The 128540-nt window shown below is 38.2% G+C and overlaps 1 protein-coding gene across 1 annotated transcript; it reads right to left on the bottom strand.

Moving 5' to 3' along the window:
• Nucleotides 1–36958: 36958 nt before the first annotated feature.
• LOC132560348 (vacuolar protein sorting-associated protein 41 homolog) lies at nt 36959–93747 on the bottom strand. The gene is made up of 27 exons (XM_060225019.1): nt 93712–93747; nt 92204–92245; nt 91088–91183; nt 90111–90194; nt 89618–89692; nt 89220–89354; nt 83401–83520; nt 82872–82933; nt 82289–82370; nt 81885–81951; nt 79506–79600; nt 76147–76279; nt 73811–73926; nt 69931–69987; nt 62566–62709; nt 61833–61925; nt 60245–60372; nt 59884–59931; nt 56412–56550; nt 56241–56291; nt 54504–54696; nt 51524–51664; nt 46970–47106; nt 45277–45376; nt 40147–40191; nt 39615–39694; nt 36959–38684 (listed from the first exon to the last, which is right to left on the bottom strand). Exons 1-27 carry the CDS (start codon nt 93745–93747, stop codon nt 38610–38612), a joined length of 2574 nt encoding a protein of 857 aa, XP_060081002.1. The 3' UTR covers nt 36959–38609.
• Nucleotides 93748–128540: the final 34793 nt, after the last annotated feature.

The raw sequence follows: 128540 nt of genomic DNA, 5'->3' as shown, positions 1-128540 counted from the left end.
TCACACTTATGTCACAGTAATGTTCTCACCAACAGGAATTACTCATCACACTTAAGTCACTGTAACGTTCTCACCAACAGGAATTACTCATCACATTTAAGTCACTGTAATGTTCTCAACATCAGGAATTACTCATCACACTTAATGTTCTCACCAACAGGAATTACTCATCACACTTAATGTTCTCACCAACAGGAATTACTCATCACACTTAAGTCACTGTAATGTTCTCACCAACAGGAATTACTCATCACACTTAATGTTCTCACCAACAGTAATTACTCATCACACTTAATGTTCTCACCAACAGGAATTACTCATCACACTTAAGTCACTGTAATCTTCTCAACATCAGGAATTACTCATCACACTTAATGTTCTCACCAACAGGAATTTCATCACACTTAATATTCACCAACAAATTACTCATCACACTTAAGTCACTGTAATAATGTTCTCAACATCAGGAATTACTCATCACACTTAATGTTCTCAATGTTCTCACAGGAATTACTCATCACACTTAATGTTCTCACCAACAGGAATTACTCATCACACTTAAGTCACTGTAATGTTCTCAACATCAGGAATTACTCATCACACGTAATGTTCTCACCAACAGGAATTACTCATCACACTTAAGTCACTGTAATGTTCTCACCAACAGGAATTACTCATCACACTTATGTCACTGTAATGTTCTCACCAACAGGAATTCCTCATCACACTTAAGTCACTGTAATGTTCTCACCAACAGGAATTACTCATCACACTTAAGTCACTGTAATGTTCTCACCAACAGGAATTACTCATCACACTTAAGTCAATGTACTGTTCTCAACATAAGGAATTACTCATCACACTTAAGTCACTGTAATCTTCTCAACATCAGGAATTACTCATCACACTTAATGTTCTCACCAACAGGAATTACTCATCACACTTAATGTTCTCACCAACAGGAATTACTCAACACACTCAAGTCACTTTAAACTTCTCAACATCAGGAATTACTCATCACACTTAATGTTCTCATCAACAGGAATTACTCGTCACACTTAATGTTCTCAACAACAGAAATTACGCATCACACTTAAGTCACTGTAATCTTCTCACCAACGGGAATTACTCATCACACTTAAGTCACTGTAATGTTCTCAACATCAGGAATTACTCATCACACTTAATGTTCTCACCAACAGGAATTACTCATCACACTTAAGTCAATGTACTGTTCTCATCAAGAGGAATTACTCATCACACTTAATGTTCTCACCAACAGGAATTACTCATCACATTTAAGTCACTGTAATGTTCTCAACAACAGGAATTACTCATCACACTTAATGTTCTCAACATCAGTAATTACTCATCACACTTAATATTCTCACCAACAGGAATTACTCATCACACTTAAGTCACTGTAATGTTCTCACCAACAGGAATTACTCATCACATTTAAGTCACTGTAATCTTCTCATCACAACTCACCAGGAATTACTCATCACACTTAAGTCACTGTAATCTCACCAACAGGAATTACTCATCACACTTAAGTCACTGTAATGTTCTCATCAACGTTCTCACCAGGAATTACTCATCACACTTAAGTGTTCTCACCAACAGGAATTACTCATCACACTTAAGTCACTGTAATGTTCTCACCAACAGGAATTACTCATCACACTTAATGTTCTCACCAACAGGAATTACTCATCACACTTAAGTCAATGTACTGTTCTCATCAACAGGAATTACTCATCACACTTAATGTTCTCACCAACAGGAATTACTCATCACACTTAATGTTCTCACCAACAGGAATTACTCATCACACTTAAGTCACTGTAATGTTCTCACCAACAGGAATTACTCATCACACTTAAGTCACTGTAATCTTCTCAACATCAGGAATTACTCATCACACTTAAGTCACTGTAATGTTCTCACCAACAGGAATTACTCATCACACTTAATGTTCTCACCAACAGGAATTACTCATCACACTTAAGTCACTGTAATGTTCTCACAACAGGAATTACTCATCACACTTAAGTCACTGTAATCTTAATGTTCTCACATCAGGAATTACTCATCACACTTAATGTTCTCACCAACAGGAATTACTCATCACACTTAAGTCACTGTAATGTTCTCACCAACAGGAATTACTCATCACACTTAATGTTCTCACCAACAGGAATTACTCATCACACTTAATCACTGTTCTCACCAACAGGAATTACTCATCACACTTAATGTTCTCACCAACAGGAATTACTCAACACACTTAAGTGACTTTATTCTGTTCATCTTCAGGAATTACTCATCACACTTAATGTTCTCACCAACAGGAATTACTCATCACACTTAAGTCACTGTAATGTTCTCACCAACAGGAATTACTCATCACACTTAAGTCACTGTAATGTTCTCAATGTTCTCATCACACTTAATGTTCTCACCAACAGGAATTACTCATCACACTTAAGTCACTGTAATGTTCTCAACATCAGGAATTACTCATCACACTTAATGTTCTCACCAACAGGAATTACTCATCACACTTAAGTCACTGTAATCTTCTCACCAACAGGAATTACTCATCACACTTAATGTTCTCACCAACAGGAATTACTCATCACACTTAATGTTCTCACCAACAGGAATTACTCATCACACTTAAGTCACTGTAATGTTCTCAACAACAGGAATTACTCATCACACTTAATGTTCTCACCAACAGGAATTACTCATCACACTTAAGTCACTGTAATGTTCACACAACAGGAATTACTCATCACACTTAATGTAAACTCACCAACAGGAATTACTCATCACACTTAATGGTCTCACCAACAGGAATTACTCATCACACTTAAGTCACTGTACTGTTCTCACCTACAGGAATTACTCATCACACTTAATGTTCTCACCAACAGGAATTACTCATCACACTTAAGTCACTGTAATGTTCTCACCAACAGGAATTACTCATCACATTTAAGTCACTGTAATCTTCTCAACATCAGGAATTACTCATCACACTTAATGTTCTCACCAACAGGAATTACTCATCACACTTAAGTCACTGTAATGTTCTCAAACAGGAATTACTCATCACACTTAATGTTCTCACCAACAGGAATTACTCATCACACACACTGTAATGTTCTCACCAACAGGAATTACTCATCACACTTAAGTCACTGTAATGTTCTCACCAACAGGAATTACTCATCACACTGTAATGTTCTCACCAACAGGAATTACTCATCACACTTAAGTCACTGTAATGTTCTCACCAACAGGAATTACTCATCACACTTAATCACTGTTCTCACCAACAGGAATTACTCATCACACTTAAGTCACTGTAATGTTCTCACCAACAGGAATTACTCATCACACTTAATGTTCTCACCAACAGGAATTACTCATCACACTTAAGTCAAATGGTCTCACCAACAGGAATTACTCATCACACTTAATGTTCTCACCAACAGGAATTACTCATCACACTTAAGTCACTGTAATCTTCTCACCAACAGGAATTACTCATCACATTTAAGTCACTGTAATGTTCTCAACATCAGGAAATAGTCATCACACTTAATATTCTCACCAACAGGAATTACTCATCACACTTAAGTCACTGTAATGTTCTCAACATCAGGAATTACTCATCACACGTAATGTTCTCACCAACAGGAATTACTCATCACACTTAATCACTGTAATCTCACCAACAGGAATTACTCATCACACTTAAGTCACTGTAATGTCCTCACCAACAGGAATTACTCATCACACTTAATGTTCTCACCAACAGGAATTACTCATCACACACACTTAATGTTCTCATCACAATTAAGTCACTGTAATGTTCTCACCAACAGGAATTACTCATCACATTTAAGTCACTGTAATGTTCTCATCAACAGTAATTACTCATCACACTTAATGTTCTCAACATCAGGAATTACTCATCACACTTAATGTTCTCACCAACAGGAATTACTCATCACACTTAATGTTCTCACCAACAGGAATTACTCATCACACTTAAGTCACTGTAATGTTCTCAACATCAGGAATTACTCATCACACTTAATGTTCTCACCAACAGGAATTACTCATCACACTTAAGTCACTGTAATGTTCTCACCAACAGGAATTACTCATCACACTTAAGTCACTGTAATCTTCTCAACATCAGGAATTACTCATCACACTTAATGTTCCCACCAACAGGAATTTCTCATCACACTTAATGTTCTCACCAACAGGTATTGCTCATCAGACTTAATGTTCTCACCAACAGGAATTACTCATCACACTTAAGTCACTGTAATGTTCTCAACATTTACTCATCACACTTAATGTTCTCACCAACAGGAATTACTCATCACACTTAAGTCACTGTAATGTTCTCACCAACAGGAATTACTCATCACACTTAATGTTCAACAGGAATTACTCATCACACTTACTGTAATGTTCTCACCAACAGGAATTACTCATCACACTTAATGTCACTGTAATGTTCTCACCAACAGGAATTACTCATCACACTTAAGTCACTGTAATCTCACCAACAGGAATTACTCATCACACTTACACTGTAATGTTCTCACCAACAGGAATTACTCATCACACTTAAGTCACTGTAATGTTCTCAACATCAGGAATTACTCATCACACTTAATGTTCTCACCAACAGGAATTACTCATCACACTTAAGTCACTGTAATGTTCTCACCAACAGGAATTACTCATCACACTTAAGTCACTGTAATGTTCTCACCAACAGGAATTACTCATCACACTTAATGTTCTCACCAACAGGAATTACTCATCACACTTAAGTCACTGTAATGTTCTCACCAACAGGAATTACTCATCACACTTAATGTTCTCACCAACAGGAATTACTCATCACACTTAATGTTCTCACCAACAGGAATTACTCATCACACTTAAGTCACTGTAATGTTCTCACCAACAGGAATTACTCATCACACTTAATGTTCTCACCAACAGGAATTACTCATCACATTTAAGTCACTGTAATGTTCTCAATATCAGGAATTACTCATCACACTTAATGTTCTCACCAACAGGAATTACTCATCACACTTAATGTTCTCACCAACAGGAATTACTCATCACACTTAAGTCACTGTAATGTTCTCACCAACAGGAATTACTCATCACACTTAAGTCAATGTAATCTTCTCAACATCAGGAATTACTCATCACACTTATGTCACAGTAATGTTCTCACCAACAGGAATTACTCATCACACTTAATGATCTCAACAACAGGAATAACTCATCACACTTAAGTCAATGAAATGTTCTCAACAACAGGAATTACTCATCACACTTAATGTTCATCACACTTAAGTCACTGTAATCTTCTCACCAACAGGAATTACTCATCACACTTAAGTCACTGTAATGTTCTCACCAACAGGAATTACTCATCACACTTAAGTCACTGTAATGTTCTCAACATCAGGAATTACTCATCACACTTAATGTTCTCACCAAAGGAATTACTCATCACACTTAATATTCTCACCAACAGGAATTACTCATCACACTTAAGTCACTGTAATGTTCTCAACATCAGGAATTAGTCATCACACTTAATGTTCTCACCAACAGGAATTACTCATCACACTTAAGTCACTGTAATGTTCTCAACATCAGTAATTACTCATCACACTTAATGTTCTCATCAACAAGAATTACTCATCACACTTAATGTTCTCACCAACAGGAATTACTCATCACATTTAAGTCACTGTAATGTTCTCAATATCAGGAATTACTCATCACACTTAATGTTCTCACCAACAGGAATTACTCATCACACTTAAGTCACTGTAATGTTCTCACCAACAGGAATTACTCATCACACTTAATGTTCTCACCAACAGGAATTACTCATCACACTTAAGTCACTGTAATGTTCTCAACATCAGTAATTACTCATCACACTTAATATTCTCACCAACAGGAATTACTCATCACACTTAAGTCACTGTAATGTTCTCACCAACAGGAATTACTCATCACATTTAAGGTTCACCAACAGGAATTACTCATCACACTTAAGTCACTGTAATGTTCTCACCAACAGGAATTACTCATCACACTTAAGTCACTGTAATGTTCTCACCAACAGGAATTACTCATCACACTTAATGTTCTCACCAACAGGAATTACTCATCACACTTAAGTCACTGTAATGTTCTCAATATCAGGAATTACTCATCACACTTAATGTTCTCACCAACAGGAATTACTCATCACACTTAAGTCACTGTAATGTTCTCAACATCAGGAATTACTCATCACACTTAATGTTCTCATCAACAGGAATTACTCATCATACTTAATGTTCTCACCAACCGGAATTACTCATCACAATGAAGTCACTGTAATCTTCTCATCAACAGGAATTACTCATCATACTTAATGTTCTCACCAACCGGAATTACTCATCACAATGAAGTCACTGTAATCTTCTCAACATCAGGAATTACTCATCACACTTAATGTTCTCACCAACAGGAATTACTCATCACACTTAAGTCACTGTAATGTCCTCACCAACAGGAATTACTCATCACACTTAATGTTCTCACCAACAGGAATTACTCATCACAATTAAGTCACTGTAATGTTCTCACCAACAGGAATTACTCATCACACTTAAGTCACTGTAATCTTCTCACAAACAGGAATTACTCATCACACTTAATTTTCTCACCAACAGGAATTACTCATCACACTTAAGTCACTGTAATGTAATGTTCTCACCAACAGGAATTACTCATCACACTTAAGTCACTGTAATGTTCTCACCAACAGGAATTACTCATCACACTTAAGTCACTGTAATCTTCTCAACATCAGGAATTACTCATCACACTTAATTTTCTCACCAACAGGAATTACTCATCACACTTAAGTCACTGTAATGTTCTCACCAACAGGAATTACTCATCACACTTAAGTCACTGTAATCACCAACAGGAATTACTCATCACACTTAAGTCACTGTAATCTCACCAACAGGAATTACTCATCACACTTAATGTTCTCACCAACAGGAATTACTCATCACACTTAAGTCACTGTAATGTTCTCAACATCAGGAATTACTCATCACACTTAAGTCACTGTAATCTTCTCACCAACAGGAATTACTCATCACACTTAAGTCACTGTAATGTTCTCAACATCAGGAATTACTCATCACACTTAATGTTCTCACCAACAGGAATTACTCATCACACTTAAGTCACTGTAATGTTCTCACCAACAGGAATTACTCATCACACTTAAGTCACTGTAATGTTCTCACCAACAGGAATTACTCATCACACTTAATCACTGTTCTCACCAACAGGAATTACTCATCACACTTAAGTCACTGTAATGTTCTCACCAACAGGAATTACTCATCACACTTAAGTCACTGTAATCTTCTCAACATCAGGAATTACTCATCACACTTAAGTCACTGTAATCTTCTCAACATCAGGAATTACTCATCACACTTAATGTTCTCACCAACAGGAATTACTCATCACACTTAATGTTCTCACCAACAGGAATTACTCATCACACTTAAGTCACTGTAATGTTCTCAACATCAGGAATTACTCATCACACTTAATTTTCTCACCAACAGGAATTACTCATCACACTTAAGTCACTGTAATGTTCTCACCAACAGGAATTACTCATCACACTTAAGTCAATGTAATCTTCTCAACATCAGGAATTACTCATCACACTTAATGTTCTCACCAACAGGAATTACTCATCACACTTAAGTCACTGTAATGTTCTCACCAACAGGAATTACTCATCACACTTAATGTTCTCACCAACAGGAATTACTCATCACACTTAAGTCACTGTAATGTTCTCAACAACAGGAATTACTCATCACACTTAATGTTCTCACCAACAGGAATTACTCATCACACTCAAGTCACTTTAAACTTCTCAACATCAGGAATTACTCATCACACTTAATGTTCTCACCAACAGGAATTACTCATCACACTTAATGTTCTCACCAACAGGAATTACTCATCACACTTAAGTCACTGTAATCTTCTCACCAACAGGAATTACTCATCACACTTAAGTCACTGTAATGTTCTCACCAACAGGAATTACTCATCACACTTAAGTCACTGTAATGTTCTCATCAACAGGAATTACTCATCACACTTAATGTTCTCACCAACAGGAATTACTCATCACACTTAAGTCACTGTAATGTTCTCACAAAAAGGAATTACTCATCACACTTAATGTTCTCACCAACAGGAATTACTCATCACACTTAATGTTCTCACCAACAGGAATTACTCATCACACTTAATGTTCTCAGGAATTACTCATCACACTTAAGTCACTGTAATGTTCTCACCAACAGGAATTACTCATCACACTTAATGTTCTCACCAACAGGAATTACTCATCACAATTAAGTCACTGTAATGTTCTCAACATCAGGAATTACTCATCACACGTAATGTTCTCACCAACAGGAATTACTCATCACACTTAAGTCACTGTAATGTTCTCACCAACAGGAATTACTCATCACATTTAATGTTCTCACCATCAGGAATTACTCGTCACACTTAATGTTCTCACCAACAGGAATTACTCATCACACTTAAGTCACTGTAATCTTCTCACCAACAGGAATTACTCATCACACTACAGAATTACTCATCACACTTAAGTCACTGTAATGTTCTCACCAACAGGAATTACTCATCACACTTAATCACTGTAATCTCACCAACAGGAATTACTCATCACACTTAATGTTCTCACCAACAGGAATTACTCATCACACTTAAGTCACTGTAATGTTCTCAACATCAGGAATTACTCATCACACTTAAGTCAATGTACTGTTCTCATCAACAGGAATTACTCATCACACTTAATGTTCTCACTTACTCATCACAATGTTCTCATGTAATGTTCTCAACATCAGGAATTACTCATCACACTTAATGTTCTCACCAACAGGAATTACTCATCACAATTAAGTCACTGTAATGTTCTCACCATCAGGAATGACTCATCACACATAATGTACTCACCAACAGGAATTACTCATCACACTTAAGTCACTGTAATCTCACCAACAGGAATTACTCATCACACTTAAGTCACTTAAGTCACTGTCATCACACTTAATGTTCTCACCAACAGGAATTACTCATCACACTTAAGTCACTGTAATGTTCTCAACATCAGGAATTACTCATCACACTTAATGTTCTCACCAACAGGAATTACTCGTCACACTTAATGTTCTCACCAACAGGAATTACTCATCACACTTAAGTCACTGTAATGTTCTCAACATCAGGAATTAGTCATCACACTTAATGTTCTTACCAACAGGAATTACTCATCACACTTAAGTCACTGTAATGTTCTCACCAACAGGAATTACTCATCACACTTAAGTCACTGTAATGTTCTCACCAACAGGAATTACTCATCACACTTAAGTCACTGTAATGTTCTCACCAACAGGAATTACTCATCACACTTAAGTCACTGTAATCTTCTCAACAGGAATTACTCATCACACTTAAGTCACTGTAATCTTCTCAACATCAGGAATTACTCATCACACTTAATGTTCTCACCAACAGGAATTACTCATCACACTTAAGTCACTGTAATCTTCTCAACATCAGGAATTACTCATCACATTTAATGTTCTCACCATCAGGAATTACTCGTCACACTTAATGTTCTCACCAACAGGAATTACTCATCACACTTAAGTCACTGTAATCTTCTCACCAACAGGAATTACATCACACTTAATGTTCTCATCAACAGGAATTACTCATCACACTTAATGTTCTCACCAACAGGAATTACTCATCACACTTAAGTCACTGTAATCTTCTCACCAACAGGAATTACTCATCACACTTAAGTCACTGTAATGTTCTCAACATCAGGAATTACTCATCACACTTAATGTTCTCACCAACAGGAATTACTCATCACACTTAAGTCACTGTAATGTTCTCACCAACAGGAATTACTCATCACACTTAATGTTCTCACCAACAGGAATTACTCATCACACTTAAGTCACTGTAATGTTCTCATCAACAGGAATTACTCATCACACTTAATGTTCTCACCAACAGGAATTACTCATCACACTTAAGTCACTGTAATGTTCTCAACATCAACATCACACTTAATGGAATTACTCATCACACTTAAGTGTTCTCACCAACAGGAATTACTCATCACACTTAAGTCACTGTAATCTTCTCCAACAGGAATTACTCATCACACTTAATGTCACTTAATGTTCTCACCAACAGGAATTACTCATCACACTTAAGTCACTGTAATCTTCTCAACATCAGGAATTACTCATCACACTTAATGTTCTCACCAACAGGAATTACTCATCACACTTAAGTCACTGTAATCTTCTCACCAACAGGAATTACTCATCACACTTAAGTCACTGTAATGTTCGCACCAACAGGAATTACTCATCACACTTAATGTTACTCATCACACACTTAAGTCACTGTAATGTTCTCAACAACAGGAATTACTCATCACACTTAATGTTCACACTTACCAACAGGAATTACTCATCACACTTAAGTCACTGTAATGTTCTCACCAACAGGAATTACTCATCACACTTAATGTCTCACCAACAGGAATTACTCATCACACTTTACTCACACTTAATGTTCTCACACAGGAATTTCTCATCACACAAGTCACACTTAATGTTCTCACCAACAGGAATTACTCATCACACTTAAGTCACTGTAATGTTCTCAACATCAGGAATTAGTCATCACACTTAATGTTCTCACCAACAGGAATTACTCATCACACTTAAGTCACTGTAATGTTCTCATCACAACAGGAATTACTCATCACACTTAATGTTCTCACCAACAGGAATTACTCATCACACTTAAGTCACTGTAATGTTCTCACCAACAGGAATTACTCATCACACTTAAGTTCTCACCAACAGGAATTACTCATCACACTTAATGTTCTCACCAACAGTAATTACTCATCACACTTAAGTCACTGTAATGTTCTCACCAACAGGAATTACTCATCACACTTAATGTTCTCACCAACAGGAATTACTCATCACACTTAAGTCACTGTAATGTTCTCACCAACACTGTAATGTTCTCACCAACAGGAATTACTCATCACACTTAATGTTCTCACTAACCGGAATTACTCATCACACTTAAGTCAATGTACTGTTCTCATCAACAGGAATTACTCATCACACTTAATGTTCTCACCAACAGGAATTACTCATCACATTTAAGTCACTGTAATGTTCTCAACATCAGGAATTACTCATCACACTTAATGTTCTCACCAACAGGAATTACTCATCACACTTAAGTGACTGTATTGTTCTCAACATCAGGAATTACTCATCACACTTAATGTTCTCACCAACAGGAATTACTCATCACACTTAAGTCACTGTAATCTTCTCACCAACAGGAATTACTCATCACACTTAAGTCACTGTAATGTTCTCACCAACAGGAATTACTCATCACACTTAAGTCACTGTAATGATCACACCAACAGGAATTACTCATCACACTTAAGTCACTGTAATCTTTTCAACATCAGGAATTACTCATCACACTTAATGTTCTCACCAACAGGAATTACTCGTCACACTCAATGTTCTCACCAACAGGAATTACTCATCACACTTAAGTCACTGTAATCTTCTCAACATCAGGAATTACTCATCACACTTAAGTCACTGTAATCTGTTCAACATCAGGAATTACTCATCACACTTAATGTTCTCACCAACAGGAATTACTCGTCTTACTTAATGTTCTGACCAACAGAAATTACTCATCACACTTAATGTTCTCACCAACAGGTATTACTCATTGCACTTAAGTCATTGTAATGTTCTCACCAACAGGAATTACTCATTACACTTAAGTCATTGTACTGTTCTCAACATCAGGAATTACTCATCACACTGAAGTCACTGTAATCTTCTCAACATCAGGAATTACTCATCACACTTAAGTCAATTTAATATTGTCAACTTACTTAATTAGTGATCACTCTTTATTTTCTCATCAAGAGGAATTACTCATCACACTTAATGTTCTCACCAACAGGAATTACTCATCACATTTAAGTCACTGTAATCTTCTCAACATCAGGAATTACTCATCACACTTAATGTTCTCACCAACAGGAATTACTCATCACACTTAATGTTCTCACCAACAGGAATTACTCATCACACATAAGTCACTGTAATGTTCTCAACATCAGGAATTACTCATCAGACTTCAGTCACTGTTATGTTCTTAACATCAGGAATTACTCATCACACTTAAGTCACTGTAATGTTCTCACCAACAGGAATTACTCATCACACTTAAGTCACTGTAATCTTCTCAACATCAGGAATTACTCATCACACTTATTACTCACATAGAGGTTAATATTCTCACCACTATGGAATTATCAAATTTATCACACTTTATATAATATTTAGTCACTGTCAACTAACTTTGATCTATAATATTTATATTCAGATTGACACACCATACTTTCTGTTGTTTGGAGGAAAAGAGTCCAGGGCTAGTAACCTGACAATGGAACGAATGATTGTGTGGCACTCAACAGTCCTTGTTCGACATAGTGATATAAGCCCTGGAGAATTTCACAGGTACTGTATTTTGTTTGGGTGTGTCTCTATCCCAAGTACTGGAGTATATGATACTGGGATAGTTAAAACAGACAAGGCACTCATAGCAGCTGTTTTGTTGTGTGATTGTCAGATTTAATTTTTCTTAACAATACACATTTTAAACTTCTCAAGCTCCACCAGTGGGAATAAACTCAATCTCTTGCCAGATCCAGATCCAGATCAAAACGGATTTTCCAAGTGGTGATTTTTTTGTCTTGGTCTGAAGTGCTAGATGTATATATTTCCTCCATGTTGTATTTTAGATTTCTATCTTCTGCAGTTCCGCTAAGTAAGCAGGAACTTTGTGGAACTATTTACTGAAATTTGAAATTGATTTGATGATGTTTGTTCCAACTAACGAAAAAAAAGTCATCATGAGCTTTCTTAATTCAGTAGGGTGTACATGAAGAATTCTTAACTTAAGATTTATTTTGTTAATACTATTGTTATTTCAGTGTACAATTAACAATGTCAAACCACAGGTAAATATAACAATATTAAACCACAAGTAAATATAACAATATCAAACCACAGGTAAATATAACAATATCAAACCACATGTAAATATGACAATATCAAACCACAGGTAAATATAACAATATCAAACCACAGGTATATTTAACATTACACACATAATCACAGGTAAAAGTGACAATAACAGACCACAGGTAAATAGGACAATATCAAACCACAGGTAAATTTAACAATATCAAACCACAGGTAAATATAACAATATCAAACCACAGGTAAATTTGACATTACATACGTAACCACAAGTTAATGTGACAATATCAAACCACAGGTAAATATGACAATATCAAACCACAGGTAAATATAACAATATCAAACCACAGGTAAATATGACGATATCAAACCACAGGTAAATATAACAATATCAAACCACAGGTAAATTTAACAATATAAACCACAGGTAAAATGTGACAATATCAAACACAGGTAAATATGACAATATCAAACCACAGGTAAATATAACAATATCAAACCACAGGTAAATATAAATATCAAACCACAGGTAAATTGACATTACACACAGGTAAATAACCACAGGTAAATTTGACAATATCAAACCACAGGTAAATTTAACATATAAACCACAGGTAAATAACAATATCAAACAACATGTAACTATGACAATATCAAACCACAGGTAAATATAACAATATCAAACCACAGGTAAATATAACAATATCAAACCACAGGTAAATATGATAATATCAAACCACAGATAAATTTAACAATGTCAAACCACAGGTAAATGTGACAATAACAGACCACAGGTAAATAGGACAATATCAAACCACAGGTAAATTTAACATTACATACGTAACAACAGGTAAATGAGACATTACATACATAACCACAGGTAAATGTGACAATAACAGACCACAGGTAAATATGACAATATCAAACCACAGGTAAATTTAACATTACATACGTAACCACAGGTAAATAGGACGATATCAAACCACAGGTAAATATAACAATATTAAACCACAGGTAAATGTAACAATATCAAACCACAGGTAAATATAACAATATCAAGCCACATGTAACTATGACAATATCAAGCCACAGGTATTTATAACAATATCAAACCACAGGTAAATATAACAATATCAAACCACAGGTAAATAGGACAATATCAAACCACAGGTAAATACAACAATATCAAACCACAGGTAAATATAACAATATCAAACCACAGGTAAATTGGAAGATATCAAACCACATGTAAATATAACAATATCAAACCACAGGTAAATATAACAATATCAAACCACAGGTAAATAGGACAATATCAAACCACAGGTAAATATAACAATATCAAACCACAGGTAAATATAACAATATCAAACCACATGTAAATATGACAATATCAAACCACAGGTAAATATAACAATATCAAACCACATGTAAATAAATAACAACAGGTATCAATATCAAACCACAGGTAAATATAACAATACAAAACCACAGGTAAATATGACAATATCAAACCACAGGTAAATTTAACAATATCAAACCACAGGTAAATTTAACAATATCAAACCACAGGTAAATTTAACAATATCACACAGGTAAATTTAACAATACCACAGATAAATATAACAATATCAAACCACAGGTAAATGTGACAATAACAAACCACAGGTAAATAGGACGATGTCAAACCACAGGTAAATATAACAATATTAAACCACAGGTAAATATAACAATATCAAATTACAGGTAAATATCACAATATCATACCACAGGTAAATAGGACGATATGAAACCACATGTAAATATAACAATATCAAACCACAGGTAAATATAACAATATCAAACCACAGGTATATTTAACAATATCAAACCACAGGTAAATAGGAAAATATCAAACCACAGGTAAATTTAACAATACAAAACACAGGTAAATATAACAATATCAAACACAGGTAAATTTAACATTACACACATAACACAGGTAAATAGTGACAATATAAACCACAGGTAAATATAACAATATCAAACCACAGGTAAATTTAACAATATCAAACCACAGGTAAATTTTTACAATATCAAACCACAGGTAAATTTAACAATATCAAACCACAGGTAAATATAACAATATCAAACCAAACCACAGGTAAATTTGACAATATCAAACCACAGGTAAATAGGACAATATCAAACCACAGGTAAATTTAACATTACATACGTAACCACAGGTAAAAGTGACAATATCAAACCACAGGTAAATGTAACAATAACAAACCACAGGTATATAGGACAATATCAAACCACAGGTAAATGTGACAATAACAAACCACAGGTAAATAGGACAATATCAAACCACAGGTAAATATAACAATATCAAACCACAGGTATATTTAACATTACACACATAACCACAGGTAAATTTGACAATATTTAACCACAGGTAAATTTAACATTACATACGTAACCACAGGTAAAAGTGACAATATCAAACCACAGGTAAATGTAACAATAACAAACCACAGGTAAATAGGACAATATCAAACCACAGGTAAATATAACAATATCAAACCACAGGTAAATGAGACATTACATACATAACCACAGTTAAGTATGACAGTACATAACCACAGGTAAATTTGATAGTGCATGCACTTAAATTTTACAATGTCAAACCACAGGTAAATTTGATAATATCAAACCACAGGTAAATAGGACAATATCAAACCACAGGTAAATTTGACAATATCAAACCACAGGGAGATTTAACATTACATACATAACCACAGGTAAATAGGACGATATCAAACCACATGTAAATATAACAATATCAAACCACAGGTAAATATAACAATATCAAACCACAGGTATATTTAACATTACACACATAACCACAGGTAAATTTGACAATATAAATTTAACAAACCACACAGGTAAATATAACATATCAAACCACAGGTATATGCACAGGTAAATAGTGACAATATCACCACAGGTAAATAATTATAATTAAATAAATTCAAACCACAGGTAAATTTGACAATATTGACACATATATTAAACACAGGTAAATTTAACATTACATACGTAAATGTAACAATATCAAACCACAGGTAAATATAACAATATCAAGCCACATGCAACTATGACAATATCAAGCCACAGATAAATATAACAATATCAAACCACAGGTAAATGTGACAATAACAAACCACAGGTAAATATAACAATATCAAACCACATGTAAATATAACGATATCAAACCACATGTAAATATAACAATATCAAACCACATGTAAATATAACAATACCAAACCACACAGGTAAATAGGACAATATCAAACCACAGGTAAATATAACAATATCAAACCACAGGTAAATATAACAATATCAAACCACAGGTAAATATGATAATATCAAACCACAGGTAAATAGGACAATATCAAACCACAGGTAAATATAACAATATCAAACCACAGGTAAATATAACAATATCAAACCACAGGTAAATATGATAATATCAAACCACAGGTAAATATAACAATATCAAACCACAGGTAAATATAACAATATCAAACCACAGGTAAATATAACAATATCAAACCACAGGTAAATATAACGATATCAAACCACATGTAAATATAACAATATCAAACCACAGGTAAATATAATAATATCGATAAGTAATATAACAATATATTACAGGCATTTATTACAATATAATAATCACAGATAAATAACAATATCAACAATATGTAACCACAGGTATATTTAACAGGTAAATCATTTGGTAGTGGTAAATAGACAATATACAAACCACAGGTAAATATGGTAAATATAACAATATCAAACCACAGGTAAATATAATAATATACATGGCACATATATTGTGGTATTTACATTACATACGGTGACATATTCTTCTTGGTGACATATTCTCGTGGTGTCACCTCACTAGATCTGCTTCCATCGCATTTGAAGCACATGCAAACCTGTATCAAGTGATATTAAAAGCTACAAGCAACAAGCCAGCATTGCATCACTGCTATTTTACCTTCCTTACATCACTGCCAGAACTTTCTGCTTGTTAACTGCTTCTGTTGTTTATACTTAAAACAAAAAATAAGCAAAAACCAAACAAAAAAATGAATGGAGTTTACCTTGCATGAAGGTATATTTAATTATTTATCTGAAATTGTCATATTTGAAAGTCTTTATTAGCTTACCATCATCAGATGGTGGGGTATTCAAATCGTCCTGCGTCTGTCCATCCGTCCGTAAACAATTCTTGTTACCGCTATTTCTGGAAAAGTACTGGATGGATCTTTCTCAAATTTCATATGCAGGTTCCCCTTGGTCCCTTGTTGTGCATTGTACCTTTTTTGGATTGATTCGAATTCAAGATGGCCGACAGGTGGCCATCTTGGATTTTGGAAGTAAAAGTTTGTTACCGCTATTTCTGAGAAAGTATTGAATGGATCTTTCTCAAATTTCATATGCAGTTTCCCCTTGGTCCCTAGTTGTGCATTGTACCTTTTTTGGACTGATTCGAATTCAAGATGGCCGACAGGTGGCCATCTTGGATTTTGGATGTAAAAGTTTGTTACTGCTATTTCTAGGAAAGTGCTGGATGGATCTTTCTCAAATTTCATATGCAGGTTCCCCTTGGTCCCTAGTTGTGCATTGTACCTTTTTTGGACTGATTCGAATTCAAGATGGCCGACAGGTGGCCATCTTGGATTTTGGAAGTAAAAGTTTGTTATCGCTATTTCTGGGAAAGTACTGGATGGATCTTTCTCAAATTTCATATGTAGGTTCCCCTTGGTCCCTAGTTGTGCATTGTACCTTTTTTGGACTGATTCGAATTCAAGATGGCCGACAGGTGGCTATCTTGGATTTTGGATGTAAAAGTTTGTTACTGCTATTTCTTGGAAAGTACTGGATGGATCTTTCTCAAATTTCATATGCAGGTTCTCTTTGGTTCCAAGTTGTGCATTGTACCTTTTCGGACTGATCCGAAATCAAGATGGCTGACAGGCAGCCATCTTGGATTTTGAGAGTTAATCTTGTTACTGCTATATCTGAGGAAGTACTGGATGGATCCTCCTGATATTTCATAGATATTGGTTTCCCTTGGTCCCCAGTTGTGCATTGTACCTTTTTTGGACTGATTTGAAATCAAGATGGCCCAAAGGCAGCCATCTTGGATGTCGACAGTAATACAGCACAAACATATTGTCCATTATCCACCTGTAACTGACTGCTATCTAATAATACTTTGGGATCTTTTTCAAATGATATTTGCTAATAGGTGCTTAATAAAAATATCTTGTGCCATCATTGAGTACATTCAATGAAGACCAGTTCATGAACATTTACAACATCTGTAACAAACAAAAAAAAAATAAACAAATCTTCAAGAACTGAAAACAGATCCTCAAATGGTGGGCGCCAAGATCCCTCTGGGATCTCTTGTTTAATGTTTGAATAGCTAAATCAGCCAGGTAAGTGATGCAGGCCATTTGGGCCTCATGCATTTCTAAAAATACGAAAAATCTGTTTGATTGAGAAAAATATTTGAAATGATTAACGTTGGACTTGTAAAGATACAGATTTGACAACTAGTTTAGAAGTCTATATCTTAGCTATATCTAAAATGCGTCCACTTTTAGCTCAGTTGGCCAGGATTGGCATCAAGCACCCCTCCATCCAACATTAGTTATATTCAATGTATATTTAGCTTGCTTGGCCGGAAGGGCCTAGTGAGCTTATGGCATACTTTGTATACATGGTGTTGGCCCCCACTGGTCTGAGAAGCAGGGTCCAAAAGGTGAAATCTTGAAAATAGTGTAAAACCACACTATTCCTGTCAGATTGATTGGACTTTGCCCATATTTGATGTAAAATATCCTTTGGTGAATGGGAGTCAGTTTTGTATAAATGGTGGTCTCAGCTCCATGAGGTGAGGGGAAATGGAGCAGATACTACAAAATCCTAATCATTATTGGGCGAAGAAGAATCAGTTTTGTATAAACACATCCTTAGTAATCCAGGGGTTACAGTCATATTTATTCTCTGGAACTTGTCATGGGAAAATTGAAGGCACAACTGAGGTAATTTGATTGGTTCCAGGAGAAAAAAACTGACCAATCACAGGTGATATGCTCCTTTTGAAGATTACAAAGGAGCATTACCCAAGTTCAGATTCAATACAATATACTGTTATGTTATGTGAATTTGAGATTTGATATACTTCAAAGGATCAAACCAGTCTTTTCATCTTGTCCACAAAGTGTAAAACATGGAACCTTCAGTTTTGCCATGACATGTTCCAGGGCTGATTGTAACCCCTGGAGCAAGTGAGTGGGGCCCAATAGGAGAAATAGAGCAAATTCTTTAAAATGCTACTTTCTCTGTAGGAATGTCCAGATCCTTCCCTAAATAGGCTTGAAGCATCCTTTGGTTAATGGGAATCAAATTTTTTTATACACAATCCTTTTGAAAGATTAACAGGATTCTGTCCTAATTTGTTCTAAAGTATAAATGGTTTGACTAAACTGCTTGAGTTAGACAGATGGGGCCTAATGCCAATACATTGTTTTGATTTATTATTGTTGGCCTAGTAGTAGTAGTTGGTTGATGAGTCAGTTTGTTTTTTCTTGTTTTTTTCACAAACCAATGTGTTTGAGAGGAACACTTTTTACTGCTAGTCTTTGTTGTAATTATTTAACAAAAGTTTCACATATGAAAATGTATGGGTTTGAACACATCTTTAAAAATCTTGTATTTGGTGAAATATTACTATGCTCCATTTTTTAAAAATAATTGTTTAGCCAAAGTTTTAGAAATGGACATCTTTTAATTCTTACATGTTTTTTTTAATAATAAATTTCATTTGCTTGATTTTTTTCCCCTTTCTAGATCCAGTATGGTTATCTAACCTTGAGGAGACTGTTGTGATCATCCTAGAGTTCGCCCATGAGATCAGCCACCGTAATGTCCTGACTTCAGTTAATCTGAGGATTGATGAGGTGTTATCAGTTCTAATTGACAATATAGTCACTTATACTTGTAATCTTGTGAATACTGGTAACTGTATGTTTGATTGATGAACAAGACTAAGTATTTCAGGATATCATGGCAGTGTGATATCATTTGTCTGCTTGCCAACATTTCGAATTTCTTGGGTGAAATCATTTTCATTTTACCCATTTTTAAGTAAAGTGTAATTTTGGTGGAAACATGTCAGAGTTGAAGATCAAAGATCACATTTTTATCATTTTCTAAATCCAAAGTGAGTGTACAAGATGTTTCCCATAAGTCTGTGGACACCTTCAGAATTATATTTTGTCGTTGCTGACACCTTCAGACATATTATTTTATCGTTGCTGACACCTTCAGACATATTATTTTGTCGTTGCTGACACGTTCAGACATATTATTTTGTCATTGCTGACACGTTCAGACATATTATTTTGTCGTTGCTGACACGTTCAGACATATTATTTTGTCGTTGCTGACACGTTCAGACATGTTATTTTGTCGTTGCTGACACGTTCAGACATATTATTTTGCCGTTGCTGACACGTTCAGACATATCATTTTGTCGTTGCTGACACGTTCAGACATATTATTTTGTCGTTGCTGACACGTTCAGACATGTTATTTTGTCGTTGCTGACACGTTCAGACATATTATTTTGCCGTTGCTGACACGTTCAGACATATCATTTTGTCGTTGCTGACACGTTCAGACATATTATTTTGTCGTTGCTGACACCTTCAGACATATTATTTTGTCGTTGCTGACACTGTCGAACATCTGTTTAGATTATTTATTGCTATTTATAATGAGATATTAATTGTACAAAATAGAAGGAAGTACATGTATTTTTTGTATCTTTATACACGAACATTATTTTATATAACTGGAGATTTACATTGTCATACTTTTATCATCATGTTTACCAGATGTGACCTGTGGGACCACAATTTATGGTGAAGTGACCAAGATGTCTATTGATGAGAAATTGATGTAAACATTTTGACTGCTGACTTGAACTGACCACTAGTAGGGCTTGATATAAGTATGACAGTAAGGTCAGTTGATGTAAATATTCTGATGGCTGACTTGAACTGACCAGTAGTTGGGCTTGATATAAGTATGACACTAGGGTCAGTTGATGTAAACATTCTGACTGCTGACTTGAACTGACCAGTAGTTGGGCTTGATTTAAGTATGACAGTAAGGTCAGTTGATGTAAACATTCTGACTGCTGACTTGAACTGACCAGTAGTTGGTCTTGATATAAGTATGACAGTAAGGTCAGTTGATGTAAACATTCTGACTGCTGACTTGAACTGACCAGTAGTTGGGCTTGATTTAAGTATGACAGTAAGGTCAGTTGATGTAAACATTTTGACTGCTGACTTGAACTGACCAGTAGTTGGGCTTGATATAAGTATGACAGTAAGGTCAGTTGATGTATAATTGAGTCAGTTCATTGTTTTGTCACAGATAATTTAATATATATTTATCATTGTTACAAATGTAAGATATTATTTAAATAAGGATACCTTATATATTAAAATAGGTCTTCTATTTTATAAGTAATAAAAATACACCATATATTGATCATAAAATTTACAAAAATTTGATGTATGATATTGTTCTATGTAAGTCACATAATTATCAAATTACATGTGTGATTGATAATTTCATTTATAATTGTTAATTTTTTACAAGAGTTTTGATGAATGATTGATAAATTTTGTTGAGTTTTTAGGTCACCTGACCCGAAGGTCCATGTCTCCACCATTGCTTGTGATTTATGTATTGGGGCAAGTGATTGACAGGTTTTTATGGAATGTAACAGGTAGTTGATATCTGAGATGATTCTGCTGCAGTATCTATATTTTTGGGCCATTTAAAATATTAGAGTACATTGTATATTATCTTTAGTATCACCTCATCATACTTAAGTTTTTTTTTCACCAGATTAAGAAACGGAAGCTGTAGATGTTTGCAAATACTAGGATTTATATTACACTTCATTTGTTTATCAAAACCGTTTATTTTTGTAGAACCAAAAAGTAAATGTGACCATTGAATAGTCATCAACACGACAGGTTTGGTATTAGTGATTTTATTCTTTGTGATGTTAGTCTTTGCAGGGATGTACTAATGTAATAACTGCCATCTCAGGATCCTGTTCAGATTTTCAAGCAGATTTTTTCAGATCAGAATAAAATAAACTGTTGTCAACTCATTTAACACTATTTTCTTTATTGTTTACTTATGTGTGAACATATTGCTTAATTAAGACACATTGTTTAGACTTGCTTATGAAGACACCATATAGACACATTGTTTATGAAGACACTATATAGACACATTGTTTACGAAGATACTATATAGACACATTGATTATGAAGACATTAAATAGACACATTGTTTAGACTTCTTAATTAAGACACTATATAGACACATTGTTTAGACTTGCTTATGAAGACACCATATAGACACATTGTTTATGAAGACACATTGTTTAGACTTGTTTATGAAGACACTATATAGACACATTGTTTAGACTTGTTTTTTATGGAGACACTATATAGACACATTGTTTATGAAGACACTATATAGACACATTGTTTAGACTTGTTTATGAAGACACTATATAGACACATTGTTTAGACTTGGTGTTTATGGAGACACTATATAGACACATTGTTTAGACTTGTTTATGAAGACAACATATAGACACATTGTTTATGAAGACACTTATAGAAAAATTGTTTAGACTTGATGCTTATGAAGACTATATAAATACTAAATACAATGTTTATTTGTGTTGTTTTCATAAAGACACTATGCAGACACATTGTTTAGACTTGATGTTTATGGAGACACTATATAGACACATTGTTTAGACTTCTTTATGAAGACACTTTATAGACACAATTTTTGGACGTGCTGTTTTCATAAAGACACTATATAGACACATTGTTTATGAAGACACTTTATAGACACATAACTTAGACTTTTTTCATAAAGATACAATAAAGACACATTTTTTAAATGTGTTGTTTTCATAAAGACACTTGGTTTAGACACATTTTGAAGATATTGTTTAATACTAGAACGTCTGTAATTCTTGAGAGTATGTTCGGTCAGCCAAATTTGTAAAGAATGTAAGAAAACTTTGAAGAACCAAATAGATACACGCTCTTCATTTCTGTTTTTGTCACAGTACGTTTGGGTTAATTTACTTATTCAGAATGTATGACAACTCACTTTTTGTTGACATAGACGAAGAAAATATTTCATGTTGATGTATTAGGTATCAAATATGCAGAGAAAAATAAAGGATTTGATAAAGTTATACAGTATACTGGAATATCTGTGTAATGCCCATTCTCTTATGAAAATCATCAAAATGTACCATCTGTAGTATTTGCATGTTTCAATTTTTGTACAGAAAAATTAAGAAACTCTCCTAGAGTTTTGGAGAAAATTCTCTGATAACTGACCGTAAAAACAGCAGAATGGGCGTGATCAAAAGATTTTGTTCTTGTCCAGCTCAATCTCATGACTGGTATATTCCAACACAGTTTGAGAGTTGGTCCACAGATTGTCCAATGGTTACATGAAAGTGGAAATTTAAACTTTGGATGACACCTTTCTGTTCATTTGCAATTTTATACTCTAGGTTGTTACACAAGTCTTGCAAAATACTAGCTGGTATCCTTTATAGACATTAAGTACTTTAGAATCAACACAGTGCTGAGCTTGTAGGTATTAGTGAACTGATAATAACTGACCAGTACTACTAGATAAAGGATTGAAAACTACTATATGATATGAGAAATATTTATGACTTAAAAAGAGTTCAGGTACTATATTTGCATATGGATAGGGTATTGTCCATAAAGAATTGTGTATTTACATCAGAATTAAGCACAAGGGAAGTAAAACTTAGAGGAAAAACGTGCACATTTTACGATTTTAATATTTGCAATTTTGATGGGGTATGTGCAAAAAATTCTCTATAAATAGTATTATAATGAAGAAATGACAGTGCCCCACCTATTTCATCATTCAATTCTGAAGTGAATATGAAATTGTTCATTTTGGTCGTGCCAGTAGAGATTTTGCATATATTAGGGTTAATATTTGTATAATGAATTGAGATATGAAAATGTTTTATAAACACTGCATGCATTGTGATATTATGAAAATATTTTATGAACACTGCATGCATTGTGATATTATGAAAATGTTTTATAAACACTGCATGCATTGTGATATTATGAAAATATTTTATGAACACTGCAATGTGATATTTATAAGTTTATGTTGATATTATTCAATTGCATGGTGAATGTTCAATTAGGATTCATCAAACAAAGCTCGCATCTGGTAAATGGCACTGAGAGAGTAATGTAGATAATGTCAGTGTGTATCACACAATATTGGGAAAAGCCTGTTTACTGGAAAAGCCTGTTTACTACCATACAAATCAACAATATTGGGAAAAGCCTGTTTACTATACAAATCAACAATATTGGGAAAAGCCTGTTTACTATACAAATCAACATTATTGGTGAGAAAGCCTGTTTACTACCATACAAATCACCAATATTGGGAAAAGCCTGTTTACTGTGTAAATAAACAATATTGGGAAAAGCCTGTTTACTATACAAATCAACAATATTGGGAAAAGCCTGTTTACTATACAAATCACCAATATTGGGAAAAGCCTGTTTACTACCATACAAATCAACAATATTGGGAAAAGCCTTTTTACTATACAAATCAACAATATTGGGAAAAGCCTGTTTACTACCATACATATCAACAATATTGGGAAAAGCCTGTTTACTATACAAATCACAAATATTGGGAAAAGCCTGTTTACTACCATACAAATAAACAATATTGGGAAAAGCCTGTTTACTACCATACAAATCAACAATATTGGGAAAAGCCTGTTTACTATACAAATCACAAATATTGGGAAAAGCCTGTTTACTACCATACAAATAAACAATATTGGGAAAAGCCTGTTTACTACCATACAAATCAACAATATTGGGAAAAGCCTGTTTACTACCATACAAATCAACAATATTGGAAAAGCCTGTTTACTATACAAATCAACAATATTGGGAAAAGCCTGTTTACTATACAAATCAGCAATATTGGTGAGAAAGCCTGTTTACTACCATACAAATCAACAATATTGGGAAAAGCCTGTTTACTATACAAATCAACAATATTGGGAAAAGCCTGTTTACTATACAAATCAACAATATTGGGAAAAGCCTGTTTACTATACAAATAAACAATATTGGGAAAAGCCTGTTTACTACCATACAAATCAACAATATTGGGAAAAGCCTGTTTACTATACAAATAAACAATATTGGGAAAAGCCTGTTTACTATACAAATCAACAATATTGGGAAAAGCCTGTTTACTACCATACAAATCAACAATATTGGGAAAAGCCTGTTTACTATACACATCAACAATATCGGAAAAAGCCTGTTTACTACCATACAAATCAACAATATTGGGAAAAGCCTGTTTACTATATAAATAAACAATATTGGGAAAAGCCTGTTTACTACCATACAAATCAACAATATTGGGAAAAGCCTGTTTACTATACAAATCAACAATATTGGGAAAAGCCTGTTTTCTACCATACAAATCAACAATATTGGGAAAAGCCTGTTTACTACCATACAAATCAACAATATTCAGAAAAGCCTGTTTACTGTACAAATCAACAATATTGAGAAAAGCCTGTTTACTACCATACAAATCAACAATATTGGGAAAAGCCTGTTTACTACCATACAAATCAACAATATTCGGAAAAGCCTGTTTACTGTACAAATCAACAATATTGAGAAAAGCCTGTTTACTACCATACAAATCAACAATATTGGGAAAAGCCTGTTTACTATACAAATCAACAATATATTGGAAAAAGCCTGTTTACATATTGGGAAAAGCCTGTTTACTACCATACAAATCAACAATATTGGGAAAAGCCTGTTTACTACCATACAAATCAACAATATTGGGAAAAGCCTGTTTACTATATAAATAAACAATATTGGGAAAAGCCTGTTTACTACCATATAAATCAACAATATTGGGAAAAGCCTGTTTACTATACAAATCAACAATATTGGGAAAAGCCTGTTTACTACCATACAAATCAACAATATTGGGAAAAGCCTGTTTACTATACAAATAAACAATATTGGGAAAAGCCTGTTTACTACAATACAAATCAACAATATTGGGAAAAGCCTGTTTACTACAAATCAACAATATTGGGAAAAGCCTGTTTACTATACACATCAACAATATAAATAAACAATATTGGAAAAAGCCTGTTTACTACCATACAAATCAACAATATTGGGAAAAGCCTGTTTACTATATAAATAAACAATATTGGGAAAAGCCTGTTTACTACCATACAAATCAACAATATTGGGAAAAGCCTGTTTACTATACAAATCAACAATATTGGGAAAAGCCTGTTTTCTACCATACAAATCAACAATATTGGGAAAAGCCTGTTTACTACCATACAAATCAACAATATTCGGAAAAGCCTGTTTACTGTACAAATCAACAATATTGAGAAAAGCCTGTTTACTACCATACAAATCAACAATATTGGGAAAAGCCTGTTTACTATACAAATCAACAATATTGGGAAAAGCCTGTTTACATATTGGGAAAAGCCTGTTTACTACCATACAAATCAACAATATTGGGAAAAGCCTGTTTACTACCATACAAATCAACAATATTGGGAAAAGCCTGTTTACTATATAAATAAACAATATTGGGAAAAGCCTGTTTACTACCATATAAATCAACAATATTGGGAAAAGCCTGTTTACTATACAAATCAACAATATTGGGAAAAGCCTGTTTACTACCATACAAATCAACAATATTGGGAAAAGCCTGTTTACTATACAAATCAACAATATTGGGAAAAGCCTGTTTCATTTCAGTAATAATTACCATAACTTTAGTATGCAAATACAGTACCTACACCCATCTTTGTATCCCAACAACAAAAGATTCAAAAGAAAAACATTCCCACCCTCCCTACGATCCATGAGCCATCACGGCAGGAACGCAGAGTGATCTCCCTTCCTCTTACCTTTATGGCTGCCGATGAGTGGGGAGGTGTCTGAGCTAAGTGCTTTTCTTACCCCTTCTCTTCGTACTGCCATTGTCGTTTGAGTATATTGTTACTCTATTAGTAGTCTATAAACCCATCTCCCAACTTATATTGTGAAATTAAGTATTGTCATTTGTTTATTTTGACTGTATTTCCGGCCGTTTTTTCCTCCACGTATTCGAGTGCGTGACTACTTGTCTCGTTGCTCGGATTTGCGTGAAGTTGGAATTTGTTTTCTTGCTGCTTTGTCGGCCGTGTTGTACGACCGTTTTATTTATGCAGTGCAATCTCGCTGCGTACGGTAGGCTTTGTGCTCTCGTTCGTAGTTTTTTGATTGTTCGAGAACTTCGTTTCCGGCCGTGTTTTTCCTCCGCGTGTTCGAGTGCGTGACTACTTGTCTCGTCACTCGGAATTTCGTGAAGTTGAAATTGTTTTCTTGCTGCTTTGTCGGCCGTTTTGTACGACCGTTTTCCTTTTTTGCAGTACAATCTTTTTGTCCTTGTTTTCATTGTTACAATTTTTTATTGTTTCGATGATGGATAATAGTGCCGGGTTTACGTCGGGGGTCAGCGCATGGATGTTCCTATTTCTATAGATAATGGGAACCCCATGATACCTGTCCCATTTGCCGACATTGCAGCCAGACCTCGCTATGTGAACTTTGTTTGCACATGGAGTCTGCTGCTTAGGCTCCCATGCCTTTCCAGCTAACTTTCCTCCGGAAGAGGGATTCGTCCTCTTCTTCCGGTAAGGGAAGTAAGCTTTTTAAGACCTCCCTCCTCAGGTTCTGAACCAGAGTGTTCCTGCTGGGGGTGCTCTCATTCCACCGAGCTCCGCCCTTCAGCAGGGGATGGCTCCCCCTGTCCAGGTGCGTCCTGGAGTAGGGGGCAGCCCGACCCTGACTCGACGCAGTCGAGGGTCGAATTGGCTGGTAGCTCTCGATAGCCGGCGGTGTTACCGTCGGAAAGGGACTTCCGGTCGAGGTCTCTGATTCCTTCAGGGATCTCGGCGCGCCAGGTGGCGTCGTTGGTGGGGGCCGTTTGACTCCGGAACTGTGCCTTCGGGTATAGGGTCAGGGGCCACAGACTTTTTGTCAGGATTGTCTGTGGCTACGGGGATTAGTGACACTTGAGTTCACTAATCCTGGTGTCAGCGCGGGGTCTGTTTTCCCACCCTCACAGGCTTCTGGCTCTGGGACTTTCTGTCCCAGTCCAGATTTCCCAGTGCAGGGTTTCCCAGGGGGTTTTCCCCCAAGGGTTTGGGGCTTCAGGCCAGGAGTCCGGTTTCCGGTCTCCCTTTCCCCCGGGAGTAGGGGTGCCTGCGGGCACTTATTCCTGGGTCGCCCAGGCCAACCTGCGAATGGTTTTGGGTACCAACAGTTACTCAGCAGTTAGGGGCTTAGCCCGTACATGTCTGGGTTTCCACCTGGTGGGAGTGGCGGTTCATCCTGGTCCTTTGGACAGGGTGTCCAGCCCCAGACTCAGGCAGGCCATCTTGGCCAGTTCTTGGGTCACTCCCGGCCCGCTGGACCGTTCCCATTCCCTCAGGGGTTTGGGTTTTTACCCCATGGGTCTTCACTCGTGGAACCCATAGGGGTTGGTCTCTCCTCTAGGAGATGTTATAGCAGTGCGGAATCCCCCCAATGTTCTGCTACTTCGGGGGCCTTGCTGGCCGGTCCTATAAAGGTTTGCCAGACCTTAAGGACTTCCGCCTCCAGCGCTGAACTGTTGGTCTCCTGTTCCCAGGGGTCGACTTCGGGTGTCCGACCCAAGTCTACAGCTACGGCTGTTGGTCGCGCTGCGTCCAAATGCCATAAAGAGGAGTTCCCCTCTGCGGAGATGGCTCCTCTGGCGGCCCCTGTTCCACTCAAGGGGACTTCGGTCTCTATTGAGGAGGAGATGGACATCGAGGGTGCGGGCTCGGCAGAGGAAGACGATGTCATTCATCTTTCTCCTGGGCCAAGAGGGTTCACAAGGGGAAGATGGCCCTGAGACTGCTGAAGCCGAGGCTCAGCATGTGCTTTCGGGGATGCGGGTCCTCCGGGCCAACATCTCCCGGATTCTCAGGGCGGAGGTTTGCCCACCGCCTCAGCATTGTCGGCGCCTGAATCCACCATCCTTCTGGGTTCCCTGGTGGCTACTTGGGCTTCCATTCGCTCAGATCGGTCTCTGCCAGAAGGCAATATCATGTCTTTGATTCTGGCCACAGCCCAGGCTCCGGTTTTAGAGAAGGACTCCTTCTCTACCCGCGCTCCCGGGTTTGTCGGTCTGCAGCTCAGTGTTGGTGAATTGTCGGAGGCTTCAGCTTCCGACTATGCCACACATGACGGGCAGCTGGCCTCTCAACCAGCACAGCTGGAGTTGAGACAGCTGGCTGCCTGGCCCGGCAAATCAGTGGACCAGGTGGTGCTCGATCCCAAAGAGCACCACAGGATGGAGAGAATGTTGCACCTCTCCATCGAAGTTCTGTCATACATAGACTTCCTGACAGTTCGTCTATACAGGGTATCCGATTTGCCTGAGTGTCGGTTATCCGAGACAGAACAGCCGACATACAGGGCACGGCAGCCTTGCAGGTTTCTCTGCTCGTCAATGCCGTGTTGGCTAGGCAGTTTTCAGTTCTGAAATTCCGCCCAGTCCAGTAACCCTACCGTTTCCGCTTGATGAATGCCCCCTTCTAGGGCTCTACCCTGTTCAGGGGAGCTCCCCCTTGGGTTCAGAAGGATATGAAGGAGGACTCGGTCGCCTCAGCACTTCTGGTGAAGAGGTTTCAGGCTGAGAAGGCCAGTGCCTCGTAGGGGTCAGTGCCTCCTAAGAAGAAGGCGAAGTCTTCGGCTGCTCAGTTTTCTGCACAGTCCCAACCTCACTTCAACGGCAACAAGGGGAAGGGTAAGAAGGGTAAGAAACCTCCTGGGGGCAAGAAGAAGGGTTCCTGACTATTTCTACCTCTTGGCCACGAAAGGCGAAGGGTATGGCCAGGTAGACAGTGGTTCTCCTGTCCCGGGCTCATGTCCTTCTCCTGCAGGCTCAGGCTCCGGGTGATCAGACGATTCTCTGGTCTGGCAGGGGCTCGATCTGCCCCATCGGAACTCCCTGTGCGCGGACGTCTCTCTGTTTTCCTTTCCCAGTGGCAGGATATTACAGATGACGCTTGGGCTTTTGTCGGTGGTCAGGGAGGGTCTAGGTATTCGCCTTCTTCAGGATTCGTCCCTTGCCTCCCGGCCGTTTTTGTTTCTTTCCTCCTCCCGGGGATTCAGAAAGGGCACGGGTGCTCCAGGAGGAAGTAGGGACCATGCTGCCAAGGCAGAGATGCCCTTGGGGCTCACAACAACTCCTTTGGTGTTCACCAAGTTGCTGCTGGTGGTTTCCTTCACTCACGCAGAATAGACGTCCACATCTATTTCGACGACTCCCTCTTGCCTCTTTTGGTGTGGGAATCGTTAGTGAAGGACACTCGTCTGGTCCTGAAACTCTTGCTCAGAGTCGGCTTCATTCCTTCCAGGGAGAAGTCAGAGGTTCCTTCATATTAGGACTTCGTCTTCCTGGGGAACCATTTTGACATGGTTCGGGGCTTAGCCCTTCCACCTCTGGAGAAGTTCAAGAAGGTCAGGGCTCTGGCTCTGACTTTCATCGCTTGGTCGCTTGTCCAGGTATATTGGTTCCTCAGTTTTCTGGGGTATCTCAACTCCTTGGCAGATGTGGTCCCCTTAGGGAGGATTCACATCGGACCTTTCCAGATGTTCCTCCTGTCTGACTGGGTTCCGTCATCCAGGAGGCCTGGATCCCGCTTACCCAGTCGGTCAGGGAGTTCTCTTGCTGGTGGACCATTCAGGAGAACGTTTTCCACGGGGTACCTCTGACCAAGCCTATCTCCTCTATGATCCTGTTCATGGACGCGTTCATGACAGGAATGGGAGCTTACCTCGATGGCCAATGCCGCTCGGGGGAGTGGTCTGGCGAACAGCTCTCGGAGCACATCAGTGTACTCGAGATGAGACTTCATTTGGCTCTGCAGTCCTTTAGGGGTATCCTGCAGTCCAAAGTGTGGCTACCGACAACAGTTGTCGCGTATCTGGAGAGACAGGGGCCACCAGGTCTCATGTCCTGTGTGCCCTCTCCATCCACATTCTTCTTCTCTGCCAGGACATGCAGTTGACCATAGCGGTCAAGCATCTTTCTGGCAGGCTGAGTGTGTTGGTGGCCACTCTCCAGGCGCCAACAGCCGGTGTTGACGGAATGGCAGCTGTGTCCCTTGATTTTCAAGGGGAATTGTCAGGCGTGGGACAGACCTATTATAGACCTGTTTGCCACTTCCCTGACCAACCAGCTGCTAACCTTCGTCTCCCCGGTCCCAGACTGTAAGGCGTGGGCTGTGGACGCCCTTTCTCTGGAATAGGAAGGGACGTATGCATATGCATTCCCTCCCTTCGACCTGGTGGGCAGGGTTCTACAGAAGTTCTGGGAGCATCACTGCTCCTTACTTCTGAGAGCCCCTCTGTGGCCTAGGCAAGCTTGGTTTCAGGAGCTCTTGTCGTTTCTGGTGGAGGAGCCCTTGGCTCTCCCCTCCAGACCGAGTCTCCTTCGCCAGCCTTGGCCCAGAACGACACACTCTTGACCAGAGATCCTCCACCTTCACGCGTTGAGGCTATCTCTGGAAGCCACGCCAAGGCAGGCTTTTCTCAAGAGTTGTCAGATTGCATTGAGCAATCAATCAGGGCTTCCTCTTCTGCCGTCTACCAGTCACGTTGGATGATCTTCTGTGATTGACAGGAGGTATCTTAGTAACTGTTAGTAATAGCAATATGTTCTCAAGTTTGTATCAGTGTTGGATAGCAAGAACTGTGATTGATTGTAGTATGTCATAAACTTGTTACAAAATTCAATAAAATTACATGATCTTGTTTTTTTTCTGTTAATTTCATTGCCTTTTTGTTTTCTGTGCATAGTCCTTAAGGTTGTAGGAATACAGAAACATACAGATGTAAAGTGAGCAGGTCGACGTGGCTTGACAGACTCCAGTACTAAGCTGACGAAGCAGGCTTCTTTTGCATTAGAGGTTTGAACGAGTGTATTTTCTTTTATATCACAGATAGCAGCTTTGCTTTAGCAACTGAATATATATACACATATATATATATAAATAGACATAGCCCTTCAAATTCAAAAGATTACATTATGTATAGGTGAGGTTTCCTTCGCTATCACGAAAGCTCAGTTCTTTTGGTGTACAGGAAATATAATAATACAAGTTATTAATATTTAATAATAACTTGGGTTATTTAAGGAACAACTATTTATTAATTTTGATTTCCAACGCGAGTTACCTCCCTTCATCTACTCGATAATGTTCAGCCCTCTTAGACCTTTTGTTTACACTGGAAACGACCATTCATTTCCGGTTTTGTCATGGTGAACAAGAGGAAAGAATCCAATTGCTGTAATATCCACGATTATCTGAAGTGTTTATCAACATCATCTACCGAACTTGTGTCAGGTGGACGGTAATATATTCTTGAAATGCCTCCCAAGAGAAGGAAGTCTAACAGCCCGTATGCACGGGCTGTCCGTAGAGGTGTAGCAGGAGGCTGACAGGATGTGGAGGAGATGCCAGAGCCGCCACAAGCTATTAGTGGGGATATGGCTAGTATGGACCATGGAACAGCTCCCATCGGAAGTGTGCCTTCAGGTATTGACACTGGTGCTATGCCATCCCCATTGTTAAGTGTTGGGGACACTGTGGGGGCACATGTTTCACAAGCAACCAGGGATAAGATATGGGGGTCTGAATATATTGATATGGGCATACTTCTGGAAACAAACCAGGAGTTACTCAACACTCAAACATTGACCCTTGTCGATGGAGCTTTTGTATTAAAAAATAAAGGGTCCAAGAAAAAAATTGAATCTATAGAAGCCTGGACAGATGCCTTTATCATTTATACGTCTATTTTACTCAGAGGCATGACAGGGGGCAGGAACTTCTAAAGTACATGTCTGTTGTCAGACTTGCAGCAAAATCTTTCAGGGGAATGGGTTGGAAATCTTACGATGAGGAGTTCCTGAGCGGTCTTGGGCTGTGGTAGAAGGGGAGTAATGGTTGACATGCCTGACAACAGGTATGTCTCGGTCTGGAGATTTACTAACTCAGAACAAAAACTCTGGGGCTAAAGGTGGTTGTTATGATTATAACTTCAAAGGGTTCTGTCAAAGGACAAATTGTGGTTATGTTCACAAATGTTTGCAGTGTGGAGGGGGCCACCCCAAAATATCTTGTTTTCGGGGTAACCAGGTTCATAGTAATATTAACAGCCAGAAAATGAACTCCACAAACATGGGGGTTAAGCAAGGTCAGAGTATGAACCAGGCACAGGGCCAGAGCAATTTTCGTCCCCAAGCTGCCTCTTACAACAGATATCACTACCACAGAGATATGGGTTCTAGGAAAAACACCGATCAACAAAACAGTGCTCAATAACTATTTACAGTTATTTCCAGACAGAAACACAGCACATGCTTTAAAAGAAGGTTTTGATGGTAGTTTTAAGCTTCATTACCATGGTCCAAGATACCCCAGGGAATCAAAAAATTTACTCTCTGCTCAACAAAATCAGGATATCCTAGTCTTAAAATTGCAGCTTGAGGTGGATGCAGGAAGGATGGTAGGCCCCTTTAAAAGCAAACCCATTTCAAACCTTAGGGTTTCCCCGGTAGGTTTAGTTCCCAAAAAGACGGGGTTGGAGGTTAATTCAGAACTTATCTTACCCAGAAGGTGATAGTGTAAATTATTTCATAGATGAGGCTTTGACATCAGTGCATTACACTTCATTTGATCAAGCTATGTCAATGGTTCAGAAGTTAGGAAGGGGGGCCTTGTTAGGAAAAAAGGACATAAAGTCTGCATTCCGTTTACTTCCTATTTTCCCAGGAGATTTTGACTTACTAGGAGTAAAAGTAGGTTAGGATTATTATGTTGACAAGTGCTTACCTATGGGTTGTAGCATTTCATGTGCAGCTTTTGAAAAATTTTCAACATTTTTGGAATGGATAGTACGTAGTAAGTGTAATAGTAAATCAATTGAGCATTACCTTGATGATTTTCTTTTTGGGGGGAGGGCAAATGATAATGCATGTATTGAAGCCATGAACATTTTCGACAGTTTATGCCAGGAATTAGACGTACCAGTTGCGGATGAAAAAACTGAGGGTCCAGTTACCTGTCTTGTGTTTCTAGGTTTAGAAATTGATACAGTGGAGCAAGTGGTTCGAATTCCAAAGGTTAAGGTTGAGGAAATAACTTTAGTCCTAAAAGAATTCCTTTACAAAACCAAAGTCCAGTTGAAGGATCTGCAGAGCTTGTTAGGTAAATTAGCCTTTTGTGTCAAGGCAATGCAATGTGCAAGAGCCTTTTCTAGGAGACTGTACAGACTTTTAGCCAGTGCTTCAAGACCAAACCATTTTATTCGTTTGACAAAGGGTGTTCAAGATGATATTAGGGTCTGGTTAGAATTCTTTCAGAACTTCAATGGTACGTTCCATTTCTTTGACCAAGATTGGGTTTCTAGCAATGACTTAGAACTGTTTACAGATAGTACGGGTAACCCATATTTAGGATGTGGAGCTATTTTTGGGAAGCACTGGTTTGTATTTAAGTGGCCCAATAGTTAGAAAGGTTCAGGAATGATGAAGACATCACATTTTTGGAATTGGTTCCTATTGTAATGGCAATATATGTATGGCAGAGCGAGTTTTATATAAAAAAGATTCTGCTCCATTGTGACAATCAGGCATTAGTCGAGATACTCAATAGTTCAACTTCTCATTCAGATTATGTGATGTCCTTTATTCGCCCTTTGATTCTACATTGCTTGAGAAGTAACATTCAAATTAGAGCTAGGCATGTAAGAGGTAAGGATAACTCAATTGCAGATGCATTGTCCCGTTTTCAGTGGAACAGATTCAGGGAACTGGCACCTCAAGCTGACCAGCATCCAGCAGTTATCCCCCAGGTATTCTGGAGCAGTTTCGGTGCAAGTTTGATGATTTAATTTCGGATTCAATCTCTTATAACACAGCCGAATCTTATCAATCTGGAATCAGGGCATATGAACTTTTTCTGTTAGAGAGCAAACTTTCAAGTATCTGGCCCCCTCCGTTGAGTCACATATTGAACTTTGTATTATACATGGCTGAAAAGGGGATGTCTCCTGCAACTGTAAATACTTATGTAGCTGGCATTAGTTTCTATGTGAAATGCCCGGGCCATTCAGGAGAGGATTTCTTGTCAAACTTCCTTGTAAAGAAAATGTTAGCAGGTATGAGAAGGCAAAGGAAATTTCGGGATCTAAGGGCTCCTATCACTTCCGACATTCTTTCAAAGATATTAAGGGCTTTACCTTCAGTTTGTAGTTCAACATATGAATCAAAAATGTTTTCTGCAGCCTTCTTAATAGCATTTTTTGGGTTTTTCAGAGTGGGAGAGCTAACTGTCACCAAAGGAGTCATGGTTCAGAGGATGGTATCCCTACAAGATATTGACATAGGCAAAACACTTGAGGTTAAGCTTCGCTATTCAAAAACTGACCAGGAGGGCTGTGGTTGTACAGTTTCTATCCCTCGTACTAAGGGGCAACATTGTCCAGTTCGAAGTCTTGAGCAATACATTTCAATACGTCATAGCAACCCTGGACCTCTCTTATGCCATTTTGATCACTCCCCCCTGTCCAGATATCAGTTTGCTGCTGTTTTGAGGAAAGTTTTGGTTTTCATAGGCTTAGATGAAGGCAAATATAAAACTCATTCTTTTAGGATTGGGGTTGCCACAGAGGCAGCAAAAAAGGGTGTTTCAGAACAGGAAATTAAGAGCCTGGGGCATTGGAGTTCAGATGTTTTTAAGCGCTATATTCGTATACCAGAGAAATGTCTATTAGAAACTGTAATTTAAGTCCAGTGTGAATTGGTGCTTAAGCAGTGGTGTTCTCCTTGCTTCTGTTGTCATTGTTCATGTGAATTTGCAGTTCAATTTATTTTTTGACACAGGCTAATTATAGCCTTAAGATTTCTGGGACCCCACGTCGCAGCATTTACATAGTGGGCTCTTCAATCGTCAAACGAGCCTGCTTTTATGCTGCAAGCAGGCCTGGCGGTCGTCACCTTGGTTTAGACCATAGAAAATGCTCAATATGGTGGCGAGGACAAGGTTGGATGAAATGGGATTCTGTTCTTTCCCAGGTTCAGGACATGGTCAACGTACAGGTAGAACCATCCATGCTTATTATACACTGTGGGGCAAATGATTTGATTGAAGTAGGGTCCCTCGATTTAAGAGAGCATATTTGTATGGAGCTACGGTACTTGGCGGATACACTATAAATAAGGTTCTTCTCTGATGATAAATAAAAAACATGGTATGTTTTTAAACTGTAAACAATACAACAGTATCTGCTTCAGTAAAATGTAAATCCCTCCAGCTTCAGATTTCAAACACAATGAGTCATTTGATTCAGGAGAAGGTCTCTTACAAAAAAATTGTCTGACTTTCAGCATCCTTGATAGATGTCCACAACATGTGACAGATATCCAACATATCAGACATCCAGAACATTTAGTAGATATCCAGAACATTTATCCAGCACACTTATCAGATATCCAACATACTTATCAGATATCCAACATACTTATCAGATATCCAACATACTTATCAGATACCTTGACTATTTATAAGATATCCAGCACACTTATCAGATATCCAGCACATTTATCTGATATCCAACACACTTATCAGATATCAAACATACTTATCAGATATCAAGAACATTTATCAGATATCCAGCACACTAATCAGATATCCAGAACATTTATCAGATATCCAGAACACTTATCAGATATCAAACACACTAATCAGATATCCAGAACATTTATCAGATATCCAGAACACTTATCAGATATCAAACACACTAATCAGATATCCAGAACATTTATAAGATATCCAGCACACTTATCAGATATCCAGAACATTTATCAGATATCAAGCACACTTATAAGATATCCAGAACATTTATCAGATATCCAGCACACTAATCAGATATCCAGAACATTTATCAGATATACAGAACACTTATCAGATATCCAGAACATTTATCAGATATCAAACACACTAATCAGATATCCAGAACATTTATCAGATATCCAGAACACTTATCAGATATCAAACACACTAATCAGATATCCAGAACATTTATCATATATCCAGCACACTTACCAGATATCCAGAACACTTATCAGATATCGAACACACTAATCAGATATCCAACACACTTATCAGATATCAAACATACTTATCAGATATCAAACATACTTATCATATATCCAGCACACTTACCAGATATCGAACACACTAATCAGATATCCAACACACTTATCAGATATCAAACATACTTATCAGATATCCAGAACATTTATCAGATATCCAGCACACTTATCAGATATCCAGTACATTTATCAGATATCAAGCACACGTATAAGATATCCAGCACACTTATCAGATATCCAACATACTTATCAGATATCCAGAACATTTATCAGATATCAAACACACTAATCAGATATCCAGAACATTTATCAGATATCCAGAACACTTATCAGATATCCAGCAGACTTATCATATATCCAGCACACTTACCAGATATCAAACACACTAATCAGATATCCAACACACTTATCAGATATCCAACACATTTATCAGATATCAAACATACTTATCAGATATCAAACATACTTATCAGATATCCAGAGCATTTATCAGATATCCAGCACACTTATCAGATATCCAGAACATTTATCAGATATCAAGCACACTTATAAGATATCCAGCACACTTATCAGATATCCAACATACTTATCAGATATCCAACATACTTATCAGATATCCAGAACATTTATCAGATATCCAGCACATTTATCAGCTATCCAGCACACTTATCAGATATCCAGCACAGCACATTTATCATATATACAGCACATTTATCAGATATTTAGAACACTGTTTACATTTCCATCACTTCAAATATTAGAGGTCCCTAAACCCTTGGTTCCAGGTCCTCGTTTTGGGGCACTGCTACATATTGGGCAACACTCCTGTGAAAAAATATGAAAAAAAAAAATCTTTAAAGCTCCTACATTGTCTCATATGAATTTACAATTTGGGACTACCCTAAAATCAGTCCCTTGGTCTTAACATTCATCTGACAATAAAGGCCTATATATGATATAAACGTGTACATAATATTTACATAGTACATAGTAGTTGTAGGAACAATATTGAATGATTAAAACAGTTCACAATATTTCACAGACAAAAATCCTCCTCATCCAAGGATAATAGTAAGAATACTTTATATTCCCTCCTCATCCCTTACTAGGTTTAGGGGTATAAAAGTGAGGATAATTTATACTCCTCACCCATGACTAGGTTTAGCGGTAAAACAGAATAATTTATACTCCTCACCCCTTACTAGGTTTAGGGGTATAACAGTGAGGATAATTTATACTCCTCACCCATGACTAGGTTTAGAAATTTTTGAAATTACTATAAACTAAGTATGTTGGGAGTATAATAATGATTTTTGACAAGGTTGGGGTGGCAGGTGAGATTACTTTCAACCCCAATCCCAATTTTACTAGGTTGAGGATAAATAGTAAGATTAGTATATACCCCCATCCCAATTTTACTAGGTTGAGGATAAATAGTAAGATTATTATATACCCCACCCCAATTTTACTAGGTTGAGGATAAATAGTAAGATTATTATATACCCCCATCCCACTTTTATGGATCAGGAGTTTTTGAGAAGAAATCAAATGTTAAATTTTTTATGGATGCACATTTTATCAGTCCCAAAATCAAACAGTCACAACTAGGGACCACGGAAAACTTACATATGAAATTTGAGAAAGTTCTATCCAGCAATTCTCAAGAAATAGCAATAACAAAAATTGTTAAAGGATGGACAACAGATGTAGAGCAGCTTGAACAGACCACCGTTTAATAGTAGATTAGAATCTTACCATAGAATGGGCTGGTAGGCAATCTTCATGGAAAACATGACGACAGAAAAACACCACTGCATTACTTGCGTAACGGAGATCTGAAACAATAGGTCAAATATGAAAATAATATATTAAAAATTTAGATGCGCAAACAGGAAATACATCAATATCAGTCGAGAGTAAAACCAATAACACAGTTTATTTGAAACAGAATAAAATAATTATAGAACAAAACAATAGGTCTACATGGTTTGTATCACTTACAAAGGCTCAATGACCTGTTTCATTGTATCACAAAGAATTTCTAAGAAGGGAAGATTTACCGTAAGCCATCATGTAGTGCTCTGTCCCTAGGTCCCATTTTAGGTCAGGTTAACCTTTTATACAAAACTTCGTCCACTTCAAGTCACGCCAAACAACTTGTGACTATGACAGAGGACACTTACCTGTGACTATGACAGAGGACACTTACCTGTGACTATGACAGAGGACACTTACCTGTGACTAAGACAGAGGACACTTACCTGTGACTAAGACAGAGGACACTTACCTGTGACTATGACAGCTTGCTGACATGTATGACACATCTGGCTACCTGTAGGTAATCAAAGTGAATAGTACAAAATCTGAAAAAATTTAAAGGCCCTCCTAACTATTCCTAATTAACCTCATTACCAGTACATTATGAAACTGTCTACATAACCTCCCCAATTATTCCTAATCACCCTCATATTCTTAATGCCCCTATCCATCTATTCTTAATGTCTCTACTAACCTATTCTTAATGTCCCTATCCACCTATTCTTAATGTCCCTATCCATCTTTTCTTAATGCCCCTATCCACCTTTTCTTAATGCCACTATCCACCTATTCGTAATGCCCTATCCACCTTTTCTTAATGTCCCTATCCACCTATTCTTAATGTCCCTATCCACCTTTTCTTAATGCCCCTACCTCCCTTTCTTAATGTCCCTATCCACGTATTCTTAATGTCCCTATCCACGTATTCTTAATGCCCCTATCCACCTATTCTTAATGTCCCTATCCACCTATTCTTAATGCCCCTATCCACCTATTCTTAATGCCCCTATCCACCTATTCTTAATGTCCCTATCCACCTATTCTTAATGCCCCTATCCACGTATTCTTAATGCCCCTATCCACCTTTTCTTAATGCCACTATCCACCTATTCGTAATGCCCCTATCCACCTATTCTTAATGCCCCTATCCACCTATTCTTAATTTCCCTATCCACCTTTTCTTAATGCCCCTACCACCCTTTCTTAATGTCCCTATCCACCTTTTCTTAATGCCCCTACCACCCTTTCTTAATGTCCCTATCCACCCATTCTTAATGTCCCTATCCACCTATTCTTAATGCCCCTATCCAACTATTCTTAATGTCCCTATCCACCTATTCTTAATGTCCCTATCCACCTATTCTTAATGCCCCTATTCTTAATGTCCCTATCCACCTATTCATAATGCCCCTATCCACCTATTCTTAATGCCCCTATCCACCTATTCTTAATGTCCCTATCCACCTATTCTTAATGCCCCTATCCACCTTCTCTTAATGTCCCTATCCACCTATTCTTAATGTCCCTATCCACCTATTCTTAATGCCCCTATTCTTAATGTCCCTATCCACCTATTCTTAATGCCCCTATCCACCTTTTCTTAATGTCCGTATCCACCAATTCTTAATGCCCCTATCCACCTATTCTTAATGTCCCTATCCACCTATTCTTAATGCCCCTATCCACCTATTCTTAATGTCCCTATACACCTATTCTTAATGCCCCTATCCACCTTTTCTTAATGTCCCTATCCACCTATTCTTAATGCCCCTACCACCCTTTCTTAATGTCCCTATCCACCCATTCTTAATGTCCCTATCCATCCATTCTTAATGCCCCTATCCACCTATTCTTAATGTCCCTATCCACCTATTCTTAATGCTCCTATCCACCTATTCTTAATGCCCCTATCCACCTATTCTTAATGTCCCTATCCACCTATTCTTAATGTCTCTATCCACCTATTCTTATTGTCCCTTTCCACCTATTTTTAATGCCCCTATCCACCTATTCTTAATGTCCCTATCCACCTATTCTTAATGTCCCTATCCACCTTTTCTTAATGCCCCTACCACCCTTTCTTAATGTCCCTTTCCACGTATTCTTAATGTCCCTATCCACCTATTCTTAATGCTCCTATCCACCTATTCTTAATGCCCCTATCCACCTATTCTTAATGCCCCTATCCACCTATTCTTAATGCCCCTATCCACCTATTCTTAATGCCCCTACCACCCTTTCTTAATGTCCCTATCCACCCATTCTTAATGTCCCTATCCACCCATTCTTAATGTCCCTATCCACCTATTCTTAATGTCCCTATCCACCTATTCTTAATGCCCCTATCCACCTATTCTTAATGTCCCTATCCACCTATTCTTAATGCCCCTATCCACCTTTTCTTAATATCCCTATCCACCTATTCTTAATGCCCCTATCCACCTATTCTTAATGTCCCTATCCACCTATTCTTAATGCCCCTATCCACCTATTCTTAATGTCCCTATCCACCTATTCTTAATGCCCCTATCCACCTTTTCTTAATATCCGTATCCACCTATTCTTAATGTCACCTAATTCCCTATCCACCTATTCTTAATGCCCCTAACACCCTTTCTTAATGTCCCTATCTACCCTTATTCTTAATGCCCCTATCCACCTATTCTTAATGTCCCTATCCACCTATTCTTAATGCCCCTATCCACCTATTCTTAATGTCCCCAACCTATTCTTAATGTCCCTATCCACCTATTCTTAATGCCCCTATCCACGTATTCTTAATGCCCCTATCCACCTTTTCTTAATGCCACTATCCACCTATTCGTAATGCCCTATCCACCTTTTCTTAATGTCCCTCTCCACCTATTCTTAATGTCCCTATCCACCTTTTCTTAATGCCCCTACCACCCTTTCTTAATGTCCCTATCCACATATTCTTAATGTTGCTATCCACCTATTCTTAATGCCCCTATCCACGTATTCTTAATGCCCCATCCACCTTTTCTTAATGCCACTATCCACCTATTCGTAATGCCCCTATCCACCTTCTCTTAATGTCCCTATCCACCTATTCTTAATGTCCCTATCCACCTTTTCTTAATGCCCCTACCACCCTTTCTTAATGTCCCTATCCACCTTTTCTTAATGCCCCTACCACCCTTTCTTAATGTCCCTATCCACCTATTCTTAATGTCCCTATCCACCTATTCTTAATGTCCCTATCCACCTATTCTTAATGCCCCTATCCACCTATTCTTAATGTCCCTATCCACCTATTCTTAATGTCCCTATCCACCTATTCTTAATGCCCCTATCCACCTATTCTTAATGCCCCTATCCACCTATTCTCAATGTCCCTATCCACCTATTATTAATGCCCCTATCCACCTTTTCTTAATATCCGTATCCACCTATTCTTAATGTCCCTATCCACCTTTTCTTAATGTCCCTATCCACCTATTCTTAATGCCCCTACCACCCTTTCTTAATGTCCCTATCCACCCATTCTTAATGCCCCTATCCACCTATTCTTAATGTCCCTATCCACCTATTCTTAATGCCCCTATCCACCTATTCTTAATGTACCTACCAACCTATTCTTAATGTCCCTATCCACCTATTCTTAATGCCCCTATCCACGTATTCTTAATGCCCCTATCCACCTTTTCTTAATGCCACTATCCACCTATTCGTAATGTCCTATCCACCTTTTCTTAATGTCCCTCTCCACCTATTCTTAATGTCCCTATCCACCTTTTCTTAATGCCCCTACCACCCTTTCTTAATGTCCCTATCCACGTATTCTTAATGTCGCTATCCACCTATTCTTAATGCCCCTATCCACCTTTTCTTAATGCCACTATCCACCTATTCGTAATGCCCCTATCCACCTATTCTAAATGTCCCTATCCACCTATTCTTAATGTCCCTATCCACCTTTTCTTAATGCCCCTACCACCCTTTCTTAATGCTCCTATTCACCTTTTCTTAATGCCCCTACCACCCTTTCTTAATGTCCCTATCCACACATTCTTAATGTCCCTATCCAACTATTCTTAATGTCCCTATCCACCTATTCTTAATGTCCCTATCCACCTATTCTTAATGCTCCTATCCACCTATTCTTAATGTCCCTATCCACCTATTCTTAATGCCCCTATCCACCTATTCTTAATGTCCTTATCCACCTATTCTTAATGTCCCTATCCACCTATTCTTAATGCTCCTATCCACCTATTCTTAATGCCCCTATCCACCTATTCTTAATGCCCCTATCCACCTATTCTTAATGCCCCTATCCACCTATTGTTATATATTATTGTGTTATTCATTTGTATTTCTATTGTAAAATTCTTTCAGTAATATAGTAAGAAATAAGTTTAAACCTGAATGTCCATATTTATTGTTTTTGAAAAAAATAATATGAAATAACAAAGAATTGCAAATGATACAAAGTTTTGTTACATCCAAACTTTTCTATAAATAGTAATGGTGACCTCAATTTTAACTCTGGCATGCTGAAACATTCACGATATAATGAAACTTGACTAATACATGAAGTTTAATTAAAATCAGTTGAGAAATGAAGTCGTTAGATTGGTGATAAAAAGTGAACATATAAAGGTATATAAAGAACTGTATATCCCCTCTGTGGTTGTCACTAGGGGATAGAAATAATAACAGAACACTATATCCCCTCTGTGGTTGTCACCAGGGGATAGAAATAATAACAGAACACTATATCCCCTCTGTGGTTGTCACCAGGGGATAGAAATAATAACAGAACACTATATCCCCTCTGTGGTTGTCACTAGGGGATAGAAATAATAACAGAACACTATATCCCCTCTGTGGTTGTCACTAGGGGATAGAAATAATATCCCCTCTGTGGTTGTCACAGAACCCCTCTGTGGTTGTCACTAGGGGATATCAGAACACTATATCTCCTCTGTGGTTGTCACTAGGGGATAGAAATAATAACAGAACACTATATCCCCTCTGTGGTTGTCACTAGGGGATAGAAATAATAACAGAACACTATATCCCCTCTGTGGTTGTCACTAGGGGATAGAAATAATAACAGAACACTATATCCCCTCTGTGGTTGTCACTAGGGGATAGAAATAATAACAGAACACTATATCCCCTCTGTGGTTGTCACTGTGGGTTGTCACTAGGGGATAGAAATAATAACAGAACACTATTTCCCCCCTGTGGGTGTCACTAGGGGATAGAAATAATAACAGAACACTATATCCCCTCTGTGGTTGTCACCAGGGGATAGAAATAATAACAATGGTTGTCACCAGGGGATAGAAATAATAACAGAACACTATATCCCCTCTGTGGTTGTCACTAGGGGATAGAAATAATAACAGAACACTATATCCCCTCTGTGGTTGTCACTAGGGGATAGAAATAATAACAATGGTTGTCACTAGGGGATAGAAATAATAACAGAACACTATTTCCCCCCTGTGGGTGTCACTAGGGGATAGAAATAATAACAGAACACTATATCCCCCCTGTGGGTGTCACTAGGGGATAGAAATAATAACAGAACACTTTACCCCTATGTGGTTGTCATTAGGAGACTTACTGCTAACAGAGATTCCTCTTTTGTGTGTTTTCACAAGTCGATCCATCAGATTGAAACTGTCTGCTACCAATATCCTTTTACAACCCTCTCTGAGTGACATCTGTAACAGACACACAAAATCACATATCTCTGTTGTGTTTCTCTCAGTGACATCTGTAACACACACAAAATCACATATCTCTGTTGTGTTTCTCTCAGTGACATCTGTAACACACACAAAATCACATATCTCTGTTGAGTTTCTCTGAGTGACATCTGCAACACACACACAAAATCACATATCTCTGTTGTGTTTCTCTGAGTGACATCTGTAACACACACAAAATCACATAACTTTGTGATGATTGAAAAGCTGGAATTTTGCAGTGCAATGTACATCTCGGGAAAACCTTCTATGCTTTGGTTTTCCTGTATTCCCATAGCACTATTGTGTTTAAACTTTTTATACCAAGACAAAAGTTGTCATTTCTAAATTTAGAATTGATATAAAGGTCAATTCCAACTCAAATAAAACCTACCTCTAGGAGAAATCTAGCATTGTCTTCAAAATTAGGATTCACATTTCAGATTTTCTTCTCTCTTACTTTAAAACTGCTCAGAAGGTGGCATGTTTGTGGCTGTTTTCTTTCAATCAACATATGATATTTCATCTAAATGGCTAATGGATAGAGAGTTCTACTTATAGGGCAGAAACATGTGTATAAAAACAGCATGGCATTTGTGGAAAAAGCAATGACACTAGGTGCTGGCAAAATTAGGGTAGCAATGTTACCAACAGGGCAGGATGACACTAGGTAGGGCAAAATTTGGGTAGCAATGTTACCAACAGGGCAGGACGATACTAGGTGGGGGAAAATTAGGGTTGCAATGTTACCAACAGGGCAGGATGACACTAGGTGCTGGCAAAATTAGGGTAGCAATGTTACCAACAGGGCAGGACGACACTAGGTGCTGGCAAAATTTGGGTAGCAATGTTACCAACAGGGCAGGACGACACTGGGTGGGGCAAAATTAGGGTAGCAATGTTACCATCATGGCAGGATGACACTAGGTAGGGCAAAATTAGGGTAACAATGTTACCAACAGGGCAGCATGGCACTGGGTGGGACAAAATTAGGGTAACAATGTTATCAACAGGGCAGGATGACACTAGGTGGGGCAAAATTAGGGTAGCAATGTTACCATCAGGGCAGCATGACACTAGGTGGGGCATAATTAGGGTAGCAATGTTACCATCATGGCAGGATGAAACTAGGTAGGGCAATATTAGGGTAACAATGTTACCAACAGGGCAGCATGGCACTGGGTGGGACAAAATTATGGTAACAATGTTATCAACAGGGCAGAATGACACTAGGTGGGGCAAAATTAGAGTAGCAATGTTACCATCAGGGCAGCATGACACTAGGTGGGGCAAAATTAGGGTAGCAATGTTACCATCATGGCAGGATGACACTAGGTAGGGCAATATTAGGGTAACAATGTTACCAACAGGGCAGCATGGCACTGGGTGGGACAAAATTAAGGTAACAATGTTACCAACTGGGCAGGATGACACTAGGTGGGGCAAAATTAGGGTAACAATGTTACCAACAGGGCAGCATGGCACTGGGTGGGTAAGAAAGGGACAGGAAGGTACTGATGAATTATTCACACTTGAAGGACAAACTATTGAGCAGACATGAGATTTTACCTGTAAGTTATAATCCTGTAATATCTTGACCAGTGAATCCCTCAGACCTGGAATGTGCATGCCTTCCTGTATCTTAGCAATAAGGATAATAGGGTCTACATGTGTTCCTATATTCTGTAACAGGCCTTTAATAAAACCTGGAAAAAAATCAATGGAAAATACTGTATGTAAAACAGTTACACAGTACAAAATAGTAAATGGAGAATACTGTATGTAAAACTGTTACACTGTACAAAATAGTAATTGGAGAATACTGTATGTTAAACTGTTACACTGTACAAAATAGTAAATGGAGAATACTGTATGTAAAACTGTTACACTGTAAAACAAAGTAAATGGAGAATACTGTATGTTAAACTGTTACACTGTACAAAGTAGTAAATGGAGAATACTGTGTGTTAAACTGTTACACTGTACAAAGTAGTAAATGGAGAATACTGTATGTTAAACTGTTACACTGTACAAAATAGTAAATGGAGAATACTGTATGTTAAACTGTTACACTGTACAAAATAGTAAATGAAGAATACTGTATGTTAAACTGTTACACTGTACAAAATAGTTAATGGAGAATACTGTATGTAAAACTGTTACACTGTAAAACAAAGTAAATAGAGAATACTGTATGTTAAACTGTTACACTGTAAAAAGTAGTAAATGGAGAATACTGTATGTTAAACTGTTACACTGTACAAAATAGTTAATGGAGAATACTGTATGTAAAACTGTTACACTGTAAAACAAAGTAAATAGAGAATACTGTATGTTAAACTGTTACACTGTACAAAATAGTAAATAGAGAATACTGTATGTTAAACTGTTACACTGTAAAACAAAGTAAATGGAGAATACTGTATGTAAAACTGTTACACTGTAAAACAAAGTAAATAGAGAATACTGTATGTTAAACTGTTACACTGTAAAACAAAGTAAATGGAGAATACTGTTTATTATATGCATGAAATTTTCTCGAAATCGCATTGGCTGGATCCTATACACGTGATCAGTTCTCAAAAACTGATGAGGACTGGTTTTACGGCGAATATCGATTTCTAAATATAGCCTAAATGGAAATTCCCTACAGCTTGTCGCAATGCATGCGCTGTTAGACCGGAACGCAATCTGTCAGACGATCACAGACGTTGCGATGGCTGCCGGCGAACATTTTGCCTCTGTTACAGTTGTCAGGATGTTAAAGCATTCAATAAAGTCAGAATCTTTGTTTATCTTTTGTGTTCTTATTGAACATATAATAAAACAGTTGTGGACTTCTGTGCTGGTAAATATGATGTAATATGAACCTACAAAAATGATATTAACCTCGGCTTCACCTCGGTCAATATAATTTTTTCAGGTTCATATCACATCATATTGTATAATGTAAAACAGTTACCAGTACATAATAGTAAATGGAGTACATAAACTGTATAATGTAAAACAGTTACACAGTACATAATAGTAAATGGAGAATACTGTATGTTAAACTGTTACACTGTACAAAACAGTAAATGGAGAATACTGTATGTTAAACTGTTACACTGTACAAAATAGTAAATGGAGAATACTGTATGTAAAACTGTTACACTGTAAAACAAAGTAAATGGAGAAAACTGTATTTTAAACTGTTACACTGTACAAAGTAGTAAATGGAGAATACTGTATGTAAAACTGTTACACTGTAAAACAAAGTAAATGGAGAATACTGTATGTTAAACTGTTACACTGTACAAAATAGTAATTGGAGAATACTCGGCTTCACCTCGGTCAATATAATTTTTTCAGGTTCATATCACATCATATTCACCAGCACCGAAGTCCATAATTGTATAATGTAAAAAAGTTACACAGTACATAATAGTAAATGGAGAATACTGTATGTTAAACTGTTACACTGTACAAAACAGTAAATGGAGAATACTGTATGTTAAACTGTTACACTGTACAAAATAGTAAATGGAGAATACTGTATGTAAAACTGTTACACTGTAAAACAAAGTAAATGGAGAATACTGTATGTTAAACTGTTACACTGTACAAAATAGTAAATGGAGAATACTGTATGTTAAACTGTTACACTGTACAAAATAGTAAATGGAGAATACTGTATGTTAAACTGTTACACTGTACAAAATAGTTAATGGAGAATACTGTATGTAAAACTGTTACACTGTACAAAATAGTAAATAGAGAATACTGTATGTTAAACTGTTACACTGTAAAACAAAGTAAATGGAGAATACTGTATGTTAAACTGTTACACTGTACAAAGTAGTAAATGGAGAATACTGTATGTAAAACTGTTACACTGTAAAACAAAGTAAATAGAGAATACTGTATGTTAAACTGTTACACTGTAAAACAAAGTAAATGGAGAATACTGTATGTAAAACTGTTACACTGTAAAACAAAGTAAATAGAGAATACTGTATGTTAAACTGTTACACTGTAAAACAAAGTAAATGGAGAATACTGTTTATTATATGCATGAAATTTTCTCGAAATCGCATTGGCTGGATCCTATACACGTGATCAGTTCTCAAAAACTGATGAAGACTGGTTTTCCGGCGAATATCGATTTCTAAATATAGCCTAAATGGAAATTCCCTACAGCTTGTCGCAGTGCATGCGCTGTTAGACCGGAACGCAATCTGTCAGATGATCACAGACGTTGCGATGGCTGCCGGCGAACATTTTGCCTCTGTTACAGTTGTCAGGATGTTAAAGCATTCAATAAAGTCAGAATCTTTGTTTATCTTTTGTGTTCTTATTGAACATATAATAAAACAGTTATGGACTTCTGTGCTGGTAAATATGATGTGATATGAACCTACAAAAATGATATTAACCTCGGCTTCACCTCGGTCAATATAATTTTTTCAGGTTCATATCACATCATATTCACCAGCACCGAAGTCCATAATTGTATAATGTAAAACAGTTACACAGTACATAATAGTAAATGGAGAATACTGTATGTTAAACTGTTACACTGTACAAAACAGTAAATGGAGAATACTGTATGTTAAACTGTTACACTGTACAAAATAGTAAATGGAGAATACTGTATGTTAAACTGTTACACTGTAAAACAAAGTAAATGGAGAATACTGTGTGTTAAACTGTTACACTGTAAAACAAAGTAAATGGAGAATACTGTATGTTAAACTGTTACACTGTACAAAGTAGTAAATGGAGAATACTGTATGTTAAACTGTTACACTGTACAAAGTAGTAAATGGAGAATACTATATGTAAAACTGTTACACTGTAAAACAAAGTAAATAGAGAATACTGTATGTTAAACTGTTACACTGTACAAAGTAGTAAATGGAGAATACTGTATGTTAAACTGTTACACTGTACAAAGTAGAAAATGGAGAATACTGTATGTTAAACTGTTACACTGTAAAACAAAGTAAATAGAGAATACTGTATGTTTAACTGTTACACTGTAAAACAAAGTAAATGGAGAATACTGTATGTTAAACTGTTACACTGTACAAAGTAGTAAATGGAGAATACTGTATGTAAAACTGTTACACTGTAAAACAAAGTAAATGGAGAATACTGTATGTTAAACTGTTACACTGTACAAAATAGTAATTGGAGAATACTGTATGTTAAACTGTTACACTGTACAAAATAGTAAATGGAGAATACTGTATGTAAAACTGTTACACTGTAAAACAAAGTAAATGGAGAATACTGTATGTTAAACTGTTACACTGTACAAAGTAGTAAATGGAGAATACTGTATGTTAAACTGTTACACTGTAAAACAAAGTAAATGGAGAATACTGTATGTTAAACTGTTACACTGTACAAAATAGTAAATGGAGAATACTGTATGTTAAACTATTACACTGTAAAGCTAAGTAAATGGAGAATACTGTATGTAAAACTGTTACACTGTACAAAGTAGTAAATGGAGAATACTGTATGTTAAACTGTTACACTGTAAAACAAAGTAAATGGAGAATACTGTGTGTTAAACTGTTACACTGTAAAACAAAGTAAATGGAGAATACTGTATGTAAAACTGTTACACTGTACAAAATAGTAAATGGAGAATACTGTATGTTAAACTGTTACACTGTACAAAATAGTAAATGGAGAATACTGTATGTCTAACTGTTACACTGTAAAAACCAGTAAATGTTTGTTCATGTCGTACTATTAATGTCACATCAGTTATTGGTCATGTTGTGATTCAAAATGTCATGTTATATAACGGCATGTCAATAAACGTCAAGTTTGGTAATATCACGTCACTTAATGTCATTATTTAATCATTTCATGTAGTATAGGCTAATATCACATATGTTTATATCATAACAGTTATAGTCACACTGGTTTAATATCATGTCCATCAATGCCAAATCTACTGATGGCACATAAATTAATGTCAGATCCTCCAAGTTCTTTAGTCTCAGACCTTGGGTCCAGGTTGGGGATGAAAAAATACTTATTAGGTTTGTCTATACTATACTGAATTAGATACTCTCAGTTCTTTAGTCTCAGACCTTGGGTCCGGGTCGGAGACAAAATACTTACTAGGTTTGTCTATACTATACTGGATCAGATCCTCCCACAATTCCTCTTCGTTCTGGTCTTTACAGAATTCAATTGCCTGGTTCACATCCTCAAGTCGTGATGTTATCAATTCTAATGCCTGCTTAATGTTACCCATTCGACCTGGAAACACAAAATGTATCTTCTCTGATTGAATTAACTACAGTGAATTACACCAGAACTCATGTGACTAGAATACCTAGGATGAAATAAACTATCACCCATGTGACTAGAAGGATTACGATTTATGTGACTAGAATGCCTTGGATGAAATACACTAGCATCCATGTGACTAGAAGGCCTACGATGAAATACACTAGCACTTATGTGACTAGAAGGACTACGATGGAATACACTAGCACTCATGTGACAAGAAGGCCTACGATGAAATACACTAGCATCCATGTGACTAGAAGGCCTATGATAAAATACACTAGCACTCATGTGACTAGAAGGCCTACGATGAAATACACTAGCACTCATGTGACTAGAAGGCCTATGATGGGATACACTAGCACTCATGTGACTAGAAGGCCTACAATGGAATACACTAGCAATCATGTGACTAGAAGGCCTACGATGGAATACACTAGCACTCATGTGACTAGAAGGCCTACGATGGAATACACTAGCACTCATGTGACTAGAAGGCCTACGATGGAATACACCAGAACTCATGTGACTAGAATGCCTAGGAGGAAATACACTAGCACCCATGTGACTAGAATGCCTAGGATGAAATAAACTATCACCCATGTGACTAGAAGGATTACGATGAAACACACTAGCACCCATGTGACTAGAAGGCCTACGATTTATGTGACTAGAATGCCTTGGATGAAATACACTAGCATCCATGTGACTAGAAGGCCTACGATGAAATACACTAGCACTCATGTGACTAGAAGGCCTACGATGAAATACACTAGCATCCATGTGACTAGAAGGCCTATGATAAAATACACTAGCACTCATGTGACTAGAAGGCCTACGATGAAATACACTAGCACTCATGTGACTAGAAGGCCTATGATGGGATACACTAGCACTCATGTGACTAGAAGGCCTACAATGGAATACACTAGCAATCATGTGACTAGAAGGCCTACGATGGAATACACTAGCACTCATGTGACTAGAAGGCCTACGATGGAATACACTAGCACTCATGTGACTAGAAGGCCTACGATGGAATACACCAGAACTCATGTGACTAGAATGCCTAGGAGGAAATACACTAGCACCCATGTGACTAGAATGCCTAGGATGAAATAAACTATCACCCATGTGACTAGAAGGATTACGATGAAACACACTAGCACCCATGTGACTAGAAGGCCTACGATTTATGTGACTAGAATGCCTTGGATGAAATACACTAGCATCCATGTGACTAGAAGGCCTACGATGAAATACACTAGCACTCATGTGACTAGAAGGCCTACGATGAAATACACTAGCATCCATGTGACTAGAAGGCCTATGATAAAATACACTAGCACTCATGTGACTAGAAGGCCTACGATGAAATACACTAGCACTCATGTGACTAGAAGGCCTATGATGGGATACACTAGCACTCATGTGACTAGAAGGCCTACAATGGAATACACTAGCAATCATGTGACTAGAAGGCCTACGATGGAATACACTAGCACTCATGTGACTAGAAGGCCTACGATGGAATACACTAGCACTCATGTGACTAGAAGGCCTACGATGGAATACACCAGAACTCATGTGACTAGAATGCCTAGGAGGAAATACACTAGCACCCATGTGACTAGAATGCCTAGGATGAAATAAACACTCATGTGACCCATGTGACTAGAAGGATTACCTAGATGAAACACACTAGCACCCATGTGACTAGAAGGCACTAACGTGACTAGAATGCCTAGGAGGAAATACACTAGTGTGACTAGAATGCCTAGGATGAAATACACTAGCATCACACTGCACCCATGACTAGAAGGCCTACGATTTATGTGAAAATGCCTTGGACACTAGCATCCATGTGACTAGAAGGCCTACGATGAAATACACTAGCACTCATGTGACTAGAAGGCCTACGATGAAATACACTAGCATCCATGTGACTAGAAGGCCTATGATAAAATACACTAGCACTCATGTGACTAGAAGGCCTACGATGAAATACACTAGCACTCATGTGACTAGAAGGCCTATGATGGGATACATTAGCACTCATGTGACTAGAAGGCCTACAATGGAATACACTAGCAATCATGTGACTAGAAGGCCTACGATGGAATACACCAGAACTCATGTGACTAGAATGCCTAGGAGGAAATACACTAGCACCCATGTGACTAGAATGCCTAGGATGAAATACACTAGCACTCATGTGACTAGAAGGCCTACGATGAAACACATTAGCACCCATGTGACTAGAAGGCCTAGGATGAAATACACTAGCACTCATATGACTAAAAGGCCTACAATGAAACACACTAGCACCCATGTGAATAGAAGGCCTACGATTTATGTGACTAGAATGCCTTGGATGAAATACACTAGCACCCATGTGACTAGAAGGCCTACGATGGAATACACTAGCACTTATGTGACTAGAAGGCCTACGATGAAATACACTAGCACTCATGTGACTAGAAGGCCTATGATGGAATACACTAGCACTCATGTGACTAGAAGGCCTACGATGAAACACACTAGCACCCATGTGACTAGAAGGCCTATGATTTATGTGACTAGAAGGCCTACGATGAAATACACCAGAACTCATGTGACTAGAAGGCCTGAGATGAAATACACCAGAACTCATGTGACACATGGTTGGTCACATGTGACAATTAAAAGGCACTTGGAATCATTCATTTTATCACTTTCAGTAAAAGGGAACAATTTCTAATATTGACAGTTAACTCTACATTTGATGGTGAAACATCGTACATTTGGTGTATCTTCAAATATTTCTTACCCAATAAAAACACTTGTTCTGGAATGAAATCCCTCATCTCACATTCCTCCAGTGCCATCTGGAGGGGGTAATGATTGCTACTTCGTAAAAAGGACAGCAGACGAGGCCTGTCAAACTCTGCATACAATCTCACTTGTTTGCCGTGGTACTTTTGACAGAGCTGGGGATCTTTCTGGAACAGCTTGTCCAAGTACTGGTATCAAAACAAAGTCTATTAGATATTTGACCATTAATAAGTTTATGAATGTTATGTTCTTGACCTTCTGTGAGGAAGTATGTCACTCTGACCTAATTCTGTTGATGTAGGTCAAAAAGTTACAATGTATGTCACAGTGACCTACTTTTGATATATGACAAACTGTCCCAATAAGGTGCATCCATACTCCTAGAATGAAGTTCCAGTGACAGGAAAAGATAGAGATAAAACAAAATAGCAGGATGGATGGACGGAAGGATAGAAGGATTGTAACCCTATGCAAGGTTATCTGCCCTTGCTTTACATATTAGGCAGTATTATCTGTTTTGGTTCTATTACTGAGTTGATGTTTATAATATTTAATTATTAAGCAGAATTATCTGTTTTAGTTATATGTTCTGACACACAGTCATTGTTCTGTGGGGGACATATATTAAGGTCACTTTACTACGCTGTACTGCTGCTGCTGAGGCAGGTGCACAAACTGTGCAATAGTTAATACCTAAAACGCTGACAAATGTTTATGTGACATAATTTTTGAAAGTCTTTTGTTTACACTGGGAGACCGGACCTTGGCGTGTGTGGCCGAATTGAAGGCTTTGTATTTGTTTTCGACTGTTTTGGCTCCAGAATGTCTGGGATTCAATTCAAAATAAGTAATAGTTTGACAGCCTTGGTCAACTGGGGTCACCCATCAAATTTGACAGTCATGTAGGCATTAGACATAAATAGGAGGGGATAAGGTCGTTCCTCACTCCGGTCACTAGACAGCGTATTGGACGGACTGGTGTCACGAGGCCTGGGACCAGGGCAGGTACGGGAGCGAGAGAGTTTTGTAAGCTTACCGGAAATAAAAAGCATTTTTCTTCACCTTCTGTAGTCCTTCAATTGTGTCTCTCGAACGGTTCAAGAGGGTTACAGGATAAAGGAATGGACGAAAAGCAAACCTTTTTAAATGGAACATTACGGTACCCACAAACCCAAGATTAATTGGCAATGATTGTCCTCCTTAGAGTATCTATTCACTCTCCATATACTATCTTGAAATTTAAATGCTTAATTTCAACAGGAAGTGGTGATAATATATACTGCCAAATTAGAAACTTGCAGCACTCACCTGATACAATTTTTTCAAATTCATTTGACAAACTCAAAACAAAGTGTGTATGAAATTCACTACATAAATGAAGAAACACAAAGTCAGAAGGCTAGAAGTCATGTAGTATACTAACTTAGTAGCAGTATGTTACTGATGAACGTTATTTGTACTAATTTTAGATTGCCAGAAATGAATCAATGTGTACAAGAAAGTTAAATTTGTAAAAATAAGCAATTATAGTACTAAAAAAATTAATTTAAAGTTTTAACAAATTTGACTTCTGTGACCTAGAATATAGGTCAAGGTCATTTCTTTAAGTAAACTTGGCTGGGCTTCATCCTAGGAACATACTAGCAAAATATCAAAACATTTGGTCAGATGCTACACCACAGCAAAAGCTCATCCTTCGGCAAGATGAGCTAAAAAGGATGTTACAACTTACCACATATAAGTTATGCGGAGTTTTCTCTAACTGTTGCACAACGTTGTCAATCTGAAATAACAAAACTGTTTTAAGAATGTGTGGCTGTGATGTTTGATGTGGGTCACAAACAAACAATGTATTAGAGTAATAATTACTTGTGCCTGTTGGTTGTAATCACAAAGAACTTACCGACATTTTCTTCATGTTGCCAATCAGCATAGCAACAGCCTGCTCACAATCAAACTCCATTAAATGAATAATTTTGTCGCTGATGGAATCGAAAAGGTCGTGTTTATAAATCAACTGGAATACATCCTTGTGTTTTAATCTGTGAAACACATAAACACATAAGGTTGAAGATAAATGACATTATATAATGCAACATCAAAATGCTTTGTTTAAAGGGATATTCATTTGCTCAAGATTTTAAACTATAACGTGAAGTCCAGTCAGCCTGAATCACTCAACTGCTAAGTAGCTTACAAACAAAACTTTGTAAGGGAGTCAATTTCTGCAAATCTGAAATTCAATTGCTCAGCAAAATACAAATACACAAATACCCAGGGCCTTCCCTGTGGTTACTGAAAGGTTTCAAATCAACATACTGAGCTTCTCAATATCAGCACACTAGAGGACCACTATCAGTACACTACAGGACCAATAGCAGTACACTACAGGACCAATAGCAGTACACTACAGGACCAATAGCAGTACACTACAGGACCAATATCAGTACACTAAAGGACCAATATCTGTACACTACAGGACCAATATCAGTACATACCAATATCAGTACATTACAGGACCACTATCAGTACACTACAGGTCCACTATTAGTACACTACAGGACCAATATCAGTACACTAAAGGACCAATATCAGTACATACCAATATCAGTACACTACAGGACCACTATCAGTACACTACAGGACCAATATCAGTACACTACAGGACCAATATCAGTACACTACAGGACCAATATCAGTACACTACAGGACCACTATCAGTCCACTACAGGACCAATATCAGTATATATCAATATCAGTACACTACAGGACCAATATCAGTACACTACAGGACCAATATCAGTACACTACAGGACCAATATCAGTACATACCAATATCAGTACAGTACAGGACCAATATCAGTATATACCAATATCAGTACAGTACAGGACCAATATCAGTATATACCAATATCAGTACACTAGAGGATCAATATCAGTACATACCAATATCAGTACAGTACAGGACCAATATCAGTACTCTAAAGGACCAATATCAGTACACTACAGGACCAATATCAGTACACTACAGGACCAATATCAGTACACTACAGGATCAATATCAGTACACTACAGGACCAATATCAGTACATACCAATATCAGTAAACAACAGGACCAATATCAGTATATATCAATATCAGTACATTACAGGACCAATATCAGTACACTACAGGACCACTATCAGTACACTACAGGACCAATATCAGTACATACCAATATCAGTACATATCAATATCAGTACACTACAGGACCAATTTCAGTACATATCAATATAAGTACATACCAATATCAGTACACTACAGGATCAATATCAGTACACTAAAGGACCAATATCAGTACACTACAGGACCAATAGCAGTACATACCAATATCAGTACACTACAGGACCAATACCAGTACATATCAATATCAGTACAGACAAATAACAGTACACTACAGGATCAATATCAGTACACTAAAGGACCAATATCAGTACACTACAGGACCAATAGCAGTACATACCAATATCAGTACACTACAGGACCACTATCAGTACACTACAGGACCAATATCAGTACATACCAATATCAGTACATATCAATATCAGTACACTTCAGGACCAATATCAGTACATACCAATATCAGTACACTAGAGGACCAATATCAGTACACTACAGGACCAATATCAGTACACTACAGGACCAATATCAGTACATACCAATATCAGTACACAACAGGACCAATATCAGTATATATCAATATCAGTACATTACAGGACCAATATCAGTACATACCAATATCAGTACACAACAGGACCAATATCAGTATATATCAATAACAGTACACTACAGGATCAATATCAGTACACTAGAGGACCAATATCAGTACACTAGAGGACCAATATCAGTACACTACAGGACCACTATCAGTACACTACAGGACCAATATCAGTACACTACAGGATCAATATCAGTATATATTAATATCAATACTCTACAGGACCAATATCAGTAAACTACAGGGCCACTATCAGTACACTACAGGACCAATATCAGTACACTACAGGACCAATATCAGTATATATCAATATCAGTACATTACAGGACCAATATCAGTACACTACAGGACCACTATCAGTACAGTACAGGACCAATATCAGTATATACCAATATCAGTACATATCAATATCAGTACACTTCAGGACCAATATCAGTACACTAGAGGACCAATATCAGTACACTTCAGGACCAATATCAGTACACTACAGGACCAATATCAGTACATACCAATATCAGTACACAACAGGACCAATATCAGTACATATCAATATCAGTACACAACAGGACCAATATCAGTACACTACAGGACCACTATCAGTACACTACAGGACCAATATCAGTACACTACAGGATCAATATCAGTATATATTAATATCAATACTCTACAGGACCAATATCAGTAAACTACAGGGCCACTATCAGTACACTACAGGACCAATATCAGTACATACCAATATCAGTACACTAGAGGATCAATATCAGTACATACCAATATCAGTACACTAGAGGATCAATATCAGTACATACCAATATCAGTACAGTACAGGACCAATATCAGTACTCTAAAGGACCAATATCAGTACACTACAGGACCAATATCAGTACACTACAGGACCAATATCAGTACACTACAGGACCAATATCAGTACATACCAATATCAGTACACAACAGGACCAATATCAGTACACTACAGGACCACTATCAGTACACTAGAGGACCAATATAAGTACAGTACATACCAATATCAGTACACTATAGGACCAATATCGGTACACTACAGGACCAACATCAGTACACTACAGGACCAATATAAGTACACTACAGGACCACTATCAGTACACTACTGGACCAATATCAGTACATTACAGGACCAATATCAGTACACTACAGGACCAATATAAGTACAGTACATACCAATATCAGTACACTATAGGACCAGTATCGGTACACTACAGGACCAATATCGGTACACTACAGGACCATTATCGGTACACTACACGACCAATATCAGTACACTACAGGACCAATATCAGTACACTACAGGACCATTATCAGTACACTACAGGACCAATATCAGTACACTACAGGACCAATATCAGTACACTACAGGACCAATATCAGTACACTACAGGACCAATATCAGTACACTACAGGACCAATATCAGTACACTACAGGACCAATATCAGTACACTACAGGACCAATATCAGTACACCTCTACTGTAATACAAAGAGGATTATAATTAGGCTTCAAATATTTGTTGATTATCAAAGGCAAAATTACATCAACTTGATGTTAAATCGACAACTTTACAAATTAAGTAACCCATACTTACTTGATGTATATTGCCAAAGCTTTGTCAAAGGATCGCTCAAACGAATACCTGTAACATGTCAATCATATATCTGTCACAAGGTTTGTCAAGGGATCACTCAAACAGACACCTGTAACATGTCAATCATATATCTGTCACAAGGTTTGTCAAGGGATCACTCAAACAGACACCTGTAACATGTCAATCATATATCTGTCACAAGGTTTGTCAAGGGATCACTCAAACAGACACCTGTAACATGTAAATCATATATCTGTCACAAGGTTTGCTGTGTCAGGTGATATCACCAGGACATACTGATATGTTACGATGTAAACAAATTCATCAGAACAATGTTAACAAAACAATTAAGAGGGCTTACAATTCTCCTAGAGCCTGTAGTAATGTCTTGTCACCACGGTGACTATCCAGCCTTTCAAGTGTGGAGTTTATAAGTGTTTTCACATTGTACAAGTAACTTGGCCACTCCTTTACCATCTTCAAATAGGTCTGTAAATGGAATACAGCAAGACACACCATTGTAATAATGTTTGTCATACTTATAGATACACCTGTAATACTTTTTGTTATACTTATTGATACACACCTGTAATACTGTTTTACATACTTATAGATACACCTGTAATAATGTTTGTCATACTTATAGATACACCTGTAATAATGTTTGTCATACTTATAGATACACCGCTGTAATAATGTTTGTCATACTTATAGATACACCTGTAATAATGTTTGTCATCCTTATAGACACACCCCTGTAATAATGTTTGTCATACTTATAGATACACCTGTAATAATGTTTGTCATACTTATAGATACACCTGTAATAATGTTTGTCATCCTTATAGACACACCCCTGTAATAATGTTTGTCACTGTAATAATGTTTGTCATACTTATAGATACACCTGTAATAATGTTTGTCATACTTATAGATACACCGCTGTAATAATGTTTGTCATACTTATAGATACACCACTGTAATAATGTTTGTCATACTTATAGATACACCGCTGTAATAATGTTTGTCATACTTATAGATACACCTGTAATAATGTTTGTCATACTTATAGATACACCTGTAATAATGTTTGTCATACTTATAGACACACCGCTGTAATAATGTTTGTCACTGTAATAATGTTTGTCATACTTATAGATACACCTGTAATAATGTTTGTCATACTTATAGATACACCGCTGTAATAATGTTTGTCATACTTATAGATACACCTGTAATAATGTTTGTCTGTAATAATGTTTGTCATACTTATAGATACACCACTGTAATAATGTTTGTCATACTTATAGATACACCGCTGTAATAATGTTTGTCATACTTATAGATACACCTGTAATAATGTTTGTCATACTTATAGATACACCGCTGTAATAATGTTTGTCATACTTATAGATACACCTGTAATAATGTTTGTCATCCTTATAGACACACCCCTGTAATAATGTTTGTCATTCTTATAGATACACTGCTGTAATAATGTTTGTCATACTTATAGATACACCGCTGTAATAATGTTTGTCATACTTATAGATACACCACTGTAATAATGTTTGTCACACTTATAGATACACCACTGTAATAATGTTTGTCATACTTATAGATACACTGCTGTAATAATGTTTGTCATACTTATAGATACACCGCTGTAATAATGTTTGTCACACTTATAGATACACCACTGTAATAATGTTTGTCATACTTATAGATACACTGCTGTAATAATGTTTGTCATACTTATAGATACACTGCTGTAATAATGTTTGTCATATGTATAGATACAACTGTAATAATGTTTGTCGTAGTTATAGATACACCCATGTAATACCGTTGTCATAGTTATAGATACACCTGTAATGATGTTTGTCGTACTTATAGACACACCTCTCCATTGTCAGTGTGAAGATGATGCTAACATAATAATAACATACCTCTTTATCTGTGGTGAGAAACTCATTGAGTACCATCTCATAAATAGCTTGGCCTAGCTGGGGGTCTCCACGAGGTAGATACGGAGCAATCACCTGTCACATAAATAAATCTATGGATGAAAACAAGTCAATGACATGAGATATATTTCTATTTATCACTGAGCGTTTATACTGTATTGGGCAATGACAGAGAACAGCAGTATTTTTGCACATGCGTTAATTATACAGAATATCTATCTGAACTTACATAAAAATTACATTTAAAAATAAAGATAACAGACAAAATAAGTGATTTTTATGATGTGATGAACAAGATTATTATGAAAATTCATCTAGCTGCATTTTGGCTTGGGATAGGAAGACAAAAGTGGTTTGACACTTTTGTCTTTCTTCACTCTCACAAAAATACAGCTAATGTTTTAAGATACTAACCATGTATTCTCTATTTAATCGGGGAGGGTGATATCACCTTTTCATATTTTCAGTAAAATGACAGTATGTGGATTAACGTGAATATTTTTTTATAACACTTTCAGTATTATTTGATCCATAACAAAAACAATTCTAAAATAAAGTGACTTGACTGTCCTGTACATTGAACATGACCTACTGACCATGACATTCTACTGATTTTGACCTTCTACTGAACTTGACCTTCAACAGACATTGACCTTCTACTGACATTGACCTTCTACTAATCTAGATCTTCTACTGACCCTGACCTTCTACTGACCTTGAGCTGATGTATTTTGTGGAACTTGTACACAACTTCCTCCCAAGCTTCCTTGTCTTTGCGGAGAATCTTCACACAGAGCTGAGCAGCTTCTTCATACTGCTGGTCCTCCAGTAAATAGACTAGATATTGTCGCCCGACACGCTGACAGAAAAATCAAAACAAGAATTACATACTGTATGTCTCACCTGTCCAACACTGTTGAAAAATAGAAAAGATATTGTTGCCCAACACGCTGACAGAAAGGTCAAAACAAGAATTACATACTGTATGTCTCACCTGTCCACCACTGTTGGAAAATAGAAAAGATATTGTCACCCGACACACTGACAGAAAGGTCAAAACAAGAATTACTCATGTTTTGTCTGTCCAACATTGTTGGTAAAATGCAAAATACCTTGAAAAATTATTTTTCCCCTTAAAATGACCAAATTTCCAAGTTAATCTTAATTACTAACATGCAACATAGATATTGTCATGCTGTTGTTCTTACTTGTTAACACATTGTAAAAATATCACATGAAAGGTTTGTAGATTCTTGGGTTCTCAAATTCATTCAAATATGACATTTTGCTCCAAAAATAGCATTCTTCCTCTAATATTGTATGTTTCAATTTTATTATAAACTAAATTTGAAGTGAATGGAATAATTTGTAACAGGGAACACAAGATAAATGCCAAAATTTAAAAAAATCAGCTTCTCAGCAATATCTACAGTGAAACCTCGCTATTAAGACCACTTTGGGGACTGGACAAAAGTGGTCTTAATAGCGAGGTGGTCTTAATAGCCAGGTGGATCAGATTGACCACAAAGAACCGTAACTCTGTTTAAAATAAAGAGTATATATATAATGTACATGTATATTATTCAACAATAATAATAACTAATAATAATAAACTAAGATGTTGAATTTTATGAAATGCATGTAAAAAAGACAAAACTGCTGAATTGACAGAAGAATAATTATGTATATATTCCTTAGTTTATATCAAATATACATGTATATTTACTATTGTAAACATTGAATAAAAGGAAACAAACAATCCATTTTAAGTTCAATGGGAATTTAAAGTTAATTTTGCAACTACTTCACATAAATTTACGAACACATTTACTCAGTATTTGTAACAACTTTAATGAAGTCACTATAAAGTCTTTCAACGCTTCATTTTTCACTTAAATTCGCAAACACATTATCTTTATCAGTGTATCACTCAGTACAACACATTTTTCTTTTTACTTAAAAAAAAGAGTCCAGTGCACAATATTGCGAAGAGCTACAGATCTGGACAGCCTCCTCTTTCATACTTTTAACCGATCGCGATAGGTCGTTTCGTTTCCGTGGTTTCATCATTGCTTGATAAAGTTCATCAGAGTTTTGTGACAGAGAAAATGTGTCGTAAAAAAATTGGAACACATACACGTTTTTTTATTGTTCAAACGATATCGAGAGTGTAACATTGCTACAAAAACAGTTAAAAACCCTCGACAATGTGTGCGCGTGCAAGCCAAGGAATATCGGCCGAAACGACTACATAATTCACTTTTGGGTATGCAGGGCTTCTAAGGTGTTTAACAGCATACCTACCGATCTATCAATATATAATTAACAAACAACAGATCGCTATTAAAACGTGTCTGGCACGCGGTTTCAGACGGGTAGGCCAAGTTAATCCGATAAAGATGTTTACTTCGTTTAACGCCACCTGGTAACAGGGTCGGTAACCCGTGACGAAAACAATGGTCGTGAACGACACACATGTTCGCGGTTCACTGCCCACCAGGTAAACTTTAATCACTGGTCAGACCGTGGTCGTCATTGTGAGGTCAATTATCGTTAATAAGTGGTCGTTGGGACTGTTGGAAGTGGTCGTAATACGGAATAGTGGGGTGGTCGTAACACTGAAGCGACCAATACAAAGATATATAGTGGAAAAAAACAGAACTGAAAAAAAGTGCCCGTAATAGGGGGGTGATCGTAATTTTGAGGTGGTCGTTAGGTGAGGTTTCACTGTAATTCTAATTAGTTGATGGACTGCAAAATCCAAGATATTTTGTAGCAGTGGATGGGGGAACTACCTTATTACAAACTTTGGGTAGAGTTTCATCCTATGTGTTTATTAAGCAACAGGTCTAAACAAAGAACTGTAGAGTGAAATGTAAACATCCTCCACTGTTGCTGTCAAGAACCTTTGTAGACCTAGAAATATGATTTCTCTTATGGCTGTATGGTCAAACCTTTGTAGGCCTAGGGATGTGGATTCTAGCTGTAGAGATCTGATGGCTGTGTGGTTAAACCTTTGTAGACCTAGGAACATTAGTTCTACCTGAAGAGATCTGATGGCGGTATGGTCAAACCTTTGTAGGCCTAGGAATGTGGGCTCTAGCTGTAGAGATCTGATGGCGGTATGGTCAAACCTTTGTAGACCTAGGAATGTGGGTTCTAGCTGTAGAGATCGGATGGCAGTGTGGTCAAACCTATGTTGACCTAGGAATGTGGGTTCTACCTGTAGAGATCTGATGGCTGTGTGGTCAAACCTTTGTAGACCTAGGAACATTAGTTCTACCTGTAGAGATCTGATGGTGATGTGGTCAGACCTTTGTAGGCCTAGGAATGTGGGCTCTAGCTGTAGAGATCTGATGGCTGTGTGGTGAAACCTTTGTAGACCTAGGAACATGAGTTCTACCTTTACAGACCTGATGGCGATGTGGTCAAACCTTTGTTGACCTAGGAATGTGGGTTCTACCTATAGAGATCTGATGGCTGAGGATGTATGAGTCTAACGTTTACAGACCTGAGGATGTATGAGTCTAAACTTTACAGACCTGAGGACGTTTGAGTCATACCTTAACAGAACTGAGGATGAATGAGTCTAACCTTTACAGACCTGAGGATGTTTGAGTCTAACCTTTACAGACCTGAGGACATTTGAGTCTAACCTTTACAGAACTGAGGATGTATGAGTCTAACCTTCACAGAACTGTGGATGTATGAGTCTAACCTTTACAGACCTGAGGACATTTGAGTCTAACCGTTACAGAACTGAGGATGTATGACTCTAACCTTCACAGAACTGAGGATGTATGAGTCTAACCTTTACAGAACTGAGGATGTATGAGTCTAACCTTTACAGACATCAGGACATTTGTGTCTAACCTTTACAGAACTGAGGATGTATGAGTCTTACCTTAACAGAACGGAGGAAGTAGGAGTCTAACCTTTACAGACCTGAGGATGTATGAATCTAAACTTTACAGACCTGAGGACGTTTGAGTCTTATCTTAACAGGACTGAGGATGAATGAGTCTAACCTTTACAGACCTGAGGACATTTGAGTCTAACCTTTACAGAACTGAGGATGTATGAGTCTAACCTTCACAGAACTGAGGATGTATGAGTCTAACCTTTACAGAGCTGAAGACATTTGTGTCTAACCTTTACATATCTGATGATGTATGTGTCTAACCTTTACTGACTTGAGGATGTTTGAGTCTAACCTTTACAGACATGAGGACGTTTGTGTCTAACCTTTACAGAACTGAGAATGTATGAGTCTATCCTTTACAGACCTGAGGATATTTGAGTCTAACCTTTACAGACATGAGGACATTTGTGTCTAACCTTTACAGAACTGAGGATGTATGAGTCTAACCTTTACAGACCTGAGGACATTTGTGTCTAACCTTTACAGAAATGAGGATGTATGAGTCTAACCTTTACAGACATGAGGACATTGGTGTCTAACCTTTACAGAACTGAGAATGTATGAGTCTATCCTTTACAGAACTGAGGACATTTGAGTCTAACCTTTACAGAACTGAGGATGTATGAGTCGAAACTTTACAGACTTGAGGACGTTTGAGTCTTACCTCTACAGAACTGAGAATGTATGAGTCTAACCTTTACAGAACTGAGGATGTATGAGTCTAACCTTTACAGAATTGAGGATGTATGAGTCTTACCTCTACAGAACTGAGGATGTATGAGTCTTACCTCTACAGGACTGAGGATGAATGAGTCTAACCTTTACAGAACTGAGGATGTATGAGTCTAACCTTTACAGAACTGAGGATGTATGAGTCTAAACTTTACAGACTTGAGGACGTTTGAGTCTTACCTCTACTGAACTGAGGATGTATGTGTCTAACCTTTAACAGAACTGAGGATGTATGAGTCTAACATTTACAGACCTGATGACATTTGTGTCTAACCTTTACAGAACTGATGATGTATGAGTCTAACCTTTACAGACCTGAGGACATTTGAGTCTAACCTTTACAGAACTGAGGATGTATGAGTCTAACCTTCACAGAACTGTGGATGTATGAGTCTAACCTTTACAGACCTGAGGATATTTGAGTCTAACCTTTACAGAACTGAGGATGTATGACTCTAACCTTCACAGAACTGAGGATGTTTGAGTCTAACCTTTACAGACCTGAGGACATTTGAGTCTAACCTTTACAGAAATGAGGATGTATGAGTCTAACCTCTACAGAACTGAGAATTTATAAGTCTAACCTTTACAGAACTGAGGATGTATGAGGACGTTTGAGTCTTACCTCTACAGAACTGAGAATGTATGAGTCTCACCTTTACAGAACTGAGGATGTATGAGTCTAACCTTTACAGAACTGAGGATGTATGAGTCTAACCTTTACAGACATGAGGACATTGGTGTCTAACCTTTACAGAACTGAGAATGTATGAGTCTAACCTTTACAGAAATGAGGATGTATGAGTCTAACCTCTACAGAACTGAGAATTTATGAGTCTAACCTTTACAGAACTGAGGATGTATGAGTCTAATCTTTACAGAACTGAGGATGTATGAGTCTAAACTTTACAGACTTGAGGACGTTTGAGTCTTACCTCTACAGAACTGTGGATGTATGAGTCTAACCTTTACAGACCTGAGGATATTTGAGTCTAACCTTTACAGAACTGAGGATGTATGACTCTAACCTTCACAGAACTGAGGATGTATGAGTCTAACCTTTACAGACCTGAGGACATTTGAGTTTAACCTTTACAAACATGAGGACATTTGTGTCTAACCTTTACAGAACTGAGAATGTATGAGTCTAAACTTTACAGACCTGAGGACATTTGAGTCTAACCTTTACAGAACTGAGGATGTATGAGTCTAACCTTTACAGACATGAGGACATTGGTGTCTAACCTTTACAGAACTGAGAATGTATGAGTCTAACCTTTACAGAAATGAGGATGTATGAGTCTAACCTCTACAGAACTGAGAATTTATGAGTCTAACCTTTACAGAACTGAGGATGTATGAGTCTAATCTTTACAGAACTGAGGATGTATGAGTCTAAACTTTACAGACTTGAGGACGTTTGAGTCTTACCTCTACAGAACTGAGGATGTATGTGTCTAACCTTTACAGAAATGAGGATGTATGAGTCTAACCTTTACAGACCTGAGGACATTTGTGTCTAACCTTTACAGAACTGATGATGTATGAGTCTAACCTTTACAGAAATGAGGACATTTGAGTCTAACCTTTACAGAACTGAGGATGTATGAGTCTAACCTTCACAGAACTGTGGATGTATGAGTCTAACCTTTACAGACCTGAGGACATTTGAGACTTACCTCTACAGAACTGAGAATGTATGAGTCTCACCTTTACAGAACTGAGGATGTATGAGTCTTACCTCTACAGAACTGAGGATGTATGTGTCTAACCTTTACAGAACTGAGGATGTTTGAGTCTAACCTTTACAGAACTGAGGATGTATGAGTCTAACCTTTACAGACATGAGGACATTGGTGTCTAACCTTAACAGAACTGAGAATGTATGAGTCTATCCTTTACAGACCTGAGGACATTTGAGTCTAACCTTTACAGAAATGAGGATGTATGAGTCTAACCTCTACAGAACTGAGAATTTATGAGTCTTACCTCTACAGAACTGAGGATGTATGAGTCTAAACTTTACAGAACTGAGGATGTGTGAGTCTAAACTTTACAGACTTGAGGACGTTTGAGTCTTACCTCTACAGAACTGAGGATGTATGTGTCTAACCTTTACAGAACTGAAGATGTATGAGTCTAACCTTTACAGACCTGAGGACATTTGTGTCTAACCTTTACAGAACTGATGATGTATGAGTCTAACCTTTACAGACCTGAGGATATTTGAGTCTAACCTTTACAGAACTGAGGATGTATGAGTCTAACCTTCACAGAACTGTGGATGTATGAGTCTAACCTTTACAGACCTGAGGACATTTGAGTCTAACCTCTACAGAAATGAGGATGTATGAGTCTTACCTCTACAGAACTGAGAATTTATGAGTCTAACCTTTACAGAACTGAGGATGTATGAGTCTAACCTTTACAGACCTGAGGATATTTGAGTCTAACCTTTACAGAACTGAGGATGTATGAGTCTAACCTTCACAGAACTGTGGATGTATGAGTCTAACCTTTACAGACCTGAGGACATTTGAGTCTAACCTCTACAGAAATGAGGATGTATGAGTCTTACCTCTACAGAACTGAGGATGTATGAGTCTAACCTTTACAGACCTGAGGACATTTGTGTCTAACCTTTACAGAATTGAGGATGTATGAGTCTAACCTTTACAGACCTTGGGAGTTTAATAGTCTAACCTTTACAGATCAGGGGACTTTTGATTCTTAACTTTATAGACATGGGAACTTTATGAGCCTAACCTTTACAGACCTGGGGACTTTTGATTCTTAACCTTACAGACCTGAGGATGTATGAGTCTAACCTTACAGACCTGGGGAGTTTATGAGCCTAAACTTTACAGACCTGGGGACTTTTGATTCTTACTTTTACAGACCTGGGAACTTTATGGGCCTAACCTTTACAGACCTGGGAACTTTATGGGCCTAACCTTTACAGACCTGGGAACTTTATGGGCCTAACCTTTACAGACCTGGGAACTTTATGAGCCTAACCTTTACAGACCTGGGAACTTTATGGGCCTAACCTTTACAGACCTGGGAACTTTATGAGCCTAACCTTTACAGACCTGGGACCTTGATGAGCCTAACCTTTACAGACCTGGGGACTTTTGATTCTTAACTTTACAGACCTGGGGACTTTTGATTCTTACTTTTACAGACCTGGGAACTTTATGGGCCTAACCTTTACAGACCTGGGGACTTGATGAGCCTAACCTTTACAGACCTGGGGACTTTTGATTCTTAACTTTACAGACCTGGAAACTTTATGAGCCTAACCTTTACAGACCTGGGGACATTTGAGTCTAACCTTTACAGAACTGAGGATGTATGAGTCTAACCTTTACAGACCTGGGGAGTTTATGAGCCTAACCTTTACAGACCTTTGGGACTTAACCTTACCTGTGGTGTGTGTTTCCTAAGCTTTTGTTCATTGCTTTGCGTTGCTTCCATGGCCTCCTGACAAACAGACAGTAAATGTTTCAGTGATTGTTATTCAAAATAAAATTTGTGTGCATAAATATTCAATGAAACAGGATCTTGGTATCAACAATTGTTTGATCTTCATTTGTTCTTAAAAAGTTTGATCTTTTCCCAGCTTTTCTCTTCTTTCCTCTTATATGCTAATTATGCTCAAACATATCATGGTTCAGTAACCATTGAACACACACCCTACCTCAAACATAGCATGGTCCAGTAACCATTGAAAATACACCCTACCTAAAACATAGCATGGTTCAGTAACCATTGAACACACATCCGACCTCAAACATATCATGGATTAAACACACACCCTACCTCAAACATAGCATGGTCCAATAACCATTGAACACACACCCTACCTCAAACATATCATGGTCCAGTAACCATTGAACATACAACCTACCTCAAACATATCATGGTCCAGTAACCATTGAACACACACATTACCTCAAACATATCTTGGTCCAGTAACCATTGAACACACACCTTACCTCAAACATATCATGGTCCAGTAACCATTGAACATACACCCTACCTCAAACATATCATGGTGCAGTAACCATTGAAAATACAACCTACATCAAACATATCATGGTCCAGTAACCATTGAACACACACCCTACCTCAAACATATCTTGGTCCAGTAACCATTGAAAATACAACCTACATCAAACATATCATGGTCCAATAACCATTGAACACACACCCTACCTCAAACATAGCATGGTCCAGTAACCATTAAAAACACACAACCCACCTCAAACATATCGTGGTTCAGTAACCATTAAACACACACCCTACCTCAAACATATTATGGTTAAGTAACCATTGAACACACACTCTACCTCAAACATATCATGGCCCAGTAACCATTGAACACACACCCTACCTCAACCATATTATGGTCAAGTAACCATTGAACACACACCCTACCTCAAACATATCATGGATTAAACACACACCCTACCTCAAACATAGCATGGTCCAGTAACCATTGAACACACACCCTACCTCAAACATATCATTGTCCAATAACCATTGAACACACAACCTACCTCAAACAAATTATGGTCCAGTAACCATTGAAAATACAACCTACATCAAACATATCATGGTCCAATAACCATTGAACACACACCCTACCTCAAACATATCATGGTCCAATAACCATTGAACACACAACCTACCTCAAACATATCATGGTCCAGTAACCATTGAACATACAACCTACCTCAACCATATTATGGTCAAGTAACCATTGAACACACATCCTACCTCAAACATATCATGGATTAAACACACACCCTACCTCAAACATAGCATGATCCAATAACCATTGAACACACACCCTACCTCAAACACATCATGGTCCAGTAACCATTGAACACACACCCTACCTCAAACATATCATGTAACCATTGAACACACACCCTACCTCAAACATATCATGGTCCAGTAACCATTGAACACACAACCTAGCATGGTTCAGTAACCATTGAACACACACCCTACCTCAGACATATCATGGTCTAACAACCATTGAACACACATCCTACCTCAAACATATCATGGTCCAGTAACCATTGAACACACAACCTACCTCAAACATAGCATGGTTCAGTAACCATTGAATACACACCCTACCTCAAACATATCATGGTCCAATAACCATTGAACACACACCCTACCTCAAACATATCATGGTCCAGTAACCATTGAACACACACCCTACCTCAAACATATCATGGTCCAGTAACCATTGAACACACACCCTACCTCAAACATATCTTGGTCCAGTAACCATTGAAAATACAACCTACCTCAAACATATCTTGGTCCAGTAACCATTGAACACACACCTTACCTCAAACATATCTTGGTCCAGGAACCATTGAACACACACCCTACCTCAAACATAGCATGATCCAATAACCATTGAACACACCAATAACCATTGAACACACAACCTACCTCAAACACATCATGGTCCAGTAACCATTGAACATACAACCTACCTCAAACATATCATGGTCCAGTAACCATTGAACACACACCCTACCTCAAACATATTATGGTCAAGTAACCATTGAACACACGCCCTACCTCAAACATATCATGGTCCAGTAACCATTGAACACACACCCTACCTCAAACATATTATGGATTAAACACACACCCTACCTCAAACATAGCATGGTCCAGTAACCATTGAACACACACCCTACCTCAAACATATCATGGTCCAATAACCATTGAACACACAACCTACCTCAAACATAGCATGGTCCAGTAACCATTGAACACAAACCCTACCTCAAACATATCATGGTCCAATAACCATTGAACACACAACCTACCTCAAACATAGCATGGTTCAGTAACCATTGAACACACACCCTACCTCAAACAAATCTTGGTCCAGTAACCATTAAAAATACAACCTACCTCAAACATAGCATGGTCCAATAACCATTAAAAACACACAACACCTCAAACATATCATGGTTCAGTAACCATTAAACACACACCCTACCTCAAAAATATTATGGTCAAGTAACCATTGAACACAAACCCTACCTCAAACATAGCATGGTCCAGTAACCATTGAACACATGCCCTACCTCAAACATATCATGGTCCAGTAACCATTGAACACACACCCTACCTCAAACATATTATGGATTAAACACACACCCTACCTCAAACATAGCATGGTCCAGTAACCATTGAACACACACCCTACCTCAAACATATCATGGTCCAATAACCATTGAACACACAACCTACTTCAAACATAGCATGGTTCAGTAACCATTGAACACACACCCTACCTCAAACATATCATGGTCCAATAACCATTGAACATACAACCTACCTCAAACATATCATGTTCCAGTAACCATTGAACACACACTCTACCTCAAACATATCTTGGTCCAGTAACCATTGAACACACACCCTACCTCAAACATATCTTGGTCCAGTAACCATTGAAAATACAACCTACCTCAAACATAGCATGGTTCAGTAACCATTGAACACAAACCTTACCTCAAACATATCTTGGTCAAGTAACCATTGAACATACAATCTACCTCAAACATAGCATGGTTCAGTAACCATTGAACACACACCTTACCTCAAACATATCTTGGTCCAGTAACCATTGAACATACACTCTACCTCAAACATAGCATGGTTCAGTAACCATTGAACACACACCTTACCTCAAACATATCTTGGTCCAGTAACCATTGAACACACACCTTACCTCAAACATATCATGGTCCAGTAACCATTGAACATACACCCTACCTCAAACATATCATGGTTCAGTAACCGTTGAAAATACAACCTACCTCAAACATATCATGGTCCAGTAACCATTGAACACACACCCTACCTCAAACATATCATGACCTAATAACCATTGAACACACACCCTACCTCAAACATATCTTGGTCCAGTAACCATTGAAAATACAACCTACATCAAACATAACATGATCCAATAACCATTGAACACACACTCTACCTCAAACAAAGTATGGTCCAGTAACCATTGAACACACACCCTACCTCAAACATATCATGGTCCAGTAACCATTGAAAATACAACCTACATCAAACATAACATGATCCAATAACCATTGAACACACACTCTACCTCAAACAAATTATGGTCCAGTAACCATTGAACACACACCCTACCTCAAACATATCATGGTCCAGTAACCATTGAACACACACCCTATCTCAAACATATCATGGTCCAGTAACCATTGAACATACAACCTACCTCAAACATATCATGGTCCAGTAACCAGGAAATATGGTCGTCCATGTCACAGAGTCGTGATGCAATAATATCCCGCGGACTAACAATGTAGAACAGGTTCTCTGATAGAAGGCACTCTGAAAAGTAAGACATTGATAAAGTAAGACATTGATAAAGTAAGACAAAGATGATGTAATACAATGATAAGGTAAGACAATGATAAGATAAGACAATGATAAAGTAAGATATTGATAAAGTAAGACAATGATAAGATAAGACAATGATAAAGTAAGGCACTGATAAAGTAAGATATTGATAAAGAAAGGCACTGATAAAGTAAGATATTGATAAAGTAAGACAATGATAAGGTGATACAATGATAAAGTAAGATATTGATAAAGTAAGACAATGATAAGGTGATACAATGATAAAGTAAGATATTGATAAAGTAAGACAATGATAAGGTGATACAATGATAAAGTAAGATATTGATAAAGTAAGACAATGATAAGGTGATACAATGATAAAGTAAGATATTGATAAAGTAAGACAATGATAAGGTGATACAATGATAAAGTAAGACATTGATAAAGTAAGACAATGATAAGGTGAGACAATGATAAAGAAAGGCACTGATAAAGTAAGATATTGATAAAGTAAGACAATGATAAGGTAATACAATGATAAAGTAAGATATTGATAAAGTAAGACAATGATAAGGTGAGACAATGATAAAGTAAGATATTGATAAAGTAAGACAATGATAAGGTAATACAATGATAAAGTAAGATATTGATAAAGTAAGACAATGATAAGGTGATACAATGATAAAGTAAGGCATTGATAAAACAAGACAATGATAAAGTGATCAGTGTCTCAATTCCCAACGAATGACGAGTAATGACAGAGTTATTTTTAGAGTTACTGATTTGCTGTGAAGTGAATAAAGATACTGACAGGTATTTGTTGAACAATTTCGTGCAAACTGTACAACAGATTTCACTTCAATATCCTTAGAGTATTGAAAAATATCAGAAACTGTTCATGTCTTACATTTTTGAAGGCCATAAGTCTGGAAAAGCAAGTTGACAGAAAGCATATAAGAACCTAAGCAAAGTTTTATTCACAATAAAATATCCATCAATGAGTAAATGAGTGAAAACATCATGTTTTTTAAAGATGGCCAGAGCAGCAGTATGTCTGTAGTTCTAGGTAATGTTTCAAACCAAATATGTTCAGAATCCATGTAATCACTCGGCCGGATCAATAGAATTTAAAACAGAATGTTCTAACAAGTCTAAATTTTCTATTAATTTGATCGCTCTCCTGTCTCTGTTAGAACTTCACAAATACAAAGTGATACTTTGGATCAAAATTAATGTAGTTACAGACATGACTTTAAATGAAGAGTAGAAGTAACAGCAACAACCTAAACTGTCCAATTGCCACCATTTAATTAGCCTTAATTAAGGTAATAACCCTTAACTTGGTGACATTGAATTCCACTGATGTCAAGAAATAGCACTATAAAGTATAATTTAACTTAATTTCCACTTCATCTGGCACCTTGGTCATCAGACTCAAGTGATTGAACCAATTTAAATAACAAATGTGATGTTTTGGAGGAAATTTTCTAATTTTCCCTTCAGAGTCCCATCTCTGGTTGAATCAAACCTACATATTTAACAAATGGTAACTGTTCTCCAATCATGTTTTATTTTAGATCAAAATGGTTGAAACCCACTAAGGCATTTACAAAAAGAGTTTTAAGCAAAACATTACCTAATTTCACATTTGTAGCCCCATCCCATGTAGGGCCCCTGTGTCTAGGTGTCAACCTTATTTATCTAAGAAATGAAGATCATACCCTAGATGTTTCTGATACAGTTTGGTTGAAATGAGCTAATTAACCAACATCTCCAGTGGCCAAAACAACTTCATTTATTAACAAAATGATTGCCCAGGTGATGATTCATGCTAAACCTGGTTGAAATGCATTGGGCATAAGGGGGGAGTAGTGCTTTAAATAAGTAAGATTTTAGTCCTTCTAAGGATCCATCAGTCCTCAGGGATTTAATCAATTCCATGTTTTTAACAAAAGATTCCTGAAATGATCGCTAAGATCCAATTTGGTTGAAATCCACTCAGGGATAAGAAGGTGTAGTGTTTTAAGAAATTTATGGATGGTGCCACTGACCAGCTGATGGCTAAAGGTCATTTTGATCAATTTGGTCAGATGACCTAATTATGATAAAATGACAGCCTGAATGAATTTAATTAGCTCTGGTAATATCATGGAGGCAGCATAATTTTCCCCCTAGAAAATTTGTTGTTTGAAATATTGATATGAGACATACCAAGGTGATAATCATTACACTTGTACTCCTGGAACCCACGAATGGATAACGCATCGTTGGAAACTTCCTCATAGTCATTCAAACTCGGCTTTACGATCTGTAGGTGAGGCCGCTGCGCAACAAGGCGAGATCCCTGAAAAATCCAGGCACATTAAATCTCACACAAAGGGAACTGATGAGAAGCATCAGTTTAACAGTTAAAAGTAAGAAAACATTGCAACACCAAGACACATTTAAAAGTCTGTTGCCTCACCAAGGAGGCACATTTAAAAGTCTGTTGCCTCAACAAGGCACATTAAAAAGTCTGTTGCCTCGACAAGACACATTTAAAAGTCTGTTGCCTCACCAAGGTACATTTAAAAGTCTGTTGCCTCAACAAGGAGGCACATGTAAAAGTCTGTTGCCTTACCAAGGCACATTTAAAAGTCTGTTGCCTCACCAAGGAGGCACATTTAAAAGTCTGTTGCCTCAACAAGGAGGCACATTTAAAAGTCTGTTGCCTCACCAAGGTACATTTAAAAGTCTGTTGCCTCACCAAGGTACATTTAAAAGTCTGTTGCCTCAACAAGGAGGCACATTTAAAAGTCTGTTGCCTCACCAAGGCACATTTAAAAGTATGTTGCCTCACCAAGGCACATTTAAAAGTCTGTTGCCTCACCAAAAAGCACACATTTAAAAGTCTGTTGCCTCAACAAGGAGGCACATTTAAAAGTCTGTTGCCTCAACAAGGCACATTTAAAAGGCTGTTGCCTCACCAAAAAGCACATTTAAAAGTCTGTTGCCTCAGCAAGGTACATTTAAAAGTCTGTTGCCTCACCAAAAAGCACATTTAAAAGTCTGTTGCCTCACCAAGGCACATTTAAAAGTCTGTTGCCTCACCAAGGTACATTTAAAAGTCTGTTGCCTCACCAAGGTACATTTAAAAGTCTGTTGCCTCAACAAGGAGGCACATTTAAAAGTCTGTTGCCTCAACAAGGCACATTTAAAAGTCTGTTGCCTCACCAAGGTACATTTAAAAGTCTGTTGCCTCACCAAGGTACATTTAAAAGTCTGTTGCCTCAACAAGGAGGCACATTTAAAAGTCTGTTGCCTCAACAAGGCATATTTAAAAGTCTGTTGCCTCACCAAGGAGGCACATTTAAAAGTCTGTTGCCTCAACAAGGAGGCACATTTAAAAGTCTGTTGCCTCACAGGCAATGAAAAGTCTGTTGCCTCACATTTAAAAGTCTGTTGCCTCAACAACGATGCACATTTAAAAGTCTGTTGCCTCACCAAGGCACATTTAAAAGTCTGTTGCCTCACCAAGGCACATTTAAAAGTCTGTTGCCTCACCAAGGCACATTTAAAAGTCTGTTGCCTCACCAAGGCACATTAAAAAGTCTGTTGCCTCACCAAGGCACATTTAAAAGTCTGTTGCCTCACCAAGGTACATTTAAAAGTCTGTTGCCTCAACAAGGAGGTACATTTAAAAGTCTGTTGCCTCAACAAGGAGGCACATTTAAAAGTCTGTTGCCTCACCAAGGTACATTTAAAAGTCTGTTGCCTCAACAAGGAGGTACATTTAAAAGTCTGTTGCCTCACCAAGGTACATTTAAAAGTCTTTTGTCTCACCAAGGTACATTTAAAAGTCTGTTGTCTCACCAAGGCACATTTAAAAGTCTGTTGCCTCACCAAGGAGGCACATTTGAAAGTCTGTTGCCTCAACAATGAACCACATTTAAAATCTGTTGCCTCACCAAGGCACATTTAAAAGTCTGTTGCCTCACCAAGGCACATTTAAAAGTCTGTTGCCTCACCAAAAAGCACATTTAAAAGTCTGTTGCCTCACATTTAAAAGTCACCACATTTAAAAGTCTGTTGCCTCACCAAGGTACATTTAAAAGTCTGTTGCCTCAACAAGGAGGCACATTTAAAAGTCTGTTGCCTCACCAAGGCACATTTAAAAGTCTGTTGCCTCACCAAGGCACATTTAAAAGTTTAAAAGTCTGTTGCCTCACCAAGGTACATTTAAAAGTCTGTTGCCTCACCAAGGCACATTTAAAAGTCTGTTGCCTCACCAAGGTACATTTAAAAGTCTGTTGCCTCACCAAGGCACATTTAAAAGTCTGTTGCCTCACCAAGGAGGCACATTTAAAAGTCTGTTGCCTCACCAAGGCACATTTAAAAGTCTGTTGCCTCACCAAGGCACATTTAAAAGTCTGTTGCCTCACCAAAAAGCACATTTAAAAGTCTGTTGCCTCACCAAGGCACATTTAAAAGTCTGTTGCCTCACCAAGGCACATTAAAAAGTCTGTTGCCTCACCAAGGCACATTTAAAAGTCTGTTGCCTCACCAAGGTACATTTAAAAGTCTGTTGCCTCAACAAGGAGGCACATTTAAAAGTCTGTTGCCTCAACAAGGCACATTTAAAAGTCTGTTGCCTCACTAAGGTACATTTAAAAGTCTGTTGCCTCAACAAGGAGGTACATTTAAAAGTCTGTTGCCTCACCAAGGTACATTTAAAAGTCTGTTGTCTCACCAAGGCGCATTTAAAAGTCTGTTGTCTCACCAAGGCACATTTAAAAGTCTGTTGCCTCACCAAGGAGGCACATTTGAAAGTCTGTTGCCTCAACAAGGAGGCACATTTAAAAGTCTGCTGCCTCACCAAGGCACATTTAAAAGTCTGTTGCCTCACCAAGGCACATTTAAAAGCCTGTTGTATCTGTTGCAACTTTGAACCCTGTGGCCTTGTAATTGGGAATTCATTAGAACAATCTTGAAGGCCCCAGCAAACTACTTGCAGGATATCATTTATCTGATAGGTGCCTAACATTGAGAAAAAGTTGGTTTTTTTTTTAAAAAGAAAGATTCTTACAATTCAGACAACTGTGAGTTTGAAAGAAGCTGAAGGTCAAATAGGGATGTTGGGTACATTTCTTTAAACCAATAATTTAAAAAGGCCTTAACATTTGCAGTAGGAATTGTTATTAAATCATTTAAACAAATCAGTATCTTTCAGCTGTAATGGCCATAGACCCCAAAAAATAACAATACATATTCAGGACAATTTCAAAATTATTTCAAACAAGTTTCAATCCCACTGATGGAATTTGAGAAGTTTGATTGTGCAATCATGCTACAAAATGGTTGCCATGGCCTCCATATTCAACTTCTGATGAGGCCGAAAAGTAACAACACTTTGTCCGTTTCTTTTCCTTTACATTTCCAATAATATTCAGCTTAATGGCACTAGTGGAACTTTAAATGAAGTTTGAGATTTAAATAAGTATTTCAAAATTAAGGCCACAGTAGATTATGTACCAACACTTGGTCAAGACCATATTATTACAGTAAATACATCTTTATCAATGAGACTTTACCTCCTTTTCCAGATCTTTCTCATAAGTGAGGAGTACCAACTCATCCTGGAGAGGTGCAATACCACACACATAGCTGTCCACCGTGAACATGGCCACTGTGACACAAAAACAGATCAATGACAATTTGGGGGAAAAGTGATGGCTAGGTCAAATAAAGATCTGTCAATGGGGGAGAAAAGTGATGGCTAGGTAAAGGAAAGATCTATCAATGGGGGAGAAAAGTGATAGCTAGGTCAAAGAAAGATCTGTCAATGGGGGAGAAAAGTGATGGCTAGGTCACGGAAAGATCTGTCAATGGGGGAGAAAAGTGATAGCTAGGTCAAGGAAAGATCTATCAATGGGGAGAAAAGTGATGACTAGGTCAAGGAAAGATCTGTCAATGGGGGAGAAAAGTGATGGCTAGGTCAAGGAAAGACCTGTCAATGGGGGAGAAAAGTGATGGCTAGGTCAAGGAAAGATCTATCAATGGGGGAGAAAAGTGATGGCTAGGTCAAGGAAAGATCTATCAATGGGGGAGAAAAGTGATGGCTAGGTCAAAGAAAGATCTGTCAATGGGGGAGAAAAGTGATGGCTAGGTCAAAGAAAGATCTATCAATGGGGGAGAAAAGTGATGGCTAGGTCAAGGAAAGATCTGTCAATGGGGGAGAAAAGTGATGGCTAGGTCAAGGAAAGATCTATCAATGGGGGAGAAAAGTGATGGCTAGGTCAAGGAAAGATCTGTCAATGGGGAGAAAAGTGATGGCTAGGTCAAGGAAAGATCTGTCAATGGGGGAGAAAAGTGATGGCTAGGTCAAGGAAAGATCTATCAATGGGGAGAAAAGTGATGGCTAGGTCAAGGAAAGATCTGTCAATGGGGGAGAAAAGTGATGGCTAGGTCAAGGAAAGATCTGTCAATGGGGAGAAAAGTGATGGCTAGGTCAAGGAAAGATCTGTCAATGGGGAGAACAGTGATGGCTAGGTCAAGGAAAGATCTGTCAATGGGGAGAAAAGTGATGGCTAGGTCAAGGAAAGATCTATCAACTTGGGGGAGAAAAATGATGGCTAGGTCAAGGAAAGATCTGTCAATGGGGAGAAAAGTGATAGCTAGGTCAAGGAAAGATCTGTCAATGGGGGAGAAAAGTGATGGCTAGGTCAAGGAAAGATCTGTCAATGGGGGAGAAAAGTGATGTAAGGTCAAGGAAAGATCTGTCAATGGGGGAGAAAAGTGATGGCTAGGTCAAGGAAAGATCTGTCAACTTGGAGGAAAAGTTTTTGTCAGGACTAACAGATACCTCAAAAGATGATAGATTTAAGTGTATGAAGTCTCTGTCAGGACTAACACAGACCTCAAAAGATGATGGGTTAGGTGTTGGAGCCTCGTCAGGACTAACAGAGACCTCAAAAGATGATGGATTGAAGTGTTGGAAGTTTCTGTCAGGACTAACAGAGACCTCAAAAGACGATGGTTTTAAGTGTTGGAAGTCTCTGTCAGGACTAACAGAGACCTGAAAAGATAATAGTTTTGGTGTTGGAAGTCTCTGTCAGGACTAACAGAGACCTCAAGAGATGATGGTTTAAGTGTAGGAAGTCTCTGTCAGGACTATTAAAGACCTCAGAAGATGATGGTTTTAAATGTTGGAAGTCTCTGTCAGGACTAACAGAGACCTCAAAAGATGATGGTTTTGGTGTTGGAAGTCTCCGTCAGGACAAACAGAGACTTCAAAAGATAAAAATGCTGGTTTAAAGTGTTGAAGGTTTCTGTTAGGACTAACAGAGACCTCAAAAGATGATGGATTGAGGTGTTGGAAGTTTCTGTCAGGACTAACAGAGACCTGAAAAGATGATGGTTTAAGTGTAGGAAGTCTCTGTCAGGACTAACAGACACCTCAAAAGATGATGGTTTAAGTGTAGGAAGTCTCTGTCAGGACTAACAGAGACCTCAAAAGATGGTGGTTTTAAGTGTTGGAAGCCTCTGTCAGGACATAAGAGACCTCAAGAGATGATGGTTTAAGTGCAGGAAGTCTCCGTCAGGAATAACAGAGACCTCAAAAGATGATGGTTAAAGTGTAGGAAGTCTCGATCAGGACTAACAAAGACCTCAAAAGATGGTGGTTTTAAATGTTTGAAGTCTCTGTCAGGACTAACAGTGACATCAAAAGATAATGGGTTTGGTGTTGGAAGTCTCTGTCTGGACTAACAGAGACCTCAAAGATGATGGTTTTAAGTGTTGGAAGTCTGTCAGGACTAACAGAGACCTCAAAAGACGATAGTTTTGGTGTTGGAAGTCTCTGTCAGGACTAACAGAGAACTTAGTGTACAAGTTTGATAATCAGGTATAAAACTTGATGGAAGTGAGATACATGACTCACAGTTTGAGAGCCTTCTTTAGGTCAAACTTACAGATTTCCACGTATCTGTTTGGTAGGTTTCGGACATCCTGTTCCACACGGTCTTTTACCATGCATACCTGGTCAATAGATATTAAACATATTTATATATAGATAAAGTCAGGTAACAAGGGTTAATTAAATATTTAACCTAATGAAAAAACAAACTCATATTTACTGAAAAAAGTGAATATGATATCAAACAATGACAAGTTTTTGAGATTTAACTTAGAAAATTTTTAAGTGATGTATATTTGGCAATCTGTTATCAGGCTTAAGACATCATGTTATGAAGCTATGATATGATCACAACTATTCTGATAAGAAAACATCGCAAAAATAAATTAAACATTTTCTAATTCAAGATATCAAAAATCTATAACACAGATGAGGAATGCAAACACTTTTTTCACTGACCTTGACTCTGTCTGCCCAGGCAATTAGGAAAGTACGACTGTCCTTCCAACAGATGCTACATCTATACAGGTCTGCTCGATGCCTGTTACATGTTAAACTGTCTAGTAAGCAAATTTTATCAGCAGACTAGTGTAATACTTAAATAAAAAAGTTCATAAGTAGTATTTGAAAAAAGAGTGAGAAACTGTCATTTCATTTTTACCAAGTTACAGACCATATCATCTTTGATCTGTAAACTTGAACATGCAATCTGTACTCCAAATATGTGCTAAACTGACCAATATGAACGTCTGTTGCCCAGAAACCGAGTTGACAGATCAAAAAAGAATACAATGAGGGAGAGACAAAATATAAACATAACAATCCATCTATGAGAAATCAATTTTCTGAGTTGAACAAAAAAATTAGGTTGATCAAAACCAAATGAGAACTTACCTGTATCTATTATCATACAGGTACATATACTGACAGCACCTTCTTCAACAATGTAGTTGATCACACAGTAAATGAACGGAAACTAAATAGTAACGTTATTTCATAACTGGGGTACAAATACACTTTATTGATGTAAAATGTGTCTTACTCATGGCCTTTAGGGATGAAAGTGATTCTGGAACGAGAGCTCATGTCGTAGACTTTAACACCCTGAAACAAATGGAACACTATAAGTAAGCATACACTGACACATTTTATTATCATTTTCAATTCTGTCTATTAGTATGTTAAATCTCATTTCAATGACCTTCAATATCTCCTCTATAAGACCTTCAATATCTAATCTCATTGACCTTCAATATCTCATCTCAATGACCTTCAATATCTAATCTCATTGACCTTCAATATCTCACCTCAATGACCTTCAATATCTAATCTCATTGACCTTCAACATCTCATCTCAATGACCTTCAATATCTAATCTCAATGACCTTCAACATCTCATCTCAATGATCTTCAACATCACATCTCAATGACCTTCAAACAGGGTCTTAATCAAATGAATTCAAACAAACTTCAAAATCTAACAAGTTAATAACACTCAAGGCTAAAGACATTTTCATGGAGTACAAAGTCAACTTGCATGACCTTGATTATGGGTGATGTAGGATATCTACCAAGTCATTGGCCCAGGCAATGAAGCTGCCTTTCCATTTGATTTCCCGTACCGGCCCCTCACCCTGGTGTAGTATCGTAGTCTTGTGTCTGTTGAGGAAACCTTTCTCATTCAGCACTAACTGTAATGGTGATGAAGTTTGATAAAAAATTATATCAAAAGATCATCAAAAATACACTAGAGATTTATCATGTCACAATGCATACACTGTAGATAAACAGTAGATAAAGTCACCTGATCATCCTGTCACAACCAATACACTGTAGATAAACAGTAGATAAAGTCACCTGATCATCCTGTCACAACCAATACACTGTAGATAAACAGTAGATAAAGTCACCTGATCATCCTGTCACAACCAATACACTGTAGATAAACAGTACATAATGTCACCTGATCATCCTCTGTCACAACCAATACACTGTAGATAAACAGTAGATAGTCACCTGATCATCCTCTGTCACAACCAATACACTGTAGATAAACAGTAGATAAAGTCACCTGATCATCCTGTCACAACCAATACACTGTCGATAAACAGTAGATAAAGTCACCTGATCATCCTATGTCACAACCAATACACTGTAGATAAACAGTAGATAGTCACCTGATCATCCTCTGTCACAACCAATACACTGTAGATAAACAGTAGATAAAGTCACCTGATCATCCTGTCACAACCAATACACTGTCGATAAACAGTACATAAAGTCACCTGATCATCCTCTGTCACAACCAATACACTAAAGATAAACAGTAGATAAGTTCACCTGATCATCCTGTCACTACCAATACACTGTAGATAAACAGTACATAAAGTCACCTGATCATCCTATGTCATAACCAACACACTGTAGATAAGCAGTACATAAAGTCACCTGATCATCCTCTGTCACAACCAATACACTGTCGATAAACAGTAGATAGTCACCTGATCATCTTGTCACAACAAATACACTGTAGATAAAGTCACCTGATCATCCTTTGTCACAACAAATACACTGTAGATAAAGTCACCTGATCATCCTGTCACAACCAATACACTGTAAATAAACAGTAGATAAAGTCACCTGATCATCCTGTCACAAACAATACACTGTAGATAAACAGTAGATGAAGTCACCTGATCATCCTGTCACAACCAATACACTGTCGATAAACAGTACATAAAGTCACCTGATCATCCTCTGTCACAACCAATACACTAAAGATAAACAGTAGATAAAGTCACCTGTTCATCCTGTCACAACCAATACACTGTCAATAAACAGAAGATAAAGTCACCTGATCGTCCTCTGTCACAACCAATACACTGTAGATAAATGGTAGATAAAGTCACCTTATCATCCTCTGTCACAACCAATACACTGTAGATAAACAGTACATAAAGTCACATTATCATCCTCTGTCACAAACAATACACTGTAAATAACAGTAGATAAAGTCACTTGATCATCCGGTCACAACCAATACACTGTAGATAAACAGTAGATAAGGTCACCTGATCATCCTGTCACTACCAATACACTGTAGATAAACAGTACATAAAGTCACCTGATCATCCTCTGTCACAACCAATACACTGTAGATAAACAGTAGATAAAGTCACCTGATCATCCTGTCACAACCAATACACTGTCGATAAACAGTACATAAAGTCACCTGATCATCCTCTGTCACAACCAATACACTAAAGATAAACAGTAGATAAGTTCACCTGATCATCCTGTCACTACCAATACACTATAGATAAACAGTACATAAAGTCACCTGATCATCCTATGTCATAACCAACACACTGTAGATAAGCAGTACATAAAGTCACCTGATCATCCTCTGTCACAACCAATACACTGTCGATAAACAGTAGATAGTCACCTGATCATCCTGTCACAACAAATACACTGTAGATAAAGTCACCTGATCATCCTTTGTCACAACAAATACACTGTAGATAAAGTCACCTGATCATCCTGTCACAACCAATACACTGTAAATAAACAGTAGATAAAGTCACCTGATCATCCTGTCACAAACAATACACTGTAGATAAACAGTAGATGAAGTCACCTGATCATCCTGTCACAACCAATACACTGTCGATAAACAGTACATAAAGTCACCTGATCATCCTCTGTCACAACCAATACACTAAAGATAAACAGTAGATAAAGTCACCTGTTCATCCTGTCACAACCAATACACTGTCAATAAACAGAAGATAAAGTCACCTGATCGTCCTCTGTCACAACCAATACACTGTAGATAAATGGTAGATAAAGTCACCTTATCATCCTCTGTCACAACCAATACACTGTAGATAAACAGTATATAAAGTCACCTGATCATCCTCTGTCACAACCAATACACTGTCGATAAACAGTAGATAGTCACCTGATCATCCTGTCACAACCAATACACTGTAGATAAAGTCACCTGATCATCCTCTGTCACAACAAATACACTGTAGATAAAGTCACCTGATCATCCTGTCACAAACAATACACTGTAGATAAACAGTAGATAAAGTCACCTGATCATCCTGTCACAAACAATACACTGTAGATAAAAAGTAGATAAGGTCACCTGATCATCCTGTCACAACCAATACACTGTAGATAAACAGTAAAAAAAGTCACCTGATCATCCTATGTCACAACCAATACACTGTCGATAAACAGTAGATAGTCACCTGATCATCCTCTGTCACAACCAATACACTGTAGATAAACAGTAGATAGTCACCTGATCATCCTCTGTCACAACCAATACACTGTAGATAAACAGTACATAAAGTCACCTGATCATCCTGTCACAACCAATACACTGTAGATAAACAGTACATAAAGTCACCTGATCATCCTATGTCACAACCAATACACTGTAGATAAACAATACATAAAGTCACCTGATCATCCTCTGTCACAACCAATACACTGTAGATAAACAGTACATAAAGTCACCTGATCATCCTGTCACTACCAATACACTGTAGATAAACAGTAGATCAAGTCACCTGACCATCCCCTGTCACAACCAATATACTGTAGATAAACAGTAGATAAATTCACCTGATCATCCTGTCACAAACAATACACTGTAGATAAACAGTAGATAAGGTCACCTGATCATCCTGTCACAACCAATACACTGTAGATAAACAGTAGATCAAGTCACCTGATCATCCCCTGTCACAACCAATATACTGTAGATAAACAGTAGATAAAGTCACCTGATCATCCTGTCACAACCAATACACTGTAGATAAACAGTAGATAAAGTCACCTGATCATCCTGTCACAACCAATACACTGTCGATAAACAGTACATAAAGTCACCTGATCATCCTCTGTCACAACCAATACACTAAAGATAAACAGTAGATAAGTTCACCTGATCATCCTGTCACTACCAATACACTGTAGATAAACAGTACATAAAGTCACCTGATCATCCTATGTCATAACCAACACACTGTAGATAAGCAGTACATAAAGTCACCTGATCATCCTCTGTCACAACCAATACACTGTCGATAAACAGTAGATAGTCACCTGATCATCCTGTCACAACAAATACACTGTAGATAAAGTCACCTGATCATCCTTTGTCACAACAAATACACTGTAGATAAAGTCACCTGATCATCCTCTGTCACAACAAATACACTGTAGATAAAGTCACCTGATCATCCTGTCACAAACAATACACTGTAGATAAAAAGTAGATAAGGTCACCTGATCATCCAGTCACAACCAATACACTGTAGATAAACAGTAGATAAAGTCACCTGATCATCCTATGTCACAACCAATACACTGTAGATAAACAGTAGATAGTCACCTGATCATCCTCTGTCACAACCAATACACTGTAGATAAACAGTAGATAGTCACCTGATCATCCTCTGTCACAACCAATACACTGTAGATAAACAGTACATAAAGTCACCTGATCATCCTGTCACAACCAATACACTGTCGATAAACAGTACATAAAGTCACCTGATCATCCTATGTCACAACCAATACACTGTAGATAAACAATACATAAAGTCACCTGATCATCCTCTGTCACAACCAATACACTGTAGATAAACAGTACATAAAGTCTCCTGATCATCCTGTCACAATCAATACACTGTAGATAAACAGTACATAAAGTCACCTGATCATCCTGTCACTACCAATACACTGTAGATAAACAGTAGATCAAGTCACCTGACCATCCCCTGTCACAACCAATATACTGTAGATAAACAGTAGATAAAGTCACCTGATCATCCTGTCACAACCAATACACTGTAGATAAACAGTACATAAAGTCACCTGATCATCCTGTCACTACCAATACACTGTAGATAAACAGTAGATCAAGTCACCTGACCATCCCCCTGTCACAACCAATATACTGTAGATAAACAGTAGATAAGGTCACCTGATCATCCTGTCACAACCAATACACTGTAGATAAACAGTAGATAAAGTCACCTGATCATCCTGTCACAACCAATACACTGTAGATAAACAGTACATAAAGTCACCTGATCATCCTGTCACTACCAATACACTGTAGATAAACAGTAGATAAAGTCACCTGATCATCCTGTCACAACCAATACACTGTAGATAAACAGTAGATCAAGTCACCTGATCATCCCCTGTCACAACCAATATACTGTAGATAAACAGTAGATAAAGTCACCTGATCATCCTGTCACAAACAATACACTGTAGATAAACAGTAGATAAGGTCACCTGATCATCCTGTCACTACCAATACACTGTAGATAAACAGTAGATAAAGTCACCTGATCATCCTGTCACAACCAATACACTGTAGATAAACAGTACATAAAGTCACCTGATCATCCTGTCACAACCAATACACTGTAGATAAACAGTACATAAAGTCACCTGATCATCCTGTCACTACCAATACACTGTAGATAAACAGTAGATAAAGTCACCTGATCATCCTGTCACTACCAATACACTGTAGATAAACAGTAGATAAAGTCACCTGATCATCCTGTCACAACCAATACACTGTAGATAAACAGTAGATAAAGTCACCTGATCATCCTGTCACAACCAATACACTGTAGATAAACAGTAGATAAGGTCACCTGATCATCCTGTCACTACCAATACACTGTAGATAAACAGTAGATAAAGTCACCTGATCATCCTGTCACAACCAATACACTGTAGATAAACAGTACATAAAGTCACCTGATCATCCCCTGTCACAACCAACATACTGTAGATAAACAGTAGATAAAGTCACCTGATCATCCTGTCACAAACAATACACTGTAGATAAACAGTAGATAAGGTCACCTGATCATCCTGTCACAACCAATACACTGTAGATAAACAGTAGATAAAGTCACCTGATCATCCTCTGTCACAACCAATATACTGTAGATAAACAGTACATAAAGTCACCTGATCATCCTGTCACAACCAATACACTGTAGATAAACAGTACATAAAGTCACCTGATCATCCTATGTCACAACCAATACACTGTAGATAAACAGTAGATAAAGTCACCTGATCATCCTTCGTCACAACACATACACTGAAGATAAACAGTAGATAAAGTCACCTGATCATCCTGTCACAACCAATACACTGTCGATAAACAGTAGATAAAGTCACCTGATCATCCTGTCACAAACAATACACTGCAGATAAACAGTACATAAAGGTCACCTGATCATCCTGTCACAACCAATACACTGTAGATAAACAGTAGATAAAGTCACCTGATCATCCTATCACAAACAATACTATATATAGAAGACAAAGTCACCTTATCATCCCCGGTCACAAATTGTCGTCCACTACCGTGTTTGTAGAAACTGGGATCCATGGCTACAGCTTTTACTGGACGATCAAAATTCAAGCTTTGATTGTTTTCTGTAGTGTACATCCCAGTTATCATCACCTGCATTGGAATATACAATCAATTAATCTCAATACATGATTATGAAATAACAGTTATGATTCATATGTATCGGGATGATTTTAGTTAAAATATCTATTTTCTATTTTTACAAAATGCAAAATATATGTAACTTGAGTGTCTTAACATTAGTTTGGGATGCTGAAAATAATTATGATTATTAAGCTCTCACTGTAACCCTAACTCCTTAAATGTCCAGAATGATCATAATGTATCTTGTTACGTATGATTGCTGTAATACTTACCCGACCATCATCAGAGCAGCTAGCAATGAAATCCCCATTATCATCCAAACTAATTTGATTGACAGTGGTGGAATGCTGAAATGTAATTCATCCATTATACCTCCAGCCTACAGTAACCATCAATATGGGTGAACAACTTTCACTGCCATTACATAAGTGACAGTGGTGGAGGGCTGAAATTTAATTCATCCATTATACCTCTAGCCTACAGTAACCATCAATATGGGTGAACAACTTTCACTGCCATTACATAAGTGAAAGTGGTGGAGGGCTAAAATATAATCCATCCATTATACCTCCAGCCTACAGTAACCATCAATATGAGTGAACGACATTCACTGCCATTGCATAAGTGACAGTGGTGGAGGGCTGAAATGTAATTCATCCATTATACCTCCAGCCTACAGTAACCATCAATATGGGTGGACAACATTCACTGCCATTACGTAAGTGGGTTTATGTAATAGTAATGTATAGTTATAAAGTCACTTACCGCGGCGGCCTCCTTACAGTTTATATTGAAGCCTAAGTAGTCCAGTATGTATATCATACCCCAGTGAGTTCCAACTGCCAGGAACTGAAATAAAGTGTTAATATTGATACAGTTTATATACAACAATAAAGTATGTGTCACTACCAAACACAACTCGGTATCAGGCCTTAAAAATCTGTGTAATGTGCGCAGGTACTTTTTGGGGCTGAAATAGTAAATCTTGCTTCTACTTGCATAATGTGCACACCCAAATACTCTATCAATTTATCTTGAAATGTTAAGCTCACATATCAGACCAATGAAACAAAGTAAAAAAACTTGGAAGTATTCTCCTCAAAATGTATTGACTTTTATTTACTTTCTATTTCATTGTTGGTACAATACAATTGAAGAACAAGAGGCTCAATGGGCCTACAGTGATCAACTGGAATAGGTAAACCACCTATATATCATGCCTCTAGGCCTTTTAGTTAATGAGAAGAAGTCGTTTAAATGTTTTCAAATTCACTACTTCTTGATCTACTGGGCAAGAGTCACATTTACTACCTCAGATATGACCTACATTTGATCTACTGGGCAAGACAGTCACATTTATTGCCTTAGATATGACCTACATTTGGTCTACTGGGAGAGGCAGTCACATTTACAGCCTTAGATATGACCTACATTTGATCTACTGGGCAAGAGTCACATTTACTACCTCAGATATGACCTACATGTGATCTACTGGGCAAGACTGGCACATTTACTGCCTTAGATATGAACACATTTGGTCTACTGGGAGAGGCAGTCACATTTACTGCCTTAGATATGACCTACATTTGATCTACTGGGCAAGAGTCACATTTACTACCTCAGATATGACCTACATGTGATCTACTGGGCAAGACTGGCACATTTACTGCCTTAGATATGACCTACATTTGGTCTACTGGGAGATGGGATGAAGATGTTTCGTCAATTGTTGAAGTCCTTACCTTTGAGTCGACAGCCATACAGCTAGCACAGTCCTTGCTGAGGATAGTATTGAGGTCATTACCAAGTCTCTCATACTTCAGTTTAGGTTCCACTTCCTGAAACATTTCAGATAAGATTTCAACCAAAATAAATATTTCATCTCACAGATAAGTGATATTTGTGACTCATTCCTGGACTGACATGATTTATCTACGTCAAATGCATTCTTAGAGAAGCCATTTTATCCATAAGCAACTGGACTCGTGAAAATATTGAAAATGTGCCCAAGACTCCCCTGAAAAATTCTGCAAAATTTGTATCATCAGAATATATCCTAGTAAGTAAATAAATCATTGTTATTTGTGTATGATTTTGTTTTGAAAGATGTTTGTACACAGAAATAACATGTCTGTAGTTAATTGCAGTATTTTAAGGAACCTAGGTCACAATTATGCACAAATATCATAATTCTAAAATGCTGCATCGTAAAAAACGTTTCGTTCCAAACACTCTTCTGATATCTTTCAAATCAAACAGAACTCAAGGTTTAGCACTGTACATCACATTGAGAAAAGTCTGAACAGAAAAGTCTAGACAACTAAGTCTTAAGATATTTTATCTTTCATTGTTTCAATTCACAAATGAAGAAATAGTCTATGTGTAAACCTACACTTACAGTATGAAAATAACATGCCTGCTTTATCAGACTGTGAATTATTTTTTCTGATAATCATCCAGCAACTGACACTAACCAGGGAATAATCTAGGATATAATATCCCCGTTTTACATGAATTATCGTTTTAATATTTCAATTTCCATATTTCAACAGAAATTACATTTTTGATCTGTTTTATTGCTTTTTAGTAGAATTAGATGAATCTTTTATATTTTGTGTTTCTAAAGTTGTTTGAATGATCATTCACAAATGTGCTGAAAAACTTAATCATTTTCAGCCCAGGAAGCATCCTCCTAAGGCCCTTTGGAACCCAGGCTATTTCCCCTGGTCACAAAAAGGATGCTTTTCCCTATATCCTTGATGGATCCCTTCTAACCCTACAGCAGCCATTTTGTCTTTGTTACATTAGAAAACTTTTACAAGTGTCTCTGATTTAATCACTCCCATAAACAACATTACCTCTTCTAAGGATTCCTCATCACTTCCCTCTGGCTCTTCGTCCTTTTAATGAAATAAATACTTTTGATATGAACAAACTCAAACAGTTTCAAAAAAAGATATACTATACACTGTAATATCAATAAAAGCGAAAATCAAGTTAAGGAATCAATCACAACAGCTTCGGAATAAGTTGATCAGGACCTGATGAAGCCCGGGCGAAACCGGTTGATGGTTCAAAATAAATCCATATCAACTTACTCTAAAGCTGTTGTGATTGATTCCCTAACTTGATTTTCTCTACTGAGCAATCAACATGCCTACTTCCTGGTATTCAGCGGAGGGGTAAACGAATACTCTATTCTACCTACGAGTCCTTACGGCATTGGCTCTATCACCAAATCCAACAAAAGGGTACACTGGATAAGGGCTACTGTTTATATTCTTATCCAACTGAGTGCTGGGAAGAATACAATAAACAGCTCATATGGATTCATATCATATGCGTCATTCATTTTTTAAGTTTTTATCAATATTCTGTATATCAAAACTGGATGTGCTTACAAGACTTATGAGACGTATCAAGTTTTAAAGTGTGATCGACTTTTTCTCAAAGAGGTATATATATCTTCAAATTCAAGTTCAATTCCATCAATAAGGAATGAGCAGACACTGAAAATTTTAGAAAACTTTTTCAGATAAAGGGCCCCAACTCATGAAAATATGAGTTAAAACTACATGCAAAATTGCATGTCCCCCACTCATTGAAAGCAATTTTACTAAAAATTATCTCTGTATAAAAATTGATTTCTGTCCTGTATCTGTTGAGAATGTGCATGGTGGCATAAAATATACCGGTATATGGTAGCATTGTGTGTTAAAACAAAATTTGATTTAGATGCTTTACAAGCATGTTCCGTCACTAATTTAGGACTAATTTTCAGGTTACACTGAATAAAGTCTATTGTCGTATGGTTTTGTTACTGATGTTGGTGATGTAGAAATCCCACATAAGGATTTGGCTTTGTCAGTTTGTTCGGAGTCAGATTCCATTTTCCATCCTCAGTAGCATCAAATCTAGAAGAAACACTGATGTTGTTCATCATTGTTCACACAATCAAGGGTTTTTCTTTTCTTAGAAATCAATTGATTACTCACAGTGTTGCATGCATTTAGTTTGAAGGCGCTAAAAATAGTCTCATAATGTTTGAACAGGCCATGGACTTGAAATGAAAATGACAGTTGAGCTCAGAGATATGATGAACATATATATATGATTTCTCAACGACTTCACTGATTCATCTACATGAAATATGTTGACATCGACAGGAACGAACACACGGTCAGAGCCGAAATGTACTGAATCAAGAAATGTTTATTTACAAAACACTACTTTAGTTTTAAGTCAAGATTGCCTCAAGGCGATATTTGGGAGGACATGAAATTTTATATGTGATGAACTTCTACATATAATTATTTCACTCATAGCCAGTCTCAACATCAGTACTCAAAGTAAGATAAAACGAAACCTCAACTTCTTCTTGGCTGGGTGTGGAGGTCGCCATTTTGATCCAGTGTTAGTGTCACATGACCTGGAAAAGGAGGCGTTAAATGAAATGTCATAACAAAGAAAACTATGTAATTTATAAGGCAAAGCGAAATACATCCAACAGCATATTCAGTGTGTTCAACATAAATTAATCTTAATGTCTATGGCATATGATAATATAAGGTTGAAACTATATAAATGTAGTGGACTATTTTTGACGCGGATGTTATACATGTGATTACTTGGCGTAATAAGTTGAGGTACCTTAAGGGTTAATTCCCCACTGTGTGTTAGCAGGTGCTCGTTGGTAAATAACAATTCCATAAGATTTCACCCATTTATCAAGAAGACCCTCCTTCTAATTTCTGTACAAATTATTATATGCCGTGTTTAAAAAAAGAATAAAAAATATGTATCTGAGTTATCTTTATACTGTTATTCCCCGGACATGTAATACGACACTCTAAACTCCTTTCCTTTTTCGGAGTAGAATTTATTTGCCGAACTATTTTATTCAGTGTAGGTCAACATAGACCGTGGAAGGTAGGCCCTACAAGCAGCTAATATTTATTTATGAAGACCGCGAGCATTCATTAACATAATTTATTATAAGAGGAATCCATGTGCTTGAATACATTGATAATATAATATTCCACGATCCGCTAATTTTGAAGACACATTGTATAAAATGATGTGATCAGCTGGACAACAACAACCAAGGAAAATCGGCATCGTGCAATTATCAGGTAAGTAAATATCTAGGTCATAAGTATGCTTATTTATTAATTTATTTTCTAATTAGTGATTTATACGACAAACTATTAACATAATTTATCAAATAAATGCGCAAGAATTATACCGTAAAAGAGCGATATTATTAACATTTTCTGTAGGACTATACAATAACGAGTGGCCACTGTATTCTTTGTCGTTTCATCAAATCGATACACAGCTTCCATTATTCAAGCGTCGACTGCTGAAGCGGCAGGGAAGATGGATGCTGCGCGCAGTTATCAGCATCCCTGCAGCAACGCGCGAATAGCTGCTCCGACAAACCCAAATAAACGTCTAGATGTGCACGTGTGGACGTATATAAATGATTGGGGCCGGAGAATATATTTATGATTTGGGCTGGAATATAAAATGTTGCCTATTATCATAATTTATAATTGCATAATGTGTAGATTATTGAAAAAATTGTTATAAATTATTAAGATAGGACATCAATATAATGGAGTAGAGCATAGCTATTAGATGCTAATACTACATCGTATAAAACAGTCAAGAGATAGATTTTTTGGACTTCGAAAAATAAAAATGTAATTGAAAAATAAAATTTACAAAAAAAAAAAAAAAAATAGAAAAAAAAAATCATTGCATGCTCAAACACTATTTTTGTGTGACAATGTTAGGCTTTTTATTTACATTTTTAATTGTAATATTAGATGAAGATTTAGGTTTCTTTATATTGAGTATTAAGGAACATGAAATTGAATATTTCTGTATATTTACTGTAATATATGTCTGTGATAGTAAAGGTATTGTTAAAACAAAACACACATTCCTAGGAACCATATGAAAAACTGAGTGCTTGTAAAACATAATTTTTAGAGCATTTTTATGTTCAGTTCATGCAGAATAAGTTAGTTCGAGCACCTGTAAGTGAGAGTACCTGTTTTTGGTAACCTGATGAAGTTACCCTAGTAATTTCATAATCATCAGTAATTATCAAGATGTTTATGTTTCAGAATGGGTACATTATGAAGTATGAATATTTGCACCCAGTAGACTTGAATGCTTCATTTGCTGTTGACAATGTTATCATGTTCTTGTCAATTTTATCATTTTCTGACAATTTTATCATTTTCTTGACAACATTGGCTGAATTACAGAGAGTAATGATACAAAAAACAAATTCAAAGTATTATGCTGTAAAATTACTGATTCCTCAGGGGAAAATATGAGGCTGAGTTTCAATTTTAGGGGCTAACACTTTTTATAACTGCACATCAAATTGTATAAAAATGTAACAAAACATTTTCTCAATTAGAAAAAATAAAATGACAGTGAAAACTGGGGAAAAAATAGTCTGCATAGTTGATATAAGTGGGAATAATATTAATTTGATGAGTTAATAGCAAACTGTAATAGTGTAATTAATACAAGTTGGAGTTATATTGATTTGATGAGTTAATAGCAAACTGTAATAGTGAGTGTAATTAATACAAGTTGGAGTTAACATTGATTTGGTGAGATAATAAAAAACTGTGTGAAATAGTCAGTTTAATTAATACAAGTTGGAGTAACATTGATTTGGTGAGTTAATAGCAAACTGTAATAGTCAATGTAATTAATACAAGTTGGAGTTATATTGAAAATAGTCAAACTGGTGTAATTAATACAAGTTGGAGTTAACATTGATTTGGTGAGTTAATAGCAAACTGTAATAGTCAATGTAATTAATACAAGTTGGAGTTATATTGATTTGGTGAGTTAATAAAAAACTGTGTGAAATAGTCAGTGTAATTAATACAAGTTGGAGTTACATTGATTTGGTGAGATAATAACAAACTGAGTGAAATAGTCGGTGTAATTAATACAAGTTGGAGTTACATTGATTTAGTGAGTTAATAACAAACTGTGTGAAATAGTCAGTTTAATTAATTCAAGTTGGAGTAACATTGATTTGGTGAGTTAATAACAAACTGTAATAGTCGGTTTAATTAATACAAGTTGGAGTTAACATTGATTTGGTGAGTTAATAACAAACTGTGTGAAATAGTCAGTTTAATTAATTCAAGTTGGAGTAACATTGATTTGGTGAGTTAATAACAAACTGTGTGAAATAGTCGGTGTAATTAATACAAGTTGGAGTTACATTGATTTGGTGAGTTAATAACAAACTATAATAGTCAGTGTAATTAATACAAGTTGGAGTTAACATTGATTTGGTGAGTTAATAACAAACTGTGTGAAATAGTCGGTGTAATTAATACAAGTTGGAGTTAACATTGATTTGGTGAGTTAATAACAAACTGTGTGAAATAGTCGGTGTAATTAATACAAGTTGGAGTTACATTGATTTGGTGAGTTAATAACAAACTGTAATAGTCAGTGTAATTAATACAAGTTGGAGTTAACATTGATTTGGTGAGTTAATAACAAACTGTAATAGTCGGTGTAATTAATACAAGTTGGAGTTACATTGATTTGATGAGGTTTTAACAAACTGTGTGAAATAGTCAGTTTGATTAATACAAGTTGGAATTACATTGATTTGGTGAGTTAATAACAAACTGTAAAAGTTCGTGAAATTAATACAAGTTGGAGTTAACATTGATTTGGTGAGTTAATAACAAACTGTGTGAAATAGTCGGTGTAATTAATACAAGTTGGAGTTACATTGATTTGGTGAGTTAATAACAAACTGCAATAGTCAGTGTAATTAATACAAATTGAGCAGTGGATAAGATTGATGATAAAGAGAAAAATTAAGAAAAGAAAAGAAAATATCCTTCTATATAGAACCAGTAGGTTGAAGATTTTGTGATGGTGGGCACTACTGTGGAATTTCTATCTGAAGTCTTCTATTTATAGACTTTTGGTGATTTGGGTTTTCTGGACATGGTAATGCATGCCATATATCCAGTCCAAGCCTGTGGTGTGCTGGGACACAGCAGTCCCTTGTAAATTATGTTTGTGTTGGTTTGATCAATAAACATTCTACTATTGTCTGGACCAGCAGTCAGTGGTGCCATCATAAAGCTCTTCTCCTGCAACAAATGGAAGTGCTGGGCACAAAATCAATACCTTATCCATTACAGAGAGTTGTCGCTGTAGTAACGATGAGGTTCAGAGAGTGGGCCTGCATCTGTCAGTGTTTATAAGCTTCAGAAAATAGTCTTCTTGTGCTGGAATCTCAAATGAATTTTTAAGGGGCACCATAGGGGGACTCTTCTTCATAAACAGATTCCAAACATGCACAATATATGACAATATATGTAATTTGCTGATAATTTATGTTCTTGGATTATGATAATTAGTAATTAATACCGTAATATCAGAAGTATTATAGTAAGTTTGTAATTAAAAAAAATGGTGAATGGACACTCAATATGATGATAATCTTAGAGGCCATCTGACGGGTGATTTTGTGTTTTCTGTCTTGGAAAAATAATTCTACAATCTGCACAGTTGGAATTGATCGATAGAGAAAGAACAGATTTATGTTAAACATTGGACTACATGTAAATAACTTTCTAAGGATTGTGTTAAAATTTTCATAACAATGAACATTTAAATATGGGACATTTATATGTAAATGTTAACAGTATGTAAGGAACTGGGGAAGCACATTGTTTTGTTTAATACATATAAAAAGAAAATGAGTTCATAGGATGCTTTTATTTTTTTGATAAAAATGATTAATGAAGTTCATATTAGAGCATTTTAATATGAAACAGTGTTGATTTATTGTGTACAGTATAACATGTACAGTATAAAATGTGTACAGTATAACATGTGTACAGTATAACATGTATACAGTATAACATGTACATTATAACGTGTACAGTATAACATGTATACAGTAGAACATGTACAGTATACCATGTGTACAGTATAACATGTATACAGTATAACATGTACAGTATAACATGTGTACAATATAACATGTACAGTATAACATGTACAGTATAACATGTACATTATAACATATGTACAGTATAACATGTGTACAGTATAACATGTATAGTATAACATGTGTACGGTATAACATGTATAGTATAACATATGTACAGTATAACATGTATAGTATAACATGTGTACAGTATAACATGTATAGTATAACATGTGTACAGTATAACATGTACAGTATAACATGTGTACTGTATAACATGTGAACGGTATAACATGTATAGTATAACATGTGTACACTATAAAATGTATAGTATAGCATGTGTACATTACAACATGTATAGTATAACATGTGTACAGTATAACATGTATACAGTACAACATAAGTACAATATAACATGTGTACAATATAACATGTATACAGTACAACATGTACATTATAACATGTGTACAGTTTAACATGAGCACAGTGTAACATGTACATTATAACATGTGTACAGTATAACTTGTACAGTGTATCATGTGTACAGTATAACATATGTACAGTATAACATGTACAGTATAACATGTGTACAGTATAACGTGTACAGTATAACATGTGTACAGTATAATGTGTACAGTATAACATGTATAGTATAACATATGTACAGTATAACATGTATAGTATAACATGTGTACAGTATAACATGTACAGTATAACATGTGTACAGTATAACATGTATAGTATAACATGTGTACAGTATAACATGTATAGTATAACATGTGTACAGTATAACATGTACAGTATAACATGTGTACAGTATAACATGTATAGTATAACATGTGTACAGTATAACATGTATAGTATAACATATGTACAGTATAACATGTATAGTATAACAAGTACAGTTTAACATGTGCACAGTGTAACATGTACAGTATAACATGTGTACAGTATAACATGTGTACAGTATAACATGCAAGTACAATATAACATATGTACAGTATAACATGTATAGTATAACAAGTACAGTATAACATGTGTACTGTATAACATGAACAGTATAACATATGTACAGTGTTATATGTACAGTATAACATGTGTATAGTATAACATGTACAGTATAACATGTGTACATGTTAACATCATATAAAAAATTCTAGGCTGGACGTTATGTGTAACCAATGGCTTTCCAAAATTTCTAGGTTATGATGGTGATTTCTGATTACTGTTGAATGGGTATTCACTCTATATGCTATTGTTTGTCTCATTGTCCCACAGCATGGCCTACAGGCTGCAATTGTCACTGTTGATGATTTGTCTCGATATAAACTGATATTGATTAATGCTAAGAACTGGTATCCCTATCATATTAATACAGTAACCTGTGAAAGGAAACTTTTTAGACCAGATTTTCCTATTGATTAACGTCATGCCAGTAGAATAGTAACTTGTTGGGTTTGTAAGCTGAGTCATACATTCTAAGGTCAAGTTATCTCACATAAGTACTTGGTATTTTATCAATGTGAGTCTGTTGCTAATTGTAATTATTCCTTGAGGTCAAATTTTGAAATTTTCCTGATGTTTCTTAATATTCTTGTTAGTAAAAGGACAGTGCAAATATAGAAAGCATCTTATCTGCCTGTCCGCCCATCTGTAGAGCCAAGACACTTAAACACAAATGAAAGATTATTTTTTTAGCCCACCCTCATCAGATCAAATCGCCCATGTCAATAGTCCATCCGTCAACAATTTTTGTTATCACTATTTCTGGAGAAGTACAGGATGGATCTTTCTCAAATTTCATATGTAGGTTCTCCTTAGTCCCTAGTGTTGTCAATTTGATTTTGGGACTGATCAGAAAAACAAAATGGCTGACAGGTGGTCATCTTGGATTTTTTCAATGAAGTTTGTCATCACTAGTTCTTGAAAAGAGATGGATGGAATTCTCTCAAATTTCACATGTAGGTTCCCTTTGGTCTCTAGTTGTGTCAGCCTAATTTTGGGACCGATCAAAAAGAAAATGATCAGCAGGTGGCCATCTTGGATTTTTACTTTGCATGTTTGTTATGGCTATTTCTTGAGAATTACTGGATGGATCCTTCTTAAATTTCAGTTTAAGGTTCTCTTTGTCCCTAGTTGTGCCAATTTAATTTTGGGACTGATTAGGAAAAAAATGAAAAGGCAGACAGATGGCCATCTTAGATTTTGCCCAGTAAAGATTGTTATCCCTATTTCTTAAGAAGTACTAAATGGATCTCTCTCAAATTTTATATATATGTTCCCTTTGCTCTCTACTTGTGCTTGTTTGATTTTGGGACTGATGAGAAGAAAAAAATGGCTTCCAAGCGACTATTTTGAATTTGGTAGGTAACAATTATCATTGCTCTTTTTTATCTGTGACCATCTGTGGAGTAAAGACACTTGGACAAGGATCTCCATATGTAATTTGTCCCCAGACCCTACAGTACAGTGCCCTGGTTATATATATGTAGTCCTTGAATCTCCATATGTAATTTGTCCCCAGACCCTACAGTACAGTACTTTGGATATATACATGTAGTCCTTGGATCTCCATGTGTAATTTGTCCCCAGACCCTACAGTACAGTGCCCTGGTTATATATACTCGACGCCAATGAAAACGCAACACTGAAATTTTGGACATAATATATTCTTTACAACAAGGATTAGATTCTTATTCTGCTGTATTTAGCCACAACACAATGCACTACAAAACTAACGAAATAATGGTAGAGTAATATCAACTCCTTGTCGTACCACAGGGCATTGTCGTAAAAGCATGAGTTTGCACGTCGGCGCTCTAAAGTGCGTTATATCCTTGCTCAGTCACTACTAGTGAACACTGTAGTTACAGGCAGACATTTTTCCGTCATCAATTTTTAAAATTGTCATCATTATTTGCTACAAATGCCTCAACTGACAGACAATGAAAGACACGAAGCTCGGGGTATGCTGGCAGGAGGGCTTTCTCTGAGGGAAGTTGCCAGGAGAATGGGTTGTTCTGCTTCCACAATCAATCGACTGGCAGAACGAGTGCGACAAACCGGATCCGTGAGAGATCGACCTCGTCCGGGGCGACAGAGAGTGATGACGCCAAACCAGGACCGTTACATTCGACTAAGTCACCTTCGAGATCGTTTGCAAACCGCGACAAGAACGGCTAGACAGACAATAGGAAGTCATGGCAGACGTTTGTCAGCTAGGACTGTGCGCCGTCGCCTTCGCACAGGCGGATTGGCGTCGTGCCGTCCATTTAGAGGTAATGAATTGACTCAAATTTGCTGTCAAAATCGTCTAAATTGGACAAGACAGCGCCGAGGATGGACCCAACGTCGGTGGGCTGGCGTCCTGTTCACCGACGAATCGAGATTCCACCTCAGAGGAAATGACGGTAGAATTCGAGTGTGACGACGTCGAGGTGAAAGGTTTTTGGACTGCTGTGTAACGGAAACGGATAGGTGGGGCGGGGGCAGTGTGATGGTGTGGGGAGGTATCTCTTTTGCATACCGTACCCCTCTAGTAATTATTGACGGCAATCTAACAACACAGCGCTACATCAACGAGGTCTTAACTCCTGCTGTTGCTCCATTCTTTGCTGGACACCCAAACGTAGTGTTATTACAACAGGAAAATGGACGACCACATACTGCTCGTATCACTACAGACTACCTTCAACATCAGAACATCGCAACCCTTCCGTGGCCAGCATTTTCCTCGGATCTTAGTCCGATCGAGCATCTTTGGGACCAATTGGGTAGGGCTGTGAGAGAGTGACCACAACAGCCCCAGACGCGTCGGCAGCTTGAAATCGCTCTTCAGGAAGAGTGGAGGAACATTCCTCAAATCAAAATTTAATGCCTTATTCGGTCAATGCCTCGAAGATATCGCGCTTGTGTCGCTGCAAATGGTGGCCACATTAGATATTGAACGTGGTAATTTTGATTTTGGGGGTATGGACATTAGTCACCGCATTGCATTGAGTGAATTTTGTTATGGACATAATCAACTTTTAGGTATTTTATTAAATATTGTATTTAAAACTATAACTGGTAAATTTTGACAGTAATTTAAAGGTGTTACGTTTTCATTGATGCCGAGTATATATGTAGTCCTTGGATCTCCATGTAATATGTCCACAGACCCTACAGTACAGTGCCCTGGTTATCTATATATAGGCCTTGGATCTCCATATGTGATTTGTCCCCAGACCCTTCAGTACAGTGCCCTGGCTATATACACTGAAAGGATAAAGAAATGCAGTGTAATATTTATTCCGATATTTTGAAAACGCGTTCTCCAAATAAAGTGAAACTTTGTGGATTGAGTAATTAGGTCATATTACACCTAGTCATGTATCGAAAATTTAGTCACGGTACAGTGTGCAGCTCTGGTAAATGGAGGAAGGGAAAAACAAGAATCTCGTGCACCGTGTTGTTCTGGTCTCATGCAGTATTGGTCAAGTCTTTCTTCGTTAGTCTTTATACAGACCAACTGCTTCCCTAAAATTAATAGAGAATTTGCTTCGTTTTGAGAATGGCACGTCTCACAGAAGTTCAGAGGGGTCAGGCCATTCAGATGCTGATGCAAGGACAGCTGCAAAATCAGGTTGCTAGGTACTTTGGTGTTAATGTTTCCACCATAGAACGTCTTGGAAGACGTCTTCGGGAAATTAGGCGATTGGCTGATCGCCCTGGGTCAGGACGTCCGCACGTAACGTCACGACGTCAGGATGGCTATATTGTCGTCTCTCATGAGCGTAATCGGCGCCTTACTGCCGTTTAGAGTGCACTTAATGTTCGTGGAAATCATGGGCGTCCTATAAGTTCAAAAACTGTAAGGAATCGATTACGAGAAGTTGGTGTAAGAGCACGTTGCCCCTACGTAGGTCCACACCTTACCCCTGCTCGACGTCAGTGCCGTATGGCCTGGGTCGCTGCACATGCTCCACGACGGTTTCCACTGAGGCAGTGGAGACAAGTTTTCTTCACGGACGAGTCTCGATTCGTTTTACGAACGCTTGCGTTGTAGAGAGGGATAGGTTTGGGGGCGGTTCAGTAATGGTGTGAGGAGGAATCTCACACGGGTTAAATCCACAATTGGTTGTTATTGATGGCAATTTAACAGCAGCTAAGTATAGAGATGACATCCTCCGACCCCATGTTATCCCTTTCTTACAGCAGCATAATCTAACCCTCCAGCAGGATAATGCTAGGCCCCACGTAGCAAGGATTTGCCAAGTCTTTCTGGCCAACAACATTCAACCACTAGATCGGCCGCCATATAGCCCTGATTTGTCCCCGATTGAGCATCTTTGGGACCAGTTGGAAAGACAGGTTCGAAAGCGCCAGCCACCCCCTGCTACTCGAGAGCAGTTGACCAGAGCTGTGAATGAAGAGTGGGACAACATCCCCATAAGACGGATTAACGCTCTCATGAACTCTATGACCAGAAGGGCCGTGACCACAGCAAACGGCGGACACACAAGATATTGATGACTCAGTTCAATTTCAATTTCAAAATCCTATGGGTCCATTCAAATTGATCATTAGTACCTCTAAACAATGGTCAGATACAAAATACAGACTTTGGACATTTTTAAGCTTTAATTTATCTGTAAGTATACAAAATTTCATTTTAAATGAAGCCCGATATCATACTCAATTTCTGGTTTAAAGTTCACCCTGCATTTCTTTATCCTTTAAGTACATATGTAGTCCTTGGATCTCCATATGTAATTTGTCCCCAGACTCTACAGTACAGTGCCCTGGTTATATATATGTAGTCCTTGGATCTCCATATGTAATTTATCCCCAGACCCAACAGTACAGTACCCTGGTTATATATATGTAGTCCTTGGATCTCCATATGTAATTTGTCCCCAGGCCCTACAGTACATTGCCCTGGTTATATATATATAGGCCATGGATCTCCATATGTAATTTGTCCCCAGACTCTACAGTGCAATGCCCTGGTTATATATATGTAGGCCTTGGATCTTCATATGTAATTTGTACCCAGACCCTACAGTACAGTGCCCTGGTTACATATATGTTGTCCTTGGATCTCCATATGTAATTTGTCCCCAGACCCTACAGTACAGTGCCCTGGTTACATATATACTGGACAAAATAAGTTAAGGATCATAAATTGTGACCATAATATCTTTAAAAATTCAAATAATGTATTGCCGGTAATTGCACTCGTAGTTTCTCCAATATGTACCTAAAGTCATGTCAAAGGTGAAAGCACGTGCATCTGAAGGTCTTGCCGTTCCACTCTAGTTAACTATGGTGGTGTGAAAAACTGACTGGTCTATTACTACAGAGGAATCTTGCAGGTTTTGATTCTGTTACTTCTAAGCTAAAAAAAGTTGAATTTGGAAACATTTAATCAATTTGTAACGAAAACTTGAAAAACTAATCATGCGAAGACATTTAAATGATATGGAAGCCGCGCGAGCTATAGGGCTCCTTCAAGCTGGTCAAACTCAACGAAATGTGGCGGCACAGCTTCATGTTTCTCAGAGCGTGATTAGTAGGCTATGGAATCGCTATCAACAGACAAATAACGTCCGTCAACGCCCCAGATCTGGACGACCACGCTGTACGACAGCCCGACAGGACAGATTCATTTGCATCACGGCACGACGTCAGCGGTTTTTGAGTGCTCCTGTCTTGAATCTTCAGTTTCAGCGTGCTACAAATCTAAGGATTTCATCCCAGACAATCAGAAACAGACTCCATGCCTCTAATTTACGAGCTAGAAGACCAGCAGTCCGACCAATTTTATCCAGAGGTCATCGACAATCCAGACATCAATGGGCCACTCATCATTTGAATTGGCAATTACGTCATTGGAGAAATGTTATGTTCACAGATGAGTCTAGGTTTTGTGTTGACTTCCATGACGGTAGGAGGAGGGTATGGAGAACCCAAGGAGAGCGCTATGCATACTGCTGTGTTGTCCAGCATGCTCGCTTTGGTGGTGGGTCAGTGATGGTTTGGGCAGGGATCAGTGTTGACTTCCATACATACCTCTACATCATAGACAATGGATCTTTAACAGCTGTTCGATACAGGGACGAGATTCTACACCCTATAGTAAGGCCCATTGCAGGAGTTGTTGGCCATGATTTTATTCTGATGGATGATAATGCTCGTCCTCACCGTGCTCGTGTGGTCAACGACTATCTTCAACGTGAAGCAATCGTTCGCATGGAGTGGCCAAGTCGTTCCCCTGATCTGAACCCTATCGAGCATGCTTGGGACACCTTGCAACGCCGGGTTTCAGCTCGACCTAATCCGCCACAGAACCGCCAACAGCTTATGATTGCTCTGCAAGAGGAATGGCAGCGCATCCCACAGATCAGCCACCGACGACTAATAAGGAGCATGTGCAGACGTTGCAGGGCAGTTATTGATGTCAACGGAGGTCATACTGCCTATCAAACTGCCAATTGCAGTTTGATGAGTTTTCCTTGTCTACATGATTAACTTGCTCTACTTCCTCTTACACTTTGATTTCAAGGGTGCTGTTACTCAGGGTTATCTGCTCTTGGTAGCAATTACCACAAATGAATTTGTTTTGTGTAATTAAAGACTAAAATGAATGTTCTGTCATTAAAATTTAAAATATAATCATATTATTATTTGTATGTAAAACTGCACTGTTTCAAGTTTATGATCCTTAACTTATTTTGTTCAGTATATGTAGGCCTTGGATCTCCATATGTAATTTGTCCCCAGACCCTACAGTACATTGCCCTGGTTATATATATATAGGCCATGGATCTCCATATGTAATTTGTCCCCAGACTCTACAGTGCAATGCCCTGGTTATATATATGTAGGCCTTGGATCTTCATATGTAATTTGTACCCAGACCCTACAGTACAGTGCCCTGGTTACATATATGTAGTCCTTGGATCTCCATATGTAATTTGTCCCCAGACCCTACAGTACATTGCCCTGGTTACATATATATATATATAGGCCATGGATCTCCATATGTAATTTGTCCCCAGGCTCTACAGTGCAATGCCCTGGTTATATATATGTAGGCCTTGGATCTCCATATGTAATTTGTCCCCAGACCCTACAGTGCAATGCCCTGGTTATATATATGTAGGCCTTGGATCTCCATATGTTATTTATCCCCAGACCCAACAGTACAGTGCCCTGGTTATATATATGTAGGCCTTGGATCTCCATAAGTAATTTGTCCCCAGACCCTACAGTACATTGCCCTGGTTACATATATATATATATATATAGGCCATGGATCTCCATATGTAATTTGTCCCCAGGCTCTACAGTGCAATGCCCTGGTTATATATATGTAGGCCTTGGATCTCCATATGTAATTTGTCCCCAGACCCTACAGTACATTGCCCTGGTTATATATATATGTAGTCCTTGGATCTCCATATGTAATTTGTTCCCAGACCCTACAGTACAGTGCCCTGGTTATATATATGTAGGCCTTGGATCTCCATATGTAATTTGTCCCCAGACCCTACAGTACAGTGCCCTGATTATATATATGTAGTCCTTGGATCTCCATATATAATTTGTCCCCAGACCCTACAGTACATTGCTTTGGATATACATATATAGCCCTTGGATCTCCATATGTAAATTGCCATACTTTTCAGTATATTTATTGATGATTGGTTAATCATTGATTTATTTATGTTTGTTTATTTATTGATTTATGATTGTTTATTTATTGATTTAAGTATAATTGTTTATTTATTGTTGTATATCTATTGAGGATTGTTTATTGATTTATTTATGATTGTTTATTTATTGATTTGTTTATGATTGTTTATTGATTTATTTATTGATTATTGTTTATTAATTTATTTATTGATTATTGTGTATTGATGATTTAATTATGACTGTTTATTTATTGATTTATTTATGATTGTTTATTTATTGATTTGTTTATGATTGTTTATTGATTTATTTATTGATTATTGTTTATTAATTTATTTATTGATTATTGTGTATTGATGATTTAATTATGACTGTTTTTTTATTGATTTATTTATGATTGTTTATTTATTGATTTGTTTATGATTGTTTATTGATTTATTTATTGATTATTGTTTATTAATTTATTTATTGATTATTGTTTATTGATGATTTATCTATGATTGTTTATTTATTGATTTATTGATGATTGTTTATTTATTGATTTATTTATTATTGTTTATTGATTTATTTATTGATTATTGTTTATTGATGATTTATTTATGATTGTTTATTTATTGATTTATTTATGATTGTTTATTGATTAATTTTTTTTGTATTTGGACTCTAAGCAGAGGAGTCAGTAGATGACCTAGTTAACAACTATATATGTGTGATTTCCCCTGCAGTTGTAACATAGACTTGTCAACTTTGATTTCAACATCTTCATCGTCTTCAATAGATAGAAGATCAGACAATGTGCCAATACAACTGCAGGAACCAGCCTTATGCTGTAAATGTCAATAAATAAACAGCATTCACATATCCAATGAACTGGGCCACCTGTTGAATCATACAGTGTGAATCAGAAATTATGATCAGCAGTTGAGATGAAAATGCAAATTTTCCATAATAATGATTGTATTCTGCATTATTCATTTTCACCAATCGTTATGAAAATGACTATGCAGGTATTTGTATAAATTAAAAACACAATTGCTGGCTTGAAGCATCAAAGTGAAATAGGCTTTATTTCCACTGTTAGTATTGCTATGTTAAATTACTTTTAGGGATCTAAAAGAATGTCAATTTCCTGGCATGAATGAAAACCTTTGAAACATGTAGTGTTTTAGGATTTTTCTGGAACAGACTATAATTCTATGGTAATGTTATTTGAAGGGAAGACTGTCAGGCAGGCTGGGAACCAAGCCTACCACAGAATTGATGCTGGCCCTGCTTACTCCTGGCCTCACACACACGCACACACTAAAGCACACACTTGTTCAGCGGGTCTTTTCACTTGAGGCAGAGCACATTGGATATTTATGATTCCACCAGGTACAGACTCTGAAAATATTATAATAATCAGTCCACACAGTGTACACACAATCAGGCATATATTGGCAAACATACAATTAATAATTAGTCATAACTTACACATATCTTTAGCCATTTATTATAAGTGAAAATAAAAGAAATTACAGAATTGTGGAACTGAGAAATGGCAGATAGTGAGATATACTTTCTTTTACCATTTTCTGATTATTGTCCACACCACGGGTCAGCTGTTTTTTACTTGGGCTGATGTTCTCTGCTTTTTCCTTCACAGCTTACAAGCGACAGGTTCATGCCGCCTCAAGTCCAGAAAAAATCTCCACTGTTCGCCCAACGACTAACAAGTGTAGTATCCTGTCCTTCCAAATATGGATGGTGATTCTAATGATGGAACTACAACGGAATCTTTAAATGGGGAGACAAAACCAGATGCGGCAAAACTAGCCCAGACAGCCATCATTAAACAGGTAGGTTTAAACTCCTTTTTCTGGTGTTATTTGTATGATGTAATGTTGTCTAAGTCACCAATAACCTGCTGCCATATTTGTGTACAGAAGAGATGGCCCAGAAGCTATTGTGCCAGAGTAGAGTGGCTGTTTCCGTCCGCTTTCTCTGTCTCCAGGTGAAAACCGCCTGTTCTTCATCAGTTATTCAGGTGCAAGAATGATAATAATGAGTCTACTCATTAACAAATCTATGTTAATAATATGGGAAGTTGATTATCTTGGTCGAGGCCTAAATCTCCTCACCCATTCACCAGTCACCAAACCATGTTTATAAATTTTCTCCGCAGTAGGAATTGTAATCAGGTCTGAGATGCTGTTTGGTCAGAACCAAAAATGCTAAACTCCAAACTCATAACTTTTCATAAAATAACATTTCTAAAGATAAAAAAAAAACGTGCACATATCTTGGTGAAAGCTTGAGCTAAGAGAGGTATACATTAGTGATGTATAAACATATATTGGTTGATCCAGTACAAACCCCATTGACTGTTCCTGGTTGGTCTTCATTAAACATATATCTATATAATTTACCTTTGCTATATATTTTGTTAATGAAGGTCATACTAAGTTTAGCACAGAGTGGGTGGAAAGTCCTCCGCTGATATTAATATTCACGTGTAGCTCTCGCAATTAACACTACAATCTTGTCAAGGTATGGTGACAGGAGAATCTGTGTGTCTCACATCACTAGTCAAACTTGTGTGATCATTATAACACCACATGCTGGCTGTGATTATTTAATAGTTTCAGATACTTTGTTTTTTATGACAGAAGAAAATTTGTTATTATGATGTATTTGTGTAATAAACAGCGGACAGAGAGATAACACAATAGTGAGGAGAACTACTGTTATGCTGGTGACAGCGGACATCATTTGTTATTCAGTGTATATATTGACGTCCTGTAATGTATGATATAGGTTTGTAATTAAAAGGACACTTTTGTTACTTCAGACTGAAAATTACAAATTATAAATGTTGAGTTCAACGTATTTCAGTCTTCGTTTGATGTCTGATATTAAAAGCAAATTATTTCTGTCGCAGTAATGATATATCAATGCAGTAATTTGAAAGATAGGAGAACAACATACATTTCTGATATGTTTATGTTGATTCACAATGATATCTATCAGCTGATTCCGAAGTCGTTGGTGCATGTCAGTAATTAAAATCAAGTGTTTGGTGAAGACATTGATTTTGTTGTACGACATGGTGTTTTGGTTTTTTTTTTTTTTTTTGTGTTTTTTTTTTGTGACTACATTCTATGACATAATTGTAATATATATCTCAGGATTAACATGGAATTAAATATTTTATGAGTGCAAGGATTTTAATTCTCTTGGAAATTATTATGCAGAGATGGAGAAAAGGGTTGATATGTGTGTAGACAAGATGCAAAATTCTACTCTACAGAATTTAGGATTTATTCTGGAGAAAATTGTGTATTTAGATATAAATAAACCTTGTGAGTTTAATAATGGATCAACTCCAACTGTAATGAAAAGGTAAGAACAGAAAGCTTGCCTATTGGTTTAGTGTTTTAGATAGGAAAAGAATCAATCACTTTTGTGTTTATTAATGTTCAGTGGTGAAGACTTATTTATACCACACTTCAGTAATATAATGATTTTCAGTCCATAGAATTTGACTTAAAAGGTTGTTAATTAAATGTGAGATCCATTTGTTAACCAGGGGCCATTCAAGGTAGAAAGGGAAGCTGATCAATGTGTTATTAATTAAAAACAGATTAATTAAATTGATTAATCATTAAGTAGTGATAATAGTGAAATTAGATGTATTTTCAATACGTTTTTAATTTCTTTTGATCTTCTGTTGTAATGGATAGAATGATGTCTGCGGATTTGTTTACTGATAGGACAATTTATCTCCTATATAACAATAATAACATCAGCAGACAAGTTATGAAATGTTAAGTATCAAGCTGCTGTATCTGTAGTTTTAAACTTTGCTGTATAAATATAGAACAACTCATTGTTGATGGCTCATACATGTTTTTATTCAATTAGAATGATTCAATAATTAGCATGTCGAGAAAAAAGTATTGATAACATCTTGTATAATACTACTAAGACCTAGGATACTGGTGGAGGTCTGAGACCTAGGATACTGGTGGAGGTCTGAGACCTAGGATACTGGTGGAGGTATATACCGAGACCTAGGATACTGGTGGAGGTATATACCGAGACCTAGGATACTGGTGGAGGTATATACCGAGACCTAGGATACTGAAGGAAGTATATACCGAGACCTAGGATACTGGTGGAGGTATATACCGAGACCTTGGATACTGGTTGAGGTCTGAGACCTAGGATACTAGTGGAGGTATATACTGAGACCTAGGATACTGATGGAGGTATATACTGAGAATTAGGATACTGGTGGAGGTATATACTGAGACCAAGGATACTGGTGGTGGTCTGAGACCTAGGATACTGGTGGAAGTCTGAGACCAAGGATACTGTTGGAGGTAAATACTGAGACCGAGGATACTGGTTGAGGTCTGAGACCTAGGATACTGGTAGAAGTATATACTTAGACCTAGGATACTGGTGGAGGTCTGAGACCTAGGATACTGGTAGAAGTATATACTGAGACCTAGGATACTGGTGGAGGTCTGAGACCTAGGAAATTGGTGGAGGTCTGAGCCCTAGGATACTGGTGGAGGTATATACAGAGACATAGGATACTGGTGGAGGTATATACTGAAACCTAGGATACTGGTGGAGGTCTAAGACCTATGATACTGGTGGAGGTATATACTGAGACCTAGGATACTGGTGGAGGTCTGAGACCTAGGATACTGGTGGAGGTATATACTGAGACCTAGGATACTGGTTGAGGTATATACTGCGAACTAGGATACTGGTGGAGGTATATACTGAGATCTAGGATACTGGTGGAGGTATACTGAGACCTAGGATACTGGTGGAGGTCTGAGGCCTAGGATACTGGCGGGGGTATATACTGAGACCAAGGATACTGGTGGAGGTATATACCGAGACCTAGGATACTGGTGGAAGTATATACCGAGACCTAGGATACTGGTTGAGGTCTGAGACCTAGGATACTGGTGGAGGTATATACCGAGGCCTAGGATACTGGTGGAAGTATATACCGAGACCTAGGATACTGGTTGAGGTCTGAGACCTAGGATACTGGTGGAGGTATATACCGAGGCCTAGGATACTGGTGGAGGTATATACTGAGAATTAGGATACTGGTGGAAGTATATACCGAGACCTAGGATACTGGTGGAGGTATATACCGAGACCTAGGATACTGGTGAAGGTCTAAGACCTATGATACTGGTGGAGGTATATACTGAGAATTAGGATACTGGTGGAGGTCTGAGACCTAGGATACTGGTGGAGGTATATACTGAGATCTAGGATACTGGTGGAGGTATACTGAGACCTAGGATACTGGTGGAGGTCTGAGGCCTAGGATACTGGCGGGGGTATATACTGAGACCAAGGATACTGGTGGAGGTATATACCGAGACCTAGGATACTGGTGGAAGTATATACCGAGACCTAGGATACTGGTTGAGGTCTGAGACCTAGGATACTGGTGGAGGTATATACCGAGACCTAGGATACTGGTGGAAGTATATACCGAGACCTAGGATACTGGTTGAGGTCTGAGACCTAGGATACTGGTGGAGGTATATACCGAGGCCTAGGATACTGGTGGAAGTATATACCGAGAGCTAGGATACTGGTGGAGGTATATACTGAGAATTAGGATACTGGTGGAAGTATATACCGAGACCTAGGATACTGGTGGAGGTATATACCGAGACCTAGGATACTGGTGAAGGTCTAAGACCTATGATACTGGTGGAGGTATATACTGAGAATTAGGATACTGGTGGAGGTCTGAGACCTAGGATACTGGTGGAGGTATATACTGAGATCTAGGATACTGGTGGAGGTATACTGAGACCTAGGATACTGGTGGAGGTCTGAGGCCTAGGATACTGGCGGGGGTATATACTGAGACCAAGGATACTGGTGGAGGTATATACCGAGATCTAGGATACTGGTGGAAGTATATACCGAGACCTAGGATACTGGTTGAGGTCTGAGACCTAGGATACTGGTGGAGGTATATACCGAGACCTAGGATACTGGTGGAAGTATATACCGAGAGCTAGGATACTGGTGGAGGTATATACTGAGAATTAGGATACTGGTGGAAGTATATACCGAGACCTAGGATACTGGTGGAGGTATATACCGAGACCTAGGATACTGGTGGAGGTCTAAGACCTATGATACTGGTGGAGGTATATACTGAGAATTAGGATACTGGTGGAGGTATATAACGAGACATAGGATACTGGTGGAGGTATATACCGAGACATAGGATACTGTTGGAGGTATATACCGAGACCTAGGATACTGGTGGAGGTATATACCAAGACCTAGGATACTGGTGGAGGTCTGAGACCTAGGATACTGGTGGAAGTATATACTGAGACCTAGGATACTGGTGGAGGTATATACCGAGACCTAGGATACTGGTGGAGGTATATAATGCTGCTGAGACCTAGGATTCAGTTGAGTCTTGTGATACTGGTTTCAAAAACTATGGTATATATGAAAGGCATGAGTTCATTGATTTCACATAGAGGCAAATGGTTACCTTGGAAACGGATGAAAATCCATTTTAGTAGGACCCACGGTTATATTAGATGCCTTGATGAAGCAGAGTAGAACCTTAATATCATTGATCATCCTCATGAACGATATCAATGTTTTTGATCTGATGATCTGACAAAAACAGCTTGTTCTGATGATCTGACATAAACAGCATGTTCTGATGATCTGACATAAACAGCATGTTCTGATGATCTGACATAAACAACATGTTCTGATGGTCTGACATAAACAGCATGTTCTGATGATCTGACATAAACAGCTTTGTCTGATGATCTGACATAAACAACATGTTCTGATGGTCTGACATAAACAGTATGTTCTGATGATCTGACATAAACAACATGTTCTGATGATCTGACATAAACAGCTTGTTCTGATGATCCGACATAAACAGCTTGTTCTGATGATCTGACAAAAACAGCTTGTTCTGATGGTCTGACATAAACAGTATGTTCTGATGATCTGACATAAACAACATGTTCTGATGATCTGACATAAACAGTATGTTCTGATGATCTGACATAAACAGCTTTGTCTGATGATCTGACATAAACAACTTGTTCTGATGATCTGACATAAACAGCATGTTCTGATGATCTGACATAAACAGCATGTTCTGATGATCTGACATAAACAGTATGTTCTGATGATCTGACATAAACAGCTTTGTCTGATGATCTGACATAAACAACATGTTCTGATGGTCTGACATAAACAATATGTTCTGATGGTCAGACATAAACAGTATGTTCTGATGATCTGACATAAACAGCTGTCTGATGATCTGACATAAACAACATGTTCTGATGGTCTGACATAAACAATATGTTCTGATGGTCTGACATAAACAGCATGTTCTGATGATCTGACATAAACAGCTGTGTCTGATGATCTGACATAAACAGCATGTTCTGATGGTCTGACATAAACAGCATGTTTTGATGATCTGACATAAACAGCTGTGTCTGATGATCTGACATAAACAACATGTTCTGATGGTCTGACATAAACAGCTTTGTCTGATGGTCTGACATAAACAGTATGTTCTGATGGTCTGACATAAACAGCATGTTCTGATGATCTGACATAAACAACATGTTCTGATGGTCTGACATAAACAGCATGTTCTGATGATCTGACATAAACAGCTTTGTCTGATGATCTGACATAAACAACATGTTCTGATGATCTGACATAAACAACATGTTCTGATGATCTGACATAAACAGCTTTGTCTGATGATCTGACATAAACAGCATGTTCTGATGATCTGACATAAACAGCTTTGTCTGATGATCTGACATAAACAACATGTTCTGATGGTCTGACATAAACAGTATGTTCTGATGATCTGACATAAACAGCATTTTCTGATGATCTGACATAAACAGCATGGTCAGATTACCTGATTTTTGACAGTGTATAGATGTACAATATACTGGAAGGTTCAGCGTATAGATGTACGATATACTGGAAGGTTCAGCGTATAGATGTACGATATACTGGAAGGTTCAGCGTATAGATGTATGATATACTGGAAGGTTCAGCGTATAGATGTACGATATACTGGAAGGTTCAGCGTATAGATGTACGATATACTGGAAGGTTCAGTGTATAGATGTACGATATACTGGAAGGTTCAGCGTATAGATGTACGATATACTGGAAGGTTCAGCGTATAGATGTACGATATACTGGAAGGTTCAGCGTATAGATGTACGATATACTGGAAGGTTCAGCGTATAGATGTACGATATACTGGAAGGTTCAGCGTATAGATGTACGATATACTGGAAGGTAAGGTATGTGTGGAGGGTAGAGACTGCTTGGTCTCCCATCATTAAGCTTTTCATGACTGGATTCGGAGGCTGACTGGAGATGGAAATCAATACGTGGTGATTTGACTGTATAACCTGTTAAGGAGAAAGCATTCTCATATCAGGTTATACTCCATTTCATCTTAATCGTCTGTTTGTAACAACTGATTAATTTCCAGCTACCTGAATAAACACAAATAATACAAAATTTGTGAGTTAAGATGGAAATCAATACTTTGTTGGCCCCATTGATTTTGTCATTTAGGCAACTCCCTACTGGCATGTTTCCCTAAAATGTATTAAATCAGGACAGATAAAATCATACATTAATCTTATATATTGACGATATAATTGACGAGATCCTACCTTAACGGAAACTTCAAAAGGATGCTGTTGTTATGGTTATGAATAAAGGTAACCTGGTTTATGAATCCTTGAATGTTCAGTATGAAAATTAAGGCATGTTTCTCCCATAATTCTAATATACTGATAACCTATCGTATATCTACTTGTTATCTCAGTCAAGGTATTCCTGCAATAGAATTGCAAATACATTTTGATTCCAATCACATAAATATATTCCCTGAAGAGATCGCTTCCAGATTTTTTTCATTTGGTAATTAGTTTGGATTGGGTAGTTAGTTTGGATTGGGTAGTTAGTTTGGGTTGGGTTGGGTAGTTAGTTTGGATTGGGTAGTTAGTTTGGGTTGGGTAGTTAGTTTGGGTTGGGTTGTTAGTTTGGATTGGGTAGTTAGTTTGGGTTTGGTAGTTAGGTTGGATTGGGTAGTTAGTTTGGATTGGATAGTTAGTTTGGATTGGGTAGTTAGTTTGGATTGGTTTGTTAGTTTGGATTGGGTTGTTAGTTTGGATTGGGTTGTTAGTTTGGGTTGGGTTGTTAGTTTGGATTGGGTAGTTAGTTTGGATTGGTTTGTTAGTTTGGATAGGGTTGTTAGTTTGGGTTGGGTTGTTAGTTTGGATTGGGTAGTTAGTTTGGATTGGTTTGTTAGTTTGGATTGGTTTGTTAGTTTGGATTGGGTAGTTTGGGTTGGGTTGTTAGTTTGGATTGGTTTGTTAGTTTGGGTTGGGTTGTTAGTTTGGATTGGGTTGTTAGTTTGGATTGGGTTGTTAGTTTGGCTTGGTTTGTTAGATTGGATTGGGTTGTTTGTTTGGGTTGGGTTGTTAGTTTGGATTGGTTTGTTAGTTTGGATTGGGTTGTTATTGGTTTGTTAGTTTGGATTGGGTAGTTAGTTTGGGTTGGGTTGTTAGTTTGGATTGGTTTGTTAGTTTGGATTGGGTTGTTAGTTTGGATTGGGTTGTTAGTTTGGGTTGGGTTGTTAGTTTGGATTGGGTAGTTAGTTTGGGTTGGGTTGTTAGTTTGGATTGGTTTGTTAGTTTGGATTGGGTTGTTAGTTTGGGTTGGGTTGTTAGTTTGGATTGGGTTGTTAGTTTGGATTGGGTTGTTAGTTTGGGTTGGGTTGTTAGGTTGGATTGGGTTGTTAGTTTGGTTTGGGTAGTTAGTTTGGGTTGGTTTGTTAGTTTGGATTGGGTTGTTAGGTTGGGTTGGTTTGTTAGTTTGGATTGGGTAGTTAGTTTGGATTGGGTAGTTAGTTTGGATTGGATAGTTAGTTTGGATTGGGTTGTTACTTTGGATTGGGTAGTTAGTTTGGATTGGGTTGTTAGGTTGGATAGGGTAGTTAGTTTGGATTGGATAGTTAGTTTGGATTGGTTTGTTACTTTGGATTGGGTTTTTAGTTTGAGTTGGGTAGTTAGTTTGGATTGGGTTGTTAGTTTGGGTTGGTTTGTTAGTTTGGATTGGGTAGTTAGTTTGGATTGGTTTGTTACTTTGGATTGGTTTGTTAGTTTGGATTGGGTAGTTAGTTTGGGTTGGGTTGTTAGTTTGGATTGGTTTGTTAGTTTGGATTGGGTTGTTAGTTTGGATTGGTTAGTTAGTTTGGATTGGGTAGTTAGTTTGGATTGGGTAGTTAGTTTGGGTTGGATAGTTAGTTTGGATTGGGTTGTTAGTTTGGGTTGGGTTGTTAGTTTGGATTGGGTAGTTAGTTTGGGTTGGGTTGTTAGTTTGGATTGGTTTGTTAGTTTGGATTGGGTTGTTAGTTTGGATTGGTTTGTTAGTTTGGATTGGGTTGTTAGTTTGGATTGGGTAGTTAGTTTGGATTGGGTTGTTAGTTTGGATTGGGTTGTTAGTTTGGATTGGAGTTTGGTTTGGGTTGTTAGTTTGGATTGGGTTGTTAGTTTGGGTTGGGTTGTTAGTTTGGGTTGGGTTGTTAGTTTGGATTGGGTAGTTAGTTTGGATTGGTTTGTTAGTTTGGATAGGGTTGTTAGTTTGGGTTGGGTTGTTAGTTTGGATTGGGTAGTTTGGATTGGTTTGTTAGTTTGGATTGGGTAGTTAGTTTGGGTTGGTTTGTTAGTTTGGGTTGGTTTGTTAGTTTGGATTGGGTAGTTAGTTTGGGTTGGTTTGTTAGTTTGGGTTGGTTTGTTAGTTTGGATTGGGTAGTTAGTTTGGGTTGGGTTGTTAGTTTGGATTGGGTAGTTAGTTTGGGTTGGTTTGTTAGTTTGGATTGGGTTGTTAGTTTGGATTGGATAGTTAGTTTGGATTGGGTAGTTAGTTTGGATTGGGTTTGGATTGGGTAGTTAGTTTGGATTGGGTTGTTAGTTTGGATTGGGTAGTTAGTTTGGATTGGATAGTTAGTTTGGATTGGGTTGTTAGTTTGGGTTGGGTTGTTAGTTTGGATTGGGTAGTTAGTTTGGATTGGGTAGTTAGTTTGGATTGGGTAGTTAGTTTGGGTTGGGTTGTTAGTTTGGATTGGGTAGTTAGTTTGGGTTGGGTTGTTAGTTTGGATTGGGTAGTTAGTTTGGGTTTGGTAGTTAGGTTGGATTGGCTAGTTAGTTTGGATTGGATAGTTAGTTTGGATTGGGTTGTTAGTTTGGGTTGGGTAGTTAGTTTGGATTGGGTAGTTAGTTTGGGTTGGGTAGTTAGTTTGGGTTGGGTTGTTAGTTTGGATTGGGTAGTTAGTTTGGGTTGGTTTGTTAGTTTGGATTGGGTTGTTAGTTTGGATTGGGTTGTTAGTTTGGATTGGGTAGTTAGTTTGGGTTGGGTTGTTAGTTTGGATTGGATAGTTAGTTTGGATTGGATAGTTTGTTTGGATTGGGTTGTTATTTAGATTGTGTAGTTATTTAGATTGGGTTGTTAGTTTGGATTGGGTAGTTAGTTTGGATTGGGTAGTTAGTTTGGGTTGGGTTGTTAGTTTGGATTGGGTAGTTAGTTTGGATTGGGTAGTTAGTTTGGGTTGGGTAGTTAGTTTGGGTTGGTTTGTTAGTTTGGATTGGGTAGTTAGTTTGGATTGGATAGTTAGTTTGGATTGGGTTGTTATTTAGATTGTGTAGTTATTTAGATTGGGTTGTTAGTTTGGGTTGGGTAGTTATTTAGAGTGGGTAGTGATAATTTCAGTTGTCGTAATGCACAATGCACCATAAACTTAGTGTGTACAACTGTAATATAGGATCACACATTTTGTGCAGTTTGGTAAAAAAGTTTGGCAAATATTATGAATTGAAAATTATACGGAAAATTTGTGACGTTGTTACTAAATAGTGATCACATGAACATTAAAATTGATAGGTTATTATAAAAGTAATGTTAAATTTGACATATTTTGAAAAAACACTGGACCTGCATTATTTAGTCTAATCATATGTAGTTTCACACCTCAGAAAGTGGCATGTAGTGGTGCCTCGCACAACAAAAGTTTACCAGTATATGGGTATATATGTGACAGGTCCTGATCGGTACTGGCTGGGTTTACCTATATACGTGTATATATGTGACAGGTCCTGATCTGTACCATCTGGGTTTACCTATATATACGGGTTGATACATGACAGGTCCTGATCGGTACCGGCTGGGTTTACCTATATATACGGGTTAATACGTGACAGGTCCTGATCGGTACCGGCCGGGTTTACCTATATATACAGGTTAATACGTGACAGGTCCTGATCGGTACCGGCTGAGTTTACCTATATATACGGGTATATACATGACAGGTTCCATACTGGCTGTGTTGCCCATGTAAAAACACAACACTTAACATTTACCAGAGCATATATTTTTTGTTTACAAATGAATGAAAAATGTAATACAGAAGTAATGAAAATAAAATTTCCTTTCTGATGATATGAGATTTGAAATGCTGTAACGTAAAGAGACAATAAATATGATATATTGATACACATTTGTACACTTGGATCATGATGTTTCTATAATTGTAGATTTATAAATTATGGCATGCTTTGTTATTATGTGAATTGATAGATTTTGAATATTGTTGTTGCAGGATGTTATGCTCTCAGCGACAAGCACACAATCACCATTGGCCACAGCCTCATCTGTATTCACCATGCCAACCATTTCCATGCCAACGGTTTCCATGGCGAACAACACCGGGCTAGGGGGGCTTGCTGATCACCTTTTCCTGCCACATATTCCCTCAGTGACAGACACACCTAGTTCTAACTCTCATGGTGACGGCAAAGCTGATGGTAGGCCCACACAAAATAAGTTGTCTACCTTTCTGACATCTTGTGATCATTTTGACATAAACAGCTAGATAAACCTGTTTTTTGTTATAACAGAAGGCATATTGAAACTCAGACGGTTTTTAATCATATTAATACCCTTCAGGCCAAAAGCAGAGAATGTACTATCCCAATTGTCTGATTGACCCCGTCAGTCTGACCATTTATCAGTCTGTCCCTCAATTCATCGATTTATCAGTCTGTCCCTCAATTCATCCATTTATCAGTCTGTCCATCAATTCATCCATTTGCCAGTCTGTCCCACAATTCATCCATTTATCAGTCTGTCCCTCAATTCTTCCATTTGTCAGTCTGTCCCTCAATTCATCCATTTATGAGTCTGTCCCATAATTCTTCCATTTGTCAGTCTGTCCCTCAATTCATCTATTTATCAGTCTGTCCCTCAATTCATTCATTTGCCTGTCTGTCCCACAATTCATCCATTTATCAGTCTGTCCCTCAATTCATCTGTTTATCAGTGTGTCCCTTAATTCATCCATTTATCAGTATGTCCCTCAATTCATCCATTTATCAGTCTGTCCCTCAATTCATCCATTTATCAGTCTGTCCCTCAATTCATCTGTTTACCACTCTGTCCCTCAATTCTTCCATTTGTCAGTCTGTCCCTCAATTCATCTGTTTATCACTCTGTCCCTCAATTCTTCCATTTGTCAGTCTGTCCCTCAATTCATCCATTTATCAGTCTGTCCCTCAATTCATCCATTTGCCAGTCTGTCCCTCAATTCATCTGTTTATCAGTCTGTACTTTAATTCATCCATTTATCACTCTGTCCCTCAATTCTTCCATTTGTCAGTATGTCCCATAATTCTTCCATTTGTCAGTCTGTCCCTCAATTCATCCATTTATCAGTCTGTCCCTCAATTCATCTGTTTATCAGTCTGTCCCTCAATTCATCTGTTTATCAGTCTGTACTTTAATTCATCCATTTATCAGTCTGTCCCTTCAATTCATCAGTTTATCAGTCTGTCCCTCAATTCATCCATTTATCAGTCTGTCCCTCAATTCATCCATATGCCAGTCTTTCCCTCAAGTCATCCATTTATCAGTCTGTCCTTCAATTCATCCATTTATCAGTCAGTCCCTCAATTCATCCATTTATCAGTCAGTCCCTCAATTCATCCATTTATCAGTCTGTCCCTCAATTGATCCATTTAACAGTCTGTCCCTCAATTCATCCATTTATGAGTCTGTCCCTCAATTCATCCATTTGCCAGTCTGTCCCTCAATTCATCTGTTTATCAGTCTGTCCCTCAATTCATCTGTTTGTCAGTCTGTTCCTCAATTCATCCATTTGTCAGTCTGTCCCTCAATTCATCCATTTGTCAGTTTGCCCATCTCATTTTCAGTATTTTTTCTGACGTGTCACATTTTATCAACTTTTTTCTACTAGTTGCTACTAATCATGAATGATTGGGCAGATTTTGACCAAATTTCTTCAGAAGAATTCTTAGGGGATGAAGGATGAATTTGTGTTAATAGTCAGCCTCAGCCGCCAAGGGCCTAGGGGTGGGACAAAAAAAATCTTCAAAATCAGTTTTTTTCTTGTAGGAATGATAGGATTTTGCCAAAATTGAGTTGGATGCATAGTTAGGTTAAGGTGAATCAGGTTGGTATAGATTTGTTTTCCCAATAGGGAAAATAGAGCAATTCTTATAATAATCATTTGATCCATGCCTCTGTCTAATCTGGACTGAAATATCAATGTATGGAAGGGGACTCAATTTTGTATAATAGATAGAGCAAATCTTTTAAAATTCCTTCATTTTTAGCTTTTAAGCCAGGTGAGCTATTGGGACACTACAGCATCCATCAGTTGTCTAGTGTCTGTCAACTCTGACTATATATTGCAACTATTCATGAATAAAAGAGCCAATTTTCATCAAATTTGGTCTGAAGCATCCTTGGGGAAAGTTATTTGTGTAAATGTTGGTTCTCGTCCCCCGGGACTAATGGGGTGGGGCCGAATATGGAAAATCTATCTTGTTCTTCAGGAATTGCAAGATATTGTCCAAAAGTGGTCTGAAGCATTCTTGGGTGAAGGGAAATCAGTTTTGTATAAACAGTGGGTCTTTGCCTCCTGGGGCCAGATGGACTGGGGGTCCAGCAGGGAAATTCTAACCCCCAAGAAGATTAAGTTCATTTTGATCTTTCGTTCTTTGAAACAGTTGTGATCCCCGCTGAATAACTATAACATTGCAAAGTATCAGGAGATAAACACATTCATAACTGATAATTTGTACTGGAATCTGGTCCCACCCCAGGACTGATTATGTTTTAAAAGTCATTGAGATAACCACCCCATAACTTAATAACATTGCTGGACATCAAGAGATTAACAAATGATTGCTGTCCTCACCCTTAGGGAATGGGAAGCTGTATCGTTGGGGTGAGGCTCATCTGGAGAAATATTTTCCTTCTAAAGAAATGGAAAGTTTTGCATTATTTGCATTATTGGCTTAAATATCCAGGTGAGCAATACAGACCCTTTTAGCCTCTTGTCTGTATACATAGGAATGTCAAGATTTTATCCTAATCATCTGAAGCATCCTTCGGTGAAGAGACTCAATTGTTTGCAAACTGTGGGTCTCAGCCTTCTTGGCGGAAGGGGCAATAAACAACAATAGAGCAAATTTGTTTAATCTTTTTTCCATTCCTTAGGAATGAATGAATGTTGTCCTTATTAGCCATTGTGTTTCATTCGCCATGTGCCGTGCAAACTTTCAAGGTCACTGGGGTCAAATATGTTAAATTCTTTAAACAACTTCTTATCAATAACCAAAAGGCTGAGAGTGCTGAAATTGAGTCTGTGGCATGCTGGGATGAAGGGTTACCAATTTTCTTGAAATGATTTGAGGTTTTTTAATGTAAAACCAATTTTCATGATGTAATACTTACCATAACTTTAGTATGCAAATACAGTACCTACACCCATCTTTGTATCCCAACAACAAAAGATTCAAAAGAAAAACAATCCCGCCCTCCCTACGATCCATGAGCCATCACGGCAGGAACGCAGAGTGATCTCCCTTCCTCTAATAACCTTTATGGCGTAAACCCCACAGAGGGGCAGCCAGGCAGATAAGGAAGAGGGGAGGATAGGGTGGGACTCCATAAAGTTATGGTAAGTATTACATCATGAAAATTGGTTTTACATTAAAAAACCTCAATTTCATTTCAGTAATAATTACCATAACTTTAGTATGCGAATTCGTCTTACCGTAGTGGTGACTAGAAGCCAGGCAGCCCCTTCAGCACAACCAAAGTAGTAGGGAGGGAGAACAGAGTGCTAAAGTGAAGGAAGGGACCTCTCTGTGAAAGAGCAGGTGTACCCACATGCCGCCGTACGGAAAGACATGGCCCGGGGCTAACGAGGAGGCCCAGCCACTGACTATGCCACCACCAAAGGTCCCAATGAATACAGGCCTTCTGAGTGGGAAGCTAGGGATCACAGATAAAAATCTGTTAAGGTATCCCTGCCCTGCCATAATACTGCAGACATGACCTCCTGAAAGGAGGACTCATTGAGAGAAGGGCCCAGGATGAAGCAAGGGCCCTGACCTCGTGAGACCGCGCTTTCGCTCTCGCCCGAGCCAGATCATCAAAATGCTCGTAAGCATACTAAATCACCTGGCAAACCCACCTGGAAACCGACTGGGAGGAGATATCTCGTTGCCCCTGTTTAATGGGCAAAACAGACGGGATCGAGAGCCCCGCCCCCCTGGTTTTATCAAGATAAAACCTAAGAGCCCGACAAGGACAAAGCAACCTATCTCGCTCCTCCGAGCTAGTCACAGCCAGGATCCTGATGGGATCGTGCGAGAACCCCGGAACCTGATTCTTCGCTAAAAACAACTCTATTCATAGCAAAGCCTCTGATTATGGCAGAAAGAGAGGAGGACTAACCGATCTCCTTCCTGCCATAACAAGCAAGAACTCTGGCAATCGCTGTACGATAGCCAGCAATAGTGCCAGGTGGCAGATAGCGGTACCTAAACAGAGAGATTAGGAATTCCGCAATCAAATGCAGAGGCTTCGAATGAATAAGCTTCCTTGCCGACACACCAATCACAGAAGATCATCCAACGTGACTGGTAGACGGCAGAAGAGGAAGCCCTGATTGATTGCTCAATGCAATCTGACACCTCTTGAGAAAAGCCTGCCTTGGCGTGGCTTCCAGAGATAGCCTCAGCGCGTGAAGGTGGAGGATCTCTGGTCAAGAGTGTGTCGTTCTGGGCCAAGGCTGGCGAAGGAGATTCGGTCTGGTGGGGAGAGCCAAGGGCTCCTCCACCAGAAACGACAAGAGCTCCTGAAACCAAGCTTGCCTCGGCCACAGAGGGGCTCTCAGAAGTAAGGAGCAGTGATGCTCCCAGAACTTCTGTAGAACCCTGCCCACCAGGTTGAAGGGAGGGAATGCATATGCATACGTCCCTTCCTATTCCAGAGAAAGGGCGTCCACAGCCCACGCCTTACGGTCTGGGACCGGGGAGACGAAGGTTAGCAGCTGGTTGTTCAGGGAAGTGGCAAACAGGTCTATAATAGGTCTGTCCCACGCCTGACAATTCCCCTTGAAAATCAAGGGACACAGCTGCCATTCCGTCAACACCGGCTGGTGGCGCCTGGAGAGTGGCCACCAACACACTCAGCCTGCCAGAAAGATGCTTGACCGCTATGGTCAACTGCATGTCCTGGCAGAGAAGATGGATGTGGATGGAGAGGGCACACAGGACATGAGACCTGGTGGCCCCTGTCTCTCCAGATACGCGACAACTGTTGTCGGTAGCCACACTTTGGACTGCAGGATACCCCTAAAGGACTGCAGAGCCAAATGAACAGTCTCATCTCGAGTACACTGATGTGCTCCGAGAGTTGTTCGCCAGACCACTCCCCCAAGCGGCATTGGCCATCGAGGTAAGCTCACATTCCTGTCATGAACGCGTCCATGAACAGGATCATAGAGGGGATAGGCTTGGTCAGAGGTACCCCGTGGAAAACGTTCTCCTGAATGGTCCACCAGCAAGAGAACTCCCTGACCGACTGGGTAAGCGGGATCCAGGCCTCCTGGATGACGGAACCCAGTCAGACAGGAGGAACATCTGGAGAGGTCCGATGTGAATCCTCCCTAGGGGGACCACATATGCCAAGGAGTTGAGATACCCCAGAAAACTGAGGAACCAATGTACCTGGACAAGCGACCAAGTGATGAAAGTCAGAGCCAGAGCCCTGACCTTCTCAAACTTCTCCAGAGGTGGAAGGGCTAAGCCCCGAACCATGTCAAAATGGTTCCCCAGGAAGAAGAAGTCCTAATATGAAGGAACCTCTGACTTCTCTCTGGAAGGAATGAAGCCGACTCTGAGCAAGAGTTTCAGGACCAGACGAGTGTCCTTCACTAACGATTCCCACACCAAAAGAGGCATGAGGGAGTCGTCGAAATAGATGTGGACGTCTATTCTGCAGGAGTGAAGGAAACACCAGCAGCAACTTGGTGAACACCAAAGGAGCTGTCGTGAGCCCCAAGGGCATCTCTGCCTTGGCAGCATGGTCCCTACTTCCTCCTGGAGCACCCGTGCCCTTTCTGAATCCCCGGGAGGAGGAAAGAAACAAAAACGGCCAGGAGGCGAGGGACGAATCCTGAAGAAGGGGAATACCTAGACCCTCCCTGACCACCGACAAAAGCCCAAGCGTCCTCTGTAATATCCTGCCACTAGGAAAGGAAAGCAGAGAGACGTCCGCCCACAGGGAGTTCCGGATGGGGCAGATCGAGCCCCTGCCAGACCAGAGAATCATCTGCCCACCCGGAGCCTGAGCCTGCAGGAGAAGGACATGAGCCCGGGAAAGGAGAACCACCGTCCACCCGGCCATACCCTTCGCCTTTAGCGGCCAAGAAGCAGAAATAGTCAGGAACCCTTCTTCTTGCCCCCAGGAGGTTTCTTACCCTTCCTACCCTTCCCCTTGTTGCCGTTGAAGTGAGGTTGGGACTTGGGCTGTGCAGAAAACTGAGCAGCCGAAGACTTCGCCTGCTTCTTAGGAGGCACTGACCCCTGCGAGGCACTGGCCTTCTCAGCCTGAAACCTCTTCACCAGAAGTGCTGAGGCGACCGAGTCCTCCTTCATATCCTTCTGAACCCAAGGAAGAGCTCCCCTGAACAGGGTAGAGCCTTAGAAGGGGGCATTCAACAAGCGGAAACGGTAGGGTTACTGGACTGGGCGGAATTTCAGAACTGAAAACTGCCTAGCCAACACGGCATTGACGAGCAGAGAACCTGCAAGGCTGCCGTGTCCTGTATGTCGGCCGTTCTGTCTCGGATAACCGACACTCAGGCAAATCGGATACCCTGTATAGACAAACTGTCAGGAAGTCTATGTATGACAGAACTTGGATGGAGAGGTGCAACATTCTCTCCATCCTGTGGTGCTCTTTGGGATCGAGCACCACCTGGTCCACTGATTTGCCGGGCCAGGCAGCCAGCTGTCTCAACTCCAGCTGTGCTGGTTGAGAGGCCAGCTGCCCATCATGTGTGGCATAGTCGGAAGCTGAAGCCTCCGACAATTCACCAACACCGAGCTGCAGACCGACAAACCCGAGAGCACGGGTAGAGAAGGAGTCCTTCTCTAAAACCGGAGCCCGGGCCGTGGCCAGAACCGAAGACATGATATTGCCTTCTGGCAGAGACCGATCTGAGCGAACGGAAGCCCGAGGAGCCACCAGGGAACCCAGAAGGATGGTGGATTCAGGCGCCGACGATGCTGAGGCGATGGGCAAACCTCCGCCCTGAGAATCCGGGAGATGTTGGCCCGGAGGACCCGCATCCCAGAAAGCACATGCTGAGCCTCAGCTTCAGCAGTCTCAGGGCCATCTTCCCCTTGTGAACCCTCTTGGCCCAGGAGAAAGATGAATGACATCGTCTTCCTCTGCCGAGCCCGCACCCTCGATGTCCATCTCCTCCTCAATAGAGACCGAAGTCCCCTTGGGAGGAACAGGGGCCGCCAGAGGAGCCATCTCCGCAGAGGGGAACTCCTCTTTATGGCATTTGGACGCAGCGCGACCAACAGCTGTAGCTGTAGGCTTGGGTCGGAGACCCGAAGCCGACCCCTGGGAACAGGAGACCGACGGGTCCGCGCTGGAGGCGGAAGTCCTTAAGGTCTGGCAAACCTTTATAGGACCGGCCAACAAGGCCCCCGAAGTAGCAGAACATTGGGGGGATTCCGCACTGCTATAACATCTCCTAGAGGAGAGACCAACCCCTATGGGTTCCACGAGTGAAGACCCATGGGGTAAAAACCCAAACCCCTGAGGGAATGGGAACGGTCCAGCGGGCCGGGAGTGACCCCAGAACTGGCCAAGATGGCCTGCCTGAGTCTGGGGCTGGACATCCTGTCCAAAGGACCAGGATGAACCGCCACTCCCACCAGGTGGAAACCCAGACATGTACAGGCTAAGCCCGTAACTGCTGAGTAACTGTTGGTACCCAAAACCATCCGCAGGTTGGCCTGGGCGACCCAGGAATAAGTGCCCGCAGGCACCCCTACTCCCTGAGCCCGGGGGAAAGGGAGACCGGAAACCGGACTCCTGGCCTGAATCCCCAAACCCTTGGAGGAAAACCCCCTGGGAAACCCTGCACTGGGAAATCTGGATTGGGACGGAAGTCCCAGAGCCAGAAGCCTGTGAGGGTGGGAAAACAGACCCCGCGCTGACACCAGGATTAGTGAACTCAAGTGTCACTAATCCCCGTAGCCACAGACAATCCTGACAAAAAGTCTGTGGCCCCTGAACCTATACACGAAGGCACAGTTCCGGAGTCAAAGCGGCCCCCACCAACGACGCCACCTGGCGTGCCGAGGTCCCTGAAGGAATCAGAGACCTCGACCGGAAGTCCCTTTCCGACGGTAACACCGCCGCCTATCGAGAGCTACCGGCCAATTCGACCCTTGACTGCGCCGAGTCAGGGTCGGGCTGCCCCCCCCCTACTCCAGGACGCACCTGGACAGGGGGAGCCACCCCCTGCTGAAGGGCGGAGCTCGGTGGAACGAGAGCACCCCCAGCAGGAACGCTCTGGTTCAGAACTTCAGGAGGGAGGTCTTAAAAAGCTTACTTCCCTTACCGGAAGAAGAGGACGAATCCCTCTTCCGGCGGAAAGTAAGCTGGAAAGGCATGGGAGCCTAAGCAGCAGACTCCATGTGCAAACAAAGTTCACATAGTGAGGTCTGGCTGTAATGTCGGCAAATGGGACAGGTATCATGGGGTTCCCATTATCTATAGAAATAGGAACATCCATGCGCTGACCCCCGACGTAAACCCGGCACCTTTATCCAGCATCGAAACAATAAAAAATTGTAACAATGAAAACAAGGATAAAAAGTTTTCTAACAATCAAAAAACTACGAACGAGATCATAAAACCTACCGTACGCAGCAAGATTGTACTGCAAAAAAAGAAAACGGTCGTACAAAACGGCCGACAAAGCAGCAAGAAAACAATTTCAACTTCACGAAAATCCGAGTGACGAGACAAGTAGTCACTCACTC

This window comes from Ylistrum balloti, unplaced genomic scaffold (genome assembly GCF_031769215.1).
Source record: "Ylistrum balloti isolate Yb309-2 unplaced genomic scaffold, AGI_CSIRO_Ybal_v1 Utg371052, whole genome shotgun sequence".
NCBI lineage: Eukaryota > Metazoa > Mollusca > Bivalvia > Pectinida > Pectinidae > Ylistrum > Ylistrum balloti.
This window is presented reverse-complemented; position numbering and strand designations above follow the sequence as displayed.

What these genes read in the sequence shown, in the direction of transcription:
- LOC132560348 (XM_060225019.1), bottom strand. Translation starts at nt 93,747, where the DNA reads ATGGCGACCTCCACACCCAGCCAAGAAGAAGTTGAG. An exon ending in GTATGGCTGTCGACTCAAAG is followed by an intron (nt 90,195 to 91,087) that starts GTAAGGACTTCA and finishes ACTTTATTTCAG; the next exon opens with TTCCTGGCAGTTGGAACTCA. An exon ending in AGAACAAGTGTTTTTATTGG is followed by an intron (nt 51,665 to 54,503) that starts GTAAGAAATATT and finishes TTGTGTTTCCAG; the next exon opens with GTCGAATGGGTAACATTAAG.